Here is a 121,715-nt window from a genome sequence, read left to right on the forward strand (position 1 = left end):
TGGTTCAGCGGTTCAGCGCCGCCTTTGGCCCAGGGTGTGATCCTGGGGTCCCGGGATCGAGTCCCACGTCGGGGTCCCGGCATGGAGCCTGCTTCTCCCTCTGCCTGTGTCTCTGCCTCTCTCTCTGTTTCTCATAAATGAATGAATAAAATCTTAAAAAAAAAAAAAAAAAGGTACAGAGCCTCAGGTGGGCGGATGAAAATAAATATTCTGGAGATGGATGGTGGTGAGAGTTGCACAACAATATAAGTGTTCTTAACGCCATTGAACTATACGCTCAAAAATAGTCAAAATGGTGAATTTAACGTTTGCACTTTACTACACACACGCAAATTCAAGAAAGGGTAGAGTGACACAGCCAAAGGGAGAAGATAACTTGTTTAATGCTTCACTGGTGGACTGTGCATTCTCTTCCCTTAGGGAAGGCAGATTTTTTTTTTTTTTTTTTAAGGAGAGACTTTGCAGGAGGCAGACAGTGGCAGGTTTGTTTGTTTATGGAGTGCATCTTCAGTTGGTTATTAACAGGCTGCCTGTGGCAGTCCCTGAAATTTATTTTACAATGGTAGAGTAAACAGTCGTTCCCATAGGGATCCTCAGCTCTACCTCTGAGAATTTTAGGCATCCAACCAATGTTCATGAATTTAAGTGGAATGGTCTGAGTTACCCTATGCTGTTTGTCTTGAGTCTTGAGCCAACGCCATCCAGTCCTACCCAAGGACCAAGTCGTTTTTCAAAAACTGAATTTCACAGATACTTTCTGCTTGCTATCCGGGCCTGTCTGTACACGGGCGACCGTCCTAGGGGCTTTGCATACATCAGCTCATTTAGTCCTAATATCCCTATGAGGCAAGTATCTTTGTTTCCCATTTTACACTTGAAAAAACTGAGGCACAGCGAGGTAAAGTTCTTCAACTACTAAGTCGTGGACCTGGGCTGCAAATCGAAACAGGCTGTGGCCTCAGAGCTCATGCTTCTAATCATTAGGCCCCTGGAGTCCTGCTGGGGACTGGGACTCTAATGACCCTGAATCTGGATCTCAAGGTCCAGAATGGAGAATGGAAACTGGGAGTGAAGTTATTCCTTGATTCTGATCCTGCCTCTCTGCCCCGACGGCGGTTGGGGCCCTTGAGGGCTAGCGCTTTAGCCAGGTGGAAAGGGCTCGTGCGTTTAAGGTCAAACATTTTGAACCTATGGAATTTCCCTCCAATTCTGAAGCAGCCCCTTAGTGACGAATCAGCTGCCTATCCCACGCGTTTTGCTATCGGCGCAGTTTCCAGAAGATCAAGGCCGGCGAAATGAGACATCATTAAACTACCACTAAACGACATCGAGCCTCACGTCCATCTTTCTTTCCAGTCGCTTCACGATGCGACCCAGAACGAATCTGCAGTTCCGGAGTGGAAACCAGGGGGCGGGCCAAACAGCGACCATTTTTGTTTTGCGGCCGTGCGCTCTCAGAGCATCTTGACTAACAGGACCCCACGGAGGAGGCGGGGCCTATCGGTGCGCGGGGCGGGGTCTAGGGGACGTGATGATTCAAACGGGCCAATGAGCTGTGCTCGTCTGGCAGAAGCCGCCAATGGCCGGCCGTGGTGGGGCGGAGCCCACAGGCCCTAGAGGGCTTGGTTGCACCGCGGCTTTGGCGCATTTTCGGCTGGTTTGATTCATCCATTTTGAAGAGACGGGGGAGCGGGGGGCTCGTCTGATTAAGGGGCCCTGGACCAAGCAGCAGCGGAGCCTGAGAAGCCAGCAGCTCGGGGTTCGGCGGCAGCGGCCCCATCGGCCGAAGTTGGGGGGGGTGGGGCGCCGAGCGCGCGGGGTGGGGGGGGTCCTGGTCTTTGGCTTCTCGACTCGGTCCTGTTTCGGCAGCGAACATGTCTCGGCCTGTCAGGTCAGTGCGGAGTCCGAGGCCTGGAGCGGGATGGAGGGGTGGGGGCGAGTGGTGAAGCCCTGGGGCACCCAAGCCCGCGGTCGGCCCTCCCGGCGCCACGCGCGGCCTCCTCCCTTTCGGGGCCCGCGCGCGCCCTTGAGCGTGGGGGGCCTGGCAGGCGCGCGGGGCTGCGCGGGGGTGGCGGCCGCGCGCCCATGCGCGCTCCTCCCCGCCCCGCGCCGCTGCGGAGCTCCGGGCCGCTCTGCCGCCTCCCCCACCCGCCGCACTGGAGCGGGCGGGGGGAGGGGTGTGGTGTGGAGCCGGCGCCCCCACCCAGGCCCCACCTCCTCGGGGCCCAGCCCTCGGGGCCTGCGGCGAGAGCGGCGGGTCGGGCCGGGCCGGGCCGGGCCCTGCTCCCCGCCTCACGTGGGGGGGGAGGGGGGACGCCCGCGCGCCCCTCGCCCCGCGCCCCTCGCCCCGCTGCCGGCGTGGGGGCGGGGAGCCCGGCCGCCCGTCTCTCCCTGCGGGGGGGAGGGGCGCCCCGCCACCGGCCCCGCCTCTGGCCTCCGGGGTCGCCGCGGGGCCCCGCCTCCCGGGTCGGGCCGGGCGTGGGCGGGCCCCGTCCTCTCCCCCTCCCGACCCAAGTGGGAGCCCGGGACTGGGCCCTGGAAAAGAGAGTGGCTGCTTCCTCCGCCGCGGCTCGGAGCCGCCCCCGCCTGGACCGGCCCTCCCCGGGAGGGTGCGGGTTAACCGCGCGGCGCGGCGCGGCCCAGATCCCGTGTGGTTCTCGTTCCCGCTGCCCGTCCCCCCGCTCCCCCGGCGGTCGCGTCTCGGACGTCTTTGTAACCGTCTCTTTTCCCCCCTAACGACCTAAAAATAAAAGGACTAGATTCCGGTAACCAGTAGACTCGGTTCTGAGAATCTCCACAAGTTTGCTGTGCCCCAGCGGACGGCGGAGTCGCCCTTCGCCGTCCTCCCGGCCATTGTGAGGAATGTGCCGTTTGTGGAGGGGCGTGGCCTAGCCCCGCGCGGAGGCCTGTGGGCGGAGCGCGGCGCCCGGGCCCGGAGCTGTTCCCTTCCGTGCACGGTCCGCGACGCTTTCATGTAAGGCGCTGGCGGCTTCGCAGTGACCTGAGTGGGTAAAGGTCTAGACCAAAATGTCTTTAACAGTTGTCGCTTCCCCTTCTTCATTCCAAGTTTTGGGAGAAGCGGAAGTGTTTTGACCTAGAGCTCTAGAGAGAGGTCTGGGACCCGGCAGGGCTGGTTCCGCACCGCTCGCGCCTCCTGACTAGATCGTCCGTCTCCAGCCGGTGGCGGCCGGGGCGGGCGTGAGGAGAGCGCTAACTAGCTGCTGCCCGCTTTTCTGCCTTCTCATTTCTGCCCGCGTCTCTGATCACTCACCGTCGCCACCGGGAAGACTTTTGCCCACTTCCTGGCAAGGAGTCTGAATAGATTTTTCAGATCATAGTACGCACACGTTTGTTTGCTTGCTTGTTTGTTGGCATGAAAATTGATCAATGTACTCATCGATTTTTGTAGAATATTCTCCTTAGGATCAGGTTAAATAGACAATATCGTAATAAAGATTTGATTCATCTGGATTGGATCTCCTGTCTCTGGAAGTAAATTGTGTGGTGAAATTGGGTTTTTTTTTTTTTTTCTGCCTTTCAACATCGGTTCACTAGGTTTTGATGACTTTTTATGTTATTGTGACTTTATTATACTCCTCTGCCTGAATTCGTGTTCCCGGAATTAGATATTGCACGAACGCAACTTTTTTTTTTTTCCTTTTTTTTTTCTTTTTTTTTTTTTTTTTACTTGAAAACTTTGTTGTTGTTTCTTAATATCACCAGGTGGGGATATGTTAAGCATGGCTCTGTCCCTTTTTTTGGAGGCCTTGGGACTTCACAACTTTTTTTCTTGTTTATTATGTTGTTGAAACTAATTTTAACTATTTGCCCCTGACCTAAGAATGAAATTAATTTATTGGCTTTGTTGTTGTTTCTTAATATCACCAGGTGGGGATATATTAAGCATGGCTCTGTCCCTTTTTTTGGAGGCCTTGGGACTTCTGCACAACTTTTTTCTTGTTTATTATGTTGTTAAAACTAATTTTAACTGTCTATTTGCCCCTAACCGAAGAATGAAATTAATTTATTGGCTTCTGGGGTCACTTTCATATTATTAATTTTAAAACAACTTGGTTTCTGATTATATACTTTAGTGATCAAAGTCTCTTTGTAACTTTAAAGTTTTTAATATACTCATGACCAATAATAAAGCAGAAATAATTAAACTTGAGTTTGGTGGTTTGTTAAATTTTGCAATAAAAAAGGTCCTCCCTTAGGGAAGTGCTTTGGTTCCAAAGTGTAAATAAAGAATCTATATTATATACCTGGGGGCATTTAATAAAAAATGAATGATAGACCTTGACCAGATATCAGAATGATCAACCTGTTTTAAAATGAACCCAAAAAAAGCACAAGTTGGAAAATAAGTGTCAGCACATCTTTTAGGGTTTCTGCCCTTTAGTCCTATATGTAATTTTGGAACTTTTTCTGGTTTTCATATTTACTGTAAATATTTTTCATCTTAATACTAATCTGAGCTTTTAAAGAAGATTTAGAACTGTGCTAATGGCTGCTTGATACCAATTTCCGTGTGCAGGAAATAAACTGATAAGCTAGAGCAGGTTTTTCCATAGACACGTGCAACACATAACTTAAGTTTTGCTCATAGAGTGTTGCTGTCTTTACCTTTTTACTGCATCTGACTCATTGTATATAAATGAGAGCTCAAATATGTTAGGCCTTGGGTTCAATTTTAGAGCATGAAATTACAGTCTTGGAGCTAGAAGGAAATTTAGGCAGATTCCTTTTACAAGTGACTTAATGGGGACCTGGACAAGTGAAGTGCCTTGCATCACACACTGGATGCAAAGGTTGGGCCTACAACCTAGATTTCTTAATTCTCAGGACTGCTCATCCTCACCCTTATAATAATCACTTTTACCTTCTGCCTCATAAGTATTGATGTTACTGTAGTATATGGCACTTTTAGCTTTTCAAAGTGCTTCCATGATTCTTGGGAGGAAGGAATGAAAATACTATTACTTGTAAAAGAGGAGAAAGAAAGCTCAGAGATTCACTGACTTGCCCAAACTAGAAACCAGGTTTCTTGAAATTCAGCTTAGTACATATACTATGCTCCTCCCTTAATGAAAAATGATCCAAATCATTCAGAACAGTGTTTGCTTCTTTCTTCGTAATGTAAGTGTACTTGATATCTGGTTGGTTTTTGTTTAGTACTTGAGCTTGCAAGGAACCTTTAACCTTAAAGTTTAGATGTGAAAGCATAGGTTCATACTGGTTGATATAAAGTTATTTTAAATAAGAGCGGTTTTCTTCAACTCAATTTAAAAATAATTTTCAGAGATGCTTTTTAACTTAAAAGCATGTTTTTGAAAAACTAAAAGAAAAACCTTTGCAGATTAAGTCCAATTCCTTAAGTTTACCAGCGATGACTTTGAAGCCAAAGGAATTAAAATGTAGAAATAGTAGCAAAACTGTATTTAAACTGCATGAGTTTTAGCTGTTATCCTTTCTACTAGATTTGCGTTTACTGTATTTGATTCCACATAGAATGTAGTACAGGTCCACAATCCCTGTATAGTTGGAAATCATTGGGGCCATGTGTGTTTGGAAGTTTAATTTTTCTTCCAAAAAATTTAAAAGTAATGGGGCCTATACTGTGCACTAATGGGTTATCACCAGTGAGTTCAGCAGTAGTACTTATGTAATCAAACACCTTAATTATCTGTAATAAAACTGAATTTTCACAATGAAAAAAAAATGCAACAAAAAAGCCCTCTCATTGTTCAGGTAAACCTGAAACATTTGGTTTCAGAACTTTTTGAATTTCTAAATGTGGATTAGAGATTGTGGACCTTTAACAGGAGTACTTTTTCAACCTTCAGTTTTGGAAAGAATAAAATCACGTTGAAATTCAAGCCGTCACTGAGCAACTTTTTTTGTGCCAAATATCCTGTCAGAAACTTTACACGTATTTCACAATATTGAAATAACTCTCCCAGCAAGGTATATGTTATTTTCATCTCCTATGTGAGGTAACTGAAGCTTGGCTAAATTAACTGGGCCAGTTCACCTGTGAAGACGTGAAAAGCAGGAATTCGGGCCCAAGTATGACCAACCCAAAACCAATGTGATCTGCCCCATGAGACACACTGCCACAGGGTATTACTCTTTTTCATGGTCGTAGCGTGTTTTGCCATCTGTGGAAGGGTTTACAATTCATAATAGGGCTTTGATGGGGAGGATCAACTTTAAAGTGGGGAAGGAGGGTGAAAAATTGTTGGAATAGGAGAATATGTTTTTTTTTTTTTTTTTTTTTTTTTTTTTTATTTATGAAAAAAAACACAGAGAGAGAGAGAGAGGCAGAGACACAGGCAGAGGGAGAAGCAGGCTCCATGCACCGGAGCCTGACGTGGGACTCGATCCCGGGTCTCCAGGATCGCGCCCTGGGCCAAAGGCAGGCGCCAAACCGCTGCGCCACCCAGGGATCCCCGGAATAGGAGAATATGAAGGAGTTAATGGGAACATTAACTTGGAGAGGGAAAAGCGGTGAAATAGTGTGACACTTGGAAGAAAATGTGAATGTTAGACAAGTGGCATTGCTTTCAGTGTATACATTTTGTAACAAGAGCATTTATCCCCTGATTAAATTAAGTGATTAGATTTTTAAAGCCAACTAAAGGACACTACAAGAAAATTAATGGACTCGTTTTACATGCAAGTATAGATGCAGAAACACCAAACAGAATGTTAGCTAACAGAATCCAATGTGTATTAAAAACCTATATGGTGAAGTTGGATTTGTCCTAGGAACAAAACCTAAAATCTACTACTAATACATCATATTAAAAGACAAAAGGAGGGGACACCTGGCTGACTTAGTAGAGCATTTGACTTGATCTTGGGATCATGAGTTCACACTCCAAATTGGGTGTAGAGCTCGCTTTTAAAAGGCTTTAAAAAAAAAAAAAAAAAAACCCTGGCACTTGGAAAGGTTCAACACCCTTTGTAAAACTCAGTATGTTAAAATTAGAAGAAAAATTAAGATTAATTAAAAATTGGAGTTGATTTAACTTGACAAGTTACAAATTAAGGTAAGTGGTTGAATTTTTAGTGTTTTAAATAAAACCGTTTGGGGGAGGTAACATGGTGCAGCAAAAGAAACCCGGGGTCAGGCAATGTGGGCCCTGGTCTCTGCTTAAGTTTATATAATGGAGATATTGCACTCCACTAGAATGATAGTAGCATGACTTTATGAAGCATTTTACAGTTTTCATAGGTTTCTTTCAACTTTAGAAATAAAGAGAAAGTAGTTTTGAATAAAGAAAGGGCAGTTGGTTTTACTAATTTTTTTTGTATGTGGTCTTTTTGCCAGAAATACAAAAGAAGGTCACCACTATACTGTGTAATTCCAGGACACCATACGTAGTCCTGTGAGTGGTGCTCCTCTGGAGTTAGAATTAGAGCCTACACAGCCAGATGGGTGGCTTTGCAAACTTTGACTACTTGAACTTAATAATGGAGCTATTGAGTTTGCTGTGAAGTGTGACTTCTGTTCGCATTTTTAAATTCTCAGCTGCAAAGATAGAAATAAATATGACCTCATTACTCCAGATTATGAAGAAGTAGCTTCTTGGATTGAAACTAGAGATAGCACTTAACAGACAGCCATGTTGTGCACAATAGAAAATAATTGGATTTAGCACAGGACGACCACTTTGGTCAAACTGGGCATCCCTTTTGTTTTAAAAAACCTATTTCTATCTAGATTCTGAGAAGTAGAACGGGTGGTTAGAGAATTGCATCACCATGTTTTTAAATAACTACTATCTAAATAGCCATAATTACAGGTCTTTGAAATACTTTAGGCAGAGAGACCACAGGTTGCCAGAGTGTTTCTGTTGGGTGTTGCATATTTTCAGGTGCCACTTCTTGCACGTCTGTTTTTTGAATTGTGCACCTCTCTAGTTACTTGCTAATAAGCAAGGTGATCTTCAAGGATATTTCACCCATCAACCTAAAATGACCCAAAGATAAACTACTCGAGAAAATCAACCTTATTAGCTCCCCTTAGAAGTAAATGCACTCTGCCCTTCACTAGGCTGGGATAACAGACATGGCTGGCTGGCTTCCACAGATCAGCTGCAGCTGTAAAGACGACAATCCTTCAAGTGACTATGCTTTCCTACTAAGAACAATTCGCTAGAAGAGACTATTAGAAACTGCTGTTTGAAATTAGTAGGAATGAAAACACCACACTTCTGTCAGAGCTAGGTCCTTTTGGAGAACTTGGTTTACAACTCTAGAGCTTCAGATGAGGCGCTGCTGAACCCAATTCTACATCCAGCTTCTCTGCCAACAAATAGGGCCCACTTGTGCCCAGACGTGAGGTTATCCCCATTACACGCATTGTCACTGTACTTTGATCCTATCAAGATACTGCTTCATTTAAATTTCCCCTGGAAAAAAAAAAATTTCCCCTGAAATCTACCTTTCCCCAAATGCTTTTGTCTTCCTCTGTGTGGTGAGGTACTCCACACTTGTGATGTGCCATTGCCTTCGGTGGAGTGAGTCACTAAGCCTGCTGGGCTACAGATTTGTACCTGGTGGAGTTAAAATAACCAAAAGAGTCCACTGAGGTTCCCAAGACACTGCTGCAGACAGGACTCCACTGGGTGGGTAGGGTGCACATTTGAGGCCCCTTCAGCCTGAGCCACTTGAAGCTTCTCTCCTTAAATGCATAGGTTTTACACTCAACTTACGTTGGGAAAAATCTGGCCCATGTTATTTAATATTTTCTTCTACTCACGGAAATTTGTATTTGTGACCTTTAAACACAATATTTTCCTATATGGAAAGAATATGGTGGAACTGAAGATCTTTTAGGAATAGGAAGTGCCATGTAAGAGTATTTATGTATCTAGCCTGAAACATTAGCAAGTTGATTAAGGACTTAGTAAGAGATTGTGACAATGAGCTAATAAACACCTGCCTGGCTCATCATTTAAGACTCCACTCCCATTTTCTGCAGAAATTATACCCTCCATTTGAAACACGTAGGAGTGCTTTCCTTTAATGTTCATTTTACTTAACTGTTTTCTTGCTTCTTGTGAGCTTTAGTTGTAAGTAACAGTAGTACAAGACACAGTCAAAGGAATAAATCTTAGCCAAGAGGAACTTGAAGCATAAGATGAATGAAACAATTCTAAGAAGTTACTCTTGAGTTCAGGTATCCTCACTTCTCTGAACTAATGTTTTTAACGTCCTGAGATACTTTAGTATATGAATAATCTTTGAGAAATAGAAGAATGGCGGGAGACAAGTGGCCCAAGTTTCAAGGGGGGAGGGTAGTGATACAGGAACTTGTAGATCTGCAGAAACTTCAGTAGTCTCCATTCTGTAGAGTTCAATTTGAACAACTACAAAGGGGGAAGGTTCGAGAGGTTGCAGCCAGCAACAATGCCCCATCAGTATTGGTTCTAATGGGCTTGAGTTGGAAAATTGGCTTTACTACTTGATAGCTTGCAGTGATAGGAAAGTTCATGAGCCTGTCTGAGCATTAGATTCTTCAGATAAAATTGAATTCATGTTAATTAACTCTTCTGAGATTGTGGGGATTAAATGAGAATTTAGGTGAAGTAGCTATCTGGTGCATCGTACTAACTGCTGTTTGTAATAATTTTAAATTCAGCATGATAAAAAAAGTCTCATAGGTCAGTAGTCTTCCTGGTGTTGGCTTTCAGGGATATCTCAAGCATTGGATTCAGATTTTGTTTTTAAAATATTGGTAATTTGAGAGATCAAAGTTAAGCAGATTTCATTAATGCAGAACTTTCTAAGTTTTCACTCGTTTAAGGAGGTGATAATATCCAAAATGATCTGACCAGGAAATCTTTAGAAAATCTATCTTGACAGAACACAATTTGGGAAAATCTGTAATGAGAAAATTCTTTAAATTTGAAATTATAAAACAAGTTTATGATCTTAGCATACTGCTTTTACTCTTTACTAGCTGTGTTTTATTTTGTGGTTCCTGGGAATATTTAGTGCAAACAAAAAAAGGTTTATTTTTTTTTAAAGCTTCACTATCGGTTTAAACAAACCCATTTATTTTTTAAAAAATTAGAGTAAAATACTGGCCCTTTTTTCTTTCTTTCCTTTTTTTTTTTTTTTGAAAGTGAGTGAGTAAATGGGGTAGGGGAGGGGCAGAAGTAGAGAATCTTAAGCAGGCTCCACGCCCAGCCAGGAGCCCGACCTGGGACCCTGTCTCATGACCTGAGCGGACCCTTAACTGACTGAGGTTTCTCTTTCAACAAGGATTTTGACAGAGCTTCACAGGAGGTCCTTGTGGGGAAAATGAAATGTGAGCAGAATGCTAGTTTGCTGTGATGGACTTGTACCTCAGTAGCCATACCCAGGGAAGACAAATCTATTTATTCATAGATTGATGTCAGCCTGAAAGAACATTTCCACTGATGCCTTAAAGGACTTTGTTCTTGGCTTATGTTGATTAAGTTTGTGGATAATACGAAGTTGAGAAAGATAATATGCTGAAATGAACTACAGAAAAGTTTTAGGTCTTGGGAAAAGGAGGCTTTAGTTACTGGAATTGCAATATATAGTACATTGTGTGATATAATAGCCCAAGAGGCAGTTGAGTTCTTGGATTGCATTATTACACATACAGAGAAGAATACGGGGAGGAAATTTATAATCCTGATCTCCCTTTGTCCTCCATATACACCTTTATGAACTATGCTATGTTGTTATGATTAGATTGGGGCACTACTTGATCAACTTGACAAAATCCCAGGTGATACAAAGGGTAACAATTAGGTCATGAAGATGCTTGAAATAAGTTATGAAGAAGGATTAAAGGAACCCTGAAGAAAAAAGTGGAAACTGTCCTATAAAGTGTAAGGGCCTTTCTTTGGGGGAGGGGTTAGATTGAATCCATGGTAATTCAGAAGATACACGTGACAGAATCAGTGAGTGGACCTGAGAGGCAGATTTCACGATAAAAAGAACTATTTCATTATTGGAATTTTCTTAGAATAAGCTGCCTTAGGAGGTCAAAGGAGGTCCTTAGAATTCCCTCCTAGGGATATTTGTTGATAGGATAGCAAGTTTGGGGTAAGATTGGATTAGATCATCTAAAGTCCATTAGTTCTAGTACATACAGTACACCTCATGTTATCGTCATACCATCCTACCTCCTCCCCACCAAACTTGGATAGGTTTTATGAGTGCTTAAGCTGGGAAAAGTAAGTTTTTAAAAGAGATAGGAAAGTAGGGGTGCCTGATTGGCTAAGTTGGTAGAGCATGCCGCTCTTGATTTCTGGGTTGTGAGTTCAAGCCTCGCACTGGGGGTAGAGATTACTTAAAAACAAACAAACAAAAAAACAAACTGGGGCACCTGGATGACTCAGTCAGTTGAGCATCTGATTCTTGATTTCAGCTCAGGTCATAATCTCAGAGTTGTGAGATCCAGCCCTGTGCCGGGCTTGTCAGGCTCTGCACTAGGCATGGAGCCTGCTTAAGATTCTCTCTCTCCCTCTCCCTCTGCTCCTCAAAATAGAGAGCTCTCTTTCTCTCTCTCAAAATACTTTTTAAAAATCTTTAAGCGGGGGCACCTGTGTGGCTCAGTCATTTAAGCCTCCAACTCTTGATCTCAGAGTCCTGAATTCAAGTTCTGTGTTGGGCTCTATGCCCAGCGTGGAGCCCACTTAATTTAAAATTTAAAAAGATAGGAAATTAAAACAGGAAGAGATGTTATTCTTTTGATGCCATGGATCAATAACAAATTGTTTTTTGTAAAGGTAAAAATAAAAATGACTTTAGAAATCTCCTTTTGCAATCCACTTTCTATTCTAGAGCAGTGGGTCTCAAACTGTTTGGATGAGATCACTGCATACGAGGATACAAATCACCTGAAACAAGTTTCAGGAACTTACTATTATTTAGATAAGGTTTTCTCTGATATTTTTCATTTGCTTGGTTGTTATTTTAATGTTGCTTATACACCAGTAAATTCATTTCAGGACCCAGTTGTGGGTTATGACCTGCCAGTTGAAAAACATTGTTCTGCAGGATCTCATTCATCTGACCAAATGAGGTATTTACCACTCAGGTGATGAGTGAAAAAAGCAATGTTGGGGGATCCCTGGGTGGCTCCGGTTTAGCACTTGCCTTTGGCCCAAGGCATTGATCCTGGAGTTCTGGGATGAGTCCCACATCAGGCACCCTGCATGGAGCCTGCTTCTCCCTCTGCCTGTGTCTCCGCCTCTCTTTCTGTGTGTCTCTCATGAATAAATAAAATCTTAAAAAAAAAAAACAAATTTTTTTTTTTTGGTTATTTTAGGTTTCTCAAAATTCAAATTTCAAATGTGCCTTAAGTGCCTAGTGAGGAACTTGTTAAATTTTATAAAGTTAGCAAGGTGGATTTTTTAAAAAATCCTTCCCTGCATTGGCCAGAACTTCTTTAGGGTAGAAATGGAAGTGTAGTCTGTTGATTGAGCTAAATAATATAATAAATTGTCTAAAAGGCTCTCCAGTTTGCCTTGAGAAAATGGTTTTGTGGTCTTCAAGTAGTATAAAGCTTAGGTTGTCAATAATTTAATATGTAATTAAATTTACTTCCGAATATATCGGAAGTTCTGCTTCCTCCGCCAGAGTTATTAACTTGTTATTGGTCTCCATATTTTGATTTGCTGGCTTGTTATAAAGTAGAGCTGGATTATATGGGCTTTTTTTTTTCCCCCTCATCTATAAAGTTAAAGAGAGGGGCACTTGGCTGGCTCAATTGGTAGAGCATGTGACTTGTGATCTCAGGGTCATGAGTTCAAGCCCCATGTTGGGCCAAGAGCTTACTTTTATAGGGGGGGTGTGTGCTGGCTGGCTCAGTCGGTTAAATGTCCAACTCTTGGTTTAGGCTCAGGTCATGATGTCAGGATGGTGAGATCAAGCCCACCATAGGGCTCTTCAGTCTCTGCACTGGGCATATAGTCTGCTTAAGATTCTCTCTTCCTGTGCCACACACACACACACACACACACCCCTGGTATCTCCCTCTCTTAAAAAAAAAAAAAAAAAGCTAGAGGTTAGATAAAGTCATCTCAAAAGTGAAAATTTTCATCTTAAACACTGATGGTTGACTCTTCAGAATGTTGGTTGGCGGTACGTCAGATTTCACAAATATCATTGTTTTGGTCTTAGTTGCTGCTATAAAAGCATTTGGGGTGTAGACTTCTCAGCATTTAGTAGAAAGAAGTTGATTAGTGGAAGAAAAATGTCCCTATTGCTTCTTGAGTTTCTTGAGTTATCCACATTTGGTGCCAAAACCAGATCTTTTCATGTTCTTTGTCCAGCTTCCCACTTTACCCTTTGTTTTTGCACTTTGACCTGATGTAAAAGGGGGAACTTCTCATCTCAGAGCCCTCTGGTGATCATTCAGGAATTGGTTCATTGTGACCAAGGTACATTTAGAATCTAGATAGGAAAAAAAAAAAAAAGAATCTAGATAGATCATGTAAGTTTGTAAAGTAAGAGCACACACAGTTGAAGTTTCTGTGTTCCTATACTGTTGGCCCCTTAAACACTTGAGTGTGAACTGCATGGGTCCATTTCTATGCAGATTTATTCAGTGAATACAGCATAGCACTATAAATCTCTTTTCTCATCCTTAGGATTTTCTCAGTAACATTTTTTTTTCTCTAGGTTACTTTATTGTAGGAATGGAGTATATAATACATATGACATAAAAAATATGTGTCGATCAACTATTCCTGATTAAGACTTCTGGTCCACAATGGGGTATTTGTGGTTAAGTTTGGGGGGAGGGATCAAAAGTTATCGGGAATTTTCCCTAAGACATTCATTTTTTTAAAATAGTAACTTAATCATCATGTTAAAATAATTCATTAATGGGCAGCCCCGGTGGCACAGCGGTTTAGCACCACCTGCAGCCCAGGGTGAGATCCTGGAGACCTGGGATCGAGTCCTATGTCGGGCTCCCTGCATGGAGCCTGCTTCTCCCTCTGCCCGTGTCTCTGCCTCTCTCTGAATGAATAAATAAATAAATCTTTAAAAAAATAAAATAAAATAATTCATTAAAAGTGTTACTCATGTATGTTCACAATTGAAAGGGATTCTGGGGGAACAAGTTAGTACTTACAGGTAATAATAGCTGCTTTTTGTTGGTTACCTGTGTACCTGGCACTCACAACAATCTTGAGGGATAGGTGTTGTTACTCATGTTTTACAGGTGAGGAAACTGAAGTTCAGTGAGGGGGAAGTAACTTGCTCAAGGACATACAGCTAGTAAGTGGCAGAGCCAGGATTTAAACCCAGTTCCAAAATCTGTGTTTTTAACCTTCTGTGTTATAGTCAAATTTTTTGTCCTCTCAGGTCTGGTTGTTGTCTAGTTATTGATGCTCATTTTACACTGAGGAGTTGGCTTAGCTTTGGCATTAAGTAATGGTATTTCGAGGAAATAATGTTTCTTTGTTTTCAACTTGAAGTAGAACTTCTCATGCCCTTAATTAGACTTAAATATTACTCCTAAATATTTGTTTCCATCCCAATATATCTTCTCAATTTTTAGTTTATACAGAAGTTCATTAAAAATCCCTTTCCACCTTAAGGTAAATCTCTAGGTAGTGGAATAATATTTCTACTATTGTTTTGAAGCTTTTTAATTTATTTTCAAAGATTTTATTTATTCATGAGAGACACAGAAAGAGAGGCAGAGACACAGGCAGAGGGAGAAGCAGGATCCCTGTGGGAACTCTGATGCAGGACTCGATCCTGGCACCCCAGGATCACGACCTGAGCCAAAGGCAGATGCTCAACCACTGAGCCACCCGGGCGTCCCTATTTATTTATTTTTTAAATATTTTATTTATTTATTCATGAGAGAGGCAGAGACACAAGGCAGAGGAAGAAGCAGGCTCCCTGTGGGGAGCCTGATGCAGGCCTCGATCCCAGGACCCCATGACCTGAGTCAAAGGCAGACGCTCAACCACTGAGCCACCGAGGTGCCCCTGTTTACTTTTTTAAAGACTGTATGACAGAGAGAGAGCACAAGCAGGGTGAGTGGCAGGCAGAGGGAGAGGGAGAAGCAGGAGCCCAATTCAGGACTTGATCTCGGGACTCTGGGATCATGACCAGAGCTAAAGGCAGACACTTAACCAGCTGAGCCACCCCGGGGCCCTTGAAGCATCTTTAGAAGGCAGGAAATGAACTGAATTATTATTCTAAATCATTGTAATGAGATCCTTTATTTCAGATTCTTTATTTCAATATTCTTATCTTTTTCCTCTAACATTTATGGATGGATACATTCTATTTGGGTGGGGATCTAGTCATCTTTTTTTTTTTTTTTTAAGATTTTATTTATTTATTCATGAGAGATACAGGGGGGGGGCAGAGACACAGGCAGAGGAAGAAGCAGGCTCCATGCAGGGAGCCTGATGTGGGACACGATTACCTATCCCGATCCCCAGACTCCAGGATCAAGCCCTGGGGCTGAAGGCAGACGCTCAGCCTCTGAGTCACCCAGGCGTCCCGGGATCTAGTTATCCTTAAGACAGATTTGCTTCTATTATATTGCTTTACTCAAGTTTTCTGGTTTCTGTGATAAATGATATTTATTATGTACATGAGATATTCTGTTAATTTCGGCCATTTTCACATAATTGAAGGTAAAATACTTTGTTTCAAATGGAATGGCCTTGAATTTAACTTTGAAAAATTTAATTACTCCTATAATAACAGTATAGTCTACCTAGCAATTTTTTGTTGTTGTTCTGCTTGTTGAAAACTAGGGTAGAAAAAATTTCTAAATAGTAGCCTTTTACATTTTTTAGATTTAAAATAACTAGTTATTTTATATGGAGAAAATTAAAATTAAATTTTCTTTTATCATTAAGGGCAGTGGGAATTAAACTGAAGGCTCCTGTATATATGCTCTCTCATGATGCCCTTTCCCACCCTGACCATTTGCAGATGCCAAATCCATTTGTTCATCAAACACATATTTTTTTTTTTTTAAGATTGATCGATTGATTTGACAGAGAGCCAGAGAGAGCATGAACTGTAGGAGAGGCCGACTCCCTGCTGAGCAGGGAGCCAGGATGTGGTGCTTGATCCCAGGACCCTGAGATCATGACCTGAGCTGAAGGCAGACTCTTAACTGGCTGAGCCACTCAGGTGCGCCTAAACACATTTCTTGAATTTGGTGTTTTGAATGAAAGAGACACAACCCCTGTCCTCAAGAGGTTCACATTTAGTAGGGAAGACAGACATTTAGTAGGTTATATAGTTATCAATAAAGGATTAAAGGTATTGAGAGGGAGGTGAGGTATCTGATATGAGTGGGAGTGACACAAGGAGAAATGTAGGCCAAGGAGAAGCATGAACAAGTGGTAAGAAATAACTTGATGGGAGAATTACAGATTTCTGGGTTGCTTGATTAAGTGGCAAAAGATAAGGCCTTCAAAGACTTTTAAGGAGGTTGGATATTATCCACTCAAGTGTATTATAAAATTAGATTTCTAACAGAGCTCGTAAATTTGGCCTAAGAGCGAAAAATAAAAAACATTTGAATGTCTACTTTTTACCTTGATTTGTGGTTGGAAAGAAATGTTGAGGGGAAAATGTGGATGTAAGCCCATTGTTACCTTCAAGAAACTCAAATTAGTGCAGAAAACAAACAGTACAGCGATACGAGTTGAGATGTGTGGTGTAGAGAATGAAAGTGACCATTTACAATTGAGAAAAAGTTTTACCTTGAACTTTAATAATAATCTTATTTATATTTATGGCATAGGGATGCCTGGCTGGCTCAGTTGGAAGAGTGTGCCAACTTTTGATCGCAGGGTTGTTTGAGCCCAGTGTTGACTTAAATTTTTATTTTTTATTTTATTTTTTAAAATATTTTATTTATTTATTCATGAGAAACAGAGGGAGAGAGGGGCAGAGACACAGGCAGAGGGAGAAGCAGGCTCCATGCAGGGAGCCCGATGTGGGACTCGATCCAGGGTCTCCAGGATCATGCCCTGGGCTGCAGGCGGCGCTAAACCGCTGCGCCACCAGGGCTGCCCTAAATAAACTTTTTTTAAAAATGGCATAACTTTTTAGATCTGTCCAGCAAATTAAGCCATTAGTTCCAGCAGAGGAGGATCTGAGGCCCAGAAAAATCATGTGATTTGCCCGAAGATCTAGAACCAGAACCCAAGATTCCTATTAACAAACATTCTGTGCTTTTTAGGAGATAATAACTTTCTGAGTGTTCCTAATGATAGATCACGGAAGTAACTATCATTAGCTAACTGCTACAAAGTTGTTTATATTGAACCCACACTTAATCTGATCAGGAAGCTAATAAGCCAGTATGTTTATTGCTCCCTTATTTTCAAAGCCTTAAAGTAGCTAACATATTTGCTCTTTTGCAAGTTAATTTCAGTTTATTCATATGCTCTTCATATGATATACTCTTGGCCATCCTTTATATAGTCTCATAGAATGTATGTATCTGTTGGCAGATGGTACCCAGAAATTGTATCATGATTTTAGTTGCAATCCCACCAGCATGGATAAATTAGAATTATTATGCCTGCAATTTCAGAACCTGTACATTAACTATTAGAGATTAAGATTTCAAACTCCCACTTTTGGGTACCATCTTGATCCTAAATGATGCAGAAAATGGTCATTATACTGTTTTTCATAGCATCTGTCAATAAAAATCACTATTTTGTTAAAATATAGTAGGCAATTAGTTATCAGCCCCCAAATAGTTTTTTAATAGAATTTTATTTTAATCTTTTTTAAAAAATTTTTTAAAAGATTTTATTTATTTTTTCATGAGAGACAGAGAGAGAGAGAGGCAGAGACACAGTCAGAGGGGGAAGCAGGCCCATGCAGGGAGCCCGACGTGGAACTAGATCCCGGGACTCCAGGATCACGCTCTGCGCCAAAGGCAGGCGCTAAACCCCTGAGCCACCCAGGGATCCACTCTTTTTTTAAATTGTAGTAAAATCACAAGAAATTTACCATCTTAATCAATTTAAGTGTACAGGCCTATAGTGTTAAATACATTCACACTGTTTTAAACTCAACCTCCAGAACTCTTTGTCTTGCAAAACAAACTATACATATCATTAACTCACTATCCCCCTCCTCTTAGCCCCTGGCATCCACCATTCTTTCCCCTTCCTTCCTTCCTTCCTTCCTTCCTTCCTTCCTTCCTTCCTTCCTTCCTTAAGATTGATTGATTGATTTGACAAAGAGCATGCACAAGATTAGGAGGTAGATCTCAACCAGATTCAGCTTCAGGGCTCAATCTCTGGACCCTGAGATCATCATCTGAGCTGAAACCAAGAGTCCACACTCCACTGAGCTATCTAGGCATCCCAGATTTGATTTGATTTTAAATAGTTGCTACATCCAACAGCGGTCTCAAGCTCACAACCCTGAAATCAAGAGTTGCACGCTCTACCAACTGAGACAGCCACTTCTGAGAAAGAACCCTCACCATGCTTTCTGTCTCTATGAATTTGACTACGTATCTCATATAAGTGGAATTAATAGTCACGTTTTTAAAATTAACTTTCCTAATAGAGTGGCATCGTTTATATATAAACTCAGCTGCTTTTAACAAAACATATGTAGACTATGTTTTATATTTTTGCATCTTGACTTACTGAGGCCATATGATAAGAAGATAATTCATTGCTGGTAGACTAAAGAAAAACAGAAGGCAAAATCCCTTAAGAACCTATCTTTCTTCTTCAAAGCCAAGGATATGGCTATACCTTCCTCCAATCTAAGCCCCAAACATGTTTTCAGAATTTACTCCTCTACCTTTTATATTCACATATTATAAAGAAATTCTATGTGTGCTTGAATTCTGAGCATCCTGTCTTTGGATATAAATGGTGTCTTAATCTATAAAATCAGGAATATTCTACTCAGGCGTAGGGGTAGTTGGTGGTATGTTTCTTTTAATACTTTCAGTTCACTTATTCAGTATCCATTTAGTACAGTACCTCTAAGGCTCTTTTCTCAAAGACAGGCTATATGCATACTGACATTGAAGCTTTTATATATCCCTAAAGGAGGAATTTTAAGCTTTTAGAGTATGAAGTAGGAAAATGGAAATTGAGATTTGTTCAGATTGTTAAAGATCCCTTACTTAGTAGGAAGTACTTAAAGTCACTGAGACAAGTAGATAAATAAATTTGTGGGACTTTCATAGACTTCTTAATTACCAGACCATTTAATAAAAAGCATCTCCTGACTCAATCAGTTACTTGTTTCTTCTGTGTAAGGCTTAATTTACTGTCATCATAATTTGTATATTATAATGTAACCATTATATTTAAAAATCACTTTGCCTTAAAAAAAACACCTCAGTAATAGTTTTGTCAGGTATACACACGTCTATATATGTATAGCAGTAAGAATAAAAATGTAAAACATTTACAGTTTTTTTGTGCACATGTTATATCTCTGTGTCATTAATGAATACATATAGTAGTTTGGTGCATTTTGCTGTTTTATGCGTGTTTTGGGAGGTGAAAGGGTTTTGAGGGAGAGAATAGTATTTGAGCTATCACTGAGATGAGAACAGTTCGGAGAATTGTAGTTTGAAATACTTTTGGTTTAAACTAGACCTTTCTGCAACACATGAAGGGTTTTGGGCTGAGGTGGAGACTTGTTGAAAAATTTTTACAGAGCTAGTTCTAATTTTGTTTATGAAATAGGAACGTGTGTTCTAATATAGAAAAGTCCTACATTTTTTGTGATCTTAATTAGAGTCTCTTCTTTCTACAGAAATAGAAAGGTCGTTGATTATTCACAGTTTCAGGAATCTGATGATGCTGGTAAGTTTCATGATTTCAGTAAATTGTAAGTTGGGCCAACTTAATAATGAAAGAATGCCAACTTAACGTACTTTTTAGATCATGCTTTTAAAATAAATTTTATTCTTTATTTTTAAACTGTGTAAATTATGTCAAGATCTGTGTCACCCAAAACAAAAGTTGAACTTGCATGGATTTTAACTTTTCTTAGTAGGTCATTGATAGTAAATACTTGAATACTTTTTTTCTTATCTGGTTTTGGATTCCACACTTTAAATGTACAATAATTCTGATGCAGTGTTCATTAGCTATTTCTCCTGTTATAATCACAGCAAAACTTGTACCTTATAGTAGTTTAAGGTTTTTGCATAATAAAATAACTAACATGAGAGTATTTGTGAAACATTTGAATTGTGAACTAATTCATCATGGAATGAGTAGTGTGTCTTAAATCTTAGCCATAAAAAGTTTCTGTAGAATATGTCCTTACTCTAATAATTTTTCAGATCCATTTGCTATTTGTTTTTTGTTTTTTTATCCAATTTTAGTTATAAAGATATTATGTGTACTTTGGGAAATTTTAGAAAATGCAGAAATGTAAAGAAGAGTAATAACATATAATCCAGCCTCCCGGAAGAAATACTAACATTTACTAAATGCTTGTTAAATATTTGCAGTTATTCATTTAATCCTTAGTAGAGCAGTTCTAATAAAATGGGAAATACTGTTACTGTTTACAGATGAAGAAATTGGGGCAGAAATATTATTCAAGATCCCTTGGCTAGCAAATTACCATTTTAATCTTTTTGTTTAAAAAGCCTGTGTCTTTTCTCTCCTTTTAAAAATATAGTTGAGGGCAGCCCCAGTGGCACAGCAGTTTAGCGCTGCCTGCAGCCCAGGGCCTGATCCTGGAGACCCGGGATCAAGTCCCACGTCGGGCTCCCTGCGTGGAGCCTGCTCCTCCCTCTGCCTCTCTGGCTCGCTCTGTATCTCTCATGAGTAAATAAAATAAAATCTTTAAAATAAATAAATAAATAAATAAATAAATAAATAAATAAATAAATGTAGTTGAAGTCTTGCTATTGAATTTGGGTTCTGGGGCGCCTGGGTGGCTCAGTGGTTGAGCATCTCCTTTTGACTCAGGTTGCGATCCCAGGACCCTGGGAACAAGTCCCATATCAGGCTCCCTATAGGGAGCCTGCTTCTCCCTCTGCCTATGTCTCTGCCTCTCTCTCTGTGTCTCTCACGAGTAAATATTTAAAAAAAAAAAGAAGAAAGAAAGAATCTTGGGTTCTGTCTCCCTCCCATCACACTCCTACTTATGAGTATCTTTTTCCTGTTACAAAAAGTTATTTGAGAAACTCCTATTAATGGTTGTGTGATATTCCATAATGGAATTTATAATGTGTCCAACCATTTAGTAATTACTGAAGCTCCAGACTGCTTCCAGATCTCCACTATTCTATATAATAGAGTAGTAAACAGTTTTAGAAGTATTCAATTATGGGGGCGCTTGGGTGGCTCAGTCAGTTGAGCGTCTGGCTTTTTTTTTCTTTTTTTTTAAGATTTTATTTATTTATTCATGAGAGACAGAGAGAGAGGCAGAGACATAGGCAGAAAGAGAAGCAGGCTCCATGCAGGGAGCCTGATGCGGGACTCGATCCCAGGACTCCAGGATCTCACCCTGGGCCAATGGCAGATGCTCAACCACTGAGCCACCCAGGTGTTCCTAGTGTCTGCTTCTTGATTTCAGCTCAGGTCAAGATCTTAGGGTCATGGGACTGAACCCTAGGTCAGGCTCTGTGCTGGGCATGGGAGACTGCTGGAAGACTGTCCCTTTCCCTCTGCCGCTCCCTCCACTTATGTGCATGTGCTATCCCTCTATAATAAATAAATAAGTCTTTTTTAAAAGAATTAATCAATGTTTAAGATAGGGTAGTTTTCTTTAGTTAAAGGACTTTTGAAATTGGAGGTATTTCCCTTAAGTGTCAGTATGCTACATTTAATACTTTGGTTTTCAAGTAATTTACTTAATAACAGTAATTGTGTTAGGATTATAGAATTGTGGGCTCTCTACATTCTAAAATGCATATGTTGCTTTATTACCGTTTAATAGTTTTCAAGTAAATAAGTTGGAAGATGTCGAAACATGGCATATCTTTAAGAAATTAAAAGGGTAGGATATAAATTGGTAAGAAATATTTCTTTGGCTATGGATATATTAAATATATTAAACACATGAGGACTAGAAGGGACTGGGGTAGAAAACAATTTACTTTTTAAAAGTGAAAGAAAATTATTTGGGAAATCCTGAACCCCTCACCATTTAAGTAGCATGAGAGATATTTATAAATAAACAGTGGCAATTTCTACATGTAAAAATCATAATCTAATTCATTGAATTTGAAAAATTATCTGTTTAGATGAAGATTATGGAAGAGATTCAGGCCCTCCAGCTAAGAAAATTCGATCATCTCCCCGAGAAGCTAAAAATAAGAGGCGATCTGGAAAGAATTCACAGGAGGATAGGTAAGAGGCATTGTTAATCTGTTCGTGCTTGTGCTTACGCTGGATGTGAGGGTTGGCTCTGATCTCTAACTTGGTGGAATCTCCATTTACTCCATTTACTGTGGGAAAGTGCTTATTGTCCACTTGATGTTTTGCCTATTTCTTACTCTCTCAGGCAGTGCTTCTTGAATGTAGAGCTGAGCTGCTTTAATGTCATGAAGCTTGCTTGGACTCAACCTGGAATCCAAGGTGATCTCCAAGAATGCTTTTGTTGCTACCTCAAACTTCTGAACATAAGCAGAGAGATTGTTTACGTGTGTGATTTGTTACCTAGCATTAGTGTTGACATTTTCATTGTAGTGTTAGCAGAATGAGTGACCTCTCCCATTCAGTCACCCAACACGGGCGGAATCGGAACTAAAGCTTATAGAATCTTAAGTTGTTTCACCTGCTGAATTTTACTATCTATAATCAATTCTCCTTTGTTCAGATACCGTAATCATTCATGTGGCAGTTTCCTTTCCCTTGTTTTATAAACAAGTTCAGAGGAGTTGTGATTTTTATCTATGATTGCTTCATGAGGCTAGATGTTGTAATTTTTGCTTCTGTCACAGATCTACACACTCTTATACTCAAACTTTAAGACTTTCTTAATGATGATGATGATGATGACTACCATCTATGATTCTTTTCCGGTCTCTATTATCTGCTAATTTGTATTCATCATCATTTAATTCTTTACTAGGATAATACTAGCTTAGAGAAGGGTTCAGTGATTTATCCAACGTTATCCAGCGAATGGACCAACAGGTTTTGGAACCATATCTGTTGGACTCTGTAGTCCACGTTTTAACCATTAGGCTATACTACTTCCAGATAATACTGTTACATAGGAAAGTTCAAAGAAATAAAATTTATCTTAGCAGTTCTTCCAAGATACTTAACTTCAAGTACTAAAATCTAATAAAATGAAGCCCCACACAGAAGTCTTTCCATTCTGAATTCACAGGATGCTAAATTTTTAACAGCATTTACCTCCAGTATTTTCTTTCCTAGAAAATTTCAGAAACATGGTTTTGAGGAAAAACAAGGCAAAATTATGTTGTGGGGCAACAAGTCTCCCATGGTTTTGTAGTGTATCTCTCTAATCCAGTTTTATATAGCAGCCCAACTTTGCTTCTCTTTCATTATATTCATTTTTTGTATTTCTCTTAGGAATGGATTTGTATGGCCTACTACCCATTACAGTGTCTCATCAATATAATTATATATCTAGCCTAAACTTTTCTTTGTTCTAATCATTTGGTTTTATTTTTCTTTCCTAAGTATCAGGAGTGGTTGAAATAGAATTTTTATTGCCATTTGTATTAGGTGTCTTGTACAGTTTATTTCCTCAGACCGTTGTTGGGTTGAGTTTTCTACTGGTCTCTACTTAAAAGTTCAGCTTTTACTCGACTTCATTATAATGGGATTCGAGGATTAATGGTCTTTATAAAGTCAATAATAAAAGAACTAGAGAAAGCAATAGTTTCTCAATATTGTGACTTGTGAATTAAGTGCTTATTTTGCATAAAAACATTTAGAATAGTCACAGGTTTCAGAATTACAATGTGCCTTGGATCAGATTGCTTAGTAAAAAAATATACTTGGTTTTTCTCTTTGTTCAGGAATCTTGGGTTTGGTAGTTTGTCATTTGAGTGTGGTGTAGATTATAGGAAATACTAAAAGAGATTTATAAGACCTGCTGTTTGAAAAAGCTATGAAGGCAGTTTTCACGGATGAGCGTTTCTTTTTTTTGTCAGAATTTCTCATTGAATCATAAAATTTTAGCACTGAAGAGTACCAAGTGATTTGCTTGAGATCATACAACTAATTAATGACAAAAACAAGACACTAGAACCCAGATTCCCAAGTTAAGATTTGTAAAGACATAAAATGTGCATCTTTGTGAGACTAAAAACCGTTTTATAAAACTTTCTGAGCTTTGAGGCACCTTATTTTACTTTGAGGTGTTCTTGAGCCTGACTTTTATTTTCTTCATGATACGAGGCAGATCTATGTGTTGATGTTTTTAATATATTAGAAATATTGGAGGCAAAAAATATGAGATGATTAATTGATTTATTTTCATTTTGTTTTAGGTAAGTTTTTAGGGATATTGTAGTTTATATAACTGCACTCCCAATCTCCTTTAATAATTGTGTACTAGGTGAGTTTTGCATCTGTATTTGGTGCTATTTATTTGCCTACTTTCCCACCATTCACACATTAGGTAATTTATTTTCAGTGTTTTTGTACTCTGCCTCTGACAACAGAGAATTGTATTTTTTATTATTAAATGTTCTTGTGAACCAGGCCTTATCCACAGGTGAGAAATTTTCAGCCCATGTTGAGATCCTGTCTTTTCTTCCTTTGGGTCTTTGGAAGCAGTATTTTCCAAAAGCACATAAAATTGTGCTTATTCATTAGCACTCCTACCCCTGTGAAGCTAGAGAAATAATATAACCAGCTTCATTCCTCAGCAGATTTGAATATTTCATCTACAAAAGAGGTATTCTTCAGGATTCTTCCCCTGTTAGAGATACCAGTGGTTTGTGTTCAGTTAGATTGATCTAAGACTTTTAAACTTTTCCCCTCCTTTCCTTTATAGTGAGGACTCCGAAGAAAAAGATGTGAAGACCAAGAAAGATGATTCTCACTCAGCAGGTAGCAAACAGTTTTTAATGTAATAGGTGATTGATATATGTCTTTTTATTCACTGGACACTTTAATATGCTGTTTCATAATAATGCCGAGCACTGTGGTAAATACTGGCATTACAAAGATGTTTCCGTCTTTGAAGAGCTCAATGCTGGTGGCTTACTACAATCTCCTGTGAGGGTTTGTTAACGTGCTTACATGCTCTGTCCTACTCCAGGATTTCTGATTCAGTAGGTCTCAGTGCAACATTGGGGCTTTGTTTTTTAAAAATATTTACAGGGACACCTGGGTGCCTCAGGTGGTTAAGACTATGCCTTTGGCTCAGGTCATGATCCCAGGGTCCTGGGTTTGAGCCTCATATTTTGTCCCTGCTCACTGGGGAATCTGCTTCTCCCTCTCCGTCTCCCTCTCCCCCATGGTCATGCTCTCAAATAAATAAAATCTAAAAAAATAATACAATAAATAAAAATTTTATTTTTACTTTAATTGTGCAGATTATTCTCATGCACAATTAACATCAAAAACTATTTACATGAACAAATATCAAACTAAATAGATTTAAAAGAGTGTGAGGCACCCGGGTGGCTCAGTGGCTAAGCATCTGCCTTCAGCTCAGGTCATGATCCTAGGGCCCTAGGATGGAGCCCCACCTCAGGCTCCCTGCTCAGGGGGATCCTGCTTCTTGCCCCTCTTCTTGCGTGTGTACACACACTCTCACGCTCTCTTTCTGTCAAATAAATAAATAGAATCTTTAATAATAATAATAGAAGAGCATATATAATACTAATGACATAGAGCTCTAAAAAAGGGAGATGGTGATGAACTCTGGGGTAAAGAGCAAGCAAAGGGGCAGCCCTGGTGGCTCAGGGGTTTAGTGCCGCCTTTGGCCCAGGGCATGATCCTGGAGACCTGGGATCGAGTCCCACATCGGGCTCCCTGAATGAAGCCTGCTTTTCCCTCTGCCTGTGTCTCTGCTTCTCTCTTTCTGTGTATGTGTCTTTCATGAATAAATAAATAAAATCTTAAAAAAAAAAAAAAAGGCAAGCAAAGGATAGTTTTGCCACAAGTAGTCCTTAGAAACAGTGGCCATAGAGAAAGCTTTCTTGGCAAGAATTTTAACTCAAAAGAGTTAATATTAATAGACTCCATGGCCAAATTTCATTTGTTTTATTTGTTAAATCCTATGCTTACTTCGGCAGCATATATACTAAAATACTTGTTAAATCCTAATTACTTATTGATATTTATTTTTCTGAATATAACTCTTCTACTTATTAAGGGTTTATTCCACATTGCTCCCAACCACTTTAGTTTTGATGTACACTACCCTGCTTTTGCCTTCCTAGCTCTCCCTTTAAATGAGATTGCTATTAGCTAATATGTGGAGGGTAGACAGAGCTCTCCTAAATTCACTCCATTGAGCTGTTTGCTTTCTTTCCTTTTCTAGCCTATTATCTGACTGCCTAAGTTGAAAAGAAATATGTTTTGTACCTTAGAATAAGTATCATTGAAGGACAGTCTTCGCCTCTTCCATTTGAAAATATTTTTCTAGGGGCATCTGAATGGCTCAATTCATTAAGCTTCCAGCTCAGGTCATGATCTCAGGGTCTTAAGATCAGGAGCCCCCCGTGTCTGCATGGCGCCTAGCATGCAGCGTGCTTAAGATTGCCTGTCTCCCTTTCCCTCTGACCCCCCACCCCCACTCTCACACTCTCTTCTTTTTTCTTTTTTTAAGGATTTTATTTATTTATTCATAAGAGAGACACAGAGAGAGGCAGAGACCTAGGCAGAGGGAGAAGCAGACTCCATCTAACTTTAGTTTTTAAAAACTGTGAACATAGATCAAAATGTAATTGATAATTTTAGGGCGACGCAATGATACAAGTGTAAGGAAGCACCTAAATTCAGCTTTATTATTACTTAAAACTATATGCCCAATCTATTTTCTATGTAATAATGAGGACATAATCTTTTTCAAGTTCATTCTTTGAATTTTAGTTCCTCTTCTGTATATTTTGTAGGAATTTTTAAGTATAGAATTTACCTCGTTTGAAGGAAATATAGCTATAGGTTCTATCTCATATCGGCTTTCTTGGTCAGCCATCAGATAAATGCACAACTTTTTGATCACTGCATTATAACTTTGATATTACAGAGGATAGTGAAGATGAAAAAGAAGATCATAAAAATGTACGCCAGCAACGGCAGGCAGCCTCTAAAGCAGCTTCCAAACAGAGAGAGATGCTCATGGAAGACGTGGGCAGTGAAGAAGAGCAAGAAGAGGAGGATGAGGCACCATTCCAGGAGAGTAAGTGAAGTTGGCTTACTGGAGTCATGATTATAGTTTGTGATCTTGATTGCCTCTGTGTTGTTGTGGATGCTAAATGTTACAGCCAGTCCCTTATATTAGATATTCATAGTTAGAAGAGATCACTGGTTTTGATACTGGTTGATATTTTAAGAGGATCAAAGATTCTCTTGATTATGAAGGCCATCATCTGAACTCAAATACTAAACAAACAGTTGTTAAAGTGATAGTTACATGGTGGGTGTTGTGATTAGGATTTGTATTTTGGCATGGGAGCAACAGTTGTAGACTTCGTCCCCCAACAACAACAAAAAAAGTGTTAATAACAGAATTTAGATATTTTGCATGTTAGGTGAAACTTACATGTATTTTTGCTTTGTATTCAGCTTTCTGATTTCATTTCTTCATAGTTGGACCAGACACTCCCAATTGGTTCTGTTTCATTTCCTTGGTCTCTCTGGTACTATCAGGGAATGATGGAAATACCAAAAGTTATTTGATGGGGGAAAAGAAAGTTACATGGTGGCTTCAGTTTTTATTCAGATTAAATTTTATCTCTTCCCGTTTTCAGCCAAGTCTTTTTTTTTTTTTTTAAGATCTTATTTATTTAATTTTCATGAGAGACACACACACAGAGAGAGAGAGAGAGAGAGAGAGGCAGAGGGAGAAGCAGGCTCCATGCAGGGAGCCTGACATGGGACTCGATCCTGGGTCTCTAGGATCATGTCCTGGGCTGAAGGCAGCGCTAAACTGCTGAGCCACCTGGGCTGCCCTCAACCAAGTCTTTAAACAAGTCCGTGGTGCATCCCTCATGTGCGTGCCAAACCCATCCCATGTGTGGGGCCAGTGGCCACTCCAGCCAGGTTGGTAGCACAGCTGCCACCAGAATCCAAGAGTGTTTGGCTCCCAGATCCCATCCTGCAGTCATGCTTAGCGCTGTCTCCCTTCGTTTGCTTGGAAAGATGTATACATTAAGTTGGACGTTGAAATTTCTTCTTTCCTCTCAGAAGATTCTGGCAGCGATGAAGATTTCCTCATGGAAGATGATGACGATAGTGACTATGGCAGTTCAAAAAAGAAAAATAAAAAGATGGTTAAGAAGTCCAAACCTGAGAGAAAAGAAAAGAAAATGCCCAAACCCAGGCTAAAGGCTACAGGTGAGTTGTACACAAGTGAAACCAAACAGCTGCTTTGAAAAATTTCATGAACCACTAAACTTTTTCTACAGAAATTCTTCATCAGGGCTTGGCATTAGCCACATACCTAACAAAAATAGGAGCATTCTGCGAGGATCTGGTTTTCCACACTTGGGAGGATCACATATTTATAAATAAGATCTATAGCCCCTGCAAAAGTCTGGTGGCGCAGCCCCATCCCTCTGCTGCTGCCTCACACAGCGAGGTTTGGCAGTGACCGTGGTAGAAACACTGCAGCAGCATCATAGCTGCGCCTTGTGCTTTTTCCCACCAATGGCACAACCTCAGCAGCTAGGAAAGACTTGAAATTGTGAAAGAACACACCTATATATTATCTTAGGATTCACTACTGCGGCCTGATCTTTATACCATCCTTTGTATTGGCAGAATAAAACCACACTTGGCAACAGGGTTTCATTTTCTCTGAGCCGTTGTTGTTTCTGCCAGGTATTTTCTGAGTCATGGCTAGTTTGTCATTAAATCAGAAATCTAGATTTGCTTTGTTTTTTGTGGCAGAACTGGTGGTTTTTAAATTTTTTACTCATCACTTAGTGATAGTACACATCGTGGAACTGTCAAAAGTTACTTGGGCGGGGGGACCCAGCTGGCTCAGTGGTAGAGCATGGGACTGTTGATCTCAGTTGTGAGTTTGAGTCCCATGTTGGGCATAGAATTTAGTTAAAAAAATAAAACACATCCTTAGAAGACTTTTTAGAAAAAATTTGATGACTTCAGTTCCTATTCACGTTGTTGTATCTATTCTTTTTGACCCGCTTTTTAAACATGACTTTTGGGGCACCCAAGTGGCCCAGTGGTTGAACATCTGCCTTTGGCTCAGGTCATGATTCTGGGGTCCTGGGATTGAGTCCTGCATCAAGTTCCCGGCAGGGAGCTTGCTTCTCCTTCTCCCTCTCCCTATGTCTCTGCCTCTCTCTGTGTTTCTCATGAATAAATAAATAAAATCTTTATTTAAAAAAATAATAATAAATACGACTTTTATCACAACTTTTCACAAAAAGTGAAACATGACTTCTATCACAACCAACTTAGTGGTTGGTTTAAAAACCACTAAGGATAGTATGCAGTTTCTGTACCGTCCTGTTTTCTTTATTATAAACATTACTGCTAGATAGCACCATAGTGTTGGCAAGAATGATTGAGAACCAGTGCCCACTTTGATTTTTAGTCAGATTTATAGACTGCATTCTTTTAGTTTTGTTTTGTTTATAGCCAATTTTTATTAAAGATCTCTTCTTTTCCCTGCCCCACATTGGTATTTTTCTTCTTCCAGTGACGCCAAGCCCCGTGAAAGGCAAAGGGAAGGTAGGTCGCCCCACAGCTTCAAAGGCATCAAAGGAAAAGACTCCTTCTCCCAAAGAAGAAGATGAGGAACCAGAAAGCCCTCCAGAAAAGAAGCCCTCTGCAAGTCCTCCACCTGAGAAATCTGGGGATGAAGGGTCCGAAGATGAAGCCCAGTCTGGGGAGGATTAAAAAAGTGATGATGGTTTGGGGAGAGATTTTATTAAAAAAAAAAAGAGAAAAAGGGGGAAAAAAAGAAACCTACTTAAGATAGAACATGGTTTTGGCTATGGCTTGACTCATGGGCTTTCAATGCTTTTTTTCTTTTTCTTAAAAAATAACATTCTCTCTCTCTCTCTCTCTCTCTTTTAAGAAAACCATTGTAAGTTTAATTTACCTTTTTGTCTATTGGTCCTCTCTTTGCCATCACCCCTCTTTCCCACCCCTTCCCAATGAAAGCCATGTCAAAGTAATCACTGGATTGACTGCTTCACCTTTTTATTCTTAATGGAAGGTATACCACAGTTGTAAAGCAATAAGATTTGAGATGAACACTATGGAAATTTTGCTTTTTGCTAAACAGTAGCAAGTTGACCATAATCAAAAAATGTAGAAGGGTTTTAGTTAAAAATGATTGCTTCTTTCTCTACCTGGACTTAAAAAAAAAAATAAGTTGTCATCTAATACAAGTTTATATGTCTATATATACAGAAGTCTAGATGTCTAGAAAAATCATGATGTTAAACTTCCACTGATGGGGCAGGTAGGAGATAAGAATGAATTCTGAATTGTTACTAAAAGTATTCCATATTTTTTACATTGGGGGCAAGGCAGGGGATGGTGTTACCTTACCTTGTTTGAGGGTGTGGTTTTCTTTTTTTTGTTTGTTTTGTTTTTTAATTTCATCACTTGTTATCTCAAGAGACCCCGAGCCAGTGATCCTTTTATCCTGCTACAGTCTTTCAGGAACTTTTAAAAAAAAAAAAAGAAAAAAAAAAAAAGGACCGCCAAAACTTAAATCACTCTTGATTTCTTTATTTCATTCTCTAATAGTTCATGTTTTAAAATATATATGTATCTATTCTGTTTCTTGGATAACATTTTACCAAGGATCAAAAAAGGAAAAGAAAAAGAACTCTAGAATTCAAATGGCAAGATCTATACACCAGAGTGAATTTCTTCTTAACTGACAATGTTTAGGTTTTAAGCAAATAAAGTACCAATTAATGTGAAACTCGATCACAAAGACTTGAGATTTTTCCTTTATGAAAACAGCAAGTTGAAATTCTTTTAAGCCAAAAATATGCATTCAGATCCCATGAACCATGCTCTGTTTTTATTTGGGGATAGAACATTTTTGTCTTCATAACCTATCTTCCCATTTCTTTGGAGACACATGAAATGCATCTCTCGGCTTCCTGTTCCTACATAGATACCACTGCATACCCCATCCCCAAAGCCTGTTAGCTCTGCTCTAAGACATGATTGATTTCTCCTGGCTCTATTCTTCACTTGTTTCACCTGTGCTTGGTTGGGAGTATGGTAAATGCTGCTCCCATACCTTTCAATTTGCTTTTGTCTTTTTACAGTGCCCCCTGCTTACTGCTCATGTTGAAAGCAGAAGTTTAAGGGGCTCAGAGCTAGGGAGACCCATGTGGTTAGGAGCCCATGTGCCAGCGATAACAGACTCTACATGCCTTATGAAAGCAGTCAGGAGATAGTTCTGTAGGTTTGATTCTCCATCCTGATACCACGAGCTCATGGGAGCAAGGTTTAGGGGTCTTAGCATGCTAATAAGTTGGAAAAAAATAGTGAAATTTAACCTCTGCCTTTTTTTATCTAGGTGTGCCGCTTCAATATCCTATGCAGTTTTCTTGCTATCTTTTAAGTTAGAGCATGTTTTTCTCTTACACAACATGGCTTTCTTACAGATATTCCTAGGACAAAAGGTTATTTATGGAATATTTGTACTCTGGTTTTTAAGACACTTTAAAGACTATCCTTACTCCATGACTTTTTAAAATAACACCCAGTGGCAGAGTCATTTCACTGTTGTGCACTGTGCGTGTTAGAGAATGAATTTGGAGATTTTAGTACTTGGCCAAAAATGCAAAACTTGAACATAAGTAGCAGTTGGATTATTATCTTTCATGATGGTTGACTTTAGAGTTGTGAACTTTGTCACGAGGGTGTTAAAGATTATTCTGCTTTGGTGGGTTTGTTGGGGTATCCGATTTTAACAAGAAGGTTTGTGTTCATATAGTCAAAAGACCTCCCAGTGTTTCCACCATGCACTTCAATTTTTAGGGATTTATAACTTTAAGTCCTACATTCCTAGTAACATTTGGACTTTTCTTACATTATGTTTCGTGAAGATGGGGGGGTGTCTTTTAAAACTTTAGCCTCGGTATTTTATGTAACAGTCTCTTTAATATATTAATCTGCACTAACCTCTCTATGATACACGCTTATTCTCTTAGAGGTAATCCTGTCTTTTAGGTTACTTGTGTGCATTTGGTTGTGATCCCTTTTTAAAAAATTAACTCATGAGGTTGAAAAATTTCTTCTATATTTCTAATGGACTAGACAAAAGGATCTGTGTCCCCAAGTGAGACAGGCTCTGAATGACCTTTGTTTTCTCCACCTTTTTGTTGATGATTCAAAACACTCTAGTCTTCCCCTCAAATCATGCATGCATATAGGAGGACAACTGTGGTGTCTCAACTGGAAACAGGTGCTCAATAGTCAGGCTTGGTAGCGATGTCAGGACGGGTTACAAGCTAGAAGCTGACAATGACTGACTGGCCGTTGGCACCACCCTTGACTCAACTCCCATTTTTTTCCTCTAGTGTGCCTATGGTGAAATGGCAAGAGCGTCATTCACGGTCTTGTTTGCAGTGCTCAGGAAGTGGGACCTTCACTCAGAAGGTGCTTGTTTGTGGTACCTGAATTCTCTTAGCTCTGTTAGGTTTCCCTCCGGAACATGGATCTCGGCAGCTATGCTAACGGACACTACATTCTAGTTCTTAAGATATTTCCAGACTCCTCTCTCCACCATCCACAGCTAGAAATGGGTAGCTTACATCTTACTAAATCCGTAACTTGCTGCTGCTTTTAGCCCTCGCCACCTCAAATTGGAATCAATGGAGTGGGCCCACTGGATACGCTTGAGTTTCAGTGCTAGTAGATTTGTCCTGCTTGCGGAAACTCCTCTCCCTTTCGTAGTCCCATTCTTTATGGAGCCCATGAAGGGAAATTAATGGGTGTATCTCTCCTTCGAGGAGGTAACGGTGTGAGTGTTTTCCTCTGGAAGAAGAGCAGTTGATTTCCCAGGAAGGAGCTTGGATACAGATTTTCTCCCCCCCCCCCCCCCCATAGTAACTGGTTTGCCCCATTTCAATCCTCAGTTTGTACTTACCTTTGGCACTAGTTGAAAGAGCATTTTCTTACAGGTAACAAATCAAGAGTGGAATTTGAGGTTATAATCCAATAAAGTTTTTGACGCTGTGGATAATGGTCAGCTAGACTGACTTCAATGCTTGCTTGCTTTTTTTCCTTTTTTGTTTTAAACATTTCTTCTTTTATCCATGAACATACAAGTAACAAGTGGATTTTAGATAAAGTCCTGGTTGGGAGAAGGACGTGCTTTTCTTTAAACCAGTCTAGGAGATGCTTTGAGTGTAGTAGCAGAATTTGCCAGGAGCAACAGGGAAAGCTTTATAAAAGACCATGTTGGCCACTGTTGCTGTTCTATAGAGTGGGTGTTTGGATTTGAACAGTTCTTTTCTGTTCCTGCATCACCAGTAGCTGTTACTGTGAAGGAACTGTCACCTTAGGAGTTCAGAAAGGATAAAACCTAGGCTCTGGTCTTCAATGGCATTCAGACAGAAAAGTAATAAACATTTCATGCCACAGGATAGGGAAAATAGAACGAGCCGTTTGCTCTTGGGGTCAGAAAAGTGTCTTTTCTCTGTGCATAGAGCTGGGTTTATTTGAAAAGGGACTTAGTTTGAATATTGGGACATCAAGCTATCTATAGCAAAGTTTCCATCTGCAACCCATTTTCCTTTCATCTTGGGATAAACTTGATACAAAATGACTTTGAATCCCAAATCCCTAAGTGACACTCTTTTTCAAAGCCTAACTCACAAAATTCACAGTGGTGCTGACTGTGCATTAACCACTATTGGGAAAAGTCCCGTAAACCTGCCTGTTGCCATGCCAATGGAGTGACTGAGCTGGTGACATCTGTCTGAGCATGCTTTGTGTGGCTGGTGGAATGCCACCTTTGTGCATACACTTTGTACATCAGGGGTGAAGGGAGGGTTTTCTAGATTTATGGGGGGAGGGTAAAATTGGGATTTTTTTTTTTTTGGTTGTTCCTTTTTCAATGGAGTGTAGGGGTACAGTACTCAGCTTATGCCCTAAATAATATGTATAAAACCCTCCAAAGTATTGTGTGTGTGTGTGTGTGTGTGTGTGTGTGTGTGTGAGTGTGAGTGTGTGTTTGTATATGTCTGGCAAGTAAACTTTTGTCTCCGGGAAATTAGTGATTTCTTTTCTTCTTTTCCTCCAGAAGTATTTGTTACAAGATTTGTAAATAAGAGCTCTACTTCGTTTGTTTACCATGAACATGTTGCAGCAAACCTTATACACCTAATTCCTGCAAGATTTAAGGAAAGACTTTAAGACTTGCCAGGTTAAGCAGCAGCCGAGTTCTCAGTAATTGCCTTGATTCATCATCTTTCAAACTTCGTTTTGCCAGCTCTAAAACTCCCAGTCTTCCTTGATTTTTGTTCTTAATCTTCTGTGTTCTGGGCAGGAAGGATTATAGAGAGGAACCTGTTTCAATGTATTTAATTAGTCCATGGGCTGAGATGGGGGGCATCCTTTCTTAATACTACAGTGTTGCTAGATACACCGCCAGACACCTGGGGGTTGGGCATCCTTGCGATACCTTCAGGTGCTGACATCTGCAGCATGGTACTAAGGAAGTTAAAGTTTGAATGTAACCACTTTATTTAAAAAAAAATTTTTTTTAATTTAAATGAAATGAGGTTGAAGTGAACATGATTTTGTTGACCATGTTCGTGAATTATAGATGCAACATGCATTGGTAGACTTGTGTGATGGTCTTTTGTGATACTTAATTTTTTACATATCCCAGTCTCTGTATGTATCTGCATAGACAAAGAAAAAACAAACTCCTGCTTTCTTTATTGAAGGGTCTCCAGGACTGCGTGTCTGCTCCTGAGCTCTGTTTTGAGTATGTGTATCCTTTGCTTGTATTTTGTATTAAAAAAAATAAGAAAAAGAACCCTTTATTGTTGAGCATGTTGGCATTGTCCCCTTTATTTTTTTCTCTTTTTGGGACATATGAAGCAAGTTATTCTTTTTCTGTATCTTTTTTTTTCTTTTGTAAACTTTTTTTGTTTTGTTTAAAAATGGCTTTATAAAAGGGCTTTTATAACCCAGATGTGTGCTCTGTGTACTTCTTATAACACTCAAGCAAATACACTAATTATACAGTTGATCACCTTGGCCTGTCAGCTCCCAGCCCAGACTGACTATAGGGGGGATTCTGCTTCCTGAACGAATTCTTTGAAACTGTGACTATCACTGTTGTTGGTGAAAGAGGAAGGCATCTCTTGTCTCCAAAGTCAAAAGAAGTAACTAATACTTAAGAGTATGGAATGAAGAGGCAATAGATTGCCTAACTTTTGATAATCAAGGGAGCACTGGACTTGGTGTTAGGAGGATTCCTAGTTAGCATTTTCCCTTATGTTCACATTCAAGGTTATGAAGTTGTGAAGAGCAAAATTCTTTCAGTCATAATATATGTAAGAAGATAATATTTATACTAAAAAACAGACATTTGCATTCAATTCCAAATACCCAGATGAACTACAGTAACCTGCATTTTAGAGCTAAATACAGAGACAGATGTATAAAATCCCTCTTTAGAATTGGGCTGATATTGTAGCTATTGGGGGCTTTTATTCTTTTCAACCTTTTCCCTGGTTCACATACTTGCCTTGTCCTCTATTAGCATACCAGCTCAGCTTGGCTTTGAGATTAAATGTTTTTGCACGCTGTTAACTCTCAGTGACTAGATAACTATTTCTTACAGAGTTGTTTGTCCCGGGTCAAAGTTGACTTCGGAAGAACCAGCCACTTTTCCTCAATCTCTAGGTGTTTGGGGCGCCTGGGTGGTTCAGTCGGTTAAGTATCTGACTCTTAATTGCGGCTCAGCTTGTGATCTCAGGGTCACGAGACCCTGTGGAGGTCTCCTTGCTGGGCGTGGAGTCTGCTTAAGAGTCTCTCTCTGAAAAAAAAAAAAAAAAAAAAGAGTCTCTCTCTGCCCCACTCCCCACTCTTCCCTTCGCTCATGTGCCTACTCTCTCTCTCAAAAAACAAAACAAAAAACCATAATCTAGGTTTTATGATTGACATACCCAATTTCTGTTTCAGTACAATGCGGGAGAAATGTAGTCTGGTGTAAGGAAAACCATCAGAGGCATAAATAACCTGGAACTCCCTTGACTCCCATCTTTGAGCATTACCAAACCATAATTTAATACTGTAGATGTACAGTACATTGTAATATATGAAGAGTTTGTTTATATAATACCTCCTTCAGTTTTCCCAACAACCAAGGTTGGCCGGATGTTTGCTATTCCTCCAATTTCATAGTGCATAAACGGGTTCAGGTAGGATATGGTTTGTCGTGGCTGGTATGATACAACAAAGGTTTGAAATCAGGTGAGCTTTGAGTTGTCACAGCTGTTTCTAAAACCAGCACCCTCCATCTTGTATAAGTGGGCCCCTTGAGTCTCTCTCTCCTTCCTGATAATAAACTTTAGAGCATTTTGCTGTACTTCAGCGTCTCAGTACTGCTGATACTTGAGCCAGTCCAATAACTAATATCAAAGATTTAAAGGGAAAAATGTCTTTTCGATAAGATATGAAAATCCCTTGCCAAGTGCTTCAATTTACCCAAAAGTCCTTATGGCCCCTAGCTATGAAGCTTCAAGCTATTTAAAAGCTTTTATTTTTCTGATTATGTCTTAAGATAGTGACTGTATTGAGGAAAGTAGTAGTAGTCCTCTTGACTATAAATACGGCCCTATTCCTCTGCCAGTAGAGGGCAGTGTTTGTCCTCCATAGACTTAACTAAAAGCTTCGCTATGCTCCCTAGCTCATTTTATTATTACTATTATTATTGTTTTTATTATTTTATTATTTTATTATTCTGCAAGCTGTAGGCCCAATGTGGGTCTTGAACTCACGACCCTGGGATCAAGACTCATGCTTTACCGACTGAGCTAGTCAGGTGTCATCCCAACTACTTTTTACATACTGTCCCCATGGGCTCAGCGTCCTCTGTATCAGCACACCCTCCCACCTACTTGCATTAGAAAGGTTCTGTGATTGCTGTGCCCACTTAACATCCTAATGTGTGCAGCAGTGGTCTGTTCTGTATTTTAAGTGGGATATAGGATCTCTTGATTTCATGCATATCTATCTGCTTATGTTCTCTTTTCACAACTCCCAGAATCTATGTGGATAATATCCCAAGTTCAAAGGATAGGTTGAGATTTCAAAATGCAACTGTGAACTCTCGGCCCTATTTTGAAACAGGTACTGTCTTTTGAAACTGCCCTCCAGCTCAAAATCCTTGTCTCTTGCACAAGCAATACTAACACATGTTCGCATACAACGAATACTGAAACTTGGGGCCTGTGTTCCTTTATCTTGATGGCATGCTTCTCATTCCCTCCATTATCTTAATAGAATGGACAGTTACCCATTTTGACATGTTTTGGCTAGGAGAAATGGGTATTACTCATGGGTGTGCCCCTGTTTCAATATGAAAGTCCAGGACAAATATTGTGAAACAGATACTGTGCTAATTCTGGGGTCAGGGAGTGAGGGTGCACCCAGAGTTTCCATCCTAGTAAAGCAAATGCGTTCTTAAAAGTACGATAACAAAATGTTGGGAATAATAGTTGGCCTTGATTTAGCTCTTAGGTAGCACCTAGAAATGATTTGTCCAAAAATTTGGCTTTAAGGAATAGACTGTGGAAGGTTGTGTATCTATTACTAATATCGGTAATGTGTTAGCTATTAAGAGATAATATATGTGTCAAATACACACACAAGCCCTTTTAGTAGAATGTGTGAGACCACTCCCTTGGCCGATGTGGACTGTTGTGTATATAATAGTCCTTCCCACTTTGGGGAGGAACAGGAGTGTCGTAGTCTCTAAGTGGTCAGTGGTCTGACTACAAGAGATGAGGGTGGATGGTTTAGGTAAGGCTGAACCAACCATGGGAACAAGAACAATGAAGGCCTGAACTTCTAGGATAAGATTACTGATTTGCTAGCTCTGGCTGATTGGTTATGTGGCCAAAAGTGATTCCCGTCCACAGTGAACTGAGTACGTGTGGTGACATCATCAATAAAAAGTGTATAGAGACCGTGATATACATGCACCCTCACTTCAGTTCTCTTGTTCACTAATTCAGCCCTAACAGAATAAAATACTATGCCTTTTTAAAATACGGTCTGGGGACGCCTGGGTGGCTCAGTGGTTGAGCATCTGCCTTCAGCTCAAGGTGTGACCCCCAGATCCTGGGATCGAGTCCCTCATCGGGCTCCCCACAGGGAGCCTGCGTCTCCCTCTGCCTGTATGTCTGCCTCTCTGTGTGTCTCTCATAAATAAATGAATAAATAAAAATCTTAAAAAATAAAATATGGTCTGACTTCTGAAGTTTTTAAGAATGATGTCATAGCAAAGCTCTTTCACAAGACTGTCTTTTCAAGTTAAGTATTCCATTGACATTCTGTTTAGATCTCAGAACATAATCTGGGGCTTCAGTAACCTAACTTCATATCTAATGCATGCCACATCTCAGTTACAAGCTCCAAGCCCTGTCTGTTTGCTTTTTCTCTTGCCTCTGACCTAATTTACCACTATCTCTCTTTTCCTTCTCTTGTTTTTGTGAATGAATGGTTTCTACGGGGGTTAGTGTTTCTGGGGCAAAAATATTGTGTATACACGAACTGGGTATCCCTAGAAGTGGTTGGGGAGCCTGCTGTTCTATAGACAGCCACACAGCTGGCTCAAGTACAAGACAAACAGTATTTCCTGATAAACCTGGAACAATGCAGGGCTTAGGTTCCAAGCTTCATTGTAGGGAAGTGCTGGTGTGAGCGAAGGAATGCAGGGTAGATACAGCACCTCGTTAAAGAGATCGGTTGTTCTAAGCTTTATACAATGGACCAGTCTTGGGCCATTCGAAGAAGCATTCCTCGTCTCATCTTGCTTTCCCTCATTCTCTCCCCACGCCCTCCAGTGAAGCAACAAGACCTAATATTTGGTTCAAGGGCCATTCACTTTTCTCTAGACATCACACCACTGAGCAGTCACTGAGAAGCAGATGCCCCATTCTGGGAGAATCAAGTCTAAGTGGAGACACGGTAATAATGCCAGACAGTGGACGGGCAACTGGCCGGCTTGGTCAGTAGAACATGTGACTCTTGATCTGGGGGTTGTGAGTTCAAGCCCCACACTGGGCATAGAGATAGAAAAATTAAGAAGAAAGAAAGAAAGAGAAAGAAGAAAGAAAGAAAGAAGAAAGAAAAAAAAAGAAAGAAAAGAAAAAGAAAAGAAAGAAAGAAGAAGAAAGAAAGAAAGAAAGAAAGAAAGAAAGAAAGAAAGAAAGAAAGAAAGAAAGAAAAAGAAAAGAAAGAAAGAAAGGAAAGAGAGAAAGAAGGAAGGAAGGAAAGAAAGAAAAAAAGAAGAAAGAAAGAAAAAGAAAGAAAAAGGAAGGAAGGAAAAGAAAGGAAAGAGAAAGAAGAAAGAAGAAAAGGAAGGAAGGAAAGAAGAAAGAAAGAAGAAAAGAAAGAAAGAAAGAAGAAAGAAAAAGAAAGAAAGAAAAAGAAAGAAAGAAAGAAAGAAAGAAAAGAAAAGAAAAAAGAAAAGGAAGAAATAAAGTAAGAAAGTTAATAATGCCAGACAGGAGAAATGGGAGTTTCTAGAACACCTGTTGCTCCTAGAGATCCCTTAGCCAACAATATTTATTAACAATGGAAATTATGGTGAATATTTCCCCAACCCAAAATTGGTACAGTGAAGACTTATGCTCTACTCCCAAATAGAAAACCCAGTCAAAGATACAGTTTGGATCTCAGTGGCATTTCTGGGATATTTTTATGGTTTAAGGAACTAAAGCATGAAATATTTAAAATTGGATTCTTCCAGAAAATGTATGTGACTAGTATAAAAAAGTACAACAGGTGTTCAGCAGCAGAGTTGGGAAGAGCGTGTAATGCCCACTCTAGCATGAGCGGTCCTTTGTGTTACCTGTGGCTGAAGTAGATCGGTTTACAGGGTGCTCTCAAGCAAGTCACCTACCCACCTGCCCCCTCGCCCACCTCATGCTGGTTTCTCCTTTTTATATAAGGGGAATAATAAGGGCCTGCCTCTCCTCTGCATCAAAGGACACTATAAGAGAAAGTGGGGCTGTGTGTGCCCAGCCCCTGGGAAAGAGCTCTCTGTGCACCCCAGCAGCTGTTGGCACTGGAGGCCTCAAACAAAAGCAGCGATGTACCTCTAGGCAAGGTATGTGGTGGTGAAAAGCTCCTTCCTGCAGAACTGAAATCCTTTTAGCTTTGTCCCTGAAGTACAAATGAGTTATTTATTAGTAAGAACACTCTTGCAAAAGGGTAAACTTTAACCAACCCACAATATAGGGCAGCTTTTAAGGGAGGGAAGAGTGGCACCATCTCCCGAGTCACCTGCACCTGCTAAAAGTGTGCTTTTAGTAGTTTAAGTACACAAAACTGATTGGACTTTAATGTTTCTTCAGCCTCTCATAGGAAAAAAAAAAAAAAAACCCTTTCATCCAGTGGTTACAAACTGGGCTCCTGGTTTAGGATATATGTTTCAACGAAGAAATACTCGTTTGGACGGGAAAACTGATTTGAAATACTTGTCAGTGGCCGATTTGCAGGGATATGAAACCAGCCTAGTTTTCTGCCTTTGGTCTTTCAAGTTTACTACCAGAGAGGAAGCCACCAAACCATCACTGGGCCATTATCAGGGCAGAACCCACGAGCCTCAACTGAACTGTCTCAGTGGCGCAGCGAGGCGTCCCGTGTTCTCAGGATCCTGGAAGCCTCACTCTCTGCCTCTTTGGACAGCCCCATCAGGAGGGCCTTTTACAGAGGAAGAGCATCTTGGCAACTGAACCCCAGAGACAACTACAGTGACAAGATGGATGCCTCCCTCCTCCCCCACAAATTCTCTTCAGCCTTGGAGAAGAAAGACCCAATCTCAACAGAGAGTGAGGAGGCCTTAAAAAAAAAAAAAAAAAAAAAATTTGGTTTATGTAAGTTCAGTAACGGTCAGGCTATAAATCCTGACATTCTGGTCAGGAGCCTGTCATCTTACAACAATCTCTTCCATCAGATTTTAGAGAACATCCCTTGTGCTTCTTGTATAGATAAGATAATTCTCAGAAGTTGAAAGTTCCGCCTGTCATGTTATCTTGCTCAAGGGGCTAGAACGGGTCATTTTGGCTTTAGTAGAATTTTTACTTTTCTCCACTCAGTGACCATCACTGAGTTCTGTTAAAGTACATGACACATGCTTCCTCTTCATTAGGCATTTTGGACAAGTGTCAGCATTCAAGGTCATGAGAACTGGATTTTTGTTCCCTCTTATGCGTGTGGTATTAAGAAAACTTAGCTGTAAACTAGGATTGCCAAAAAAAAAAAATTAAAAAAAAAAAAAAAAAAAAACTAGGATTGCCCTCGCAGCTTTCTTGTGCAGTGAGAGCACTCGCTTGGCCACAGAGGGGCACACAAGGCAAGATTCTCGACAGGAAGGCATTCGACGGTGAAGGAATAAGGAATCCTGTCTCTTGAGGCCCTTTGCTCTACTCACTTGATGGTCTGTCAAGAAGACTTTCAAAAGAGATTTCTTTGCTTGCGTGGGGTTGTCTTCTGTTTTCAACATTAAATTCTTTTTTTTTTTAATGTAAATTCAATTTGCCAACATGTAGTATAACACCCAGTGCTCATCACATCACGTTCAACATAAAATTCTTTTTTTTTTTTTAAGATTTTATCTATTTATTCATGAGGGACACACAGAGAGAGAGAGAGAGAGGCACAGGCAGAGGGAGAAGCAGGCTCTTCGCAGGGAGCCTGATGCCAGACTCATCCATCCCAGGACCCTGGGATCACGATCTGAGACGAAGGCAGACTCTCAACCACGGAGCCACCCAGGCGTCCCTGCAATTCGATATACTTTGGCTGCCCAGAGGAAAGTGCTTTCAGCCAGTGATCTCAAGATGTGGGCTTGGGACTCACAGCTGCAGCATCGGCTGAGAACTTGTTCAAAATGCAGAGAATCTCTGGTACCATCCCAGATCTACTGAAGCAGAGACCCTGGGGTGGGGCCCGACAGGATGGCTTTCACAAGCCTTCCAGTTGATTCTGGAGCTCACAGACATTTGAGAACCACTGGTGGATTAACTCATCATGCCGAAGGATTAGTAGAACCAAATCTTTGCCGTTTTCTCCTTAGTGGCAAAGGCAACTTGGCCTACGTGATGATACTGAAACAGACCAGTTATTGCATCCTTCTGGGATTTGGCCCATCAGCACCAATGAAATCCTATATCTGCATTCTTATTTGCCTTTCCTGGAAATAATTGCCTTCATTCTTGGATGCTTCATCTCTCTGTAAGAGTCACCAAGATGCAACTGACTGTTTTCCCTTCCATGAATGCCACTGTCACAGACCTCCTTTGGCACCTCTGCTTTTTGTCCTGTGACTTAAGGATGCTGCCTGCTATTGGACTCCAGACCTTGGTTTTGAGGATTTTTTTCATTCTCTTCCTGGAAAGACAGTTGAACCCTGCAAATGTCTTTGGCAAACCACAGATGGTCATGTTCAAGAACAGAGCAGTGAGAATATACGTGGTGACATCTTTTAATAATGTCCATCTCACCCTGGGAAACTCATTTTGGCTGTCCACGTCTACTTCTGACATGTGTTCATAATGACAACGACTCCTGGTTCTGAGCGTTTGCGTGCGAGGAACCATCTTGAACATTTACAATGCCTTCTCTCCTTGAGTCCTTGGGACTGTCCACTCAGGTAATACCGCTATCCCCAATTTACAGAGGAAGGAACGGACATCTCACCATGCTTGAACCATGTACCTCAGATCCCCATAGCCCAACGACCAGATCCCCATAGTCCAACGACACTTTGCAACCTTTTTATTAACTAAGGTCAATGCTGATCAATTGTATTTTGGTTCCCTTCACTGGCTTTCCAGAATAGCCAGCCTCTAGTAGAAGCATCAGGGAGCAGATAAAAAGAGAGACACATGGAAAATCAGGGCCCTGGGCTTGAATTCTCATCCTCCACTAACGAGCCAGCTGGGCCCTCGTTTGGCAAGACGCTTCGCCTCCCTGGTCTATGTCTCGGACTGCTCTCTGTCAGTTGGAGTTGGAGTGAGGATCCCAAGTGAAACCGCCTTAGGAGGCCTCCCTGTAGTATTTCCACCCCAGGGGGAATGACAAGTTAGTAATGCTTTGGTAGCAGAAGCCAGAGCAGCCCCAGCCGGGAACTATAAAGCCTTCATTCTTGTGGCCGAGCGAAGTTACATTTCTCTGTGTTTTCTCTGGAGGGTGGGATGATGGTGCAATCTGCGTGAACAAGGGGATGAGAGGAAGGGCTGGGAACCAACCAGCCTACTTGTCCCAGCCGTTCCTGGTGCCTCATCCTCTGTGTCTCCTCAATGCCTTGCTTCAGGCTCTATCTGTTTATTTGTATTTGTCCTACAAAGTAGCTGGCAAACAACAGGCTTTTCATGTACACTTTGGTATTTGTGGATGGAGCCAGACAGGGGCTGTGTTGGAATGCCCGAACATTTGGGAAGGGCACAGGCCAGGTCGGCCTCGGAACAGCATTCTCCCAGGGAGTCAGGTCCCCGTGATAAGGTGGTGGTGGTTGGGGGGATAGGGGTGGACACCAGAGGTACCCAATTCCCTCCATGAAACGGTTCACATGGGAGTTCCGCCTAGGACCCAGGACCACACCAATGGGGCTGGGAGTGGTGTGAGGCCCCCTCAGCCCTGCGTCTCTCAGCCCCTCATCTGCAGTAGGTCCCCATAGAGGAGGGAGTGCTGGGTGGTGGGGAAGCCTGGAACTGACATCCACACCCAGGTGGACAGGCTCCAAGTGCCAGGCTTGTACGCACCCACGGGGGCCTGGGGGGGCTGATGTGAGTAGAGAGTGAACCTTTAAGGTGGAACAGGGAGGCTAGTCCCACTCTGGGCAGGGGGGGGGGGGGCGTTCTGCCTCTGGCTGCTTCCCTCCACCCCTGCAATGGCAGAGGTGTTCTAAGGCACCCGGTGTTTCTCGAATGTGGCCCTGGCGAGTGTCCCAGAGAGAAGCAGCAGGAGACCCAGTGTTTGTGTGTTTTGGAGGCTGGAAGGGGGGCTTCTCACCTCTCTGCCACCCCTCTCTCTACTCTGGTAGCCAACGGATGCCGGGATGCCGGGATCTCCAGGGTCCTCCGTTGCCCCAGGCTAACTACATGCCTCTTTGCAAAAGGAAGCAGTTTCTCAGCTGGGCTGGGAACGCCCAGGCCCTGGTGCCCCGTCGTCATGGGTGTCATGGGAGGGACAAGAAGGAAGCAGCTGCCCGGTCCTCCGAGCCTCCCCCTGCCCACCCCTGCCCTGCCCAGGGGTGCCGCCCCGGGGCTCCATTCAGGATCCTCTCCCCGGGCCCACAGAGGCCTCTGTCCCAACCTGCCACTGGGCATGGCTGCGACAGGGCTCCTCGTGGGAGAGCCAAGCTGGGGATGAGATTAGGTGGTGGCCGAGAGTCCCTGAGGAAGGGGGTTGTTTATCCCGGGCCCCTCAGCTGCTGCTGAGGAGTGAGAGGGAGTGTGGCTGGCCCACCCCTGCTGTGTCCAGCTGCTGGAGATGGCTGGCTGCTTCCAGCTTGGCTGGGGGGGGGGGGGGGCAGGGGCGGGGGAGGCAGGGGAGGTTGGCGGAGGGCCCGGGCCAGGACTGCAGGATCTTCCTCCCCCGGGGCCTCCCTCTGCGGCCTAGTCCCTGGGAGGCAGTGGTAGAAACACTGTGCCACGTGGGACCGTAGGTGAGGGGGCCTGGGAGGGAGCAGCCAGGGGAGCAGGAAGCAGCTGGGCTACTGCTTCCCTAGAAAGGTTACTCACGAAGCCTGTTCCAGGATGTGAGGTTCTGGGCACCTTTCCTCCCCGCCCCGCCCCGGCTCCTCCGGAGAGAGGGAGGGGGCAGGGGACAGGGATGGGCAGCCCCCGCCACTGCTCAGCCCTCTCTGCAATCCTCCACTGGGGAGCCTGGGGCGCCTGGGGGTCCCGAGCTGGAGACCATTCCCTGGCCTCTTCTGATGTCAGGGCTACCCCCCAGCTTCTAGGTGCCTCTCCCCCTCCCAATTCTCTATTACCCAAATGCAAAGTCCGGGAGCTTGGGAGCAATCAGGCCACTGTTTGTTCCTTCTCAACCACATTCGGGCCAAGGTGGACAGAGGCAGAGAAAAGGAACAGGGGACCCAGCAGAGACCGTGAGACCCTCGAGGGCAGGAAATCTCTCAAATCTTTTTTTTTTTTTAATTGAGATCATTGTAAATTCACATGCAGTTAAAAGAAATAATACAGAGAGATTACTTATACACTTTGCTAAATGGTAACTTCTAGCAAAACTTAGTGTCATGTCACCACCTAGCATGTTGACTCGGATACAGTCCACCAACCCTGTGCAGATGGCCCATTTCACTTACCCGCTGGCATGCGTGTGCAAGTGCATGTGCGTATGTGTGTGTGTGCGGCTTAGTTTCCTACAGTTGTGTTGCCTACATACACCCAAGCCATCGCAATCCAGATTCCAAACAACTACCACACCTCAGGGAACAGGATCCCTCATGTGGTCCTGTCACCCTGTTCCCCACTGCCCATCCCTGATCCTTGGCAACCACTCTCCTGTGTTCCATTTCTAAAGTTTTATCCAGAAGATGTCATATGAAAGGAATCATATAGCAGGTCACTTGTGGGCTTGGCCTACTCTGGGCACAAAATCCCTGAAGATCCGCTCCAGCTGTGGCGTGTGTCACTAGTTCATTCTTTCCTAGTGCTGAGTCGTAATCTGCGGTGTGTTAATCCCAGGATTTGCTCAGCCATTCACCCGTCGAAGGACATTTACGTTGCTTCCAGTTTGGGGGCTGTTACAGATAAGGCTGCTTTGGACACGAACATCCAGCTTTTATGTGAACATCGAATGGTTTTCTATCAAGCGACAGCATCGTGTGGGCACATGGTGGATCCTCAGTCAGTGTTCCTTGGTAAGGACTGAGGGCAAACCGCACTTCTCTCCAGGTATGGAGGAGAACACCAGAATGATCGGGCATGATAATGGTGACCTCCAACAACCAGCCAACAGTCAGAGCACCTCTGCAGAAAGGACTGATCACAAGATGAACGGTCGTCATTAGCATCGGGCTGTTGGGATGGCAGGAGGGAAACACAAGGTAGGGCTCCATTGACAGGGGGAGAGAATGAGACCAGGTGACAAAGAGCATATGACAGGGTGCACCGATTCACAGGGAAGTCACAGAGATGCCCAGGCAGCACTAAGGGCGAAGAGAAGGGGGCTTTGGAAGCAGACCCGATTCGAACCCTGCCAGCACCACATTTTCTGTGTGGTCTGGCCAAGGTACTTGACTTCTCTGAGACTCCACTTCCTAATCTGCAAAAGAAACATAAATATTTTTCTCATAAGAAATGAATAAAACAGGGGATCCCTGGGTGGCTCAGTGGTTTGGTGCCTGCCTTTGGCCCAGGGTGCAATCCTGGAGTCCCAGGATCGAGTCCCACGTCGGGCTCCCCGCATGGAGCCTGCTTCTCCCTCTGCCTGTGTCTCTGCCTCTCTCTCTCTCTCTCTCTCTCTCTATCATAAGTAAATAAATAAATCTTAAAAAAAAACATTAAAAAAAGAAATGAATAAAATAGTGTATACAGAGTTCTTGACTCCAAGTGACCCTCCCGAATAAAGGTCAGTTTCCTTCCTCTCTCCCCTCCCAAAGGGGAAGTAGGGGCAACAGACATCGAAGCTGGGCTAATCAGGAAAGACTTCGGAAATCTGGTGTAAAGGAAGCCCACAGAGGCACAAGGGTGACAGAAGGAGGGTGGGGTGTTGAGCAAAGGTGGGGCACTTGGATGCAGCAGTGCCCTGGATTAGATGCAGGCCGCCTGTCTCTGCTTCTGTGGCCCTGGCATTGCCTCAACGCAGAGCAGGACCCGGCCAAAGGGGCTCTGCCCCAAGCAGTCACCCGTTCCACCACCACTTGGCTCGACATGCCATGTTGCTTGTTTCTGCTTATGAGGTGTGCTTCTCCTTACTACACTGGGGCCTGAGATGGACAGTGGTTGCCCTTCTGTGGAACAGCAACAGGGTTGTGCTGGGGAAGAGCCTTTCCCTGCCAAGTGCAAGCGAACCGTCCACCAACCCACCCCTCCTTTCCAATTCCAAACCACACAGCAGCCAAAGTCCTTAATGCCTCCAAAGCCTTCCAGAAACTGCTTGCCCCTGCATGGCCCTCCTCCCAACCAAGAGCCTTTGATCTGACAAAGATGCTTAACCTTTTGATCCCATCATGGGACTGTCCCTAGCCCTTGGCCACTGGCAAGGGAGAAACACTACCCTCCTTACTTGTTCCCATTCTTGTTGCTTTTGAACTGGGATTAGCTCCATTTGGGTCTCTCCTCTGGAAGAGAAGGAGATTGCAGACTCTTGACACCCTGTTTCTTGTCCTTATCTACCTGTCCTGCCTCTGGTACCTCCCAGGTGCAGGCTGGGGCCAGTGGCATGGCTGAGAAGAGCCCTTGGCCTTTGAAGCCAGTCTCTAGGGTGGCAGGGGACAAGAGGACACTGTTTTCCCAAATGCCTCCTTCACCCTGCCCTCTCTGCTAGTGCTCTCTCCTGTTTCCCTTTGGGTTTCAGAGGGCTGGTCTCCTTAAGTGTGTGTGGTGGGGGACAGTGGTCATAGGGGAGACAGGAGAGGGTACAGACAGAACTCTCCTTGGGTGTATCCCCCATCCCATTTAGGCCCTCCATGCTACTCCAGTGGTCATAGAAAGCATCTTGTTTTGTTTGAAACTTCTTCTTTCACTGGATTTATTAATACTTCTTGGCAAACCCATACCTCCAGAGCGATCTTTAAAAACATAAAGATCATGTCACTCCTCTGCTTGACTCTTTGTAGTGTCTTCCTGCTGTACAAAAGTCAAATTCTTATCATCTGGTTTCTGCTCATTTCCCCACCCCATCTCTGCCTCCTTCTCTTGCTCTGGCTTTCTTTCCATTCCTGGCACTTGCCTGCTGCAGGGCTTTTGCACTTACTGTTCCATTTTTCTAGTGCTTTCCTCTCAGATCCTCCTGGGGTGAGCTCCTCCTCAGTTTTCAGGATCTAGCCAAATGTCACCTCCTCAAAAGGTTCTTTCTTTCTTTCTTTCTTTCTTTCTTTCTTTCTTTCTTTCTTTCTTTCTTTCTTTCTTTCTTCTTTCTTTCTCTTTCTTTCTTTTGTTTTTTTTTTGAAAGGCAACTTTTTTTTATTATTATTATTATTCATGAGAGACACACACAGAGAGAGACAGAGAGACAGAGGGAGAAACAGGCTCCACTCAGGGAGCCCGATGTGGGACTCGATCCCGGGTCTCCAGAATCACGTCCTGGGCCGAAGGCAGGCGCCCAACCGCTGAGCCACCCAGGGATCCCTGGGTCCTTTCTTTCTTGATCTCCGCCCCCGAAACCTCCCCACTGACCCTCTAACTCATTATTTTGTTTTCCTTCCTTCATAGCCATCTGAAATTATTTAGCTTTGAATCTGTGTGTTTCCCCTGCTAGAATGTACACTCTAAGACATGAGGACGTTGCCTGTCCTGTCACCCATGTGTCACCTGTCACCAGTTGCACTGGAAAAAGCCAGAACACTGTATATGAACCGCGCATTCCCAAACAAGTCACTCTATCTCTTTGCATTTAATTTTCCTCAGATGTTAAACAGAAGAGCTGCCGTGAGGATGAGAAAATCACATGAAAGCACAAAATAGATATGGAATAAGCACTGGTTTAAAAATAAATCCACATGGTTATCCAAAGGCAGTAAAATAGCCCCTAGGTGCTGGTGCACACTAATCTATTCTCCACTCCTTTCATCAACTTTATCATCCTTTTTATTTAAGGAGGATGACACACAAGGCAACTCTAATGCAACAAACAGAAAACCACCATCTGTGGGCCACATCCAGACCACCTCTGGGTTTTGTATGGCTCACGAGTGATGAAGCATTTTTACATTTTTACATGGTTGAAAAAAATAGATTATTCCAGGACATATGAAAATTGTATGAAATTCAAATTTCAGTGTCCATAAATAAAGTTGTACTAGAACAGAGACATGCCCACTCGTGTGTGAGCCGTCTGTGGCTGCTTTTGTGCTAGCAAGGGCAGAGTTCAGTAGTGTGGTCCCCAGAAGATTTATTATTTGGCCTTTTACAGAAAAAGCGCGTGGACCCTCAGCTGATGGTAAAAAGCGAAAGGGCTTGTCTAAGAGGCTGTTTGGCAGCGAGGAGGACAGCATGGCCTCTGGGGACCACTCCTCTTTCAGGGTCCTCTGCCTGCATGCTTCAGGAAGGCCTGCTTCACCCCTGGCCAGAGAAACAGAGGGGAGCTGCACACCTGCTAAGCCTTTGAGGGGAGAGGCCCCAGAGCAGTGCCCCACAGGAGCCCCCCACCCTGTTGCAGCTCAGCTAACCTCCCCTCCCCTTAGCTGTTTCCTGGAAGGTGGGAGGTAGGGTGGTTGCAGTGGCTTGACCTCAGGCACAGCAAACTGTCAAAGACAAAGGCAAGGAGCCCTCGGCACCCTTTCTCCTGGGAAGCTGGTCCCTGTCCATACAGCAGGCTCCGTGGTCTGCGAGAGCCCCCCCCCCCCCCCCCCCCCCCCCCCCCCCGGTAGATTCTTAGAACAAAAACAGGAGAGCTAGCTGCTTCTAGGAAGTGGCAAGTCTGCCCCTAATGACAGGTCTCTTTCTCCAGGGAGCTTATAATCACCTTGGGAGGCTCTCCCTCCGGTGCAGGAGGAGCTGTGTGGCCCCGGGGGTGGGGTGAGTTCCCCAGGCTGCAGGGGGAAGGGGGAAGAATCAAAATGCAAATGCACAGGCTCAGGCCCTGAAGCAGCTGGGTGCTGGGGTGGGCAGGCAAAGGCGGGCAAGGGCGCGGTGCAGAAGCGGGCTGCTGCCCTGCATCGCTGCCTCGTCCTCTTCCCAGTGCCCCTCCATCTCTCTGGGAAGTCTGGAAGGCTGCGTGGAGCCCCTGCCCACTGCCCTGGGCCCTCTAAGGAAGAAAAGGCCCATCCTACCAAGACTTCTCTGGGAGTAGAGCCAGAGCCGGATCCGGAGCCAGAGCCGGAGCCGGAGCCGGAGCATGTATCCTGCCTCCCCTTGCTCCGGTCCCAGCGCCTTCCACCCCCTTAAATGGCCTTCCTTAGAAGTAGACGTGGTCAGAGGACTAGGGGCTGGGGCCAGGCTCAACTGTGTAGCCCTAGCGAGTCACCTGCTACCTCTCCAAGTTCATAATACCCTCTTTTTAAAAAAAAAAATTTATTTATTTATTCATGAGAGACACACAGAGAGAAGCAGAGACACAGGCAGAGAGAGAAGCAGGCTCCATGCAGGGAGCCCGACGTGGGACTCGATCCCGGGACTCCAGGATCATGCCCTGGGCTGAAGGCAGGCACTAAACCACTGAGCCAACCCAGGGATCCCCAATACCCTCTTTTATTTTTTTTATTTATTTATTTTTTCCCAATACCCTCTTTTAATAATACCTGTCTCCCAAGGTCATTGTGAGGGCCAAAGGACGCACTGAGCACAAAAACCATAAAGCCCGGGAGGGAACATTCATGGAAGTGAGCTACCAACTTTGTGTCCACCCCTTACATGGACAGAGTCAGCCTACAGGCCCAAAGTGGCCGAGAGACATAGAAATAACCAAGGCACAGCATGTCCCGGAGCAGAGGAGGAGGAGGGCTGGGGGCTCAGACACTATACAATCTAGGAGATGTGAGTGACGGGAGGGAAGGCTGTCCCAGAGCTGGGGGGCCCTGGGGATGCTATCAACGGCTCACATCCAGGCAGCCCCCTGCGTGTGGTCTGATCTCAGCATCTCTGATAGGGCCCGGCCTTCCGGTGCCAGCCCTGGCAGTTAGCTGGAGATAGCCGTCTGCTTCCTGCCCAGGCTAGAGTAACAGCTCCTCTGGTCCCTGGCCCTCTTCTGCTCTTACCTGCTCTAGGCTGGGAGGGAGGAAGAGAGGTTTTGGAAGAGTGGATTTCAGGTGGCACCTGCCACTCCCCTCTTTTTATTCTTGGAAGGTGTTGGTGAAGTTCTAGAAACCCCCACGTGACCCCTGGGGAGCTTAGCACAAATTGGGTAGGCTGTGGGTTCTAGTCCAGCTCTGCCACTCTGTAGCCACATTAGCCTTGGTAAGTCACCCCTTCAGTGCAGTGTCCTCATCCCATAAATGCAGAACGGATACACTTGCTGTCTGGTGCCGAGAAAGGTCAGGAGCACATGGGAGGAGTCTGTGCAAGGGTTTTGAAAACAGTGCCAGTTGCATGCAAGGGACTCCTATTTTCATGGAATAGGGAACAGGGACAGACACACAGACTGGCAAGGCGGGGGGTACAGAACCTGGCAGTGGCCCTGAGATGGGGGCAGGAGGCAGGGGATGGGGGTGGGGAAGGGGACCAGGGCAGTGATTATTTACTGCTCTGTGTCAGGCACTAAGCTAACAGCTCTGTGGTTCTCACCCACCCCTGTGGGATGGGCACTACCATCCCCATTTTGCACGGGGCAACCTCGGCTCAGCAAGGTTAAATCATTTGCCCCAGGTTTACCGCTAGTGAGGGCACAGTTGGCCAGCAAGCCCAAGTCTGTCTAACTCCAGAGTCCATGATCTTTGTACCCACCAAGCCTCTAGAGAGCCTATGCTGGGTATGGGTGTGAGATTAAAAATACGAGAAGGAGGACAGGAGTGACCTGAAGCGGAGGAGGGGAGAGAAGTATTCCTCAGAGCCTGGCACGGAGCCTGGTCCACTGAAGATGCCAGGGCTACTGCCAGCCCATACAGCACTTTCATGCAACATAGGGGAAGGGTGATGCAGCCAGGAGCTTTGCCTCCTTGTGCCTGGGGAGTGTACAACAGGTACCACTGTACATGGCAGCCCTGGGAGGGACTCTGAAATTAATTAGAGGAAAGAAAAACTAAGGGCGCCTGGCTGGCTCACTCAGTAGAGCATGTGACTCTTGGTCTCGGGACCGTGAGTTCAAGCCCCATGTTGGGCATGGAGCCTGCTAAGAAAAGAAAGGAAGGAAAGAAAAATCAAACAAAATCTAGAATATAGATTCTATGGCTTGTTCTCAATACCTTTTCTGGACTTAGAGCCCAGCAGAAGGCCCTTCCTACCAATTCCTTCTGTTTCCTGGGGCTCCAGAGTCTGGGGACCGGTGGCCCTGCCCAGAACTAGGCTCAGGCCTGTGCCTCTCTTTCCCGTAGGCCTGGGGATGGATTGTGCAAAAGTGGCACCATACCCTGAGGCAAGAGGTTAGTTCACAATCTAGTTATTAATTACTCAGTTGCTTATTATCTTGAGCATTGCATCAGGACCGTGAGAATGGCTTTATAGCCACTTAAATTAGTATCAGCTCCCCTCACCCCGCAGACACGCACACAGATCCAGGTACAGTAGGAAATCCTGCCAAAAGTCACTCCAGCCCAAGCCTATTCCCCACAACTCCTGGGACAGTCAGGTCATTCCTCCAAGAGGCAAAGCTGCCCAGGCCACAGGATTCCTCCCCACCAGATCTCCAGGATGGGGCCTGCCTCAGGTTACCTCACTCATCCCTCATCCCTTCGCTATATTGCTCTGGATTCAGCTTGAGGGGACCTTTACGGAAGGATGTTAGGACTTCACACGTTACCTCAGATGCCTAGGAAGTCCCTCCTCTAGTCTGACCTCCCCTCTTGCTGCAGTTCTAGGGTTTCCCCCTCATTTGGCCCTCCTCGCCTCTGTGTTAGAGCCCTTGATGGTGGGTATGGCTGAGCCGTCTTCCTTGTATTCTCACCTTGCAGTCCAGAGAGTCAGCCCCAAGGGAGAAGGGAACGAGGCCTTCCCTGGAGCTCCTTCCCCTGCACCCTCCTGCCCCTTGCTTGACCTCTCTGTTTTCCCCACTCTGAGCTGGAGTCACAGGCGGCAACCAAATCCCCTTTGAGCTCCCTGGCCTCCCTGTCTGGGCTCTGCCCGGGCCTGCGGAGCTCCTGCACTAACATACCACCTGGGCAGAGCTGCAGAGCCATAGGCCAGAGCCGATCCCTGGCTTCTTCTGCCAGGTGGGAGTCAGGGCCCTAAGCACCCCCAAATGCCAGGCCTCGCGCTCTCACTTGCTTCTGCTCTGCCACCTCGGGCGAGTTACTTGACCTCAGTTTCTCCATCTGTAAAAGGAAGTAGGCACCAGCTTACCTTGGAGGTACCTGTGAGAATCAAACCCCATGTCTGTGAAAGTGCTTTGTAAGCTGTTAAGTATAGCACAGAACCAAGTAATTATCATTCCCTGTCACCAGCATGCTGGCCTCAAAACCCCAGCTCAGAACTTGTCAGCTCTGCCTGGCTTCCCTGGATTTAGCCCACTGAACTCTAGGATCATTTTGACCCCTGGAGTTGGTGTGTAAGCTGGAGGTTCTTGTGCTTTGCTCATAGGTCGCCGAATCACATCTTTGCAGCATTTTCTATTTTCCCTAGAAGACTGTACCGTGTACCAGGGCAGAGAGCTAGCCTCGTCTGTTCTTTCCCACCCTAGCAGGGCATCAGGGGTAGGAGGCTGCACGTAAGGGGGGATGAACAAATGGCACTGAGATTCTCTCTTACTTAGGCAACAGCCTGCATTCTTACCAACGAGCTTTCTGCATAAAAATTGAGACTCCCAGGTTAAGTGACTTGCTTTGCAGGCATCAAGTTACTACATCCTTGGGGCGCTGGGAGGCTCAGTTGGTTAAGCATCTGCCTTGGGCTCAAGATCCCCCAGCCTCCCTGCTCAGCGGGGAGTCTGCTTCTCCCTCTTTGGCTCCCCCTGCTTGTGTTCTTTCTGTCAAGTAATTAATTAATGAAAAATAAAATTAAAGGGGGGCATCCCGGGTGGCTCACTGGTTGAGCATCTGCCTTTGGATCAGGTCATGATCCTGGAGTCCTGGGATTGAGTCCCACTCGGGCTCCCCACAGGGAGCCTGCTTCTCCCTCTGCCTATGTCTCTGCCTCTCTCTCTGTGTCTCTCATGAATAAATAAATAAAATCTTTAAAAATAATAAAAATTAAAAAATAATTAAATTAAATTAAATTAAAGGGGCGCCTGAGTGGTTCAGTCAATTAAGCATCTGCCTTTGGCTCAGGTCATGATCCTGGAGTCTCCTCTCCTTTTCCCTCCGCTCCTTCCCCTGCTCACGTTCTCTCTCTCTCTCTCTCAAATAAATAAATAAATAAAATCTTTTAAAAAATAATTTTTTTTAAAAGCCACAAATTTTTACACCCTAGCACAGAGCCTGACTTGTAACTGTTATTTAATAAATGCTTGTTGAATGAGAGATGAATGACTGGATACCTGGTGAGGGGTCTGGGAGAGCCCACGCTTCCGCTGGCACATGCCACCTCTCAGAGAGCAGCTGGTGCGAGAGCTCAGGGTGGGCGGGAGCCGGGAGCCAGGGTCCCACGGGTTGTCCCTCTTCTCCAGCCCCACCTGGTAGTTGGCCCCTCAGGCGGTCTGAGCTCCCCGACTAGAATCCCTGGCATTCACAGCGACCTAATCACCTCGTTGCTCCGGGCTAGAACCCAGCCCAGGTAACAAGTCTCTTTCCCAGTTAGGCCCCTACAGGGAAATTGTCTGGTTCACTCCTGAAACCCGTCTGGGGAAGGAGACAGTATTACCTTTCTTACCTCTGCCTCACTGCCCGGGAGGAGTCCCATCGGGCCTCTAACCCCCACCCAAACCCCGTCCTGACCAGCCTGTTGGGTTTTCTCAAACTGAGCCTTCCCTGCTCTAGTTCTAGGCTTCTTGACTTGAATACTCTGCTGATGCCTCTAAAATATGAGGAGGAGGCTAAGGGACTCAGGTCTGGCCTTTGAGAGGAGAGTGGATGGGTTTCACTGGCTCTCAGAGCTGGGGTGGGCTACTGTGCTTACCCAGGCTCACCCCTTACCTCGTACCTGAAAGCCCTGCAATGTCCCCACCACACTTAACCTGCTTAAAGCTGCTTGGAAGACGCTCCTTCAGTCAACTTGTCTGTGATCTGGCTCCTGTGACTCCTTCCTTGCTCTAGGTCGGCCCTTCCTTTTTTTTTGACACTGATTTTGCTGCAGTCTACAGAAAAGCCAACACCTTGGCAAGGCACCTTGAGGGGTGCCACATTACTCCACCTCTGCACTCCCAGCTCAGCTGGATCTCTCTGCTTTGAAGGCAGTTTTGGTTTCTCCCCTGGTTCCCCAAGGGACCCAAGTGGGCTGGAGGGAGAACTCAGAAGGAAGTTTAAATCCAGGGGAAAGTTCTTTTCTTGGAAGGGTTTCTGGTTTTCAAGTTCAGAGGGAGTTTCCTGAAGGAAACCCTTGAAGTTTGGTGGTGGTTTGAAAACCTTCCTTGTGCGGGGCGCCTCTCAAAGTGGACCGTCCCCTGTTGTGTAATGGGGGGCTGCATTTGCCAGGAATTACGAGGCTCCACCTTCTAGCAATGGCAGTCTCAGGGGAGCATGAGTGACCTCAGGAGCTAGAAGCTGATGTTATTCCCAAGCTTGAGGTCTGAGAGGGAAGATGTGGTTGTCCAGTTCTTTTTTCGGTGGGTTCAATTTCTTCCTCTTTTGTGCCCACAAAATTTTTGTTTGTGGTGGAACTACAGCCCAGGTGTGTGGGTATAATCCCTCCAGTTCTTTCTTCATTTTTCTCAAATTCTGCTCCATCTCATTTCTTCACCCAAAGCTCTCTCTCAGGTAAGGAGGCCCTGGGGCTGGTTTTCCTGTTTAGGTCCCTGGTGGTTTCTCATCCCTCCTTCTTCCTCCTTCCTTCATCTTATTTTATTCTTTTCCTTTTAAAAAATGATGTTTATTGAGTGTTTCTATTTACAAAAGCAATGCCGGATCCATATAGGGAACTTGGAGATACAGAAGTTTCCCTAGGGGGCATCCCCCAGATCAAAATCACCCTTCCCAATGATAGAAAACCAGTATTTACTTTTTGGTTTTTAATTTATGTTTTTAAAAATATTTTATTTATTTATTTGACACACAGAGAAAGAGAGAGAGCACAGCAGGGGGAGCAGCAGGCAGAGGGAGAGGGAGGCAGAGGGAGAGGGAGAAGCAGGCTCCCTGCTGAGCAGGGATCTCTGAGGAGATGCAGGGCTCAATCCCAGGACCCTGAGATCATGACTGAGCTGAAGGCAGATGCTTAAAGAACTGAGCCACCAGGCGCCCCTAACCTGCAGATTTTATTCAGGTTCTGCCAGTTTTTCCACTAAGGTCTCTTTTCTAACCCAAGATCCAATCCAAGATGCTCATTGCATTAGTATATACCTAATTTTTAAAAAGATTTTATTTATTTATTCATGAGAGACACACAGAGAGAGGCAGAGACAGGCAGATGGAGACGCAGGCTCCCTGCGAGGAGCTCAATGCAGGACTCGATTCCAGGACCCCAGGATCACGTCCTGGGCTGAAGGCAGGCACTCAACCGCTGAGCCACCCAGGCATCCCTGTATATACCTAATTAAAAAAAAAAAAAGTATATCCCACTGTGCGTACTATTTTGTAGTCTGATACGTTCATTGGTAATAATATATCATCAGTGTTTCCCCATCAATTAAAATTCTTCTATGTGGGGACTCCTGGCTGGCTCAGTCGATAGAGTATGTGGCTCTTGGCTTCGGGATTGTGAGTTCGAGCCCCATGTTGGATGTGGAGATTACCTAAAAATAAAATTTTTAAGGGCACCTGGGTGGTTCGGTCGGTTAAGCACCTGCCTTAGGCTCAGGTCATGATCTCAGAGTCCTGGGATGAGCCCTGAAACCTTGTCTGGCTTCCTGCTCAGCAGGGAGCCTGCTTCTCTCTCTCCTGCCCCTTCCCCTGCTAGTGCTCTCTCTCTTTCGAATAAATAAAATCTTTTTTTTTTTTAGATTTTATTTATTTATTCATGAGAGAGAGAGATAGAGAGAGAGGCAGAGACACAGGCAGAGGGAGAAGCAGGCTCCATCCATGCAGGGAGCCCGACGCAGGACTCAATCCCAGGACACCAGGATCACGCCCTGGGCCAAAGGCAGGCGCTGAACTGCCGAGCCACCCAGGGATCCCCTAAATAAAATCTTAAAAAAAATAAAAATGAAATTCTTCTAAGTTATCACCATTATTAATGGTGGGATAATGTTCCATTATAGGGATTTGCCACAATTTGCTTCGCCGATGGCTTATTATGCTGCCGGTTAAGTTATATTCTAGTTTTTCACCCTTGTGAAGAATGATGAGATGAACACCTTATACATACTTCTGATACATATATCTCTGATTATTTTGCCACAAGAAAAATCTCATAAGTGGAATTACCATGTCCAAGGGACCCATCCCTCCCCCTTCCCAGTTCACAGCCTGGATGTGGCCCTGCTGGTGGCTTTTATGCTTAAACAGACCGCTCACCCCTCATCCAGAGGCAGGCAGGGGAAGAAGCGAAGAGGCCCTTAAGGGACCAGTCATTGGATGGTGGAGATGGCAGGAGGAGATGGGAACATCAAAGGGGAGCCAGATCCTTCTTGCCTTCTGAGCCCTCCTCCAGGCTAACCAGCCCCAGTTGGGTATCTTATCTCTGTAGGAAGAGGATAATGCTTGTTCTGAGCCCAGGGATAATGGGAAGGGGCTGGAGGTGGGGGCTGGGGCAGAAGCTACTAATGCACTTTTGCCAGCATCTTTGGTTTCTCCAATATCCAGCCAGACTATTAGCCGTTCCCCAAGGATGGCCTTGCTCCTCACGTCATCCCCCATTTCCTATAAATGGGAAGTGGCTAGGGAGCAGGCTGTGTGTGTGTGTGTGTGTGTGTGTGTGTGTGCATGTGCACACGTGTGTCTATAGTGGGGGCAGAGAGGAAGGAAAGGGACATAGTGGTTTTCCTCTATTTTTTTTAAAGAGTTTATTTATTTATTCATGAGAGACAGAGAGAGAGAGAGAGAGAGAGAGAGGCAGAGACACAGGTAGAGGGAGAAGCAGGCTCCATGCAGGGGGCCCGATGCGGGACTCAATCCTGGGACTCCAGGATCACGCCCTGGACAGAAGGCAGGCGCTAAACCGCTGAGCCACCCAGGGATCCCGTGGTTTTCCTCTAGTAGACTTAATGGGGAACTGAGGTCTATAGAAGCCACTACTTGTGCAGAAGGACCAGCATTGTGACAAGTAGTAAGGGTGTCAGGACTTTCTCTAAGATTCTGAAGTCACTGGTGAGCCTCTGCCTTGTTTCTGGCACCCAGAGACTAAGGGTATGCGTGGGTGGGGAGGAGTCATTGGACTAAGGGATTGTCTCAGTTTCTTTCTTTCTTTCTTTCTTTTTTTTTTTTTTTTAAGATTTTATTTATTTGAGAGAGAAAGAGAGCACAGAGGGAGAGGGAGAAGCAGGCTCCCTGCTGAGCACAGACTGGTGATGTAGGGCTCCATCCCGGGACCCTGGGATCATGACATGGGCAGAAGGCAGATGCATAATCAACTAAGCCACCCATGCACCCCTCTCAGTTCCTTTATCCAAAACTGTACCCGTGTCTTGAGTTGTCATAGGGAAGGAATGAGCTAAGACACGGACAGCGTGTGGAGCAGTGGCTGGCACACTCAGTCATAGTTACTTATTGTTACCATGACACGGCTACACCAGTTGAGAAAGGAGGAAGCATCTTCATAGCAGACAGCCCTGCAGCACCCTGTGCTGGGCAGGCAGTCCCTGGAGAGGGCTTCCACCTGGCTTGGTGAAGAAGGGGCACCTGCACTTACCTGTTCAGGTGAGCAGACTGCTGAATAGGGTCCAGGAGCTCATACTTTGCTGTCTGCTCCTGGCTCTGACCCCTCCTCCCACTTTCCCAGGCCACAAGGCATCAGGCATGTCGGCTCCTGGCAAGAAGTCAAGGGGGCAGAGAGGGTTGCTACTCCTCTGAGGCAGGATGGGTCCCTCCTGCTCCCAGTGCTCTCTCCCAAGCCTGGAAAATGCCATCATCTACCGTCTCCCGCTCTAATTTTCCAGCTGACCTGGAATTCCTTCTGACTCCTGCCTTCCTTTCTGGGGCAGAGGGGACACCTGCTCAGGGACCCAGGACCGTACCTGTGGGCTACACAATGGGTATGCCAAAGGCTTGGGAAAGCCATTGGGGCTCTAGAGGGTCACCTGTTGCAGGAGTGAGGGCTGAGACAGTTTCCAAGTTAAACTTGTTTCGTGACTCAGAAAGTTCTCAACTTTGCTCTCTCCTGTGCCCTCTGGCCCACAGCTACCAGGGCTCCAATGTTCCTGTCTCCCTTCTCTACTTCCCTTTCTCCTTGGCCTCCCAGCTCGGGTGCCCTTAGAGATGACCTGCCCAACTCCTTCCAGCAGCCTAGGATGCGGATGCGGCTTGCTTCATGTCATGCCTGGTGGGTGACGGGGCCAGCACTGGGTCCCGGTGCCCCAGCGCCCAGTCCAGGTCCAGACCCAAGGATGTCCTCCCCTTCAAAGGCATCTTCCTGAGATGTTGTGGTATTCAAGTCAAGCATGCACATACACTGGATTTCTCTCCGCCCAAATAAGGCCCCTTGAGGGGAAAAAAGACCCAGCTGGGCCTCCCCCACCCCAAGGGCAGCCCGGGCCTGGGTTCTCCTTGTCCCACCTTTTGTCAGAGGCGTTCTGGAGACGCCGATCTGTTGGGGCCGTGCTCAGCGGCTGACAAAGGAGCGTTTCACTGGCAGCGCATCACTCCCTCTTCCCGACACACACCCTTAAGGAGACAAAACACTGAAATCCGGCCTTTAACTTCGGAGAGGGACGCAGTTGGCTGCAAGGAAGCTCTCTCAGTTGCAGAGGGGCGCGCACGGTGGGAGGAGTACCTGGGGGAGGACGGGACCGCGGCTCCCGGGCTGGTCGGAGCAGCACGTGCCGGTCCGGGTCGCAGACTGGCTCCGGGGGGGGGCGGCGCCCCGCGGGGCCGGGCAGCTCCGACCTAGGGGTCTCGGCGGCGGGCGGCGAGGGGCGGCGCAGGGCCCCGGTGATGACAGGGCAGCCGGGGAGCCACGCGGGGGCTGCCCGTGGGGGTCGCGGCTCCAGAGACGGCTCCGAGGCCCCCCGGGGACCCGCCCCGCCGCGGCCCGCGGCTCCGCGCCCGCAGCCCCGCCCCGCCCCGCCCCTCCGCAGCCCCAGCGCGCATGCTCCCTCCCCCCGCCGAGCCACCTGGAGATTTAAAAGCGGCGGCAGGCGCGCGGCGGGAGGAGGCGGGAGGCGGGAGGCGGGGGCGGGGGCGGGGGCGGGGGCCGGGCCCGGTGACAGCCGCACGCCTCGGCCAGGTAGGCGCGCGCCCCTCTCTCCGGGGGCCGCGGGGGGCGCCGCGGGGGCGGGTTCTGCGCCCCGCGCGACGCCGGGGGAGGTGGCGGGCCCCGGGCGCGCCCCGCGTCCAGCAGCGGGGTCCGCGCAGCGCCGAGGGCGGGAGCGCCGGGTGCCCCCGGGTCGGGCCGGGCCGGGCCGCGCGGCGGGGAGCGGGGAGCGGGGAGCGGGCCCTCCCGGGAGCCCCGGGCCGGGCCGCTCGCCCCGGTTGCAGCTCCGGCGTCAGAGTTTTCTTTGGAAAGTTGCATTTATTTTCTTCCCTTGTCTCGGCTTCACCGGAAAGGGACGGGATGAGTCACCGCGGCGCGCACAGTCCGGGGCTGGGGCTGGGGAGCCGGGAAAGGGGCCCGCGGCCGGGATGCGGGGATGCGGGGACGCGGGGATGCGGGGATGCCGCGATGCCGCTCGCCGGGGCTGGGGTCCGGGTGGTCGGGGACGGAAAGGGGAGCGAGCGCTCCCGGACGCGAGTCTCGGCGCGGGGCGCGGGGCGCGGGGCGCGGGGCGCGGGGCGGGCAGTTGAGGCTGGCGGGCGCGGGTGTGTGGGTTCCTCCGCCCCCGGCTGCCCGCCTCGGCCGTCCTCCAGGGCAGGAGGGACAGCAGAGGCCCTTTCCTCCGCGCCTCCCGGGGCTCTCAGGTGGGGACGGTGGCCACGCGGAGACCTGCAGACAGGTGCGAGGAGGTGGTACCCGGGCATCCGCGGTGGCCTCCCGGGCTCTGCAGAGGCTTAGCAGCAGCGTGGCCTGCTGCACGAGCTCCTGGAAACCTGTGCCTTCCTCCGAGTGAGAGCCAGCCCTGCCCGTGGCCCGCTGTCCCCCTCAAGCACAAGAACCCCCCTGACTTGCTTCTGCCCTTGACCTCTGAATCAGCTTCCATCTTCCTCACGGACGCTCTTGCCTTGCTCAGCTTTTCCCCCTCCCCCGCGGGCCACTCCTGCCACCCTGCTTCCTCCTTTCTCCAGGGGCCAGAGTTGGGGTTAGGGAGGGGTTTGGCATGGTGGGTACCTGGTGAGGACTTGCCCTTCAGCTGTTACACAGACCTGATCCCAGTGGAGCGGACACTAAGAATAGCCCAGCTGCTGTTTTTCTGCCCTGCAGTCTGCAGGCGGGAATAGCCAGCGCGCCCAGGCCCAGAGTGACCCTTACTGGGCTCTTGGAAGCATTGCTCAGGGCTGGGGTGAGGCCCCCGGGGGCTTCTGGCCGCTTTCCTCCTGCACTTAGCGGATCTCCTTTCAGAACAATACAGAACTTGGTGTGGGCTCACCTGCTCAAGGCTTGGGAAGCAGACTGGCACATGGGGGGAGGGAGGGGGGGGCCCAGAGGTACTGGAAGGGAAGCCTGGGGAAAAGCATAGAGCAGCTTCTCCTAGGGAGTGAGTGCTGCGGTATTTGAGGTCACAGGCCCTTCTGTTGGATGGGTCCCATCCCCTCATTCCTTCCTTATCTCCTCCCCCCCAGGCCTGCCATGGAACCAGGACTCTGTTTTTCTAAAAGTGCTCAGAAAAATGGAGCTTGAGTCAGCAGGATGAGTAGGAAGAGAAAAATACAGCTGTGGATGAATGTACAGCTGTGGACATACAGGCCCCAATTAGAGCATGTGTGTGGGGTGTGTGAGGGGAAGTTTTCCTGTGTAGTCATGGAGTGTGCCTTGAACTCCCCTGCCCCTCCTGGCTCTCTGGGGTATCCCGAAGGAGGAGGAGGAGCTGCACAGTGATTCTTGGTGACCCACTGGAGGTCTTAACAGACCACTAGGGAGTGGAAGGATGGAGTGGAGGCCCCTCTCAGCCGGGGCAGGGCTCTGAAGGAACAAGGCGGAAAGATGGGGATGGTCTAAGGACTCTGAAGGTGAAATTAAGTACTAGCGTTTGGATGATTTGAGCCTGACAACACAACCTTATGGGTAAAAACCTAGATTGTCAGAAAGACAAGGTTTATATCTTGGATGCTCCGCTAGCTGTGGAATGTTGGGCAAGTTACTTAACCTCTTCAAAGCCTCTGTATATCTGGCTGCAAAATGGGGCTGATAGTAATAATGATAAAGTTGTAAAGACAGCCTTTTTTTTTTTAAGTTTATTTATTTAGGCTCTACACCCCATTTGGAGCTCAAACTCAGGACTCCGAGATCAAGACTTGTATGCTCTTCTGACCAAGCCAGACAGGTGCCCCATAGCTTTTTTTGTTTATGAAATATAAATAGCTGGTTGTATAAAATGTATACAATATGACAAATACAGAGCTTTATTAAATCACATATACAGAGCACTGGACTTTGTGCTTTAGGTAATAAATGGTCCTTCAACATTAGCTAACACTGTGTCTTTCCCCCCGGGGCCAGATGGGTAGCAGCACCTAGCCTGGGACTCTGTGCTTGGGGTCTGCTCTTGTTTCTTTGGGAGCAGGTTCTCCTGGACCTCCGGGAGCCTGTCTGACTAGCAAAGAGACTGGCCTCTGGCATCCAGGTGCCCTGATTTTAATCCCATTTCCTCTTGTGCAAGTAATTTCTCTGTGCTTCAAACTTCCTTCACTGTCAAAAGACGGTAACAGTACCGGCCTCACCGTATCATGAGGATTAAAGGAGCTGATATAGGTAAAGCTCCAAGCGCAGCAGGGGTGTGTAAAAAGAGCCTGATAAATGTCAGCTGCTGTTATTTGGTGACAATGGAGGCAATCTTTGCGGTTTATGCTTAGAAACCAGAGTCTCAGAGCAAGAGAATTAGACCGTATATAACTATATATAAACTGTGAATGACCTACTTGCTGTTGAACTTGTGGTCTAGGGCAAAGAACACACCAGGACTGGACATCCTGGTCTCTCCTCCGTCAGTACTGTGTGTGTGACTTGTTTTTTAATCAGTCCAGAAACCCCTGCCCTACCTGTCTCCTCAAGGTGGAAGAGAATACCAAGAGACAATGGAGATGAATATGTATCTTGAAAGATTAAGAGCTTTCTACGCAGAAGGGTTATTTGCTGTGATTTTTAGGGAAACTGTATGAGGCGGAGGGGGCATACTGAAGTTGGGGTTCTGCTCTGTCCTCCTCCCCCCCACCCCAGCCCTTGGGATGCATTGCTTTCTGATATCCAGAAGAAAAACCCAGCCTGGCTTTCTTTGAATAGTCATTGGCCCTGTTTGCTGGGCAGCAAGGACAGAGAGGCTGGACCAGTTGGTGCCAGGCCCAGCATCTCAAATGCTGATGCCACTTGACTCCCAGCAATAGAGCTGGAGTGTGGAGCTTTGTCTAGTGTATTAAGTGTCCCTGCTTGGGGGCGGGGGCTGACCGAGCCATCCCGGGATGGTCCTGATATCTGGCCAGAGCTTCCTATTTAATCCCTTTCCTACTATGAGGTCTGTGTTTCCTCCTCCAGGGAAGAGGTCCACAGTTTTGCCCCTGACCCTGAATGGCTTGTAAGGGCTTCTTGCTTCTGATGTTGGAGACAGGCCTACGTCACCTGTTGACTTTAGTGTCTGTAAAATGGAGAGGATGATATTCACCTTGCAATATTACAATGAGGATTAAATGAGATAGGTCTGTTTAACAAAGTGGCCTGCACAGACCAGGTGCTCAATACTTGTTTGTTCCCTTTCCCTTTGTTAATTCTGGAGATCGCTATCTCTGGGACGCAAGAAAGGGGCTGGAGACCAGCTCCTGGTCTAATGGCCCATAGTCCCTCAGTTACCAATTTCAGGTAGTTGCCCTCAGAAGCAGCCAGCCAGAGAAAAGTCCCTCCTTTCCCAATGCTCTTTGTCATGCTCCACCCCAAACCCTAAGTTTGAATATCCTTTGAGCTGGCAAGCAGTGTCCAAGCTGGAAGCACACAGCCCATCTTTGGGGATGTGGCAGTCTAGCTCCCCACTCCGGGGTCCTGCTGCTGGAAAAAGCTGAGCACCCAAATACCTTGAGTGGGGAGGTATTTGAATCCTGGGCAGGCTGGTCACGTTGTATCAGACAGGAATCCCGATTCAGCCTCACTTGGAAGGCCTTTGATTGAGCACTCCCCCTTCTAGGTCCTGGACAAGGACTGTGGTCCTTTGCTTTCCAGGCTGAAGGGCTAGTGGGGCGGGGGATGGGGAAGGAGACCAGAAGGACAACTGGCAGTTATCCAACCCTGAGGGCTGCCTGTTGAGGGCAGCAAGATTTGGAGGAAAGGGGGGATCCTTGATGGCTTGGATTCTAGGGGAGCTGTGGAGGAGATATGGGATTTGAACTGGACAGGGGTCAGGTGAATGGGGAGGCATCCCAAGGAAGTAATTGGAACATGGTGACTACTTTGGAAGGAAAATCAGGCCCGGTGCTGATAAATTCCCCCAGCTTGGGTCCAGAACTGAGATAGAAACGCATTGCCACAATTTGGGTCTGGTATTCTTTCTACCATACCTCACCAGGGAAGGGCCATAAGGAGAGGCAGGTGTGCGCAGAAGAGCCCGGCCCCAATGGCTGTGTTTTGCCCTTTTCTGCATGGTTCTGACCCACTCATCTTATGAGACTCCACAACATGGTTTCTTCCTCCAGGAAGCCCTGGGAGAGCTGTTGATGCCCTGCACCTTGGGCCCCCAACTCCAGCGACTTGTGTCTCAGCACTGCCACAAGGGGCCTTAGGCAGTTGTTTCTGTATCCCCAGCACCTTCACGGTGGGCTTGCAGGTAATTGGATCTCAGCAAGTGTTGGATGGGTGGGTGGGTGGGTGAGTGAGGGAGTTAGTTTTAGCGCTCTTTGACATTCCTTTGGGGGAGGATAGGTTGCATGCACTGAGGCATACTTCCTCCAAGGGTGGACAAACTCAGACTCTTTAATAAAAGAGTCCTTTTTTGGAGCCCCCTTGCACCCTGCTCGCCACTGAGTGGCTGCTGTTGAGACACGTTTCCGTAGGGCTAGGTCTGGCCCATAGCCCTGGGACGATAAATAGGACTGGTCACAGAACCTAGGATATCAGGGCTGAGAGGGCCTGAGAGACCGTTGAATTTGAGACTAGAGGTGGGACAGAGCAGAGTTAGGACCAGCGTCCTGGTCCTACTCCCAGCCTGGGGTTCTGCTCATCGGTAGATCTGCCCAAACCCCGCGTGCCCTGGCCTCTGGCCTCTGTGCTTCCACCTCCTAAGGGAAGCCAGTCTGCAGGAAGGGGGCAAGGGTCGGCTCTGCAGGATGGGGAGAGCTGCCCCATCTGGCTGGCTGGCAAAGTTCAAATTCACTAGGAGGGAGGCTCTTAGGTTTCACCTCGCAGGGGCTATAAGGGACTGAGTAGGCAGCAGGAGGAGGACACCTCTCAGGGGCCGGGAGGACTGTGCCAAGCTCCCTGTTCTCCCCGCCAGGGACCAAAGAGTTTCTTGGTATTGCTACCCCACTTTGTAGGGAAGCAATTGTTGTGGCCCAAATAGAGAAAGAATTTACCAATTTCTGCCAGGAACAGTCGAGCTGTAGGAGGGAGTAGGGAAGAGGGCAGCTCTGCCCCCAGATGTCTCGGTTACTTGGCTTAGTTTCAAGTGGCTGCTAACCGTTGGGCAGTGTGGCGGCAGGTAAAGGATGGGGTAAGTGCAGTTGGGGAGCCCCTCGCCACCTGGTTCCCTGTTCCTCTCTACAGTGGAAGGCTATGAGACACCCTCCCCAGTGCCATGTGGCTTGGCAGCGAGCACTTAGGAGGCACCTGTCTAAGGAGAGCACCATACCTGAGGCTGGGGCAGTGGGGGGCAGGTGGGTGTGAGAGCATTTAGCTGTACAGTTGTAAAGAACCTTAGACAGTGTGTGGACTAGTTCTCATTTTACACATGTGAGTCCCTGGTGTGTGTCAAATGGCCCGGCCAGGCTATACAGCAGCAAAAGTTGCTGAAAAGTAGACTTGTATGGTCCTGGTTCACAGTTCAGAGCACCCTGCAGCAGTTGAATTAGAGAGGAAGGTATGTCAGGTATCCAGCACATGCCAGACACCTTCTGGACAGTTAGCCAGTGTCAGCCACCCTGATTATTGTCCCTGGGGACGGGATCCACCCTTGTCTCATAACTGTGGGATGTTTGTTCCTCGTCTATCTGCCTTTGCAGCCTCAGCCAGCAGGCAGGTCTGATGCAGTGACCTCTCCTCACCTGTCGGAGCCAGCACCTGGGGAGGCATTTACATTCTTGGCATTCCTCTCGCCTCTGGGGGCTGAGAGGGGCGCTAGTGCCGGTGTGGGTGGCACGTGGGTGAGAGGGGAATGCTACTGGAGAAGAAAGGCGGCTAGTGGGCCCCCCTCTGACCTCTGGTGCTCCTGTTTGGGATTGAGAGAGCCCTCTGCCAGATTTCTGGGCTGAGGAAGCCCAGACAGCTGAAGGAGGGGCTGCCGGAACTTCCACGAGCAGTGTCTAGGAGGCGGATGGTATTCCTTTGTCTCCTCACCTGTCAAATGTGTGTACTCCTTGTACCTACCTCCTCGGGGTGGGAGGGATTGGGAGGGCAATTGGCACATGAGCCCAAATCAGGCTGACTGCATGCCAGGGTCCACCCTGCAGCACCGCCAGTGTTCAGAAGCTGGCGGTCCCTGGGGTAGAAGACAGCTCTAGGACGAAGAGTACGGTCGCCTTGGTTCCGAGGGCACTAGTCAAGGTGACCCAGTGTGGCCTTGGGTCGCCTCTGTTCTCAGAAAGGAAGTCTGGTTGTGGGAGGTCACTGTCCCGAGTCAGGTGTGTGTCCATGCAGCCTGTCACTCTGGAATGGCCAGGTGATCCCTTGGGAAGGTGCTTCACCTCAGCTTAGTCTGGCTGGGACTGACCAACCAAGGTGAGGGTCAGGCCAGCCCCAGGACTCCTGTCAACTGGATTGCAGAGGGGAGGGGAGATGAGATTGGGCTTGGGGACTGCCTGCCCGCCTGCTCATCCAGCCCCCTCCCCTTCCCCCAACCTCTGCGCATTTGTTTCCTTTCAGAAGCGGGGCTGGGGCTCTCCGACAGGGCAACAAAAGCAACTTTCCTCAAGCCACTGCCACCTGTTGGGTTTTCACACATTGGGGGTGAGTGGGGGGAGGGAGCCGCTCCCCTTTCCCAGTGTCTGCGGTGTGCCCCTTCTGCCCCCCCAGGGCCTGGGATTCTCTGTGCCGCCCCCAAAGACGGGGCTCAGGAGCCGGAGGGGGTGGGAGGCCTGCGGCAGCTGGAAGGGGAATTGAGTGGGAAGGGGCCGGGGCTGGCAGCCGGGAGAGAGTTTGATGGATTACTCTGCAGGCCGAGAGGTTTCTCCGTAATCCCCCATTGTGTCCCGGCCTGCAGCCCCCTCACTCCCTCTGACAAGCTGCTAAGCAGAAGGCTTCCAGTCCGAGGGAAGAAAAGGCAGCGCAGCGGGGCGATCTCCAAATCCCTGGCCTCTGGGCCCTGGGGGAGGCAGGAGCTAGGGAGCGAGACTGGGGTGGGGTGGAGCCCCCTCCCCTCCGTCCAGCCCTTCCTCCTGACAGTCCCTGGGGGTGAGGGGTTGCCTTCTGAGCAGACTTTCGGGGTGTCCGGGGGGTTTCTGCAGATCAGTGCCTTTTTTATAGGGTGGAGTTGGGGAGAGCAGACTCTCACTTCTGTGGAAGTTTGAGCCCCGAGAACCAAGGAGAACCAAAAACGGAATGTGGGTAGGAAGGCGCTGAACCCAGGCAGGGTCTCCTCCTGCGCCCCCCCCTCCCCAAGCTGCCCAGGTAGCCACTCCCACAGCACCGCATCCCTGACCTGGGGCTGAGATGGGAGTTACTGCCTCACAAGGATGCGCCTTTGCAGGCCTCCTGGCTGGCCAGCACTGCCTCTTTCTGGGGTACCCTAGGGCCCCGCGAGGGTAGAGCTCATTTCGAGAGTACAGTGTGCTGGCTTTCACCCGGTAAGGCCAAGGACATTTGTCCCCTGGAACTGAGGCAAGGGTTGGGTCACAGAGATGCGGGGCTGGTGAACCCCGGAACCTAGAGGGCCCGGAGAGCTCAGCTCGGATGGGATTCTAGGATCCAGTCCCGTGTGGAGGAATGGGGGTCCCCCCGTCCCTGCAGCCTTGTAGCCTCCACCTGGGCTTCTCCCTCTCCCCTTACTGGCCTGTGGCCTGATAGGTGTCGACAGCCCAGGAGATGGGGGGGCTGCTGGGGAGACAGGCCGGAGGGCCTCCACCCCTTTCTGTAGCTGAGTCACTGTTGCAGGAGGGAGCCCCCCACCCCGTTGCCTTCTCCGCAGGAGGGGCTGCCTGGGGGCTGTGAAGGGTAGAGGAGCGTGTGAGAAAGCTGGGCCTCTTTGTGAGCGTGGAGGGAGGACGGGGGTCGCCGAGCTGCTGGGGTCAGGGTGGGGGCCCCGCGTTTGATGTGCCTGGGCGGGGTAGGGGGACGAGGCCTGCATAAAGAGGCCATAGAATTGCTGCCTGACACTGGCCCGAGGCGGGGCTGCCCCCAGCCGGCTGCTCTGGCCTCTGTCTGTCAGCGCAGGGAATCCGCTCCCTCCAGCTCCACCTCAGTCGTCAGGGTGGCAGGAGCCCCTTTGAAAGCCCTCAAAGGCCTCTTTATGCGTCCCTCTGACCCTCCTTTCCCGCAGGGAGCGACCGGGAGTGGGCTCTGCTTCTCCTCCCACCTCCTCACTCTGTCTTTTGAATTTTGGAGAAAGTTCAGGCCAAGTTTGCTCTGGCTGCTTGGTTTCATTTCCCCACGCTTGCCCGTGGCCTAACCCCGCGTGGGGTGTTCCAGCCCGAGAGGCCGTGCTGCAGTGCCCCCCCCCCAGCCCCTGCCAGCTTTGAAACTTTAGAGGGGTTGCCTCCTTGGTGGGGGGGTCTGGCCAGGGTTCCCTCGGTGTGGGTGGGGATGGGGTGTCCTCAGGGCTCACACCGCCCACCCCCAAGCTGCTTTCAGCGCTGTGTTCTTTGGGTAAATGTTTCCCAGGCCCCTCATGATGGGGTGGGTGCCAGAGGGTTGCTCGTTGGGTCTCCTGCTACGTGGGGCTGGGCTCACTGACTGGCCCAGCCTGGGTGCTTGGGTTCTGCTCCCCCAGGGATGAGGAAAGGTGGCTTGGGGCAGAGCTCCACGGGGGTTCCTGGAGGTCTTGGGTTTCTTCCAACCTTTGTGCTGTCCTGTCATTGGAGGACAGATGCTTGGAGCTTGAGAGAGACTCATCCTCCCTGAAGGCTGCTGTTCCTTCCAGGAGGTCAGGCCACACTCCCCTTTTGGTACCTTCACCTCTCTCCTCTTCCCGCCTCCTCCCTACCAGGTGAGCCCTGGGAGGCAGCTCTTCTGGTTGATCTTCTGTTTGCCAGACAGGCAGAGTGCTCCAGGAACAGTGGACAGGATTTGAGTCAGAAACACCTCTGACACCGCAGGGTGTTGGGGAGAATTGAACTCTGTCTCCCCGCTGTGTTCCTGAGGAAGACAGGGGAGTGCCCCAAACAGGGTGCCAGCAGTCAGCTTTGGTGGGAAGCGTGTCCCTGGGCTGCAGGGGGGAGTGATAGCCAGGAAAGTGGTTCTGTTCTCCTACCTCCTGGAGCCTGGGCACGAGCCTGGGCAGGGCCTGAGCTTCACGATCGTGCCCTGGGGGGATGGCAGGTGGCTGGTTAGCACCATGGGAGTCCTTTGTGGCTCCTTCCACACCAAGGACCCTGGAGTGGGGCTGACGTGGGTGAGCCTGGGGCTCTGAGGAACGTCCTGGGTGGGGGGAATCATTGGAAGGGAGAATATTCTTATGGGCTTGGAATTCCTTAGGCAGTTCTGCGCTGGGAAGAATAAGCTCTAGGGGTGGCAAGGGTGCCCTAGTCCTTGGGGCACAGTGCAAGTCAAAAGAGGGAAGATGGGCTTTGCAGCCTAAGAACAGAGGGGTGCTGGGCTGGGCTCACTTCCTACCCTACTCCTTTCAAAGACTTCTTCCCCTGGCCTGGCACCCAGCCCCCCCTTACCTGGTGAAGAGGAGGAGAATGCAGGCCAGAGGAGGGAGAGGCAGGCAGCTAATGAGCTATCTGCACTGAGGGAGGATGGAGGGAAATTCCCCTCTTCACCTCCTTTCGTCTTTTTTAAAAAATTTTATTTATTTATTCATGAGAGACAGAGAGGGGGGTGGGCAGAGATACAGGCAGAGGGAGAAGCAGGCCCCACGCAGGGAGCCTGATGCAGGACTCGATCCCAGGTCCCCAGGATTACATCCTGGGCCGTAGGCGGCACCAAGCCACCCGGGCTGCCCTTTTTTTTTTTAAGATTTTATTTATTTATTCATGAGAGACGTGCAGAGAGAGAGAGGCAGAGACACAGGCAGAGGGAGAAGGAGGTTCCCTGCATGGAGCCCCCTGTGGGACTACATCCCCGGATTCTAGGATCATGCCCTGGGCCGAAGGCAGGCACTAAACCGCTGAGCCACCCAGGGATCCCCTCCTTTTGTCTTTTTGTCTTTCTCTCCTGTGGGCTAAGGAGGGTGTCCTGCCTCTTCCTGGGAGCATGGGGCTGGGTCAGGGAAGGGAAGAGGGCAGGTGGGGTGATTAGTCTTTTGCGCAGAGCTGCAATTCACTTTGAACAACAGGGAGCAGCGAGGGCTTGGGAATGGGGGCAGGATGTGGGTGAGTCAGGGTCTGACAGTCTGTTTGCTCAGGGAGGACCTGGTCCCTTAACCCACAGCAGATGAGTGTCCAGGGCCTCCCCAGACCAAGAGTGGGGAGGAGAGTGGGCTGGAAGCCTTTTGACCCAGAGCCCCTCCCTCTGGGCTGGAGACCACTACCCCCTCTTGGTCTGTGTGCTATCTCCTGCCTTCCTTGTGGGGGGGATGCAGTGACAGGGAAGGAGCTTGGCTCAGAACTGCCCAACTAGGGCTGACCTGCGGCCCCCTCCCAGCCCCTTTGGGGACCCCGGGGGTCAGTATGTTACCCTCCTCCCCATGGCACCCCCATAGGAATTCATGCCCCTTCCCAAAGTGGATGGCCTGGGTCTCAGCAGAACTTTGGGGAGGAGGCTGCTGGTTGCCCAGCCTTCCGTCCTGGTCTGCCAGCTGCAAAGCCTAGGAAAGCGGTTACGGGACACGCGCATCTTACCTGGGATTGATGGCCATCTGGTTTCTCTGCAGCGTATTTCAGAAGGCACCTACCACGTGCTTCTAAGCACACAAGGCCCTGGGCGCCCGAGTGTTATTTGAAGAGATAAAAGAAGTTGAAGTGGCAGATGATGAGATGCTGAGATTGGACGGGAATGAATGAGGGCTGACGGTGCCCCACTCCGGTGGGGGAGGGGCCGGGGCAGGACTAAGGGGCTGAACGCTAGCTGGGAGCCGGGCCCTTCCCCTTCCCGGGAACAGTGCCCTTCCACGGGAGCCGGGCCCTTCCACGGGAGCGGTGCTCTCCCACGGAGCGGTGCCCTTCCACGGGAGCGGGAGCGGTGCTCTTCCACAGTGTTTATGAGAGTGAATCAGTGAGGCAGGGGAAGGCACTCTGAGCTCCACAGGAAGTTCTGTTCCCACCTCTTTGGGGTGAATGACAAGTCAGGGGACTTTCACCTTTTCTCATGAAGGCCCACCTTCTATACTCCTCTTCATGACTGACTTGATTATCCCTCTTTTGTGGTCACTCCTAAACAGAGCAGACTGCATTGGGGACTGTTGTCAGGAAGCAAGACCTGGACGCCAATTGCCTGGGGGTGGGGGGCACGGGGTGGGTCTCTATGCATGGGCCGGCCTAGCAGGAAGGGCTGCGTGGACTTCTCTGCTGAGAGCAGAAAGAGGCTGCTGGGAAAGTGGTAGGGCATCCTGCCAGTGCTGGGTCACTGGTGTCATTATGGTTGCCACCAGGTGGTGCGGTTTCATGCCCCTGTGAGGTCAGGACCTGGGAACAGGCCCCATGTCCCCTGACAGTTGGGCGCTACATGTGGGAATGTTTCTTCCCCACCAATGTTGAGCACGGAGAGAAACTCCAGGGAGAGGTTTACAGGCCTAGGTTCCTCCAGGGGAGCCCTCTTCAAGTGGTTTCAATGACAGGTTAAAACCCACCCAGCAAACCACGGCCTCTCCTCCCTTCCCCCTTGTCCTCGTCCTCGGGGGCTCCAGTTATGGTGCAACGTGGCTTGTGGCCAGGCAGTGCGGAATAGGAAGTGCTACTCCTAACAAAGGGGGATTGAACAGCCCAGCTTTGGGAAGTGGAGAGAGAAAAGCAAACAAACCAGGCCTGGCAGAGGGTCTCTCCAGAGGCACCTTGATAACAGAGCCTGGGGAAACTGGGAATTCAGTTGGTTTGATTTTTTTGTTTTTTTCCTTTTTTCCATACCACAGGCAAGAGCAATGGCAAAGATATTCCAAAACAGAAAAAAACTGACATCTCTTTGGCTCTGGAGTATGCTGAGGTTTAAAAATCATATTTACCTTATTAGTTATGTCAGCCTTAGGCTAATATTAACATGCATTTCCTGATTGGCAGTAGGGGGTGGCACAGCCACACCGTCAGCCTGGGAGTGAACAGGACTCAGGGAACTAAGAGCAAATCCTGGATGCCTGGTTCCCAGGATTTAACACTCTGTGTTGGATTGTCCCTGGCCTTTTAGGATCTGAGTGATGAGCTATGTCCCCGCCAAGACACCCCATGGCAACAGGCATTTAGCATGGGCTGAGGCGCTGGACCTGCACAGAAGGCTGGCAGAAATGGGCCGGTGGCTGAGGCCGGGACAGTCGGTGGCAGCAAGGAAGAGAGGCCTGGGCGTCTGGAGCAGGGCTGAGACACAGCAGTGGCGGAGTGTGTGAAGGGGCCGGAGCCTACCCTGCCTGGCCTACCATGGTCCAGAGGCTGTGGGCCAGCCGCCTGCTGCGGCATCGGAAAGCCCAGCTCTTGCTGGTCAACCTGCTGACCTTCGGCCTGGAGGTGTGCCTGGCTGCAGGTATCACCTACGTGCCACCTTTGCTGCTGGAAGTGGGGGTAGAAGAGAAGTTCATGACCATGGTGCTAGGTGAGTCGCCACACCTTCCTAACCTCCTGTTCCAGATACAGGACACCCAGGAAGCAGGGCAACAGTGCCTCTGCCCAAAGAAGGAGAGGTAGCTGCCTGCTGGTCCTGAGCCTATGGAGCCAGTGGGTGGGTGGGCAGGCATTGCTGGGGAGAGGGGTGACAGTGGGGTGACGTGGGCTGGGGTCGGGGGCAATGGGAAAAGAGCCTGGGGGCATTCCATGGTCACAATACCCCGGGCCCCTACACAATACCTGGCGCATAGGAGACACTGCTCTTCACCACTGCCTTTTCTAATTTATATCTGTTACGCATTTAATCCTTACAACAAACTTTGAGGTCCCCCATTTCACAGAGGAGGTAATGGAGGCTGAGACGTGGTTGGGTGACTTAGCCAGGCCAGAAGGCTGGCTACTGATTAGTAGGATCAGGGTCTCCCAGCTGGGGCTCTTTCTTACCCCTAGAGCACGGGCTGGGCTCTTGACTGCAGAGCCCAGCCCGTGTTTTGCAAAAGCCATAGAAGGCAAATGGTCACCATGGGGTGGCTCCTGGGATCATGGGCTCTGGAGTCAGACTCCCTTTGGAAACTACCCCTCTTGCCCCACCTCAGTGCCTGTGCAGTTGTTCTGGGCATCAGTTCACCCATCTGAATGCAGATGGGGCATTAGTGATCCTAGCTGCAAGGACTAAACTAGAGTGTGTGAGACAAACTCCGCAGTATGTCCAGCACCGAAGGCCTTGCCTGTGACAGGATCGTGATCATTTCCATCCTTCCCCAGGAGGTTGGTCCCCTTCCCCACAGCCCCTTGGGGCCCCAGCCTCTGGCTCATCACTCCTTGTCCTTCCTGCAGGCATCGGTCCAGTGCTGGGCCTTGTCTCGGTCCCACTCCTGGGCTCAGCCAGTGACCACTGGCGTGGGCGCTATGGTCGCCGGAGGCCCTTCATCTGGGCGCTGTCCCTGGGCGTCCTGCTGAGCCTCTTCCTCATCCCGAGGGCCGGCTGGCTGGCGGGGCTGCTGTGCCCAGATACCAGGCCCCTGGAGCTGGCGCTGCTGATCCTGGGTGTGGGGCTGCTGGACTTCTGTGGCCAGGTATGCTTCACTCCGCTGGAGGCCCTGCTCTCTGACCTCTTCCGGGACCCAGACCACTGCCGCCAGGCCTTCTCCGTCTATGCCTTCATGATCAGCCTTGGGGGCTGCCTGGGCTACCTTTTGCCGGCCATCGACTGGGACACCAGCGCCCTGGCCCCCTACCTGGGCACTCAGGAGGAGTGCCTCTTTGGCCTGCTCACCCTCATCTTCCTCACCTGCGTGACAGCCACGCTGTTTGTGGCCGAGGAGGCAGCGCTGGGTCCGACCGAGCCCACGGAGGGGCTGGCGGTCCCCCCAGTGCCACACTGCTGCCCCTGCCATGCCCGCCCGGCTTTCCGGAACCTGGGTGCCCTGTTTCCCCGGCTGCACCAGCTGTGTTGCCGTGTGCCCCGCACCCTGCGCAGACTCTTTGTGGCCGAGCTGTGCAGCTGGATGGCATTCATGACCTTCACGCTCTTCTACACGGACTTTGTGGGCGAGGGGCTGTACCAGGGTGTGCCCAGGGCCGAGCCGGGGACCGAGGCCCGGAGACACTATGATGAGGGTAAGGCTGCAGCGCTGGAGGGCAGGGAGGAGGCTGCGGGGGAGATCCCTCCAGCCCAGGGGAGGCCTGCAGTTGGGGTGGGCTGGTAGCTGTGCCTGGGCTCAGGTCTGTGCACAAGGTCCCCAGGGTGCCGGGCCGCTCTGCCTGCCGTAGCCATAGCACCTGGGGCGGCTGCAGGGCGTTTTCTCAGAGTCATTGCCCCAGTTTGACAGAAAAAGGCGAAGCTTCGGAAGCTTCGGTCAGGTCCAGGGGGGTAGAGGAGCTGAGGCCGGGTGTCAGGTCCGCCTGGCCGAGCTTCAGTGCGCCCGCTGCTCCCCCCGTTGACTTTCCGCGGTCCCTGGCCCCAGACCTTCCCTCGGGCGCACGGGGCGGGCCTGGAGCCGAGGGCGGCCCTCTGTGTTTCCCCTCACCCCCTTGGTGGCTGAGCACCGGCTGAGGCCCCCCACACCCCGAGAACACCTTCCTCCGTCCTTAGCCCAAGGCTTGGCCGTTAGAGCACAGGCTCGGGTTGCTAAGGGCGAGGGGGTGTGCACGGCGGGAACCAGCCCGGTTGGGTTCGCAGCAGGTGCAGCTGGCAGGTGCCCACGCCGAGCCTTTCCCAGGCTGCACGGCCTCCTCCTGCTGGGCCTGACTCCCTCCTCTGCCCCACCCGCAGGGGTCCGGATGGGCAGCCTGGGGCTGTTCCTGCAGTGCGCCGTCTCCCTGCTCTTCTCTCTGGTCATGGACCGGCTGGTGCAGCGATTCGGCACCCGGGCCGTCTATCTGGCCAGCGTGGTGGCCTTCCCCGTGGCTGCCGGCACCATGTGCCTGTCGCGCAGCGTGGCCGTGGTGACCGCCTCGGCCGCCCTCACCGGGTTCACCTTCTCCGCCCTGCAGATCCTGCCCTACACGCTGGCGTCCCTCTACCACCGCGAGAAGCAGGTACTCGGTACCCGGTACTCGGTACTCGTCCGGCCGCTGGGTGGAGCGGGGCGGAGGGCAGACGCGGCAGCCCAGGCCCCGGCCGGCCCCAGCCGCTGGCCAGTCCTTGGACTGGAGAGGAAGCCCGCGTAGCCCAGGGCCGGAGACGTGGGCTGCGGAAGGAGGCTGTAGATTAGATTCTGGGAATGACTTCCTGGTGTCAGGACTCTAGAGCGCTTGAGAGGATGATTGCAGGAAACGCGCGATCCTTCCTTGGGTATCCTGAAGAGGAAGGCCAGGGGAGGCCCGCAGTCGGGCTGGGTTGCCCTGTGTTGCTCTACAGGCCGAGGCAGGGGCTGCGTGCGTCGCATGACCTCTGGCACCTAGCCTCAGCAGCCCCAGTGGGGGTGGTTTGGTGTCGGCAGCAGCCCTCTGTTCAGGGAGGGGCATTGCTCTGACCCCTGCCCTGCCTTGGTCTCCAAGATGGGGAAGGCTCCACACTGCCCCTTCTCTTTCTGGTTTATCTTCTTTTTCTACCTAATTCTCTCTTTTCTTTTCCTGCCTCACATCTTTGTCTCCATCCCCTTCCCCTGCCCCCACGGTGGATCTCTGAGCCTGGCATACCTGACACCGCTCTCCTGGCTGCTGTAAGTTGGGGGGCCTCCTTCCTGCTTGGCCCCACACTAACCAGCTCCTCCAGGGGCCCTGTTCCATGGGAAGTCTCCTGACCAAAGCTGTGTGGTCACCTGCGTCCCCTCCACTGGCCTCAGCCAGCTACAGCCCTGGCTGCAGAGCTCTGCCCAGTGGGTAAGAAGCTGGGGTGTCCTGAGGGAGGAGATGCAGGCCTGCCCTCATGGAGCTTCCGGATTGTAGGAAAGATGTATGTCTGCCCCTTGTAGGACATGAATGATGTAGCAGAGATATGCCTAGCTAGGAAGGTGGTTAATTGAATAGGTAGCTGCAGGGGTGGGGTGTGTGGAGGGAGAGGCCAGGATTTTGGTTGGGGTGGCCTGGTCCCTGAGATCCCTGTCAGCCCACTGATAACCTTCGTCAGCTTCTATTCTTCTGCCGTCCCAGTTGGGGGCTGGGGCCTGGGGGCTGGTGTCTGGAGGCCAGGCTGGGTCATATAGACTCGTGCCAGGGAACATGCTGGGGCTGGTCCTCCCCTCCGACAGAGGAGCATGTGTATCCCTAGGGGCCTCTTGAGGCTCCAGCCTCACTGGTCTTTCCAGGGGTGGCAGGCAGGGAGGACAGGTCCCATAGGCCCATTCCAAGCAGCAGTTGATGGCACCCTTGGCCCTATACACTGTCTGTACTTGCCTTGCCTCCTGGCTGTACCAAGAGCTGTCGGCTTCCCTTTTGAGCTCTGCCATGGGTCCTGGCTCTAGTGCAGCAAACTCGAGAATCTTTCTGTGTAAGGCACTAGCTGGCCCAGGGACAGTGGGGGATGAATTCTGGCCCCGTCCTTAAGCAGGAGGTTCTGGGCAGGGGCAGGCTACCCTGGTCTAAGGCGCACGGTGCATAGGAAGAAGGGCTTCAGCATTAGCATGGCTGGGCGATAGGAGTCTGGGAGATTCCTCTTGTTCCTCTTGTCCTGCAGGCTGAGTCTGCTGGACCTTCCCTGCCCTCATCTGGGACCACGGACCTCACAGTAGGCCTGGGACCCCGTAGGAGCAGAGCCTCTCTCTGCGAGGTCGAGAAGGATTTCCCAAGGCAGAATGGTGGGGGGCAGGAAGTAGGAGGCTTAGGAGAGCCTGTGTGTGGGTTCAGGTCACCGGGGGCCCCGCCTTTGGGTTTTGTTCCTCTGTTCTGACACGTCTCTCTCACCTCTCCTCATTCTGGCTTTTTTCTTTACCCTGGGGTCCTGTTCCTGTTCTCTTTCTGACTTGTAGTAGGAGCTTGCCTGCCACTTCTGGTTCCAGGAGAGGCTAGAGGAGATCTAGACTCTTGGTTTCAGATTTGTCCCCTCCTCATGCCCTGCCCCTGCGGAGAGTCCTAACTAGACCAAGGAGGGTCTGCTTGGCTTTCTTGGCTTTCACCTGCTGCACAGGTGTCATTAAGGCCAGTTGCCTGGTTTCTCCCAAGCCGGGATCTGTTCTCGGAGCTGGGATCCTAATGCTTGGGTACCTACCTATTCTTGTTGCCATTTTTCTGCCCCATTCCCCAGGTTTTCCTGCCCAAATACCGAGGAGATGCTGGAAGCAGTGCCAGCGAGGACAGCCTGATGACCAGCTTTCCATCGGGCCCCAAGACCGGATCGCCCTTCCCCAATGGACACATGGGTGCTGGAGGCAGCAGCCTCCTCCCACCTCCACCTGTGCTGTGCGGGGCCTCTGCCTGCGATGTCTCCATGCGTGTGGTGGTGGGCGAGCCGCCCGAGGCCAGAGGCATTCCGGGCCGGGGCATCTGCCTGGACCTTGCCATCCTGGACAGTGCCTTCCTGCTGTCCCAGGTGGCTCCGTCCTTGTTTATGGGCTCCATTGTTCAGCTCAGCCAGTCTGTCACTGCCTACATGGTGTCGGCTGCGGGCCTTGGTTTGGTGGCCATTTATTTTGCTACACAGGTAGTGTTTGACAAGAGCGACTTGGCCAAATACTCAGTGTAGAGTACTTCTGACCCGCTGAGGACGGGCCTGCCTCCCTGGGTCCTGGCCTCCCCCTCCCCCCCGCAGTGCATCCCCAGGTAGCCTCCTAGGGCCAGGCCCGCACCCCTGCTCCCCCTCTGCCAGGGTCTGTTGCTGCCAATGTGGCATGGCTCTCTGCTGCCACCCCGTGGTGACAAGGTGCCGAGTGGCACAGGTGGGGGCCTGGGGCTTCCCTGTCTTCAGGGCTGGCTGAGTGTTGGTCCGCACAGGCTTCAGTCTGGACTTCTACAGCCAGGCCAGAGGGTGGGGCCTTTCACTGGCTCCTGCACTGGAATGCAAGACTCTAGGGGGATTACCCAGGCCCTTAAGGCTCACAGCCAGTGTCAAGACATACCCAGTGAAGGGATTTGGAGAGCTGAGTAAACCACCTGGTCTCTCCCCTCCAAACCCCTTATCCCTTAGATTCCCTCCATGTTGCTCTTGCGTGGAAGTTTCTAGTGTGAAATTCCTCTGCAGGATGTGAGAAGGAAGTTATTTGTGGGTAAAAGTCTGGTGGGGAGAAAGGAAGCCACCTGGCTGCTTAGCACTGCCTTTCTACTCTTCCCCCACTGCCACATTTTATCAGGACGTGGCTTGTTGGCTCCTGTGTTGCCATCATAGGGACACAGGCCTTTAAATATTTAACTTATTTATTTAACTAAGTAGAGAGGAATCAATTCCCAGCTCTGCCATCTTGGTTTCTGAGAGGTGATTTCCCCAATGGGCCTGAGAGATGGCTGGATTATTAGGCTGAGCATTGCCAGAATTGTCTTCCCCTGGGTGATTGGTCTAACCCCAGAATGCCTAACCCAGGAACTTGGAAGCCCTGTTTAACTCAGTGGATATCCCAAATCTCGTTACTCAAGGCTGGGGGGAGCTGGGGACATAGGTGGAGGTGGGGCTCCAGGTCTCAGCTGCCTCCCTAGCCTCCTCTCCCCTCTTGGCTCAGCCTGCCTCCCACCCTCTACTCCCCTCTGCTCTCTCTTAGGGCTTGGCTGATGAAGGAGCCGCCCACCCCTTTCCCCCACTGGCTCCACACCCCTCTTTTGGGCTGTTGCAGGACCAGACACACAGAGCGTGGCTCTGGCTCAAGCTTTTATTCGTCTCAGCCCCCAGGGCATATCTGTGCTTGGGGAATCTCGCACAGAAACTCAGGAGTACCCCCTGCCTAGGCTAAGGAGGTCTTATCTCTTGGGGGTTTAAGTGCCGTTTGCAATAATGTTATGTCTTATTTATTTAGTGGAGTAAATATTTTATACTGTATGTGAGCAATCAGAGTATAATGTTTATGGTGATGAAATTAAAGGCTTATATGTTTCACTGCCCTGTGTTTCTCTTTCCTGAGGGGGAGGGTCCAGATCTCTCAACCTAACCTATCCCTTAGCTTCCTTCTCAGTAAGGATCCTGTCTGGGCAGCCTCAGTTCCCAGGATCACCAGCAGATGGGGCCATAGACCAGTACTCGTCCAACGCCTGGGGCTGGGCTTGGATGTGCCACCCCTTGGATTGGAAGGGTTTGTTTGAGAATTGGGGCGAGGTCAGGCAAGACACAATGCTGGGGAGTGGGGACATTTTACTTCTCAAAGGACTCACAACGTGGCCAAAGAAATGGAACAAGCCCCCTCTATCAATAACAGCTATAGGAAGTAGAAAGGAAACTGGCAGGTGCCAGCGAGGATTTCAACATCACCGAGCCTTGGTTCCTATCTACTTCACCCTTCCTGCCAGGCTTAGGTTAGATTCAGAGTCTTCGCTGCCATGCCACCTCCCTCCCCCTTCCACACTTGGCTGGCCTTCCTGTTCCCAGTTCTGGTGTGTATAGTTAACACCTTGTGCAAGGACCAGCTTTATTGGGGGTGCCTGGCTGGCTGGCTCGGTGGTTCTAGCATGTGACTCTTGATCTTGCGGTTGAGAGTTTGAGCCTCACAGTGGGTGCAGAGATTACTTAATTTTATTTCTTTTAGATATTTATTTATTGAAAATTTTATTTATTTATTCATGAGAGACACAGAGAGAGAGGCAGAGACACAGGCAGAGGGAGAGAAGCAGGCTCCCTGCGGGGAGCCCAATGTGGGACTTGATTCTAAGACCCTGGGATCACGCCCTGGGCCGAAGGCACTTAACCGCTGAGCCACCCATGCATCCCTAATTTTTTTTTTAAAAGGGACTAGCTTTATTTACTTTTAAGATGTTCTATATTCTAAATAAATAAAATCTTTCAAAAAGGAGGGGTGGTGCCTGGTGGCTCAGTCAGCTGGACATCTGACTTCAGCTCAGGTAAGGATCTCAGGGTCCTGGGATGGAGTCAGGCTCCCTGCCCCGGGGTGGGGGGGGGGGAAGGCTGCTTCTCCCTCTCCCTCTGCGCCTCCCCTCTGCTCATGCTCTCTCTCTCAAATAAATAAATCTTTAAAATGTTCTATATTTTACTTTTATTATGGAAGATTTCAAGCACACACGAATGATGAGCCTGGTACAATTAACTCAATTTTAAACATTAACATCCTGCCAAGTTAATTTTCTCTACTCTCCTCCCTGACCCATTTGGGGGAGGTATTGTTAAAGCACACGGCAGACACAATTTCATTTCACCTGTGAATACTTCAGCATGTGTTTTAAGAAATAGGACTTTTTAGCAGCTTAATCATAATGCCATGAACATAGCCAACAAACAGCAATTCCTTATTATCACTGGTTACTCGACCCATGTAGAATTTTCTCCAATTGCTCAAAAATGGTGTTTCACAGTCGGTTCGTTCAAATCAAGATCCAGCCAAGATAAATTGTGCCTGGTGGCTATGTCTCCGGTTCCTTTTCAACTGTAACAATTTCCCTCTTTTTATTTTATTTTTGTGCCATGCACTTGTGAAGAAATAGCCCTGCCGTCCTCCAGAATTGCCCATATCATATATTGGGTTACTGTATCCTCAGTGTTCTTGAACATGTTCCTCTTTCCCTCCTTTTTTGCCTTTGAGCTGGTAACAAGATCCAGAAGCTTGATTAGATTCAGATTTGATCGTCTCATAGGGGCACAGGCCTTTAAATATTTAACGAACTTAAAAATGCCTCTGTATACTCGTCCTACATAATTTTGAAGCAATTTCAGACCTCCTACTTCATTCCGAAGTATTTCAGAATGTTTTTCTACAAGGTAAGGACTTTCAAACAAAAGAGGCATAACCACATTACTATGATCAGACCAAAAAATACTTTTGTAGTATAATCAAATATCTGGTGTTCACATTTCCCTGTCTCACAATTTTGTATAGTTTTTGCTCAAATTGGAACCTAAATAAGTACCAGATGTCACAGTTGGTTGATGGGTCTCCTAGATCTCTTGTGATCCATAGATACCTCCACAGTTTTGTTTTGTTTTTGTAATTTATTAAAGAAACTGCATTGTTTTCCTATAGATCATCTGGATTTTGCTGCTAACATTCCCATGGTGACATTTCACACGTTATTGCCTTTGTCTTTCCTATAAATTGGTAATTAAAGTCAGAGACCAGATCAGATTTAATTTTTTTTTTGTAAGAATACCTAATAGATTTCTATACTTCCATAAAAAGGAGCACATACTGCTTGGTTGTCTTTCTTTTTTGATGTTAGTAGTCACTGATAGCCTTACTTATAGCCATTATTTCATAAGCATGGGAAAACCAAAAAGTTTCTGACTCTTTCTTCATATTTACCATTTTTTAAAATAATGAATTTATTCTCAAACATCCCTTATGATGACAGAGAGGTCTTTTCCCTCAGAGTCATTATATGTTCACGAATTTAAACATATTTGATGTGTTTCAGCCCTTTGCAGCTGTCCTCTGTTCATATTCCTCCTCCTATTGGCCAGTGGGAGCCTCTTCAAGTAGATTTTTTTTTTAAGATTTTATTTATTTATTCATGAGAGACAGAGAGAGAGGCAGAGACACAGGCAGAGGGAGAAGCAGGCTCCATGCAGGGAGCCCGATGTGGGACTCGATCCTGGGTTTCCAGGACCACATCCTGGACTGAAGGCGGCGCTAAACCACTGAGCCACCCGGGCTGCCCTTCAGGTAGATTTCTGAGTCCTTCTGACACTATCATTTTTGGTTCTTGGAAGCTTCTTTGCTTTTGGCCACAACTAGATGGCCAGGCTCATCTTGCATATTTCCTGCCACAGACTTGGAACGAGTTATTTCTTCTAAGGCTCTCTGATTGCTGTTTGTGGGATAAGGTTTGTAGAGACCATAATCTCTGCATCAGGTGTGCCCGTTCCTGGGTACGTCATCAGTTTTCGGCCTTTCCAGTGGACAAAACTGAGAAATGTTTTAAAGGTAAACACATTGAGAGTTTACACTGATACTTCCGATTCAAGTTCAAGACTGTACACACACACACTTTTCGTCTCTAATTTCTCCCAGACTGAAATAGGCCCGGCCCAGAGGCTTGTAGTGCGTGCATGTGAGATGTGAGAAGAAGCAAAAAAGAACTACCAGTTAACCATCGATGTGGGCCTGTCTACCATGGGAACATGAAACCTGGCCCACTGGACAGGTGGCCCTCCCCTTGACGTGTACCAACTGTTTTAGAGTACACGGGAGGAGACTGGGAGGAGACAGGGAGGAGGAAGTTGGGGCTCGACGGCGCTCTTTTAGCACAAGCTTTCAATATTTGGGACCAGCTACATCAACTCACAGACACTGGGGCCTTGTACTGGTATCTCCTCAGTTTTTAAACTACATTCCTCTTGGAAACACCACCAATTTGCTAAGACAGGGGAGGAGAGAAGGGAAGAAAGGGGACTCTGGAGTGTAGGAGGAGATGCAAGTGGCCTCAAAGATCTCACAACTAACATTCCTGAGTCCTCTCCACATGAGGTCTCAGACAACTGCAGTCTGGCTCGTGCCCTTAAAGACCGCTGAGTGTGAGAGGATTTAAGTGAATCAAATGTACAGATATGTATGAGGCAGGGTATGAGTGGAAAATGCAGAGCAGAAACTAGAGTTTAGAGGAGAGAAAAATAAGATTTTTCTGTGGCGGAGAGAGGAAGGGTCGGACTATTCTGCAGCCTGCTCTGGCCCCATCATGCAGGGCCCTGCCCATCTTCCAGAGACAGGTAGAGCCCTGGGCCCTAGCCTATGGTCTGAGCCTAGGAATGGGGATTCCTGAGGGGTACTCCATCCTTTGTATCTTCTCGGGTCTTCTCTCTGGCCTGGGTTGCCTGTGGTTGCAAGGCCAGTTACAGTGGGATGGGGAGCAGGAGGTGTAGAGGGGGGATTAGCTGGTGGGCAGCTTGGATCTCGGGTTACTTCTTGTGCTGTTGGGGAAAAACCCCTTGGTTTCCAGGGTCCTATTTGATTACAGCAACCTGGCCAGTCTTATCAACACTGGCTGGAGGCCTGTTGGAGGCAGGGGCCTTCTGACACCCAACACTGTCACTGGACCTCTGCACACATTGGGAGGCAGCTTGGCATGCCCTGGTGACCGGGTCACTTGACCCCAGTCTGCCCCTTACCTGCATGTGACTTCTCCATCCTTCTGTGCCTGGTGCCCCCTCTCCCCCATAAACCACTGAGCACTTTACGGTCCCCAGGTAACGTTCTCTCCTCCTTTTCATCAAATAGTTTTTGTCTACCTTCCCATGTACTGGAGTCTATGTTAGCCCTGGGTCTGTGCTGATGAAAAGCACGATGGCAGCTGGGATGGGGCTGTGAGGAGGCACACTGGGCGCTACCTCTGGTTGCCAGGAGCCCTGGGTCCTGGGGAGGCAGCAGGCCAGACCCACGGACCACCCCACGCGCTGGCCTCATCCCAGCGACTTTATTCCAGTGACATGGGGACAGCGTTGGGGGGCAGACACTGTTAGCTAACAGCAGCAGAAGCCTACTGAGAGGAGGTGACTTGTCCAAGGGCACACTGATTCAGGGCCAGTTTTGTACTATCACTGATTGCAAAAGGTGGAAGTGAGGCGTATACAAGAAGCCTTTGCATTATCCCTGAAGCTTTCCTGTAAATCTAATAGTATTTCAAAATAAAAAGGTTATTATTATTATTATTTTTAATGTGGAGGACTTTTGATCAGTCTTATCACCTCCTGATATGCACCAACCAGCCAGCTAATTAACCATGCCTGTTACCTGACAGATATCCCTGGGAAGGAGAAGACACCACAGTGTATACAATGAAGGCGGGGGGGTCTGAAGGTGTATGAAGTGTGCTCCTTGCTCTCCGAGTTCTCCAATTTCCCTATGGGAAAATGAGACAGGTTCGGGCAAAAGTTACTTCTAACAGTACGAACAGTCTGACAACTACCAGCCAGACACACAGGAGTGTAAAGTGGAGGCAGAGAAAGCACCACCAGGAGAATGTGGGGTTTTTTTTTTTTTTGAAGATTGTATTTATTTATTTCAGAGAGAAAGAGAGAGAGAGAAAGAGTGCACAAGCAGGGGGAGAGGAAGGCAGAGGGAGAGAAAGAGGGAGACAGAGGAATAGGGAAAAGCAGGACCCCTGCTGAGCAGGGAGCCCAATGCGGGGCTCAATCTCAGGACTCTGGGATCATGACCTGAGCTGAAGGCAGATGCTTAACCTGCTGAGCCACCCAGGCGCCCCAGGAGAATGTTTTTAAAAAAATGACAAAGATCATTTCCTTCTTTGAAACATGTTCAATATGGTTTTGGCCCAATGAACACTTGAAATACATGAGCATTTTAATCACTTATATATACACCGTCGCTCGGCCTTCATGCAGTAGTCATAAAGAAAACCGCGGAGTCTTCTTGATTCTGCATCCGTACTATGCCTCATGTCAACTGCCTCATTGCTAGCCTCACCGCCACTGTCCCGTCACCTCTCTGGGGGACTGAGATATTAACCACACCCACCCCCCCTCCCTTCCACTGCAGCCTGAATTGATCCCAGTGCACTGGACCACTGCCCACACCTGAGGGACACAGCAGCCTTGGGTGACTCACCTGCACGTGGCAGGGAAGCTCCTTCACGGGTGGCTCCGTCCACCTCTTCACCCCCTTCATGACTACCCCAGCCTCTCAAACCTGCTCCGCTGCAGTGAGCTTCTTCCCACTGGTCAGCCAACCTTGGCTCCTTGCAGCCTGAGTCCCCTTGCCCTGCTACCCTCTCTTCATGGAAAGCCTCTTCTCTGCTACTGAAATTGTACTGCTTCTCCAACCCTCAGCGTTAAACATCTCCTTTCCTGGTCCCCGGAGCTTGATCACTTCCTCCTCTGGCTTCCCACTGCACACTACTCCTATGGCACTCATGCACGCTGGACAAAAGCTTATGTGACATATTCACCTGCTAATTCCTTCTACTGACATCTATTAAGCAACTAGCATGGGCCAGGGCTGTGGCACGGTGAGAGATAGGAGCAGTCCCCACCGTTGGAGGTCCCCGACCAGTGAGAGGTTCAGAGACATGCAGAGGCAATCACAGTGTGTGCGACAGTGCTGTGTGGAGGGGACAGGGCCAAGGGAGTCACGGTGGGGTCCTAGCCCTGTCCGGGAGGAGGCCTGGTGCTGGGGATCAGAGAGGCTTCCCAGGAGAAGCTGAAGTCAAAGTAGGGATCTGTTACCTACCACGTTCTTCCAGGTAGAAGGCTGTGTCTCATTACCTTGTTGTGTCACCCCAAATCTAAATGGGTAGCCACACAGTAGGAGCTCAATAAATTTGCTTGCTTGATTAAATGAATAACTGAACAAACAAAATGAATTGGCAAATGAAAACCATCTTACTTTTAAGCAAGTGGACAACCTCACCTTACTCTTGCTTCTGCTAGGTATAGCGAGAGCCCAGGCTGAAGACCAAGGCTGTGTTTTGTCTCTTTGGATCATGTGGTTTATTGTTGCACTTTCTGTTGGCCTTTATTTATTTTTAAAATTTTTATTTATTCATGAGAGACACAGAAAGAAGCAGAGACATAGGCAGAGGGGGAAGCAGGCTCCCTGTGGGGGTGTCCGATGTGGGACTCCTGATCCCAGGACCCCAGGGATATGACCTGAGCTGAAGGAAGACACTCAACCACTGATCCACCTAGGTGCCCCAACCTTTTTTTTTTTTTTTAAGCTTTTATTTATTTGAGAGAGTGTGTGTGAAAGAGAGAACACGAGCAGGGTAAAGGGGTAGAGGGAGAAGCAGACTCCCCATTGAGCAGGGAGCCAGACGTGGGGCTCCATCCCAGGACCCTAGGATCATGACCTGAGCTGAAAGCAGACACCTGACTGAGCCACACATGGACCCCCATTGATCTTTAGAGTCAATTTAGTAACACTGTGTGAGTGGTGAGGAACTTTACACGATTTTGAATGAGTTTGTGGTTTTTGTTGCAGTATGCTACAGAAAGAAGTATTTCACTTAACTTATTAAGTCTATGGATTTCACGAACAATATTTTTCTTAAAATGCTTTTAAGAACTTCTTAGTGGGAAAAAAGAATAAAAGGGGCACCTGGCTGGCACCTGGTCAGGAGAACACGTGACTCTTGATTTTCGGTCACGAGTTTGAGCCCCATACTGGGCGTAGAGTTTACTTGAAAAATAAAAAGTTGTGAAGTGGAAGTGGAAAGAAGTTGTGGTGGTGATAGATGGAGGGTCAGGGGAAAGGTGGAGTTAAATACCAAGGATGGCCCTGCCTTCATGTCCAAAAGGTCAAAAAAGTTTCCCATCTGATGTCTCTTATCACAACCAGGGCCAGGGCTTTTGGGTGACCATTATCTACTTCCACAATTAATTTTGTGTGTCAATTTGGTGAAGCTTTGGGATACCCAGGTGCTTGGTCAAACATTATTCTGGGTGTGTTTGTGAGGGTGTTTTTGGATGAGATTAGCATTTAAATTTGAAGACTGAGTAAAGCAAATGTGGGTGGGCCCTGTCCAATCAGTTGAAGGCCTGAAAAGAACAAAAGAACTGACCTTCATCTGAGCAGAACAGAGTTCTTCTTCTGGACTGCATCATATTTGGGACATCAATATTTTCCTACCTTTGGACCCAAACTAAAATATCGGCTTTTCCTGGTCCCTGAGTCTGCTGGCCTCCAGACTGGAGCCATACCACGGTTCTGGTTCTCAGGCCCTCAGACTTGGGCTGGAACCACCTGCTGGCTCTCTCCATCTCTAGCTCACCGATTCCACCTGCACATGGTGGGAGTAGTCAGTCTCTGCAGTCGTGGGGGCCAGTTCCTTGTAACAAGTCTTCCTCTTGATATACATCCTACTGGTCGTGTTTCTCCGGAGGAGGTTAACTAATACAAGGAGGTTTTACTAACACCAGACAAATCAGCGACTCGTAGATACCAGAGCTGGAAATCTGGCACCCCCCCCCCCACTCAGTGGCGTTCAGAATGGTTCAGCGTTTGACATACTGTCGTAGGCTGTCCTACGATACAGCCTCTAACAAAACTAGGCTGTCCCGAACTCCTGGCAATAGAATCGTTTACCTTTATACCGAGAAGGTTGGGAAAGCGCCAAAGTCTGCGTGTGGCGTGTGTCCTGGCCGACTTCGAGGAGTTCGTGCGGTGAGACCTAAAGTCCTTATGAGATTGTCTAAAACGAAAAAACACGGCAGCAGGGCCTATGGTGGTTCCATGTGTGCCAAGTGTGTTCGTGACAGAATCAAGCGTGCTTTCCTTATTGAGGAGCAGAAAATCGTTGTGAAAGTGTTGAAGGCACAAGCACAGAGTCAGAAAGCTAAATTTAAAAATGAAGATTTTTTTGAGTAATAAAAATCAAAAAGCTTGAAAAAAAATCCACCCTCCCCCCCCACCTATAGGTGACAACACAGAAGCGGCAGAAGGAAGGTTCTTCCCACTGCACATTTTACCAATCACGTTCACTTCCAAAATCCCCTTAACTGGAGACCATAATTAGAAATAAGACTTAAGTGGCACCTGGGTGGTTCAGTGGGTTAAGCACCTGCCTTCAGCTCAGGTCAGGATCTCAGGGTCCTGGGATCCAGCCCTGCATCCATCAGGCTCCCTGCTCAGCGGGGAGTCTGCTTCTTCCTTTCCCTCTGCTGCTCTCCCTGCTGTGTGTGCCCTCTTTTTCTCTCAGATAAATAAGTAAAATCTTTAAAAATATTTTTAAAATTTAAAAAAGAAATAAGACCTAAGATGCAAATATCCCTGGGAAGATAAGGTACTGACGTGAATTCATAATGGAACGTAAGTGACTCGCAATGTTTTCTGAAGAGCACTTTTTCAAGGGGGAGTGCAGGGGTACAGGGTGAAAAGACAGAGTTCCTACCCTTTGGGAGGTCCTTGACCAGTGAGAGTTTGGAGACGTGCCAAAGAGAGCTACGCAGAGTCAGAGGGGTTTGGTCCTCAAAAGTGAGAGGAGGAGGCACTCAGGACAATGGGAGACAAGGTCCAGGGAGGACAGGGCAGGACCACAGACCACACCTCCTTATTCCTTCGTGGAGGGCTGGCTCAGAGCAGCGCTGGCTCGGCTATCCTGGGAGGCTGAGACCGGACACATCTGGGGGATGCATGCATGGAGCTGGGCACATCTGGGGGATGCATGCATGCAGCTGGGCACATCTGGGGGATGCATGCATGCAGCTGGCCCCATCCTTAATTTCAGTGAGCTCACATAAAACTTCTGAAAATATGGATTTCTAGCAGTAGCCCTTGCATCTCTACCGAGATAACATTTTTAGGCGTACCGTCTGCCTTCGTAGTTACATCGGGATGTGTGGTGGGTAGTGTGGGTGGCAGGGTGTTTGGAGCAGTGAGGCAACCAGCAGCCTACTTCCAAACCTTCTGTGCAATGTTTTTGCGTTCTTCCTTGTATGATACTTATGATTGATTTTCTCTTTGGGTCAAGAGCTTGAAAGACAAAGCCCTTGTTCACCCAGTCTGGCCAGTACAGTGACTGCTCCTCCTATTTAGAGCAAGGGCAGGGGGCGAGATGGCGAGGCTGCCTGCAGTCCCATCATGGGCGGGAGGGGTGAGCGCAAGGAGGGTGTGAGCAGCTTGGCGGGAGGCCCCTGGGGAGGCAGGAGAGCAGGCTCCGGAAGGGCTGCCCCGGAGAGGCCGGGAATGGGGTTGTACCAAGTCCTACACAGGGCAGGGCTGGGAAGGGCTCTGGGAACACAGACTTGGAAAGTTAGAGGGGAAGTGGGTCACTGCGGGGGTCGGGGTTCCCTGCAGTGGAAGTACTAGAACACCAGCTGGACCAGCGAACGGTTGGGATCAGGGAGGAGAGTCACGCACACGGAGTGGTTGATCCACGCTGCTCTGAAGCGCCTCTAACCCTGGGATTCTCTGACGCGAAGCTGTAGAGGATGGTCAGTCGCCACAAAGCGCGGGGTCTGAAGGGGTGAACGTATGACCATCCATCCAACCAAACCTGTTGGCAGTAAGGAAGATGGGACATCATAGAGGCTATGAACGGGTGTACAGCCTTCTTCTTCCTCTGTTCCATACAGAACTAGGGTAAGGTGGCAGGTTTGGCTAGAACCTGGGAGATTGTTGTCAGGCAGCTAAGGGGAATGTCTCAGCAGGAGGGAGACGGTGGGTAGGACAGGCTGAGGGGACTAGATGAGGAAGATGCTGGGAGTGACGGGCCCTATGTTGTTGGGGGGGAAGAAGGGACTCTCGTGCCTCCTGCAGGTGCACCCGTGTCCCGCAGCCAGCACAGTAGTCATCCCATGCTATGGTCCAAATGTTGGCACCCCTCCCTCCTCAATGCATATTGCAAATCTTAATCCCTAAGGATGATAGTATTAGGATGTGGGGCCTTTGAAAACACTTAAGTCGTGAGGCTGGAACCTTCCAGGATGGGATTAGTGCCCATGTAAAAGCAACTCCACAGAGTTTTCTCACTCCTTCCACCATGTGAGGACGCAGAGAGAGAGAGAGCTGTCAGCTATGAACCAAGAGGGAGGCTCTCACCAGAATTCAACTATACTGGTGCCTTGTTCTGGGGCTTCCCAGCCTTCAGAACTGCGAGAAATAATATTCCTGTGGTTTAGAAGCTACGCTGTCCATGGTACATTGTTATAGTAGCCTGAATGGAGTGAGATATTATGGAACATTTGATTCATCCAACTCCTCCTCCCCCTCCTCCAACTCTGCCCAGACACCACGCTCACCAATTAGCATGATGGTCATATTTTGGCTTTTCATATTAAATTCTCTACAAGAAAGATATGCGACAGCTTACCCCATCTTAGCACTTCTCTCTCGGGGTTAGAATTGTTTACTTGACAGTCTATTGCCCTTGAATGAATTTTCTTGTATCCCCCCCCCTTAGCACAGTGCCTGGGACAGAGCAGGAACTCATGAAATAGTAAGTGAATAAAGCCCGAAGAAACAATCACATCTCTTTGGGATGGAACATGGGAAGTGGTCAGGAGCAGCAGTGAAGTAGTGACATTTGAAAACTGAGAACTCTTCACTCAGTATTTACTAGGTCCCTGTTATGTGGCAGGCACAAGGCTAGGTAGGAGACACCAGCTTGTGCAAAGAGGACCAACACAGTGCCTTCAAGGAATTCCATGACATTCCAGGTGGAGAGAGCCACATTAACCAAAGGTGGAGCCCTGGCAGTGCTGGATGTGTCTGTGAGGCTGGAGGTCAGGCAGAAAAGGGGCCAGACTGGAAAGGGTCACTAATGAAAACAGGGAACACCAAAGGGTGATACGGTCTTTAAACTTTGCCCTTCACAGGTCTGTCAGGTTGGAGTTTGGACTTTATCTTGGAAGCAGCCAAGGAATCAGTTGTTGAACACCCTAAAACAGATGAGTGACACAGTCAAGTGTGTGTTTCTGAAAGCTTCCTTGTGGAGATGGGCTGGGATGCCTGGATCTGGGGAAAGAAAGCAGAAGACCACGGCAATAGTCCTGGTGAGAGACAGTGAGAGCCTTGGGGACAGCCATGAAGAGGGGATGGGTGTGAGATACTCTGGAGATTAGACACAGATCATGGTGACCAATTGTGTTGGAGGATGAGAAGGAAGGCATCGTTAGAGATGACAGAGGTGCCCAGGTGATGCTTCCGACTGCAGGTGGGAAGGAGGATTCGGTTCAGGTGGCAGGTATAGGTAATGAGTTCAAGTTGTATGTTCTGAGGTGGAGGGGTTATGAGGACATCCAGGAGGAGAAACCCTTTAGGAAATTGGAGATAGGGATCCAGAGGTCAGGGGAGAATTCTGGGTCAGAAATAAAAGTTTGGGGCAGCCCCGGTGGCGCAGCAGTTTAGTGCTGCCTGCAGCCTGGGGTGTGATCCTGGAGACCCAGGATCGAGTCCCACATCAGGCTTTCTGTATGGAGCCTTCTTCTCCCTCTGCCTGTGTCTCTGCCCCTCCCTCTCTGTCTCTATGAATAAATTAAATCTTTAAAAAAAAAAAAAAGAAATAAAAGTTTGGGGCTTTAACACTTGAGTAGTGAACAAAGCCTTGGAGAGAATAAGGCCCCTCATGGGGAGTTCATTGAAGGATCATAATCCAGGGAGAAAAGCCCAAGGCAAGGATAGGACCCATTCTTCTGAGCTGATGGAACAGAAGCCCAGAAAGAGACCAAAAACAGAGAGAGGGAAAATCACAGAAGCCAAGGGAGGCCAGCATTTTGGGGAAGGGACAGAGAAAGGACATCCGAGCCTGCTTTGGAGGCCAGGGGATGTTTACCTGAAGCGGGAGGTCTAAGCTGGGCTTGAGGAGGACTAGGGGAGGGTGGGTGGGATGATGCCTGAGGGAGCCACCCATGGGGACAGCAGACAGATTCTAGAGACTGGAGAGTGAGAGGGAGCTGAGTGGAAGCAGCAAAGAAAAAACATTATTTTTTGAAGTTTGATACTAAAGGGAAAGACAGGGGTGCCTGGGTGGCTCAGTGGTTGGGCGTCTGTCTTTGGCTCAGGGTGTGATCCTGGAGTCCTGGGATCGAGTCCTGCATCGGGCTCCCTGCAGGGAGCCTGCTTCTCCCTCTGCCTGTGTCTCTGCCTCTCTCTGTGTCTCTCATGAAAAAATACATAAAATCTTTTTAAAAAATAAAGTGAAGGATAGGATAGGCTGATGGTTGAAGGGGAAACTTTTCTTAGGATGGGTGAGACTGAACATGTTGACTGGCTGGATGGAGAGGTGACAGGCCAGAGGGGATGAAGCGATAGGAGGCGAAGGGGGCAGGCTCAAGCTTTGGGCACCCCTGCACCTCCCATCTGCACCTCTGAGCTGTGCTGGGTGCCCCTCTTGGCCTCGCTGATCTAGCCACTTGAGCACTTACTGAGCAGCTCCTGGTGAGGGACTGTCCTGGGAGCTGGACTGTGATGCGGACTGCGACGTAGGCTCTCCTCTCAAGGACTCAGTCTGACAGATGGAAAAGACAGAAGAAGAAACTGGAGGTGAGCATGGTGAACGCCACAAGCAGGATCAGTGCTGGTCATGATGGAGACGGTGGGGTTCACCAAGCAGAGCAGGTGACACTGGAGCTGAGACCTGAAGTCAGAGCTGCTCAAGGCAGGGGAGCAGGAATATCCCAAACCCCCTCTGCTCTCCTCCAAGGCCTTATGTGCTCTGTGGAATCAGAGGATCCTCTCCCCTCTTTCCCTTCCCCCAGCACCATCCTCACCGATATTTAACTAAATATTTAACTAACACACCCTCCCATGTCAGAGTGGGTTTTAGCCCTTCATCTTTTAGAAAACTTCCCAGGGCAGCCCAGGTGGATCAGTGGTTTAGCGCCGCCTCCAGCCCAGGTCGTGATCCTGGAGATCCAGGATCGAGTCCCACATCAGGGTCCCTGCATGGAGCCTGCTTCTCCCTCTGCCTGTGTCTCTGCCTCTCTCTCTCTCTGTCTCTCTTGAATAAATAAATAAAATCTTGAAAAAAAAAAAAAGAAAACTTCTCAGGAGAGAAAACTGATCTTGGGTCATCTTTGCATCTCCTGAAGTATCCAGTGCAGTGCTCAGCACCAGCTTAATGCTTAAAACTTATATATATTTTTTATAAAGCATAGCTTAATTCTTTTTTTTTTTTTTTGAAGTAAACATTACCCCCAATGTGGGGCTTGAACTCACAAACCTGAGATGGAGAGTTACACGTTCCTCTGACTAAACCAGCCAGGTACTCCCCAGACTATATTTTTTGCTAGGAAATTTTCTTGGGCTTGAGGACCACTATCTCTTAGTAAATTCTCCAGGGGGCCACTGGCAGAGTTAAAAGGGAAAAGGAAAGTAAGCAGAGAGAGAAAAACAAGGATGAGGGAGAAGGCTGGGGTGGCAGGCAGGCAGGCAGGAAGAAAACAAGTGTACACACTGTGGGAAGGGAGGCAGATCCGAACAAAAGCTAACCAGAGCTCTCTGCGCTCTGTGCAACCTTGTCGCGGGATTCTTCTTCGTGGGAGGAACCCCTTATCTCCCTTCACTCCAGGGCTCTCCCACTGGAGTCTGATTTCTAGACATTCTCAATCAGTGACATGCATCACACTGCATTTACTGAGGAGCAGGGAGAGGCTGAGACAAGAGGTGGGGGAAAGTCCTACAGACCCAACGATTTCCCCATTTTCGAGGTGAGCCTCGACAGAATTTAAATTCCCTTCCCCTGAGAGTCTGGAAGAGGGAAGCAGGTGGCTGAGCCACACTTATGAATTGGGTCTGCCACTCGCCAGCTACGTGGTCTTCAGCATGGCAAAATTCATTTCGTTTCGCGGTTGGACAAATAAAGGGAGGCAGGAAAAAGCTGGCATTACATGTTTCTGAATTAGCACCACGTCTTTAAAACTCCACCTCTCTCAGGAAATGTTCCTGAATGCGGTGGGAGGTGGTCATACTCCCCTCCTGCTCCCTGTCCCTTCTTGCCACAACACTGCAAGGCTGTAAGAGCCGCACTTAACCCCTTCAATTTGTCAGCCTGATTTTTCCTTCTGCATCATCTCTGGATCCTTAGCTGAAAATTTTTTTTTTGTCTATGTCAATAGGATCAAAAGAAATAATGGGTGAGAACTGGAAAATTGATGGGAGTCGTGGAGAGTAATGATGGTCTCTGAGGTGTCAGTGCCTCTGGTCCATGACTGAAAATACCTAAAAAAAAAAAAAAAAAAAAAAAAAAGAACAAAGCCTTTTTGGTGGTGGTTCCTCAATTAATCTTTTTTTGTTGTTCCTGAATTAATTTTAAGTGGAAAAAAATTCCAGCCAGTTATCATAAAATGGAAGCAAACTTCCAGCTTAAAATTTAGAGAAATACATATCCTACAATGAGTTAGTCAAACCCCCCAGAATCTTACATGGTTACCCACAAGGTGGATTTTCAATCAAGTTACATCTTTTCCAAAGGGCAGTTAGGAAAGAAGTATTCAGTTCTGTCCTCTTTCTCTAACACGTATTCTGCATGGATGTGAAGAAAAGTACATGCATGGAAGAGCAATAAAATTGTTTTAGGTTAAAAAAATATTACTGGAGGGACCTTGGGTGGATCAATTAAGATCCAACTCTTTTTATTTTTTTTTAAATGATTCTATTTGACACACAGAGAGAGCACAAGCAAGAAGAAGAGCAGATGGAGAGGGAGAAGCAAGCTCTCTGCTGAGCCGGAAGCCCAATGTGGGGCTTGATCCCAGAACCCTGGGATCCTGACCTGAGCTGAAGGCAGTTGCTTAACTGACTGAGCCACTCAGGTGCCCCACAACCCAACCCTTGATTTCGGCTCAGATCATGATCTCAGGGTTGAGAGCCTGAAACCCATGTCTGGCTCCATGTTAAATGTGGAGTCTGCGTGAATATTCTCTCTCTCCTTTTGCCACCTCCCCCATAAAAAAAATCTTAAAAAAAAAAAATTAGTGGAGGAGAAAAGAAGTAGATTGGGTGTAGATTCCAAAGAAGAACAGTATATGAAGTTATTTCTTAGGTGTATTTGAAACAGGTCATGAAATGTTTTAGATCAGTATATGCCCCAGGCAGGTAACTGCAGTAAGTCATGTCTTGTCATGTCCTCTCTGGGAAAACAGGGTGTTGTGTGAAGTTTACAGCTATAGGGCTGAAGGATGTTTCCATGAGCTTTTCTCATGGTTTAGAGGCCACAAATACATTGTTCAAAGACTTTTTCATTAGTTTTTCTCTGGACCTTGAATACCCTCTGATTATAAGTCTTATTTTTGGGGATGAAACTTCTTTGCCCAGAATAATAGTCTTGGTGTAGAGATATTTCTAACCATCATGCCACTGGTTGTCTTAGGTGAATTTTAGGGTCTTAATAAGTAATGGGGTTAGGAAATGCTGCTAGATTCAGGATCCAGCTAGCCTGCATTTTATTTTCAAAGGTAACTTTTCCTTTGACATTTCAAGTCCCACAAACATAATAACTATTGGGCCATTCAACAAGAACCCAAAGCCCACTTTGATCAACTATCTTTTTCTTTTCCTCCATCCACCACAGACTACAAGTGAAAGGTATGAATAGCTTTTATTTTTAAAGATATTGAAAGTGAGGCCCAGAAGAGATAAATCGAGAGGATTTTCCCAGGAGGATCAAGCTTGGAGTTTAGGGAAATTGAGAGGCTAGAATTCAGGAATCTCCGAGTTTTATTCCTTCATGTCAGACATGCTGCCGTCTGCTTCTCATCTGTCCTGATCTGGGGCTGTTGATGTTTCCTCCGACTTAGTTATTTCTTCTTTACTTCATGTGCTGTAAGATACTGCCTGGAAGAACAGCCGATGGATGGTTCCACGCTTGCTCAGAATCTATGAAATATTTCTTTAGGAAAAAGGGACACAAATTTGGGGTAATGATGAGGCAGCAACATTGAAGAGAGGCAAGGGGAAGTTGCTTCAGGAAGAAATAATCCTAACTAGGTGTTACTGGGTTAGGAAATGTAATTACAGGGGCGCCTGGGTGGCTCAGCGGTTGAGCATCTGCCTTTGGCTCAGGGCGTGATCCCCCTGGGATCGAGTCCCACATCAGGCTGCAGGGAGCCTGCTTCTCCCTCTGCCTGTGTCTCTGCCTCTCTCTATCTCTTATGAATAAATAACATCTTAAAAAAAAAAAAAAAGGAAATGTAATTACATTAGGGGAATAAGGGTGGCAGGGTTGGGATAACCAAAATGGTTGAAAAACACAATCGAGAGCAGGTCAGGCAGAAAAACATATATTAGACTTAGATAAAATCTGCAAATTTTATTTGAGATAGCCCTGAGTAGCTAAGACTAGGATTCGAGATCTATCAAGCAAGAAAGTGACCAAACAAGGTAACAAAAAAGCAACATAACCACCATGGCGGTTGCAAAAACCACCATCTGTTGTGTGATGAACGGTGGAGAGAGATTCTATATTTTTAGAATCTTGAGTGGGAAAACCAGGCACATTAATAAACTTTTTTCCCCCAGTTCACTAATCCGAAACTGACTTTCCTTTTAGTGTCTCTGCTGTCAACATGCACTGTTTTTTTTTTTTTAAGTCAATCTAAAAACAGAGGCTCGCTATGACTAATTTAAGAACTCCCAAAGTGGGCTCTTTTCCAAAAATAAACTGCAATCGACAAGACTGTCAACTCCTCTAAAGCAGTGGTGATGCCGCCATAGCCCGTGGGGCCGCATCAGAGAGGTCTGCTGCCAGTTTGGGCAGAGCAGGGTAGTCTAGCAGAGCTCCACAACCCTTACCTGTGTCTGGTCTAAGGCTTAAAATGAAATATTTCTATGAACAGATGTTTCCAAGCGTGCATCTTAAACAGCCTACCTTAATCCTTATTTTTTCCTGTCTCTGAAATGGAAACTGTTGCGAGGAAACATCTCACACCAGAGGCCGAGAGTGCCAGGGTTTTGCAGCTATTGCACGTTTCCTCTTAATGGAAGCATGTTTGCACCCTCTGGCAGAGTCATTTTTAAGAAGGTCACACCTTTCGGTAGGGCCGCTTTTACCTGGGTGTTGTCATGACCCTGTATTTAGCGGGCAGGAGGGTTGGAAATGAATCCAAGCGCCGATTCTCCCCCAGAAGCCCCCACCCAAGGAAGAGGATCGGTCGCACCTCAACTCAGGGAGTTCAATTGACCCCACCTCGGATTCAGTTGCGGGGGGGGCGGCGGAGGCAAAAACGATGACGTCACCACTTGCCGGGCGTCCGGAAGCGCCCCAGGTGCGCCGCGGGCTTTCATCTCGTTCCAGCGGCGCTGAGCGCGGTCACCTTCCCTCTACACGAGGCACCGAGGTGCAGAGCGGAGCAGCCACTCACTGCGGGGCTTGCAGGGAGCAAATGGCCCGAGAGCGGGGGATTCGCACCCCGGCCCTTTGGTCTCGGGCTGAAGGCGACGCGGCGCCTGGTTCTCGGAGGCGTCGCTGGGCGCTCCCGCTCCGGGCCGCGCATCCCTCCGCGGCTCGACTCCGCCGACGGTCTTCGGGGCCCCGTGCGCCTCGCCTGCTTGGGAACCCCATTTAGAGAGACCGCGCGTGCTGGGAACCCCGCTGGGTGACCCGGGCGCCCGGCCCGCTTTGCCACCGCAACGCTGGGCCCCCGGCTTCTCTCCGTTTGACAGAGGATGAAGCTTTTGGGGAGTCAACAAAGCTGAGGTCTCCGGGACGGCGAGGCGCAAAGCCGCGGCCGGATTCCAGGTCTGACTGCGCCCGTCGGCCCCCGGGCCACGGCGCTGCGGGGACCGTTTAACAGTATTCACGGGGCGGGGCGGGGCGGGGGGTTCGGTGCTCCTGGGAGCGGGCGCTCGGAGGAGCCAACGGAAAAGCCGCGACTGCTGGCCCAGGACGCAGAAGCCCTCGGGCGACGGCTCAGCGCCGACGGAGGCGGTCCCGGGCCCCCGCCCCGCGGACCGCAGCCTGGGCGCCGGGGCCGCGGCCGAGCGCAGAACCGCAGGTACCGCCGCGCCCACGCGCGCCCCCGGAGGCCCCGACTCGCGGCCACGCCCCGCCCCGCCCCGGAAGTGACGCGTGGCGGCTGCGCCGCCGGGAGGGGCCCCGACGTAGCCGGGGGGTTTGAGAGTGGCGGCGGCCGCGGAGCGACTGGCAGGCCGGGCCCGGCGAGGAACGCCCCGAGCGCGCGCCCGGCGGGTAGCGGCCCTAAGACCCGCGCCGCCGCTGCCGCTGCCGCTGCCGCCGCCGCCGCCGCCGCCGCCGCGTGCGGGGGCGGGGAGGGCGGGGCGCGAGGAGCCGCGGCGGGCGCGGCGGCGGCTGGCGATGCGGGCGGCTGCGGGCCCCCGGCGGGCTCGGCTGGGCCGCCGCCGCCTTCTCCGGCTCCGCCGCGGGGGTCGCAGCGGCCGCCGCGCCGCCCTCGAGGTCCCAGCGTGAGGAGGCGGCGGGCGGAGAGAAGCATCGCGCTCGAGGCAGAGACCCAGAGGGAGCCCCGCGCGCGGCCTCGGTGAGCGGCCGGCCTCGCGCGCCCGTGCACCCCGCGCCCCCGCGGACTCTCGCCGCCGCCCCCACCGCCGCCGCCGCCGCCGCCGCGAGGAGCTGGGGGCCTGGGGCCGGGCCGGGTGGGGGGAGCAGGCGGCACAACAGGAAGTGAGCGTGGCGGCGGGGGCGGGGCGGGGCGGGGCGGGGGCGGGGCGGGCGCGCTCCCCGGGGACCCGCCCCCTCCCCTCCCCTCCCCCCTCCCCTCCCCCCTCCCCCCGGCTCCGCGGCGCGCAGGTGGACGGCGGAGCGCGCGGGCCCGGCCTCGCCCCTCCTTGCGCCCCGCGACGTCCCGAGGGGCTCGGGGTGGCAGGGCCTTTGGCGGGGGGCGGGGGGGTGGGGGACGACGAATTCTGCTTCTTTGTAGCGACAGGAAGTCGGAAAACGAAAGTAGAGTAACTCGGTGCTAGCCGAGGCCGCGGGGGGTCGCGGGGGGCCGCGGGGGGCCGCGGCTCTTCCCCGGACTCTGATCTGCGCGGGGCGCGCGGTCTCCGAGCTGCTTCCGCTCCCCACGCGCGCTGTTCATCGGTGTCGAGTTTCGTCCCTTGTCCTCGTCCTCTCCGGACTTGGGGCTCCTTGCACGGCTGCGGCGGGGCCGGTCGCTTCTCGGCTCCTGCAGGCCCGCCGGGAAGCCTCCCTGGGGGGCGGCGTCGTGGCGGGGCTCGGCGGGACGCGCGCGGTGTTGCCGCTCGGTGCAGTGGGCGGAAGAGACACGGTCGGCTTTTTCCCAGGCTGTTGCTTTGCGAGGTGCAGGGCGTCGCCGCGAGCACCGGAGTCGCCTGCTCGTCACGCCGGCGGGCCGGGTCCTCTCTTGCCCCTGCCGGCGCCCAGCCCCCAGCCCCCAGCCCCCACCCCACGGTGCGGACGACTTGGTGCTTTCGTAGTCGGGACCGTTAGTGATGCTTTCATCGAAACGTATGATTCAGCCCCCGCTCCCGCCGCCCCGCCGCCTCCCCGTCGGGAATTCCCTTCTCTTTGATTTTATTTGAACATCAAAATGCTAAAGTGAGGGCACCTGGATGGCTCAGCCCTCGATCCCAGGGTCCTCGGGCTCCCTGCTCAGCGGGAAGCCTGCTTCTCCCTCTCGCTCTCCCTCTGCTGCTCCCCCGCGCCCCCCAGTTGTGCTCTCTGACGCTCTTTCTGTCAAGTAAATAAAATCTGTTTTTAAAAACCTGCATAAGTGAAATCTGTTACACTCTTAGGGGAGATGTTGTCTTCAAGTTTTCCTGCAGTGTGGCTGTACTTTCAATATTTTCTTAGTGTAGGGTACTGCACAGGTAAGAGACTCCTGGTCGCTTTCCGAGAACGTTGATGATTTTATTGTTTTTGTTTTTAAAAGTTTTTTCATGAGAGACACAGGGGGAGAGGCAGAGACACAGGCAGAGGGAGAAGCAGGCTCCCTGCGGCGAGCCAGATGCGGGACTCGATGCCAGGACCTTGGGATCAGGCCCTGGGCTGAAGGCAGAGGCTCGTCCGCTGAGCCACCCGGGTGCCCCGAAAACGAAGATGATTTTAATTCAAAAATTTTAATTCAAAACTTTAATTCAAAACTAATGCAGTCTTGATACATGATTTGGTTTTGTCTTATTGAAGCAGCACACTGAATCTGGAGACCTCGTATTTTGGTCTTAGCTGCTGTTTCTGAAAAAATAGTTGGGCTCTGGGTCACCACAGCAACTGGACTATGTGTGTTATAAACATGTTTAGGGTGGAAAAAGTTTCATTTACTAGAGACTTCCTTTCCCTAATAGCTTATTTCAACATACTTTCTTTCAGTTTACTTCTGGGACTGATCTACCTTTGAAGGATTAAGGTAGAATCAGTTATGTTTTCAACATTTAACTCTTCAATCGCATTCTTTGCAACAGTTAAATATTTCCCTCATTACACTTCTGGAAAGTTCTTCTAAAAGCATACTTTTAGAAAACTTGAGTTTTTCTGTGAAGGAAAGTAAAGGTCTATTAATAAGGAGCTAGAATAAAAGTTTTTGTGTTTTTTGATTCATCATCTTTTTAATAGTTGTTTTCTGGAATTTATTCTTTAATTCTCTTTTATGCCTGAGGAAATGATTGAATTTTGTATTAATAGCACACTTTTAGGAACTGAAAGGAAGAGATTCAACTTGACTGTATACCCAGAGATTCACCAACTTTTCAGAGTATGGCCTGATATCAAAATTGAATGAATAAAATATTCCTTTATACTACCCATTGAAGATGTCCACTTTATATCTTTCTGTGAAGTGTTTTTTTTTTTTTGTTTTGTTTTGTTTTTGCAAAAGAACATTCTTTTCCAGTGCTTCATTCCAAAACCACAATGCCCTTTGATTCTAAACAACCTTCTATCCCAGCGGCACTGTAAAGTACAAAAAAAAGCATCAGTATTTTCCACAACAGTTAGGTTTTGCCCTGAAGTATCGGCAGCAGCTCACCAGCATTTGACTCCATAGGCTCCCCTAATAACCAGAAGGGAAAATAGAAGCTGAAAGGTGAAATCTGAACCCCTATGGGAGCACACATTCTTTGGGGACCCTTCCCTTTGCCCAGTGTGGCACTTGTGTGCTCGTTGTGGAGATGTTGATGCGTGTTTCTGTCTCCACATGTATACCTTAGCCATTATAAACCTGTGGGACTCAAGCATTATCTACATGATAGGTATTAAGACCCTAGGATTACATTTGGGAATTTTTCCCAAAAAAGAAATGGAATTACGGGTACCACATTTGTAGTCGTTTTGAGATTTCAGTTCTTTGTCCTTTCTCTTTTCCCCTCCCTCTCTCTCTCCCCAACCTCTTGGTTTCCTTGGTTTCCCCTTTTTTCTTTCTCCCTCTGTCTTACACACACTGATACCCTGATCTCTGTAAGGTTTTTTTTTTTTTTTTTTAAAGTAGGCTCCATACCCTGCATGAAGCCCAATTTGGCGCTTAAACTCAGGATTCTGAGATCAAGAGTTGGACACTTAACCAATAAGCCACCCAGGGCCCCCCCCCCCCCATGCATTCTTGATATGAAGATGATGTCTGGACACAGGGAGACACTTCTTCGGTTAAGCTAAAATTTACTAGGGAGTAGTTTTGACATGTTTAGACCAAAAAAGAATAATCATTTAGATGGAAAATATATGTAATGAAAAGGAACTAGGCATGAACAGACATCATTAGAAGACAAGGTCTCTGGTAAATTGAGATAAATGGATCCCTTCCCATACTTGATGGATCATAACATAAAACTACTCTTTTTATTTAAGTAAGCCCTGTGGTCAATGTGGGGCTTGAACTCACAATCCCAAGAGTCACAGGTAGCCAGCTACTGAGTCAGCCAGGTAACCCCTAAAACTATTCTTTTAACACAGTTTAAGTGAGGCTGTGGGAAAGATTAGTGGGCACTGTTACGCAGTATTAAAGTGACACCTTATTTGTAGGCCATTATCACTTAGTATCTAATTGTAATACTTTTTTTGCAACCAGCTGGTAATGTGATTGCAGTTATCCACCTAGGGAGTGGTTCTCCTGGTGAAAGGAGTACATGACTGTGATGAAAGAGACTTGGCTTATTTATTTATTTTAAAGATTTTATTTATTCACTCATGACAGACACAGAGAGAGAGAGGCACAGGCAGAGGGAGACGCAGGCTCCACGCAGGGAGCCTGATGCAGGACTCGATCCCAGGTCTCCAGGATCACACCCTGGGCTGAAGGCGGCACTAAACCGCTGAGCCACCCCGGCTGCCTGTTAGTTTGTTTTTAATGATAAAAGTCATCTACTTGAGCTGTACAATACAGTGGTTTTAGTATATTCAAAGAGTTGTCTAGCCACCACCACAGTCTTTTTTTTTTTTTTTTATTTAATTGAGAGAGAGTGAGCAGGAGCAGGGGGAGAGACAGAGGGAGAGAGAAAGGGAGAAGCAGACTCTCCATTGAGCAGGCAGCGCAACATGGAGCTCAATCCCAGAATCCTGGGATCATGACCTGAGCCAAAAGCAGACACTTAACCTACTGAGCCACTCAGGTGCTCCTCCACCACAGCAATGTTAAGTTTAGAATATATACATCACCCCATAAGCATTCACTCCCCATTCTTCTCTCTACCCAGCCCCTAGCAACCACTGATCTAATGTGTCTAATACATTTGTCTGTTCTGGACATTTCATGTAAACAAGTACAATATGTGGTCTTTTGTGGCTGGCATTTTTCACTTAATTTTTTTTTTTCTAAGATTTTACTTATTTATTCATGAGAGACAGAGAGAGAGAGGCAGAGACACAGGCAGAGGGAGAAGCCGGCCCCATGCAGGGAGCCCGATGCGGGACTCAATCTAGGGACTCCAGGATCAGGCCCTGGCCCAAAGGCAGGCGCTAAACTGCTGAGCCCCAGCGATCCCCTCACTTAAAGTTGTTGAGATCTGTCCATGGTGTAGCGTGTACCAGTATTTTAGTCCTATTTCTGGCTGAATATTCTGTGTAGTTATACCATATTTTGCTTGTCCATTCATCGGTTGGTGGACATTTAGTTTCTACTTTTTGGATATTACTATGGAATAATGCTTCTGTGAACATTTCTGTACAGGTGTCTGTGTAGACATGTATTTTCAATTCTTTTGGGTATATACCTAGGAGTGGAATTGCTGGCTCATATGGTAACTCATATGCTGATTAGCTTTTTGAGGAACTGTCACACTGTTTTCCAAAGTGGTTATACCATTTTATATTCCCACCAACAATGCATGAGGGATTCACTTTCTTTACATCCTAACCAACGCTTGTTGCTACTGTCTGTCTTTTTGTTTATAGCCATCCTAGTAAGCGTGAAGTGCTATTTTACGTGATTTTACTTTTTAGTTCCCTAATAATTAATGTTGAGTATCTTTTCATGAGCTTATTGTCAGTTTGTGTATCTTCTTTGAAGAAATGTCTTTGTACATTCTTATTTTCTAATTATAAGAATTATTTTTAAGATTTTATTTTTAAGGAATCTCTACACCATCATGGGACTTGAACTCATAACCCTAAGATCAAGAGTTGCATGTTCCACTGACTGAGCCAGCCAGGTGTCCCTAATTATAAGAATTCTTGGGGCACCTGGATGGCTCATTCAGTTGAGTGTGTCCAACTCTTGATTTCGGCTCAGGTTATGATCTCAGGGTCCTGGGATTGACTCCTGTGCGGGAGTCTGCTTGAAGATTTTTCTTCCTCTTCCCCTCCCCTGGCTCACCACCCCCCCAAATAAATAAATCTTTTTTTTTTTTAAGATTTTATTTATTTATTCATTCACAAGAGACCCAGAGAGAGACAGAGACGTAGATAGAGAAGCAGGCTCCCTGCAGGGAGTCCGATGCAGGAATCGATATCTCCACCTGGATCACGACCTGGATCATGTCCTGAGCCGAAGGCAGATACTTAACTGCTGAGCTACCCAGGCGTCCCAATAAATAAATCTTTAAAAAAATTGCTTCATGTATTTCTGAAGTCCCATATTTGAAAATATTTTCTCGGGTAGCCGGAGTGGCTCAAAGGTTTAGCGCCTGCCTTCGGCCCAGGGCGTGATCCTGGAGACCTGGGATCTAGTCCCACGTTGGGCTCCCTGCATGGAGCCTGATCTCTGCCTGTCTGCCTCTCTGCCTCTCTGTCTCTGTCTCTCTCTCTCTCTGTGTCTCTCATGAATAAATAAAATGTTGTGTTAAAAAAAAAGAAAATATTTTCTCCCATTCTAAATATTGCTTCTCACTTAATGATATTATTACAGCAGAAAAGTTTAAAATTTTGATGTAGCCCAACTTACCTATTTTTATAGTATTTTAATGGAATTGATTTAATTTGTTTACAAGTCCTATTCTGGTCCATTGAGATCTCATTCCTAGATAAGAAAAGGAGGGTTTTTTGCTCTTGTGTGTGTGTATAGTTCATTTATAGGCTTCTTAGGATGTTTATATATATGTTTGGCCAGAGTTTTTGCCCTAAATAATTCTTCCTAATAAATGGGGTATGGTTTTGAAGTTTTATGAGGAAAATAACTTTGTGAGAGCATTTCTTTGCTACTCTGTTCCCTAAACCAATGGTTATCAACTGGGATGATTTTGTCTCCCAGAACATTTGACGATGTCTAGAGACGTGTTTGATTGTCACAATGGGGCAGGAGGTGCTACTGGCATCTGGTGGGTCAAAGCAAGTAAAATACACGGGACAGCTTCCAAGAACCAAGAATTTTCTGGCCCAAAATATCAATAGAGCCAAAACTGAGAAACTCTGGCCTCAACAGGGAGAGCCTAAAACCTGAGATATTGAATGATTTTTTCATTTCATGTCTTGATAATCAAAGGTCACTCATCAAATAAAGGAGGATCTCTAGGGGCACCTGGCTTGGCTCAGTTGGTAGAGCATGCGACTATTGATCTCAGTGTCCTGAGTTCAAGCCCCACATTGGGCAGAGGAGCCTCCTTCAAAAAAAAAAAAAAAAAAATGTATCTAGGCAGATGGAATCCCTGTGGGCAGAATGGTGACAGAACTTGTAAATTAAATCAGGGAGCATTTTACTGAATTTTCAGTGCTGCCAATTTAAATGTAAATTAATTTATGAGAACGGAAACTATTCAGAGGAGAAATGCCAGTGGAGCAGAAGTAAATTATTCCCTATATCTTCGGGCCACCGTGAGACACACACATACTCCTGGCAAATAAACCAAGTTGGTTGATTTAAATAAATACTAAAATGGTGGTCTCAGGGGACAGGACAATGAGCTTTTCAGATAAAACTCAGTAGCAGTGGTACTCTGGTGATCGGCAATCATCAGACTGCTCCTGTGACTTATGGAACTAACTTTATCTCCCCACAAGACTTTTCTTAAGCACTGGACTTGCCTAAGGATTTGGACTCTGGGTCCAGATTGCCTGGGTTTAAATGTCAGCCCCACCATTTACTTGCTCAGCCTCAGACAAGTGGCTTGCTTATCTCTTTTCTGATCAGTTTTTTTCAAATGCAAAATGAGGCTGCAACAGTTACCTATTTTGTAGGATTGTCTGGGAATGAAAAGAAGTAATACTGTTTGGAGTACAGTGCCTGGCATGTGGTGTTCCATAAGTGCTGGCTGTTAATATTATTGTGTGTCTTATCTGTGTGCCTCTTTCAGCTCATTGCTATGGACAGTGCTATCACCCTGTGGCAGTTCCTCCTTCAGCTCCTGCAGGAGCCTCAGAACAAGCACATGATCAGCTGGACCTCTAATGATGGGGAGTTCAAGCTTTTGCAGGCAGAAGAGGTGGCTCGTCTCTGGGGGATTCGGAAGAACAAGCCTAATATGAATTACGACAAACTCAGCCGAGCCCTCAGATACTATTATGTAAAGGTAATTCACATCCACCTCAAAACAAGAATTCTCTCTTCTGTTGAGGTTATGATGTACTAATGTTCTGGTTTATTTTTAAGCCTTTTTTAATTGAGGCATAGTTGACATATAACATTATATTAGTTTCAGGTGTACAGCATAATGATTTGGGATTTGTATACATTGCAAAATGATCACTGTCCTCGTTTATTCTGATCTAGTTTATTTTATAACTTCAGCAGTTTGGAATTAGGATGAAACATGTAAATTGTTCCAGCTCTATTTCTGCAATCCCACTCCTCATCCTATTTTATAATTCCTAATTGCTGTTGTCTTTAAAGAAAAAGTGAGTATAGTGTTGGAATAAGGAAAAGAAAATTTGAGATTGTTGAGGATAAAATAAACATTCTTGTGTCTATCATAATTTAAAAATTGTCACATGTATGCTTGTTTTTTGGCTTTACTTAATTTTTACTTTTGAGGTTAACCCAGAGAACACAAATTAATACTTTATTATTATTATTCTTATTTTTAAAGATTTCATTCATTCATTCATGAGAGACACAAAGAGAGGCAGAGACACAGGCAGAGGGAGAAGCAGGCTCCCTGTGGGGAGCCCAGTGTAGGACTCTATCCCAGGACCTCGGGATCATGACCTGAGCCAAAGTCAGGTGCTCAACCACTGAGCCACCCAGGCGCCCCCAAATTAATACTTCGAAGAATAGCTGTTAGTACACAGATTTGATTGCTTGGTTCAAATTTATTTTTTGTTTAATTTCTTATTATTTTGGATATGTTCTTGGGCTCTGAGGTGAAAGTAATGGTTCAAATGGATAGAATTAGAATGAGAAGCTGAGATCTTAATTTCTTTAACCTTTACCAGCTTTCCAGAATGGGGGTGGGGGGGTGGGGGGTGTGGTGTGAAGTAAGAAACAGCTGGAACTCCGGGAGGAAGTAGAAGCCCAAGCAGAAGTAATATTCTCTTCCTTTGTGCTTACCCAGGATGTGCATGGCTGGTACCTTTGGAATTGTTTGAGATCGCAATTCGGTGATTTTTGACTTACTACAGATAATGTGATTGGGCGAGTTAGGCAATTGAAATTTGTCTTACACAACATCATTTCAGCTACTTGTGAGACAGTTAAATGTTCTCAGCTTATGCTCCAGGGCGCTAGGACCTGGGTTTGGTCTGGCTAGATAAATGGAAGTGATTCTGAAGCTCTTAAGTGAACTCCTTGCCAAATCGAGACCCCGTATTAGGTCAGCTTGTTTGTGAGCTGTGGGCGGCACATTTACCAGAAGGTATAAGGTGCTTGTTTTGTTTATCTACAGAATATCATTAAAAAAGTGAATGGTCAGAAGTTTGTGTACAAGTTTGTGTCGTACCCAGAGATTTTGAAAATGGACCCCCTGACCGTGGGCCGGGCTGAGGGAGACTGCGAAGCCCTGAGCTGCGGCGAGGTGGGCGGCGGCGCCAGGGACCCCGAGAGTGGGGGCCGGGAGAAGCCCCCCCAGCCCGGCGCCAGGGCCTCCAGCCGCAACGACTATATACACTCCGGCTTGTATTCTTCCTTCACTCTCAACTCTTTGAACTCCTCCAACAAGAAGCTTTTCAAACCCATAAAGATTGAGAGTCCAGCTGAGAAGCTGGCAGAGAAGAAGCCGCCTCCGGAGCCAACTCCGTCTGTCATCAGATTCGTAACGACCCCTTCCAAAAAGCTGCCGGGTGAACCTCTTGCTGCCGCCACGTCCCTCGGCCCCAACATCTCTCCATCTTCAGAAGAAACCCTCCAGGCATTGGAGACTTTGGCTTCCCCCAAACTGCCTTCCCTGGAAGCCCCGGCCTCTGCAGCCAGTGTCACCGCCGCGTTCGCCGCCCCCCCCATTTCCTCCGCTTCCCCCTCTGTGCCGGAGCCCCCCAGGACCCCCACGCCGCCGCTGAGTCCTAATCCCGAGGTTGACACGGACATCGATTCCGTGGCTTCGCAGCCCATGGAGCTTCCAGAGAATTTGTCACTAGAGCCTAAAGACCAGGATGCGGCCTTGCTGGAAAAGGACAAAACAAGCAATTCTTCAAGATCCAAGAAACCCAAAGGGTTAGAGCTGGCGCCCATCCTCGTGATCACCGGTAGTGACCCAAGTCCACTGGGAATACTGAGCCCCTCTCTCCCCACAGCTTCTCTTACACCAGCGCTTTTCTCACAGGTAACTGACTCTTTCTTTTTAGTGCCACCGATGTTTGCATTGACTCACCTTTTAAAACATGCAGAATTTATAACCTCACGTTCTCATGCTGTTACCTGGGTCTGTCTTAGAAAAGTGGGCTGTGACCCAGTTCCCTGCGTAATCAGTGAGAGGTTTGGAGTAGCATCGTAGAAGAATCTGTTGTCTCTACAAGCAAATAAATATTTTTCAACTTCCTCCTAAAGCCAACTATTCTCTCTCTCTTTTTGGTCTTATAAAACTCATTGGTATCTTATAAAAAAATAGTGATAACATCAAAAGCTAGAAAACAATCCCAAGAACCTAAGAAAACCTCCTGGTGTGATGTTGAGTAACAAGTTTGTAGAGTTATATTAGTTATTTCTTAACTTACTCATCTCCTATAATATTTATTTATTTATTTATATAAGAGAGGGGGAGAAGGGGTGGGGAGGGAATCTTTTTTTTTTTTTTTTTTTAAGATTTTATTTATTTGACAGAGAGAGAGCAAAAGCAGAGGGAGCAGCAGGCAGAGGAAGAGGGAGAAGCGGGTTCCCTGCTAAGCAGAGAGCCTGATGCAAGCAGAGAGCCTGATGCAGGGGATGCAGGGCTTGATTCCAGGCCCCCCCAGGATCATGACCCAAGTTGAAGGCAGGCGCTTAACTGACTGAGCCAACTAAGGTGTGCACTCCCTTTTTAAAAAGTGAGCAGAGTCCAAAGTGCTGAGCACAGAGTCCAGCATGGAGCTCGATCCCAGGACCCTGAGGTCATGACCTGAGCTGAAATCAAGAGTCGGATGCTTAATTGACTGAGCCATGTAGGCTCCTCCCCGTAGCATTTTTTTTTAAGACTTTATTTATTTATTCATGAGAGACCCAAAGAGGCAGAGACACAGGCAGAGGGAAAAGCAGGCTCCATGCAGGGAGCCTGATGTGGGACTCAGTGACCGGACTCCAGGGTCACGCCCTGAGCCGAAGGCAGACGCCCAGACGCTCAACCGCTGAGCCACTCAGGTGTTCCCCCTCACCCCAATAACATTTAAATAGACCTCCCATTACTAAGGAGAACTGTGTTTGTGAGTTAGTTACCAGTTCTTTCTCTGCCCTTGACCAGATTGGTTTCTCTATTTGGGAAAGACCCTACAAAACACAAATTAGAAATATTTTGCCATTTATATTTCTTAGGTTGTAAAAATAATTTCTGAACTTTTCTCATGATAAAATTTCAGAGATCCTTAGTGGAGAAGAGGACAGTATTTGGGTTTAAGGCTATTGATATATTATTATGAGGTTGAAATGTAAAACTGGCGAGTCACCTAGTGATCATTTTTGTTTTGCATATTGCAGACTCCCATCTTACTGACGCCGAGCCCCCTGCTATCCAGCATCCACTTCTGGAGTACTCTTAGCCCTGTTGCTCCCCTGAGTCCAGCCAGACTGCAAGGTGCTAACACACTTTTCCAGGTAAATCACCTCTAAGTTTGCCTTTTGTAGTTGGGGCCTGACACATGAAGAAAGAGGCCAAAAGGCAGTGTGTCTTCACTCTTTAGTCTAATCATTATAAAACTTGCGTTTAATAAATATGCTTTCCAAGGGTTAGTTGGTTAGTTTTCCAGTCAGCAGACGGTTCCAAAGATATTCACAGCAAGGCTTCCTTTTCCTTTTTTTTTTTTTTAAGATTTTATTTATTCATGAGAAACAGAGAGAGAGAAAGAGAGAGAGGCAGAGACACAGGCAGAGGGAGAAGCAGGCTCCATTCAGGGAGCCCGATGTGAGACTCAATCCTGGGACCCCAGGATCATGCTCTGAGCCCAAGGCAGGTGCCAAACCACTGAGCCACCCAGGGATCCCGGCTTCCTTTTCATTCTTTACTGTTACATACATTTCAGTTAGACCAAGAATTGTTCAGTACTATAGTAGATTTTGAAACCACCTGATTTCTTTGTCATTTTAAACGCTAGAAATTCTTTTTCTTTTTTGAAAAAAAAAATACATATATGTGTGTGAAAATTTGTGCATATAAGTCTCTTTTATAAGTCTATTTTACATGAGGATTTTTGAAAATGAAAACTTTTGAGAATGGCATATCAAATACTCTGTTTCTCACTCATTTAGAATTAATGTTTATCAAGATTTTATTTACGTATTATTTATTTATTTATTTTTAAAGATTTTATTTATTTATTCATAGAGACACAGAGAGAGAGAGGGGCAGAGACACAGACAGAGGGAGAAGCAGGCTCCATGCAGGGAGCCCGACATGGGACTTGATCCTGGGTCCCCAGGATCACACCCTGGGCTGCAGGTGGCTCTAAACCGCTGCGCCACCGGGGCTGCCCTTATCAACATTTTAAATATGTATTTAAAAAAGGATATTGTATACCCTTTAACCGAGATCATAGGGAAGGTCTTACAGCTTTTAACCAGTGTTTTGGCCCAAGCATCTAGACTTTAGAACGTGTAGAGTTTGTTTTGTTGATTCATTCACTTACTGGTAGACTTCCTTATATCTTGCAATTTAACTTTTTATTTGTTCTTTTGGGAAAAAAAATGAAGGAAAAAATTAAAAATCTTTCTACTTCTACATTTTTTTTGCGAAAAGTTCTGAATTATTGAATAGTGTTGAGAATGTCTCATAGTTTATTTTTTACATTTTTCCTTGCTTCTCACAGATAATTGAGTTCTAGAGTGATCTGAGACCTTAAACTGCACAGTGCTCATGCAGTTTCAGCATGGACTCTCCCTATAGAATTGATCTTAGAACACATGATGGGGGTTCTGTTCTAGCAGAGCATTTATGCATCAGTTATAAATAGAGTTAATGAATGGGCATCTCTTTCTGGACCTCTTTTTGACAGTCTGTGATTTGCTTTGTAATTGAATTATACTCTGTAGTGCATGAACTTTCTAAACATTTGTGTGAAGTTAAACGTAAAGCTGTATACCTTAGGCTCTGAGGGAAGGTTTGGTTTGTTCTTTCCATCAAGGTAGGCCAGAGAGTTAATATTTAACATGTAGGACAGTTTTTTTCTTTAAAGTTTTTGTTGTGACATCACATTTTCCCCTGATAAATAGTTACTACCTTTGTACCATGAGCCATTGCATGCAGCTTTCATGTTCTGCCGCAGGGACAGAAAGTGAAAGTTGGGGTTGAGTAATAGGATGATAATGTGTTTTATTTTCTTTCTCAGTTTCCTTCTGTACTGAACAGTCATGGACCGTTCACTGTGTCTGGCCTGGATGGACCACCCACCCCTGGCCCATTTTCCCCAGATCTACAGAAAACATAACCTATGCACTTACGGAATGAGAGAACCAAGAAATAAAGAAAGAGACATTCAACATGATTACATTGAAAGTGAGCGGTTAATAGTTCTACAATGCTAGTAATAGACTATTGTGATTTTTGCCATTCCCCATTGAAATGCCTTTTTAAGATTCCCTTTGAATATGACTCAAGTTGGACTGTATATAAAAATGCCTTAATTGGAGTCCAAACTCCACCTCCCTCTTCCTTCCTACCTTCACTCCTTCCTTCCTTCCTTTCTAAGTATTTTGAGCTTCATGTTAAAGAAATTTTTGGTGGGGTTTTGCAGCCAGCTATGCTTTGCAAGAGCAGTTAAGAACAAAGTTAGTCCTTCTGCCTTATTCAGACCCTTTGGCCAGGAAAACAGTCCTGCTTGGAGCATATTATTTGAAGAAATGTTAAATGCAGTGGCCATATCTTCAGGACCAAGTGTGTTCTGTGGAATAATGAAAAGTGAGCTGTGTATAAGCAGTGAAGGAAAAGGAGTCATTCCTATTTACACAAAGTAAGATTGGAGCAACATTACTAGATTCTCTTTTGCTGTGAACCGTAACATAGGTAAGCAACTCCACAAAAAGGCATCTTATTTACCTTTATCACGGTGGATCTCTTAGCTGTCTGTGTGATCTTGTCTGAACCTGTGAATGGAGCATGGAGCCTAGTCTGTTTCAACATAGGAAGATTTTTTAAACCTGGGGTTTAAGACAGTGTTTGCAACAAGCAGTGAATAGGGGACCTCATCTCCAGCACAGAAGTGCCGTCTGCTCTCTGGGCTACTGCCTAGATTATACCCCCATGGTACACAGCATGGTAAGTGATAGCTTTTAGAATGAATCTGGTTTTGAAGTCTGGAGGCATCTCTGAGTAAAACATTCAACTGAATGACTTGAAACAACATGTGGGGCTTTCCCAGTTAGAAGAGACTTTTTCTTTTCTGTTCGTTTTACCCTGTTTTCCACCGCATACTTACCTTCTTTTAAATTTAAGGTTGTTAGTGGTTGTGACTGTTTTAAAGATGTAATTAGGAAAATGAAAAGCAAAGTGAAACCTCCAAATCTACGGTGAGGTAAAGATGTGCTTATTTCTTTGAAAAAAAATTTTTTTTTAAATTAGCAACAGAATTTGTTTGGAAGTGCTCATACACAGGGATTGGATTGTTCACATCAGTAGTGAGAAATGTAGGCCTTCATCTCTTCATCACGTTTATAAAATATTATCATATGGTAATCAGTGGTAGATACCGACGGATTTGTGATTGATAGCAACGTCACAGTGGAATCTTCTGAAAAACTTGGTTTTTAGAGTCTAGGATTAGATTATATACCACCACCACAACACTGCCCATTTATCTTACCTTTTAACTCTAGAAACATTTCTATAATCAAGTCACATAAACTAAATGGAATGAAGGAGTAAGGATCTGAGGGCTCAAAATGACACCGAGACAAACCAGCTTCTTTTAGATGTAGAATACTCACTTTAAGTATGTTTCTGTACAGTGTAGAGAAGCTGTAGCATGAGACATCCATGCTAGGTTAGTAGCCTTGGAGGAACAATATTCAGGGAGCTGTCTTTATGTTTGTAGTGTTGGAGACCTGTTAACGGTTCATTTGTGGTTATCAGCTGAGAAATCTGTTGTTGAGGTGCGCAGTAGCAGTGATGAGGGCAGTGTTCCATAGTGATGGGGAACGGATGATGGCCCTTGTCTCCCACACTGTGTCATTTACTTCGCATGCTTGTTTGAAATCAGACCTCTCAGCAGCATTTTGGGATAGTTTTATTAGGTTAATGAATATTTTGTACTTCAAATGTAAGTATCGATGGCTTGATTTAACTAGATATTTAAAATTTTGAAAGCACAAAAGTATTTTATCTTTTTGAAGTAAAGGAGCAAAGCCATTGGTTGTTTTCATAGACAATATCTTTGAAGATTAACTGTCTCAGCACAGGTGCCTAGGGACCAAGGACACCATTAAAACTCAGTACTGGCAACTTCCTAGGAACCAGTGTTACCGAGTCCTCTGTCTGTAAACCTACCCTGGAAGCCTCCAAGAGGTGTGGGCCTCAGGATATTGATGATCTGCTTTCTCTTCGAGATCAATTGACATTGAGACGTGTGCTCTGTGTGTGTGTGTGTGTGTGTATGTATTTACTTTTTTAAATGAAAGTTTACAACCTTAGCTCAAGTGTATGAGGCAGACCGTTCTGTTTGTAAACTACCTCTTTCCTGGAAAAGTCTCAGCTTCATGTTTTTGGAACATCCAGAGTTGTTCTTAGCATCAAAAGGTGACATACCACTTAAGATCAATATTCACTGGAGACTTCTGTTTGCTATTAGCTGTTATCTATCACGAATCACTTTGCCAGGATGACTGCTGGTGGGTAAAAGCAATCTAAGTTAAGGTAAGGGAGCGGTTGAATGAGTTTTTGAGACATCTGTGATTGTCTTAGTTTTTCATCTGCTCTGGCTCATATCTACTTGTTTGTATGTTGGGGAATGTTTAACAACCAGGCTCTCTGAAGGGGAAAAAAAAAAGTCCTCAAATTGTAGGATTTGCTGATTTCCATGATGTAAATGACCAACCCTCCCACCGCACCTGATTATAAGCCACTTCCTTAGAGTTGAGAAGGAACGAACACAGGGCCGCACACTCAGCCGGCAGCTGCCACATTCTTCCATCCTAGGGTGGATCTTCACATAATTTCTAAAATAATTTTTTTCTTGTTCATATGCTGATTTTTTAAGATACAAAATTAAAATCACATGTCTAGCCTCAGTAATTTTTTTTTAATGGTTTGTCAGTGCTTTTGTGATGTGATACTCCTCATGGTGTATTTTGTGTGTTCTAACAAAGGTAGAAACTTCCATTAAGTAAAAAAAAAAAAACACATCCATAGGGGAATAATCCATAAATCCTTAAAAAGTCAACATAAGCTTTGGGGGTTAAAATACAGTTTTAATTTTTCCACATTTTGATGGCTAAAATATGAGTATAAATTTTTTCTTCAGATTTTGATGGGAAAAGTAAGCCCATGAGCCTGTGTATACATAAACATATGTATATATGGTGAAAGGGTACTGGATTTTTATTAACTGGAAGAATTCCTTGATAATATACACACTGTATTAGAGATCCAAAAAGTCAAGTCTGAAAAAAACAAACCAAAAAGTCAAGTCTGTTGAATCTATTCACCTGGCACAATTTCTAGTTTTCTTCATACTGTGTGTCACTCAGGCTTGGAGGGGAAAGGACATCAGAGGTTTGGGAGGCAGTGGCCGCCACAGCAGGCTGTTGGTAGTACCCCTGCAGGCCCATTCGTAGCTGGCATTTGTGAGGTCTGGCCTTAATAACCTTGTTTCATTCTGATCTCAGAATGTGTGTCAGGACTATGAAGTTCTAAAGGCAATGTTGTGTGTTCCTAGGGAGCATAAGCACCTGGAAGCACCCACTGGCATTTTAGAAAAGCAGTCTCCAGCCTTTCTGAACACACACCTTACTCAGTAGAAGTTTTTCAGCACCAGTTTCCTATTGTAAAATCATACATGTATAAATTAAGTTGTAAACCATGTGTGAAAGTCCTTCATACATTATAAGACATACACAGAAATAGGAATTAAGAATGATATAAAAAGGAAATCTTGACTGGAAGTTCTGTCTTTTCTTCTTGGCCCAGGGCACTGTCTTGTGCACCCTCTGGCAGCATGGCCTCTCTACCTTAAAGACCACTGACTCAGGATACTGTTTATGGTCTGATCTTGAAAACAAAATGTGGATGCTTTTGTTAAAACATTTAGAAAATTCCTTTACATGTTTGATCTGATTTTCATGTAAAATCTCTAGAAGTTCAGTTTGGAAATTTTCAGGAAAGGTTGTCTTCAACTTCCTGAAATTCTATATTTAAAAAAAAAAAAGATTTTATTTATTTATTCATGAGAGACACACAGAGGCAGGACACAGGCAGAGGGAGAAGCAGACTCCTCACAGGGAACCCGATGTGGAACTTGATCCCTGGACCTGGGATCACACCCTGAGCCAAAGGCAGATGCTCAACCACTGAGCCACCCAGGCGTCCCTATTAATTCTTTTTCCCATTACCCAAATGTTTGCCAGAGGTTTGTGCATATTATTTTTGACAGCCTACTGTCTCTTTTCTCTCCGAATTAGGTATGACCCTATAATTGACTTTTATTTTGCTACTCTGCTTATAAACTTCTTTTGGCCTTATTAATGTTATATTTTACCAACAAATTCTGAATTAAGTTGCTTTATCCTAAAATATATAACCACCTTTGTTTTCTTGCTGTATTTATAAGTTTTGATTTTTTATTTGTTGGAACATTTCAGCATCTGAAGAAATACTTTCCTTGGTGGGTCAGTGCTACTTACCACTTCACTTACTTGTATGTATTTTAGTTATCCATGCCAGAAATCTAGAATTGTGCTCAGGTGCCGCTCTCAGGTGTGTAGACCAGTGTGGAGACAAGTGCAGGTATCTCGGTGCAGAAACGTGGAGCTCTGAATGAATCACCAAACCAATGGGAAAGTGAAAAACACTAGTCACCATGTTATCTGAGGGAATGATAGAACATGTTATTTCTAAGTGGAGCTTAGAAGTTAATTGTTCGCCCCACAGTAGGGAAATGGAGGTCAACATTAATTATCTTTCTTTAGCAGGTACCCTGACCAGAGAATGGGCTCTATGGAAAACATTTTACTAATTATCTTCTTGGTTTGGGGTCAAAAAATAATTGTTACTGTTTTTAATGCTGCAGGCATAACCTGAAACAAGGTGCCCTGTTATTCCTCTTAGGTCATCAGAATTCTGCTTACTGAAGTTTAAGTTTTAATCTTAGAATCTAGAATTCTTGTGGGCGGTAGTGTATTAAGCAAGAAAAGAAGGCGGTTTGATTTCATTTCTCGTACTTGGTGGAACCTGTTAGCACAAAAGTCATGTTTTGACCTGTAAACAGAGCAGTCTGAAAGGTGAGTTGTTGATGTGGTTTAAATGTTCCATTTGAAGCTGCCAGTTTCTTCAGGCTTTTCTGAAAAAAAAAAAAAAAATTGTGATAGATAGAGAGCCTGCCAGAAAATGGCAGTCGCTGGGATACTGCCATTTATCCTGAAAGCTGGAAGCCTGGAGTGGCTTGTGTGAGTGGGGAAGTGTTGGCTTTCAGGCTTTCTGCAGAAACCAGGACATTCAAGCCTTTGTTAACATCATTTTAAATGAATCGCCTAACAAAACTCATGAGGGATACAACCAAACATAGTAAGACTCTTGAACTCTGGTTTTTTTTTTTTTTTTAGTATAATACACATCAGAAAGTTTTGTAAGGTTTAAAATTTTAAGTATGTAATTGGGAGACTAGAGCATTACCTTCCAAGTCATTCTGGTGTATCAGCTGAGTACCTGTATATGTGTGGCTATGCTGATGTACTGAGTGTGTGCATGTGTGTGAGTGTGTGTGTGTAAATAGATCTTTCAGAGGGAACATACAGTTTTCATCCTCTAGGATGGCTCATAGACTATTTGATACTAAAACTTAAAAAAAAAAATTGGCCGCACTTTGCAGTTGCCACTTTTAAAAAATTAATGCCTTGCACATTTCATTTTTTTAAATCCCTAGAAGCATAAACCTGAAAGACTAAGTTGCTTGCCACCATTTTAGAACTAGAAGGCTGCACATGACACGTGCTTGAACAAAGCCGTGTTGACTTGCTCTCCCACACATACATCCCTGCGCAAGTGAGGAGTTCATTTCCTAACATTTCTACACTTGCACTTTTGTGTAAAATCCTCATTATGTTGAGGTCTAACTTTCAGAGACAGAGTTTTATACTAAGAGTAGTATTTCTAAAGTACAGATTTGGCCGTGAATTGATGAAATGGTGGGGGAGTTCTGGCACTGTAGCCTAGTTTATCCTTCTAAATTGTACATAAGAAGCATTAGCAGAAACCTCAGAATCTTCTCAGCTTTGCCTTGTTTCCCATCTCATAAGGGCCCATTCTGACTCTTGTCCCTCTTAAGGATTATGAGCCGTGCTAGGACAGGCCTGGGATCTTCTGGACAGGGGTGATTGTGCCCTGTGGCCGGGCCAGAGTTCTAGCCAGTAGAATCACTCAAGTATGCCTAGAATAGAGTTCAGGGGTGGGAATGCCACAGACTGGTATTAAATCACTTGGCACTTTTGGGGGGCACCATTATTAGCACTGTTTTGTTATTAATAACTGGAAGCACTTAATGATTATTTTGTTTAATTTTGACCTAAGGCTATTGAGGGTCAGAGAAGTAATGTTTATTTCTCGTTTATGTTTTCTGGAATTAAGACTCTTTGGAGAAGAGATAAATGGATTACCTAATGAGCCATTGTTTCAGGCTCTCTGTAAGGTGTGCTCTATTGGCTAGGATGTTTAAAAATCATTTACAAGCTTTGAATACTGTGCTTTGTAGAAATGTATGGCTTTTTAAATGGTTTGCAGTTGAATGGAGTACACTTAGCTTTGTAAACTCTCCACTTTTCTGTTTCTTTTCTGTTTACTCCTTGTTGCTTATTGTCTGTTAGGCCAGGGACATGGTCCCTTCTAAGACATGTCATACTTTCTGGTTTCAAGGGCAGTATTACCAAGGCCTTTATATGTACATTACATTCAGTGCTTATGTGAGAAGTAGCAATGTGTTATGAACTTCCCTGTTCACAATTAGTGAAATTAACTGATGCGCATATATGTAAAGATAGAAATTAATACAATTACATTTTTTGATCACTCGCGGCCTATTTATTTGGTCTGGCCATTTGATTTTCCTAATCACAGTCATACCAGTTTCTGCACTTTTGCCTTCATGTAGTTTCACTGACCTCTGTGGGTAGGGAAGACTAAATATGAAACAGTCCAGTCATTCTGCTACTGGTAGCTTTGGTTTGAGGTGAATACAATTTTTGACTAAAATTAGAATTTTACACTTAATTGACCAGATAATCTAGTTGGCTTAAAAATAAAAAAGCAGATAATCTAGTTGGCTTAAAAAAAAAAGCATAAATTTGCATCTTGAAGAACAAACCAATAATTTTCTATGAGCCCTACTGGATCTTCAGGTGTGGCTATCACTTGAAAGTTGAATGTTATTAAATAGTAAACATTTGGTTTTCATCCACCCCGTGTCTGATGCAGAAGAAAAGCATAGTCCGCTGTGGCATTAACACCAGAGATGAGTATTCTTTTATGTCTGTGTCTTAGTTCAGGGTATATGGTAATAAGATCTTGTCAGGGTGTTTTCCTCCAGCCTATATCAACCTGACTGAGAAGACGGTTCCTTCATTGTTTATTTTTCCCCTTGTTTGTTGAACTCTATCTCTCACAATGTCCAGTATCCACCGGTCCTGTGTATGTGGAACGCTTCTGTGTAATGCAGATGCACACTTGCCCAAAGGAATGAAGGACAGGTAACGTGTCACTAATAACCTGTCTTAGTTTCGGTGTAATTTACATTAAGGAGACCTTCAAAGTATTAAAATCACTTTTTTTCTTCTTTTTCCCAAAACCACAACTAAAATGATGGTAGCTGCTAACATTTATTAAAATCGTACTGATTGGTGTTGCAGCCAGAGGGAAGCTGCTGTGTCTTCTAGCTCAGCCGTCTGACCTAGCCTATCCGGGGAACAAAGGGGTGCTGTTTTAAGGTCCATTAGGATTGACTATAGCCAGAGTCTCGGATTCTGTTTGAATGCAGCCGAGAACCTTCACACAGAGCATAGGGAGGTGAGGAGGAGGATGTGCTAGCACTTTGAGGGCTTTGTGATATGCTGCTTTTAAAAGAGAAAAGTGTAGCTAATACTCAGTGCATCTCCAGATATAGTGAGGGGTTGCTCTGATGACCAATCAGGTGATAGTTTTTTGTATCCCTTCAAGTTTTATGCAAAAATTTTGTTAAATTCTGTATTGGTGATGTGCGTCTTTTTAGAAAGATGATATGTTAAAAACAACTATTTTTATGCAGAAACTGACAGAGGAATTTGCTTTGTATAATGGCAAGCCAGCTTTAAGAAAGCACTGTAGCAAATTTACTGAAGTCCAAAACTCTATAGATATGTTAATAGATATATGTGCAACTAGATATGGACAACAATTGTATTTTTTTAAATAAATATTTTTAACAAAATGACTTTTGGAATTGATTATTCTTCTCACATCCATTGAGGTGGCCTCTGTGGATTCTGTGTTCATCCGTGCTAAATAGATAAATGTAAGGTAAAAGTTGAGTTTCCCAGTGGTTATCATTAAAACCCAGCCTTCAACAATTTGATACATCTCTACATTACAATATTTAAAGACTGAGTTGGGATATAGGTGGTGGAAAGGGGAGACTGTAAAATGATTGTTGACATAAAAAGGAATTTATGGGAAAAAATCTTGGGAAATGGGAAATCTTTTTTATTTTACTTTTGAATTTTAAAAAATATAATCAGATTCATTCTAGCCCTTGTGAGAAGCATGTTTTGCCTATTTCTGCTCTAAGCATTGTTTCATTGTGTAGTTTTCAACATAAGGAATTGGAGACTTGAGTTCATGAAGTAAATGGAATGAGGTACTTTGAGAACTGAGTTGATACAATCTCCATGGGGAAAGTGGGGTTAACAGGTGGCACACATGACATCACAGAGGTCTGTCTCCCATCTCCAGGTGTGGATGACAAGATAGAGTCAGAGTGTTCTTTGAGGACAGCAGTGAAGCATCCCTTCAGGTGGTGGGTAAGCTGTGTTCAGGTGGTTGAATAGGAACCACTTCTGATGACTGCTGGATCCTCCTAAACCACTGTGGTCAAAATAATATTACCTGAAACAATAGTCTCATGAGATTGATTAAGTTTGGGAAATGGGGTCGCCACCTCTTGGAGATTCAAAATGCATATTAGAAGATTAAAGCTCTAAGAAATCCTTCAGTAGGGGATCCCTGGGTGGCTCAGTGGTTTAGCACCTGCCTTCAGCCCAGGGCGTGATCCTGGAGTCCTGGGATCGAGTCCCCCATCAGGCTCACTGCATGGAGCCTGCTTCTCCCACTGCCTGTGTCTCTGCCTCTCTCTCTCTCTCTCTCTCTCATGAATAAATAAATAAAATCTTTTTAAAAAATCCTTCAGTAAAAAAGCTTGTCTGATCTACCATTTTCTAACCTTTCTGATTGTTGACACATCCTCCTGAGGGGCATAATGTCCATTTTTTAATAACTTTCTGTATTTCATAGATGCATCTAATGACAAAATAATAGCCTAACATTGGGTAATTTCCCAGGACTTGTGTTACCAGTTATGAGCTCTCACAATGATGGTCCCTAGAAAGCCCTGCGCTTAGGGCAATGTGCCCTGTTACTGGAGTCCCTGAGGGTGACTTCCTTTGGGATAATCTTAAGAGGATGGTGTATAATGAAAAATGAAACAGGAAAGATAATTTCTGCCAGATGGAAAGCATTGGTGTCAAGGTTGTTGCTGGAGCATCACAGCTGATGGGATTCCCATGTGCTTTGAAGACGTCATCACTGCCAGAAACCCTGCTCTTATCAAGGTCACTGTCCATGCTGCCCAGTCCAGTGGTTGATGTTTAGCTCTCATGGTGGCATTGGTTACTTCCTCCTCCTTGAGATGCTCTTCATGAGGCCTTCCAGGAGACCACACCCCTCCCGAACTTCCTCCTACTTCGTGGCTTCTCTCACGTGCTCTGCTGGGATCATATTCTTTTTTCAAACCTTGGTTTGAAGGTTGGCAAGGCCCAAACTTCTAGTCTCCCTACGTTCTCTCTCTAGGCAGTCTTTCTTCAGTCTCAGGGCTTTAAGTGCTAAGTGTATGTGACTGTGAAATTTATTGTTGGGCTTGACTTTTAAGCTCTAAACTCTTGTACTTACCAGCCTTCTTGATATCCAGGATAGCATCAAAAAATGAACATGTCCGAAACAGAACTCTTGAGCACCACCCCCTCCATCTGCCAGTGGACAATGGCCTCATCACAGGGCCAG

General features: G+C 46.8%; 4 protein-coding genes, 1 long non-coding RNA gene and 1 pseudogene across 15 annotated transcripts; 4 read left to right on the top strand and 2 right to left on the bottom strand.

The window, feature by feature from the left end:
* The first annotated feature begins 1,631 nt into the window (after window positions 1-1,631).
* On the top strand, window positions 1,632-35,311 carry NUCKS1 (nuclear casein kinase and cyclin dependent kinase substrate 1). Of its 2 annotated transcripts, none has more exons than XM_077886882.1 (7): window positions 1,632-1,891; window positions 19,798-19,847; window positions 22,250-22,355; window positions 24,985-25,040; window positions 27,190-27,342; window positions 28,353-28,499; window positions 29,830-35,311. In XM_077886882.1, the coding sequence occupies exons 1-7, from the start codon at window positions 1,875-1,877 to the stop codon at window positions 30,027-30,029; spliced, it is 729 nt and encodes a 242-aa protein (XP_077743008.1). In that variant the 5' UTR covers window positions 1,632-1,874; the 3' UTR covers window positions 30,030-35,311. The 2 variants fall into 2 exon arrangements, with proteins under 2 accessions (XP_077743008.1, XP_077743007.1); XM_077886881.1 differs by having other exon boundaries at window positions 1,638-1,891; window positions 28,350-28,499.
* A 21,255-nt stretch (window positions 35,312-56,566) lies between these two features.
* Window positions 56,567-60,351, bottom strand: LOC144307012 (uncharacterized). Of its 3 annotated transcripts, none has more exons than XR_013373971.1 (5): window positions 60,092-60,351; window positions 59,875-59,999; window positions 59,012-59,128; window positions 57,679-57,844; window positions 56,567-56,754 (listed from the first exon to the last, which is right to left on the bottom strand). It is a non-coding gene; the product is annotated as an uncharacterized LOC144307012 (long non-coding RNA). The 3 variants fall into 3 exon arrangements; XR_013373970.1 differs by having other exon boundaries at window positions 59,875-59,982; window positions 60,092-60,349; XR_013373972.1 differs by lacking the exon at window positions 56,567-56,754 and adding an exon at window positions 56,761-56,957 and having other exon boundaries at window positions 59,875-59,982.
* A 128-nt stretch (window positions 60,352-60,479) lies between these two features.
* Window positions 60,480-79,852, top strand: SLC45A3 (solute carrier family 45 member 3). 7 transcript variants are annotated; one of them, XM_077887197.1, is made up of 8 exons: window positions 60,483-60,544; window positions 62,646-62,735; window positions 65,086-65,216; window positions 67,466-67,549; window positions 73,037-73,435; window positions 74,284-75,066; window positions 75,722-75,987; window positions 78,134-79,852. In XM_077887197.1, exons 5-8 carry the CDS (start codon window positions 73,264-73,266, stop codon window positions 78,569-78,571), a joined length of 1,659 nt encoding a protein of 552 aa, XP_077743323.1. In that variant the 5' UTR covers window positions 60,483-60,544; window positions 62,646-62,735; window positions 65,086-65,216; window positions 67,466-67,549; window positions 73,037-73,263; the 3' UTR covers window positions 78,572-79,852. The 7 variants fall into 7 exon arrangements, with proteins under 7 accessions (XP_077743322.1, XP_077743324.1, XP_077743323.1 ...); XM_077887195.1 differs by lacking the exon at window positions 67,466-67,549; XM_077887200.1 differs by lacking the exon at window positions 67,466-67,549 and having other exon boundaries at window positions 75,943-75,987.
* Window positions 79,853-87,904: 8,052 nt separating this feature from the next.
* Window positions 87,905-88,318, top strand: LOC144307415 (large ribosomal subunit protein eL34 pseudogene; annotated as a pseudogene).
* A 7,624-nt stretch (window positions 88,319-95,942) lies between these two features.
* Window positions 95,943-103,681, bottom strand: LOC144307143 (uncharacterized). Its single transcript, XM_077886667.1, has 3 exons — window positions 103,641-103,681; window positions 97,549-98,769; window positions 95,943-96,252 (listed from the first exon to the last, which is right to left on the bottom strand). The coding sequence occupies exons 1-2, from the start codon at window positions 103,679-103,681 to the stop codon at window positions 97,683-97,685; spliced, it is 1,128 nt and encodes a 375-aa protein (XP_077742793.1). The 3' UTR covers window positions 95,943-96,252; window positions 97,549-97,682.
* ELK4 (ETS transcription factor ELK4) lies at window positions 97,580-119,874 on the top strand. 2 transcript variants are annotated; one of them, XM_077887242.1, is made up of 5 exons: window positions 97,580-98,100; window positions 106,011-106,226; window positions 107,538-108,410; window positions 109,754-109,870; window positions 111,598-119,874. In XM_077887242.1, exons 2-5 carry the CDS (start codon window positions 106,020-106,022, stop codon window positions 111,694-111,696), a joined length of 1,296 nt encoding a protein of 431 aa, XP_077743368.1. In that variant the 5' UTR covers window positions 97,580-98,100; window positions 106,011-106,019; the 3' UTR covers window positions 111,697-119,874. The 2 variants fall into 2 exon arrangements, with proteins under 2 accessions (XP_077743368.1, XP_077743367.1); XM_077887241.1 differs by lacking the exon at window positions 97,580-98,100 and adding an exon at window positions 98,700-98,857.
* Window positions 119,875-121,715: the final 1,841 nt, after the last annotated feature.

The sequence above is a fragment of the Canis aureus genome, chromosome 38, assembly GCF_053574225.1.
Source record: "Canis aureus isolate CA01 chromosome 38, VMU_Caureus_v.1.0, whole genome shotgun sequence".
Classification (NCBI taxonomy): Eukaryota; Metazoa; Chordata; class Mammalia; order Carnivora; family Canidae; genus Canis; species Canis aureus.

Coding starts and splice junctions, on each gene's coding strand:
- NUCKS1 (XM_077886881.1), top strand. Junction 22,356..24,984: donor AAGAATTCACAGGAGGATAG/GTAAGAGGCATT, acceptor TTTCCTTTATAG/TGAGGACTCCGAAGAAAAAG. Junction 28,500..29,829: donor ACCCAGGCTAAAGGCTACAG/GTGAGTTGTACA, acceptor TTCTTCTTCCAG/TGACGCCAAGCCCCGTGAAA.
- SLC45A3 (XM_077887196.1), top strand. CDS start 73,264: ATGGTCCAGAGGCTGTGGGCCAGCCGCCTGCTGCGGCATCGGAAAGCC. Junction 73,436..74,283: donor GTTCATGACCATGGTGCTAG/GTGAGTCGCCAC, acceptor TCCTTCCTGCAG/GCATCGGTCCAGTGCTGGGC. Junction 75,067..75,721: donor CCGGAGACACTATGATGAGG/GTAAGGCTGCAG, acceptor CCCCACCCGCAG/GGGTCCGGATGGGCAGCCTG.
- LOC144307143 (XM_077886667.1), bottom strand. CDS start 103,681: ATGGCTATAAACAAAAAGACAGACAGTAGCAACAAGCGTTG. Junction 98,770..103,640: donor GACAGTAGCAACAAGCGTTG/GTTAGGATGTAA, acceptor TGGGACCTCGAG/GGCGGCGCGGCGGCCGCTGC.
- ELK4 (XM_077887242.1), top strand. CDS start 106,020: ATGGACAGTGCTATCACCCTGTGGCAGTTCCTCCTTCAGCTCCTGCAG. Junction 108,411..109,753: donor CACCAGCGCTTTTCTCACAG/GTAACTGACTCT, acceptor TGCATATTGCAG/ACTCCCATCTTACTGACGCC. Junction 109,871..111,597: donor GTGCTAACACACTTTTCCAG/GTAAATCACCTC, acceptor TTTCTTTCTCAG/TTTCCTTCTGTACTGAACAG.